General features: G+C 29.0%; 1 protein-coding gene across 2 annotated transcripts; it reads left to right on the plus strand.

The window, feature by feature from the left end:
* The first annotated feature begins 52,944 nt into the window (after positions 1–52,944).
* LOC116766319 (tyrosine-protein phosphatase Lar-like) lies at positions 52,945–98,006 on the plus strand. 2 transcript variants are annotated; one of them, XM_032656142.2, is made up of 8 exons: positions 52,945–53,102; positions 76,049–76,288; positions 89,566–89,786; positions 92,690–92,818; positions 93,757–93,850; positions 94,925–95,052; positions 95,260–95,428; positions 96,156–98,006. In XM_032656142.2, exons 2-8 carry the CDS (start codon positions 76,213–76,215, stop codon positions 96,281–96,283), a joined length of 945 nt encoding a protein of 314 aa, XP_032512033.2. In that variant the 5' UTR covers positions 52,945–53,102; positions 76,049–76,212; the 3' UTR covers positions 96,284–98,006. The 2 variants fall into 2 exon arrangements, with proteins under 2 accessions (XP_032512033.2, XP_032512034.2); XM_032656143.2 differs by having other exon boundaries at positions 96,183–98,006.
* The last annotated feature ends 46,173 nt before the right edge of the window (positions 98,007–144,179 follow it).

Consider the following 144,179-nt stretch of genomic DNA (forward strand, 5'->3'; position numbering starts at 1 on the left):
TATATGCTATAAATCAAGGATTTTTAAATTTAATGATTTAGTATCCTAGACACAAAATTATACAGGGCTGATATGTTTTTAAATAGCTGTATATTCGATTATTGCTCAAAAAGGAAAAGAACAGAATATTGTTAATTAAAGATTATTTTGGTAATATCTTTAAAAAATGTGTTCAGTTTTCAAATGTCAGAAAATAATAAATTACTAAACTAATTTTCTCATGAATTCAGAATTGTAAAGACTATTTCGTAGATAACGAATAAAACCCCTTTAAAATCTCTAAAGTTCTTTTTCACAGGGTTTAAAATATGCAATTTTAAATCCAACTTTCACGCTAAGCGAGGTTGGTGTCAAATTTCTTGTTAAGGTTTCGGTCAGTTACAAAGGTTTCTTCTTTGTTATAAAAGTATGTAAGAGAGAAACTGTCGTTTCTTAAGACTTAATACAGTGTAGCTCAAAAGAGAGCATTTGACATATTTTGATTGTATAAGGTACATGAGATTAATAAAACAATAATTTTTATAATCATAACACACTAAGTATTTTTTCTGTTTAATTTTACCATACATTCTAACATAATTTTGGATTAATTAGTTTAGAATAAAATAGAAAGAATATACTTTTTTATGTACCAAACAGAGGAAAAAAAAATACATAGTGTCACAGAAGATAGTGAAGTATGATGTGGGATTTCATCATGCCATTATACATAGTGTAGACGGAAGTTTATGGTGTCTTAAAATATATATGTATGTATTTGTACACAAATAAATATGAACGTAAAACTTACTCCAAGTACTGAATTCTCAAAAATCTGAATTATTTTTTCCATGGCTTGCGGAAGATCGTTTACGGGGCGTGAGTGTAAATTTAGATATCGTCTGCAGAAAAAAGTTAAAAAGAATATATTTAGAATATAAAAATAAATGTTTTACTGAACAAATTTACGAACTTTGAAATTAGTATAGGCTTAAAAGGATACCCTGTGAAACACCAGCACTAAGCATTGACCAAAAAGAGTAAACGTTAAAGAGATTAAATTAGGAATAAATTTGCCATAATAAATAATTAGTCCCCAAAAAGCTTTCAATTGATTTACATTTACGGCTTTGGGAGCTTTTACAATTGCATTCATTTTTGTCATGTCTAAATTTAAACCATGCTCATAAATAGTAAATCCTAAATAAGACACATTTCTTTGTAAAAATGTACATTAATTAATTTTATAGTAAGGCCCGCTTATGCTAATCTTTCGATTACAGTTCTCGGATTAGTTTTATGTATTACTCTATTCGTCCCCGTTATGCAAATATCATGAAAAAAAAAAAACAACTCTATTTGTCAAGCTTCAAGGCGTCTCCTCCATAATTTTTGGAAATTTTTGAGGTAAGCAATTCAGACTTTAAGGTTTTCGCTTAAAAACGTAAGTACCTATGTGCGTTGAAATCGTAGTACAAGCTTTCGAAATGGGGTAGAGCGAAACTTGAATATGCGTATAACTTGAATAGTTGTCAGGAAATTTTTTGAAAATTCTTTATCTTCGATCAATGCTGCGAATATTTCATCTAAGCGCGGCAAAGGATAATGAGCTAATTTTAATTTTGGATTAATAGTAGACTTAGTCTCCTCAAATACGAATATCTCCTGATCACTTAACAACTGTAACAATCGGTTTCCTATAGTCGGAATGTTACATCGGGTAAATGGAACCTTCCTCTCCTGATCACTTTAATTACCTCCCCACCGCGGATCATAATGGTAACGGTACTGGCCGGGCGCGAACAAAAACCGATTTGTTTTTTAGGTGCTGTAAGCGAATATGTTTTTTTTTACTTTCGTGAAGCATGTCAGTGAAAACAGAGTTATATTCCAGCTTCAACTCGCTAAAGAACCGATCCCGATAGTTATCATCGTTTTGTATTACATTATGAATATATAATATAATATAAAATTTCAGTTATAAACCCGATCGGTTCAATTCACGAGCCCTGAATATGAACATAACATAATATTATCCATAAAAATAAAATATTCAGAAATCATAGCCTTATAACACATTTCATTTATCACTAAAATTATACTATCCGTATACAATGCGCATCTCAGAATTTTATTTTATTTTATTTTAATATTAACAATTATTTTATTTTAATATTTACAAAATAGGGCTTATCACCGTTAGAAAATGTCCTATTTTATACATTTGTCTTTCAGAGTCCTCATTTATAAAATTTTGCCCATTTCCATTAGATTTATTATTTACTGCTATTCACACAACTTTTAAATGACCTTTTATCTAGCATAGACAACAATTATAATGGTTAAAAAAACACTTTTCTGCTCGATGTGGTTTACCACATATCCAGCAATGCGCGGAGTACGCGGGGTCAAGCCTTGTCAGGGCCAGATTTCGCATAGCGTGTAGGCTCTAGCCGCCTACCTCGCCACCTCCCCCGAAGAAGCTCTCATCGCTTCCAACTCCGCCTGCACCTCCCATGCTGTCAAAACCCCCTGAATATGGACTGATTATGCTATTACGGCAGTTCACTCTTTCCACATGCTTCTTCGTAGCTTCCAAACCCAGTGCTATCTCCACCGCCCTAAATTTAATGTCCAAAGATAATGACATTTTATTTCGGCGTCACAAATTGCTCACATAAATTTTCTTCTAAAGCTTGACCAAAATTGCAAGGTGATGAAAAATGTTTTAGTTGTTGTAAAAATTCCGCTACGGGTTCTCCCACTTTTTGGTTTCGTTCCCTAAATATTTCTCCCTCCGCGTAAATGAAACTTTGAGGTTCTAAAAGATTTTTTACAATCTCTACTAGTGTCTTAAATATCATTTAGAAAAATAAATCGTTCCACTCAACGCACATATGCGTATTGTCCACTGTCCCGAAAATAAATCAAAAGATTCTACTTTCTCGAACGGCGTTTTTAAAAACCAAACTAATGTTTACACGTCAGAAAACTAATTCGGGTCGTCGCCACTGTGACATACGTCAATCAAATGGGGTTGGTAGCTAACTACTATATTGTACCCCTTTTAATAATACTTGACATCGATGCATATTCTATAACCTACCGTAACCATCTGCTGCCTCTTACAAAGACATAGAAGAAACAATTTAGAAAGCGCTAGAGATACGTTTAGAGAATTTCAAATAACAAGTATTATATTATATAAAAATCCACAGTATAAAAGCACTATTATCAAAATAATATGAATTCTGTGAATCGTTGTTTCTGCATGTTATCACGAATATCATCGCTTATTTTTATTAAAGCAGAAACCGAAGTAAGCCGAACCAGGACGAAAATCGGATTGAAGGAAATCAAAAATAATTGCGTAAAAGGAAATCACAAAACTTTAGAATCCTGTTGATTCTAATCGAAGTAACTTTAGATTTATTTATCCTTTGCTCTATATTTGCTTTAACGTGTTTCTTTTTTACATCCACAGACTGAGTTTTTAAAAATTTAAATTTATCAAAACTGGTACCAAAGTTGATAAAAAAAGCTTTGCATAATATTTTATTTTGAAAATGAGCAGCAGGAAAATGAAAAATATGTAAATAATGACCAGTTATTATAGGTTTAACATTAGACGAGCTATTTTTCTTCTGACACAGGCAAGTATTAAAGACTCCCATAATAAAAGTGAACTTATAAAAGGGTGTTAAGCACTCTAAGAATTATTTGAACTCATCAAAATAATGAACGTATTATTTGGACTGTAAAACACCACTAACGGTAGCGCTGTATGCGCGAAAAAGGTAAAATTCTAGTATAAACAACTTTAGTACAAATATATTAACCACTGCCACCAGTCTGGGAATTTGGAAGAATTAAAAAAATAAAAAGGATATGGGACAAAAAATACATTGCTACTTCATCGCCAATTGGGTTTTTGAAAAAAATAAATTTTTGTGATAAATGGAAAGATCATATATAAGTTTAATAACAAAACTATTGTTATTTTGTTTACGGTATAATTCAAAAGTTATATCAAATTAAAAATTAATTTTTGAATTCAGTACCGAAAACAGGCCGACAGTTCCCGAGCAAACCCGAGCGCGTGTGACATCAAAATGTTAATTTCTTTTTATTGTAGCACATAGCTGACGTTTTAACGTTTAACCGATAAAATCTCGTTATTATCGTCTATATATCGATAAATATATAAAAAAATTAGAACCTTAAAAGTCATCGTGCTGGCTTCGTACCGTTATGTACGAATACTGCAAAAACAACCCCCGAAAAATTATTTTTAAATGTTCCTTAAGATGTTAAACTTCGTCATCAATGGTTTTAAGTAGTGCGACGACCTAACCCCAAAACAATATATTTCTTTTTTGTTGTGAAGGTCATTTTGATGTAAGTATTTTATAATAATATAGCATTCAACAAATATTTATGTAACCGAATAAATAGAATTCAATAACAAAAAAATTTCTACTAAACTCCAATTCGTAACTTTAAAAGCCATAGCATTAAAAAAAAATCTATGAATAATTAAAAACGATTGCATAATAAGTGTGTAAATTGTATTAAATGATTTTGGCTCATTGTAGTTCTCTTATATTTTTACTACGCGTTAGGTTATGTATTTTACGAAATTAAAATTGAATTACTTAATACTACTAATTTTTTCACACTACATTTGAGATATTTTCACAAGTAGAAGTTGTTGACCCTGTACTATTTTCTAATTCTTTTAACATTGTGACGTCATAAGCATGGCGATCAATCTTCTTCGGCGGCGTTCGTCACATGGTTATTTAAAAAACAATATCAATTTTTTATTGTTAATAATTAATTGAAAAAAAAAGCTTTTCGCATCAATTATAAATATAATTTATTTTAAAGTTTTCAAAGAAATAAAAAAAACGATAATTTTTTTGTTTTCAAAAACCCAATTCGACCTAACTTTAGGTTTAGGTTTAGATTATTAGGGATTAGATTGAAATCTCGTAAGTAACAAGAAATAGAAACATAACTAAGTTTAAACCAGGATTCAGAGCCTAATATAACAAGTAAGTCTTTGATTTGAAACAAAGACAGCAAATCAAGGTAATGTGTAGGAATACTCTGTGAATTAATAAGTATAACATTAAAAAACTATTTAGTGACTACGAAATATAACTGTGGAAGCTGTTCGATGCTTCAGATAAGGGAAATACCCATCATAGTTCGAAAATACTCAATAGTGTAAATTTAAAATGACATAGTTTTAATGAAAAATGAAAGAAAAATTTCGAAAAACAAGTTTTCGGTTGAGAAATATGATGTTTTAATAAGAACATATAAAATAGGAAATGAATACTGACACAATATACTTTCTTACTAATCGAACTTATTGAATTAAAGAAGAATTTTTCGATCTCTGTCTGAGTGGGAAGAGAAACGAAGGGAAAACTGTGGTAGGTATATCCACCTTAAAATGTAGCCTTAATTCTGTGTTTAGAGAAAATAATAATTATAATTTTTTGACAAAATAATAACAATAATGGGAAAATTTATTGTTACGTTTTAGAGAAAATAATAAAAAGTTGAACAAACACCCGAGAGTCCTTTGTATGGATAAAATATCATATAACAAGTGACGTTGTTGACTCCGCACAACGACCAACAAGCCATGTGAACCAAAAGATTTCTGATACCACACAAGAAATATGATGGCACATCATCTTATTTCTATGCTACTATTTGAACAATCTTGAAGTTTTACCTTGTGACTATTAATTCTTAGGAGGTAATACACCTCTAAATAGTTTTTCTGAAACTTGTGAATGATCTTAGACCTGCATCTTACATAACTTAATTCTAAATATTTGTATCAATTTTTTATAAACTATTGAGATACACAAACTAACGAACATATTATGTTTCAATCATAAGTAGGTTACAATCATTAATATTTTTAAAAGTATGGTATTTTTAAAATTCATTCAGAAATAATATTAAATCCTAATCGAAAAAAAAAGATTTAGATTGAAAAAGCTGTAAAACAAACTATTAATCACATCATATAACACATACTTTTCTGGAAAAGATATATTTGAAGTCTAAAACGTGTTTCAAGACTAAAATTGAAAAATTACAGCACTTATTATATAATTATGTCAAATCAAAACATCAAAAAATACACGTTTGGCAATCGCCTTGTCTCATTCCCAGCGTGCCAAGGAAAATTGCCTGCACTAACTAAAACCCATGTAATGAAAATTTGTACTTCATTTATATCAAAATGAATTACAAAAAAAAATTTACTCACGGATTATTTTTTTTTATTGTCCAAAATCGATTATGTGACACAACTTCGGGTACAGTTGTTAGTAGTTTTAATTTATATTGTATATATCGCGATTGCGAATTGATTTTAACAACGATCACGCGTTGCTTGAAATCTGTTAAGTGTTTTCAATGTAAATGACGATGTGATGACATAAAAAATGTTTAATAAAGCAGTAAAAAATTCAAAATGAGCTTAAAATATTTAACGAAAAGATGGCATACAATTGGCGCACTTATTTTAAAATATCAAGTTCTTTGATTCACAAGACACGATGGAGCCTTTTAATTAAATATTTCAAAAGGTTTTTAGCGTTAGCGCCATAAGTAAAATAACGACTTTTACTGAAGACGAAATAAGATATTCACGCTTTTTATTTTGTTGCCTCCTACATAAAATTATATTGTAAGTCCTTTTTCACAGTAGTATTTCATTTCAGATAGTAATACTGTATATTATATCTAATAATTTACAGATTCATGCTTGTGTAATATGTGTTTTAATTTAAATTAACACAGAAAAGTGGAGTAAAATAAAAAAAAAAGAACTGATTCAAGTATATTTGTATAAAAAATAATATCATAAATATATTAACTATTAGTAATTATTAATTAATTATTATTTAATATTTAATTTCATAAAATGCAAACAGGTGGGCAAGACAGATTGTTGTTGTTTTACTATTTGAAGTTAAATAGTTTCAAGTCTTCTGTATTTTTTTCTTCATCTAACAGGAACTATGTCCAAGAACAAATCAAAATAAACGATTAGTGTGTTTGTTCATGTGTTTAGACGTACCAAAGTGCATTGAACCATAATCCTCTCCCAAATTAGGCAACTAGTGAGGTATGTGAGTAAACACATGCCAATGTTACACAGACTGCCAATGACCATCGCGTCGGTTACATATTTCAATTGGTCGCGCATGTTTATTCCTGTCAGACAAGTTATAAATATTCTGGGATTGATCTGACGATAGTATGATAACTTGAAATTGAATTTACAATGTATACTTTGTTTTATACATTAAAGTATGTTGTTCATGTTTTTACGCAGTTTCATTATTAAATTTTACATTTTGCTGTCGTTTAGCTTACTTTACAGCAATTGTGATTAAGGGCAGAAGATATGAAAGTGTCTTGAGAAAGGAATGTTCAGAAATGTTAACTATTTTACAATATATAAGTACGTTAATTGTGCATACAAATGCAAAACACCTAAAATCCTTTTTAAAAATATTTATTATATGAAAAAGTAGTTTTGTTCAAATGGTTTATCCCTTTTTCTAATTCAACACTCTTATATCTAAGATAATTTTATTTAAGATGCTATCAACCAAGTTATGTACATAGAGTTTACACTTATTTTCATTTATTGGAATGATTATAAGGCCCTTTAAACAGAAGGTGAAAAATAAATAGCGAAGTCATACACATAAGTATTTTATTTGGTAAACCTATTTTGAAAATACTTAATTTGCATTTTGTATTTGAATACATTCCTTAAATTTATTCTGTATTTCTATTTAAAATAACAGTGTTTGAATTTTGCATTTGAATAATTTTTGTCTAACTTTTTTTACATTTCTGATCGAGTTAACAGTATTGTTAATAATTCTTGTAATAAAGGCACTGCCGGGTTTGAAGTAGTTACTTGATAGGTATCAGGTCGCATCGTTCTTTGTCTTAATGCTCAAATTCCGCACGAAGTAACTTTTATCAGCAAAATATAAATTTGGGAGTGATAGTCAGATAGATCATGCAAAATGACAATGTAAGTCACAGTATTTTTTACCATTTCACAAGTAAAATAATCATGAAATTAAAATATCACTTGTAGACAATGTAGTTAATTCTGATATGTTAAAAATTCGAACTTTTATTATTGTAAGCTTAATGGTCTTTCATGCAAAAAGTACAAAACGGTTTGAAATTACACTTTACAATAATGTAGTTTACATAGGCTAGAGTTCCTTCAGAAATTTATTGTAGTTACCACATGATCTAGATATTTGCCCTGTATGGTGTAGAAGGTCACATGACGCAGACCATAAACTATAGAGTAGACTAGCCGGTTGGCTTCCATATTTGACAAATTTTGTAAAATGTACACTCTCCGAGCTTAATTCCGGAGTCCACGCGGATGAACTCTCATGCAAAAACTATGATAACATGTCTATCGCTAAGCATTCTAAAATAACCGGCCAAGTCACGTTGGAACCGTGCACAAAGGGTTTCGTGCCACAGTCTATCGAAAAGTTAAAAATCATTGATGTTTTATGGGAGCCTTCTTTATTATTTATTTTAAACCCTTTTTAAGAATTTTTCGCTGAAGAGACAACAAAAGTACATCATGTATTAAAATTTCAACTATCTGATTACCGCAGTTCATGAGGTACATCCTAGTGATAGACAGACAGACGGATATACAGATGAGTCTTAGTAACAGAGTCACGTTTTACCATTCGGGTATGAAACCTAAAAATTATTCACTTCAGTCGGAAACGTATACTTTTCATTTAAAACCAGCTCAAGGTTATTCAACCTTTTTTTTTTGATAATTAGAAATAACATACATAAAAAAAACATAGTAAAAGCTAATTAAATAGTCCTATTTGTTTAATTGCAGAATTTATTTACTTACAAATTTCTATAGATAACTTTGTTATTGTTTTTTTAATACAATTAAATACGAAGCTGTCGTAAGTTTGTAATTAGTATTTAAAATTACATAACAAAATGTTTAGATCATTTTCATTTTAACATATTGTATGAATTACATGTTTTTTTAATTAATTTTTCCTAAAATTTATATTCGATGATTGAACAACCTTATTTTATTTAGTAATATTATTATAAATAATTTCATACAACATATTAGCTTATTACATGCATAATAGATACCAATATAATATAAGTTTTGTTTTTCATAGCATATTTAATTCACTTTAAAAAGGTTTTAATAAATCTTATTAAAAAAATTATTATTTATACCAAAATTTGTTAACAAAACTTAAATTTTTCTCCTTAAGTCGCTTTTAAGTAGCTCTGACACTTTAGTATCAGTGAACATGTGAAACTGTGCGAGCTACTACAAGTTTATGCAAGCGGATTTACCTCTTCTACGGTACTTAAATAATGAGGCGAGAGTGCAACGCTCAAGATAATTGCTTTAACTAGTATTCTAATAAATACTTGTAGCATTTAGCTAAATATAAAAGTTACGTAAGCGATTTGTCAAAATGACGTCACCAAGAACTTAATACGTAAGGGTACGATTTATTTCAAATCTTTTTAAATACTCGTAAGTTGTTAAAACTAAAGTTTTTTCTTCATTTTATTTCGCTTATTACTTATATTTTTCAACAAAGCTTTAGTTTTTATATGTTCATTATTTGTGTGTGTATTTCGAAATACACACGGTATTCTTTTTCATCTTTTAAAGCATTGTTTACCTCCTAACCATGGATTTATTTACATACATTTTATGTTCTTACCAAATTGAAAACCATGTTTTTTACTTTTTTGAATAATTGGAATAAATATCGTTATGAGATTATTAGGGCGTATTTAATATTTTAAATATATACACGTATAAATGAAATGAAGAGATACTTTCACAGAAATGTCATTTACTAAGAATTGGAAATTGGTATCATTAGACTTTTAGCGTAATAGTCTATTAAAACTGTTTGTATTTTCTGTAAAACTGTATTTATTTTGATGAAGTTTAAGAGTATTCTAAATTTATACTTTTATCTAATAAATCAAATACTTCAGTATTATTTGTTAAGAAAATAGTATATTTATCTCTTAAATCATTACTACGAGTTTTTTTATGTATCTAAGAAATTGAATTGCAAATTAAAAAAAAAACTCTTCACTTTTAAATTGATTAGGGAACTGCAACTCTCCTTCGAGAAGAGTATGAAGTATTGAACGAGTAGTATGTCAAAACTGTTAGTAAACACTATCACTTTCGACTTTTTCACGATTATTTTCGACTTTCATTGCAATAGTAACTAATCTACTAAGTAATTTATTCTATTTCATTTCTAAGCACATCACAAGGTCAAGGTATATCAAAAACCTTTACTGAGTTTATTGATTTAAGAAAAAGACATTTGGCAGTATGTACTTTGAAAGAAACATTATTAAGTTAGTGCTAATGCTATTATCATAATATTTTATAAGCACAACCTATGACGGATGCAGGAATTTTTTTATACGATTTCATGAATTGAAAGCGAATGATTTACTTTTGAAATTCAGGATCCTTAATTTCAAAGTTTATCGTACCGACATGACAGTTCTCAGAGAATCTCAATCACGGAAATGTCAGCAAAATAATTTAATTACTTGTATTCTTTGTTCTATACTTTTTAAATTTTAATTTAATTTAACAGCAATATCTTGCGCCTATACGAAGTACTTTCTAGAGTAAATTAAGTTTACAATAGTAAAATTACTTTTTAACAATTTGATATATAAAATCTTCAGAAAATTCCATGTTTAAAGAAAAGCCACTGTATTATATACGAGTAAAAGTTATCTTTATTTTTATGTACCTTTGAGTAAGTAAATGGCTTCAGAGACCCGAAAGTAACTGATTTGTGGAAATGTGTTGGTTTAAAGTATTTGTTATTGGTTTAAAAGTAATAATGAGTTCATGTTATAAATTAGCAATTTCAGTAAGAATTGCTTTTTTATTCACTGAGTAATTTGGGGAGACAAGCTTCTTTCGTCTTTGTATAAAAGGAAATAAAACATAAATAATATTAACATACAATGTTCCTAAAGATATTATGAATACATACATTCAAAGAATGATTTAAAATAATATCACTTAAAAAAAAACTAATATTTTTCGGATTTTATTAGTTAAAAATTCTACAATCGTGACCACGGGCAGACTAGGTATAATCCGAAAAATATTAGTTTTATTTAAATGAATACTCGCAAAAATCTTAGATCTCATAATATTACTTACTTTTAAAGTGCTAAAAAAAGTGAAACTTACTATACTCCAATTTGTACCAAAATGTTGTTAAAATAAAGAATTCAATCTACATAAATGTAACTTATGTTAAAAATAATTAACTTACGATAAAAAATAGAATTTCTGCTTGGAATTTCCACTACTGTCAAATAAGCAAACAGAATAAAAATTTGAACCCTACAATCAAACCAAAATTTGTATTAACGGTTTTTAGTCTTTATTTATTTTTAAAGCCTTTCCATGACAAAACACGAAGACATGAAAAATATAAATTATTTATTGTTTAAAGACAAAAAATATGATAAAAATTGGCAAAAAAATTTATAATGTCCTTTTTTTATTTAAAAAAAATTGAGGTTATTTTTATTCTTATCGGGTATATGAAAACGGATTAACATATATTTACTCTCCCATAGTCTTAATTTATCTTATAATTTATATTATTAACAGATAGTAGCCACTCCTTTGCCTCCGTCTTTAAAATTTACTGTTAAAGCCCTTTATTTAAGAGATTTATAGCCAAAAAATCTTGTACTAATCAGTTGCCGTAAATACTTAAACTGAAAGTAGTCAAATTATCAAGAAAATTGTCAGGCTCTACCAAAGATATTCCATGCATTTTTTAATTAAATTTCTTTCTTAATTTAATTCTTAGAAAAATAAACATTATTATAACCCTCTATAGATATACGAGTCAGTCATAAAAAATTTAGCCCAAAATTTTCAACATTTAGCAGTAACAATGCGTATGACCTCCAAAATATTTAAAGAATTTTATTTAAGTCGATAATAACTACGCAAAGTAACTAATGTTTTGAATAAATAATCTGTATCTGTATCGGTTAACCCAAATATCAAGTAAATTCTAAGAATTCTATGCAAATAAAAAACAACAAATTAATTCAAATAACTGTTATGAGACGGTTTGTAAATATATACTTATATTGTGGTTATTGAATTATTAGTTTTTCACAAATAAGAGACCAAAACAAAATTACGAATCTGGGATTAAATCAATATACGGAGTTTTAAATCTTAATGAGCGTTTTGATACAATAAAGAATAAATATAGAATTTTCGGGGTCAAATTATCCGCATTGTCCCGTGTCATTCGTCATCACTTCACACCGACAAAATCCAGGGCGAAACCTTACAAGTAATGACGTCATTAAGAGACCAAAAATCAAATAATGGACGGTTCTGCGATAGCATTTTTGCGGTTGAATTTTATCCGAAATTTAAGTTTAAAGATATTTTTTTTTTTTTGAGTGAATAGCAGTACCTATGGAATTAAATGATCAAAACTATAATTTAATAGACTACGGTAAATATTTTCGAAATCATATCCTCTAGGAGTACAAGAACAAGCAATAAAAATATTTATGAAATAGATAAAAAGAATTACAAAGGAAACAAAAACAAAAATTACACATACGCTTTAATTTAAAAACTACAATGTTTTAATATTGCAACCGATAATTGCCAGCATATCAAATATATTGAATCAGCACAAATATGACCTATTTCTAGCATCGATAATGTTGTTATTTCTATTTTCAGTAAAGACCTATTTAATGTTTTACGAGAGAAGTTCAGTCATTTACATATAACCAAGACGCAATTGTCTTACTGCAATAAATTCTACATACAGATTATTTATACTAGGTAAAGTTAATCAAGGTCATTAAGTTTATTTTATAATCTTTATATTGCCAATATTAGACAACAAAAAAGAGTTATCTTCTTGGACGAGCAATAACTTTAAAATAGAGTTTAAAATTATGGACTAAATGTTACCACTTATATTTTAACACTAACTTTTTTCGCTTCTCTGAACAACAAGAAAAAGTCTACAGTCTTAAATAAACTTCTTATAAATGGTTACATTACTTGAAATTTCTTTAATCCTGTTTGATAAATCAAGCTATTGCGAGGATAATAAGTTTGTAAACAAGGGATTTACTCCAGAAGAGCACGATGCAGATTTACCAGTACTAATACAGTTTGAGCCTTTTCGAAATTAACTGTGAAACTTCTAGCCGCATTTAGTGTTGATAAGGTTTTATATTGCGGGTATAAGAGAATTAAAATGTTTATAAGCTTGGGCTGACACATGACAGAGCCTTCAATTAATATTATTTCAAAATATTTCTCTTCCCTCCTCATACCATAATTATATAATAGATTTAAATACTAATAAATGTCACAGACTGATAACTGGACTCCAACTATTGTATAAAATCAAACTTTCTGGCAAGTAACGAATCTGCGGGTCAAATCACACTGGTTACTTTTCAAGTTTCTCTAGATGAGTGTTAGTACTGTGCGATTCTGGTGTAGCTAGTAAAAACAAATATGTGCTGCGGTTATTGTCAATTTAGAACATCTAGTCTCTGAAATCTGAAACCGGGTAATAAATTTTATTATTTATAAATCATTTGAATTGTTTGCAGTGTAACCATCTCTGAAAGAGGCAGATCTTGATGTTTTTTTCAGGGGTAAAATGGTAAATATGTCAAGGATTAAGGAAATATGTCGAGTAAATAACAGTAATTATAGCAATAAATAAAAAATATAAATATAAATTTTTTTTATTACTGAACTAACTCAATATTTATGTAGTGCATATTAAACCGATAAATATAGTAATATAGTATATTATTATATATATATATACTAAATATAGTAATATATAATCTTAAAGAGCCACAAAATTTTGGAAAAAATAATGCACAACATATTTTGTAATGTTTTCTGTATATTTTTTTTCATTTGTTTTTACTATTATTGATACTATTACAAGAGTATAGAAAAAAATTATATCATATCATATAATAAAACTATACGTTTGTAAATAAAAAAAAAAATGGGAAAATCGTTGATTGACTATACGGATCACCTTTACTTTGTCATATGATGTTATGTTTCTTATTTTAGTTCAAAATTTACAATTCAAGATAAGAAATAAATGTGGCTAAAATAAACCCATAATTTTAAAGACAAAGAGTTGACCTTAGAATTTGTCTACTTAAGCTAAATAGGACCTCAAAAGAGCTGTATGTAAAGGGCTTTAATTCTTCAGTACTTTCATTGTTTCTATTTGAATAGAACAGTAAATACAGTTAGTTACCGTTACAATACCACCCTTGTAAAACGTTAATTTCTTAAATGCGTAATTGCTTTGGAATAGCATTTATACATTCAGTTTGTTGACAAGTAAAATTGTTTTAAAGGGTGTTATTACTTCCCAATGGTAGAGTTTCTCCACTTGTCTGAATAATATTCATAGATTACTTCTGTTGTTAACTTCGTTTTATGAGAACTTCAAAGAATAGAAAATTATTAATTCATCTTATTGTAGATTAAGTAAATCCCTATCCAACACGAATATTTTTTTAATAAAAAGACTAATGCTTATTACTTTTTGTGTCAGTTTATGGGGTCGTGAAGAATCACAAGGTAGCCGTCTATGAGAGCAAGAAAATAAGGCCACAATGAAATGATTACATTTGTTTTTTTCTTCTTCTCCGTACCAAGGCAATTTTAAAGTACCCGTTACAGTTTTTTTTTTTATTGAAATAAGAATATTTCAATAGCTTTCCTATAATGTAGTGGAATTTTTAAAAATATGTTTTCAGAAACGATGATACCAATAGCAAAATAATTTTTTTACTGCAAAAGTTATTTAAAACTTACTATTTAATTACATAAACGAAGTACAGTTATATTTGTTTATTTACTATACAATTTATCTTCACCTGGATTATAGGTAACTTAATAAAAAAATATTTTTAAAGTGTACATTATTTGTTTGAATTTTAATTTAAAGTTGAGTCGTTTTAATTTAATTGAAAGTTAGAATAATCTAAATCATCTGGTTACCGTTATGTTTTCAGAATTTACTACTTTAAAATTTTTTAAAAGTGAGGGTTGGAAATGTCTTAAAAAAAACAATTTTACTGATATTGATCACTTTTAATTTAATGAGTGGTAGAGTCTAGCTGTGGTCCAGTTACTGCAGCTCGAACGTGGACTGGCTCGACCGGGGAAGTACCACCCTTTCACAGGAGATCAGCCGGAAGTAGTCTTTAATGGCTACGTTTCGTCCGATGAGTGAGAGAGCCGGTTGCCGGTTGCCGTTTCCCATTTCCCACCTTTTCCTACCCCTTCCCTTTACCACTTTTTTCTCCCCCTCTCCCCGAATCAAGAGTGGCAACACATGCGCAAATTTATCTTGTGGATGTCCATGGACGACGGTACTACCCCTATCATGTAGGCCGTCTGCTTGGCTGCTCCCTTTAGTGTAAAAAAATAATAATAAAACGTATTTTCGCTTATTTACGTTACACGAAAATACAGTTTAAATGGCATACACACTTATATAAATATTAATTACACGAGATCTGACTTGTCAAACAGTTCACTTAACAGATCTATCACTTCACAAACATATTATTGCATTTACCAAATTGACGAATCATAAAAGTTCCAGTAATCTACCAATATTTGATTGAAAGCAGTGAGAATTTGCCGCGTAAAAAATCCACGACGGATATATTTCGACTGAGTTCGTTTGTGAGCTCGTAATACTTGTTGACCTTGATGGCATTGTCTTTGGGGATGTTGGTTTACTGAGGAACCGTGAGCTCTATTATCACGACGCGCTTTAAAATTCGCGAATATAAAATATGTCCCGTCTGGACGCCATATCACAATATTCTCTGGGATTTTATATTTCATACGTATCCATCATTATAGTCCAATCCGAAGCTGGTTTAATGATAGAGAAAGACTTGACGTTTGATTTTGTGACATTAGTGCCTTCTCTCACAAAACCTATTGATCGCTGTTTTGTGGTTATTTTTTTTTGCGCTCTTGTTACCGAAAGACTAACCCCCTCACGTATGATTTCTAAAACACTATCGTAACGACGCGAATATTGACCGCTATACAGGAGTACCCTACATCTCACTAACAAATGCTTAGCAGTTCGAACTGCCTCCTAACAGATTTTGCAAGTTTTTTAAATAAATAGATGTACGTGGATCTCAATTATAAGAAGGTTTCAATAAGGACTATAGCCCCAAAATTATGTTTATTTGACTTGTAGCTGCTAAGTGCTGCAGTAGGTTAATTTGCTCAGTGAATTCGGTCGGTTGAACAGTGAGTAGTAGCAATCAGGGATAGTACCTTTTGCTTTCTATTTTAATATATAGCACAAAAATACATAGCATGCTCGCATGTTGGTACATAGCCAGCATGCGAGTTTGATTTTGAGTCATGGGTCATCTAGATTATGCATATTATCATCAGTGGCCTTTAGCTTATAGGCAAAGTTTCCCACTTCCAAGGGGAAGTGGGAAAGACTGGTAAAATTTAAAATTAATTGTATGTTGATTTCTAAGCCAACTGCCGGTGATTGTGCACCTGAGTGGTGTGAGTTGACTGGAGTAAGGGGCTTTATTGAAGTATTGCACAACTTTTTTTTCAGAACCCAGTGCGGGTGCGGGATTTAAACGATAATTCGCTGGGTGTTTTTTTTTAGGTAAAACTCTACATCAAACTTTTCCATCGACTCTAAATGTTTGGGGCGTTCTTATATCAGGAACTAGGCGAAGATGGCTGTTACCCTAATCGATCTGTAAGTAAGTAATAAGTAAGGGATTTTGTGTAATGTTAATAAAAAGTAAATTGTAAGGGGATGTGTTTTGAAATACTTAATTCAAGAGTTTTACATATATTCATCACAATATTTTGATACGACAAGTAAAATAAAAACACCTATTAAAATATAATCTATATAAATGAAAAAATAAAATGTTATATCCATCTTTTATCATTATTATATATTTTTCACGTCTAAAGATTCAAACAGCAAGCTTATGTTATTGAAAATGTTTGTCTACTCGTTCAATATGCAAAAGCTTTCAGACTGCGGTAGCCGTATTTAGAATTCCTGGCTTTCAATTTAAGATGCAACACTTTTCAGGTCGACTTCTTAGGGTAAAGTTTGTTCCGATTTGCACTTCAATGTAGTTTAGACTTCGGTTGAAAGTCGATTCTATCTCGGAATATGTAGACAAAATAAAAATTAGAAGCCATGCGATATAATTTTTGTAACGTAAATAAGTTTATAGGAAAACGTATATTTATTTGTACACATCATATACTCCCGCTTGTTTTTAATTTGTTTGTTAGAGTAAATAATATACTCCCGCTTGTTTTTAATTTGTTTATTAGAGTAAATTGAGCTATAAATAAATCGGTCTAAGAGCCAAACGTAAAAAGGAACATTGCACATTATTTCAGTGTGATATGTTATATACATTAAAAGTCGACTGTACATTTTGTGTTTTTAGTCCCATTGCTTAATTCCTTAGCCTTTTATGACTTTTTTGTAGATTCTTATTTCGTCGTGAAACATGTTTAATTTATGACACCGATTTCAAAATGTATAATATTGAATCAAATAAAGTTTTATTACAAGTTAATAACAATATCATAGGTAATCAAGAAAGTGTGAAAGACTTTTTTGCAGTATTAAAAGCTGTGTATTTATGTTTTTAACATTGATGCAACTTTGAACTAATACGTAAATTTAAATTATAAGGTAAAGAATAAAAAAAATATGGACACAAGCAAAATTTGAACCTAAGACCTCCGAAATGTGGCTTTAGACAAATGGAACGCAATATTCGAATCCTGCATGTATTGATGAATATGTCATGAATCATGATATATTTTCTAATTTAAAATATAAAAAGTTGGTATATAATTTTATTTATAAGCTTTTTTTTTCCAGTTCGATACCCCAAATACAAAAAGAATTTAATTACATTTTAAACTTTACCTTGTTAGCCGTCATTCTGTCTCTCTTTTATTTTTTTTAGAATCTTGGGGGTAGCAGGTTGTAATTAATATCAAATTCAGTGTAATCTACAGTCCTTTAATAAAGTTATTAAAAGGACAGTTCCTTGTCAAGTAAGAAAGAGCTATTCATTTAAATGGGCTGACAATTACATTATGTTTCTTTAGTACATATATTTTTTTAATATATACAAAATATTTTTGTAATACATCATTAAAGATTATTTCTTAACAATATTGTTATTTATTTACACATACTCCTTAAACTCTGATAAGACCCTGCTAACATACTATAAGATACTGTCTGGAAGAAGGTAGTCAAGTTACCTAGGGGTCACATAAAAACACCACAGAAGTCGGCTTCTAAAGTTTTTATGGTACTGAAATGACAAATGGCATCGTCGCGGCTAGGGACTTACATTTGGAGGAATAATGGCAAAGGCTTTGATATGTAACGTGTGAAAAATGCTTTAATCTTAAATTGAGGAAAACTAAATATAGTGACCATGTGATGATATAGAAGGTTCTTTTTTCTTTTAAAGTGCTACAAAAAAAATTTGGTTGTACTCTATTAATTCTGCAAAAAAAAAAAAAACAGAAGAACAATGCAAATTATTATTCTCCTTGTTTAGTCATATATCCAAAAAATATATCTATTAACCGTATTAATTCTTACAGCTAAGCTTAAACAGACTAGATAACTGGAATAACATTAAATTTAAAGTTTTGTTATACTTGAGTATATCACACTGTGAGCAATTCACGTATTTGTCACATTAAGAAAAGCTGAAAGAGATTTTCGGATACAAATAAGAAATCTTAAGTATATTTTTATTAACCTTATTTTCATCAAAAATGACGATAGAAAAACTTATGCTTGTAACATCTATAATACTTTAACTAAACTATGGTCAGGTACAGTACCAAAGATATTTAAGCTTGTCGTGAGAGCACTGAGTAATTTAACAATGGAGTAACGCCATTAATAAAAAAAAAAATTACAACTTTCTTTTAAAATAAAACGCTTTTTTTATACGACACTATACTTTTATTTAGTTTTGGGTGCCTCATTTAGATCCCTTAAACCCGAATATGACTTAAACTACTAAGTTAAAATAAAATATACTAATATTTTGATATAATTAGTTACATATTAGCAACTGTGATCCGTACATCTGGATGATTTTAAAAGCAAATATAGTTAATATATAAACTATAATATACTACAAGTCACTTTATAATAATTTAACAAAAAAAAGTCAAAAAATTATTAATAATATTACTTTAACAAATAGAGATAGTCTCTTAATATTTATAGTCGTCAATAGTATCCTGAATTCAACTATCTAAAATCGAATTTGTAACAGAAACTCTTGCATTCTAATACACCCGTATTAGAGATAGAATCTAGTGCTCTGCTAAATTTAATACAATCACCGATCTTCAAAAGCGTTGGTGCTATCAGCAGGATAGCGTTGTCATTAATTTGAAGAGCTCTTATATGTACTCGTAAGCTAACGTAGAACTTCATGCGAAAACATACTGTTATATAAGAGATAAGAAAATTTATAACTTACTTTTATTTGTCATCAATCGTAAGATAACTATTAATACGTAAAATGTCGTTCTAAAGTTGCTAAAAATTAAAAAAAAATTGAATTACCTTTTTTTTTAATAAAAAAAAAATATGATTATTTAAACTTTTATAAAAAAAAAAAATCGAGTAGGAAATTGTAAGATGATGTTTACGCACATACATATATTCTAACGCAATGTTTACTAATCATTATATTACTACAATGTTTATTTTGTCAACAACATTTATTTTTAACTTAAAAAGAAATAATTTTTACCATAATACATAACACTCTTTAATTATGATAGAAATAAAAATAAAAAATTCAATAACAATCTTTGTTCATTGAAATATATTATACAAGTAAACAACTCTCCATCCATTAGTCTAACCGAAACTTAAATAGCTAAGAACTTTAGAGTTGTTGAATGCTAGCAAACTATTTATAGTATGAGATAAGACAACGTCTCTTGTTTATGTCGTTGAGGAAGTCTTTAGCGGACGGTTCGGACGGAGTTAGGCTATGTCATTATGTGAGTTGATATCTGCTGTATGGCGAAGTAGTCTTGTAAAATAACAAAATGTACATTTAATGTACATTCGTTACCAATATATATAATGCATTTAAATTTCAAGACTTCAATACGTATTAATTAATATATACATAGATTTATTCTTATATTGACTCGAAAGTTGTATTTTGAATAATTATTTTAATTTATTTATGTTGACATATAATAAGTATATTTATATTATAAAAATTTGTATTGTTGTTTATAGAAAACACAACATAAAATTTCTTCGTAGCCTTCATTCAGCATATTAAGTTAAACCAGTGTAAATTTTGAGATTATGCAAATGAACATTCTTATTTCATTGCACTTAAAAATATGACGCAAGAGTGAACCGCTTAAGATAATTGCTGTAAACTTGTCTCTTAATGAGGATTGTCCCCGACATTACTTGACAAGTTGCCTCCTTATGAGATAAACTCTGTGAATGCGCAGTTTACTTCTACCTAAGCTTGTTTAAAGTAATGTTAAGTTTTCCTTGCATATGTCATTTATTAAAAATATAACTTTGACCTATTAAGATTAGTGACAGATAGTCTTTTTGGGAGAATTTTCAGATGACTATATACTGTGAAATATTAATACGTCCACACTCATAAAAAGTACTTTTCCAGTCAATATACTAAGTTAATAATAAACAGCTTAGGCAGTTTTATGGCCAAAATGTCGTAAAAAATTTCTGAGTAATATTGTCCCACCTACTTCGTGATGTAATTTTGTGTTACAACTTCCCAAAGTTTAAGAACTTTGTCATGTCCCTATACAAAGGACATCATAAAGTGCCATCACCGATCACCAGTGCCGGGTTCAAACAATCAATCATTCTTTGTTTTTAGTTTTTTACTTTGTTAAAATATAACTTTACTAGATACTTTAAAATATAAAACGGTCAGTGAAAAAGATAATTACAATATCCAAGTAACAATTCAATTTTAAAAAGTAGATTTATTTGTAATTTAGAATAATTATAATTCAGAGCTTATTAACAAGTATAATTATTTTCAAAAAAATTCCATGTATTTCATTTTAATGTGTACGATTTAGAAGAACAGCATAATACGTAGACACATAGTCTCGCTAAAAAGCATGCCACTGTTATAAGAGCATGCCACTATGACGGCCACTCGTCTGAAGTATCTGTTTTTTACTTTTATGAAGGAAACTTAAATATTACGATGTTAACTTGAAATATAACAGGCACATAGGCATTGGGATTTAGTCCTATTTAAATTGTCGTGGACCCAATTCTGTCAAATGTAATATTTGTAAAACAAAACAATCATTTACAATATTTGATTCAATGTTCGGAACCGCAGTTTGTCGGGAGCAAACCGCAACATACGAGTGCTACATACCAGAATGTTCTATATAAAAATTAATACTATATTTGGGAATTTACAAGATGATATATATTGCTTCAATTCTTTTTTAATATCGACGACTTTTAACTGAAGACAAATAAAATCTTAAATGACATTTTAAAATATATTATTTAAAAATATAATTCATTAAATTCAATTATAAAAAGTAATAAAATTACCCCGTTCTAAACATAATTTGCTATTATTACTGTGAATATCTATTTAAAGCACTTAAAAACTTCAGTAATTTCGGATTTCGGGAGAAGAAACAAAAATGCGAGCATAAACTGCATTTCCCGGTAATATTAGTATCACAAGCCATTGACTTAAAATGGGCGACCGGCATTACTGTCCACAGCATGACATTATTGTGATCTCTGAATGTGCTCTGGAATCGCTCAAATTACTCTCAGCGTCATATATATTCTTTTAAATATTTCAGTAGTTTAATTTTGCTATCATTGTAACACGAAAAGATTTGAAAATTTACTTATATTTGAAATAAATATTTAAAAATTACTTTACGCGTATTTAAAATTTTATGGAAATAATTATGTTAGACCGTCACATTAATATATAAGTATTGATATTGTCTAAATAAAACACTCGATATATTTGATATATAATGTAAATCCTATTGTATTTACTTAAAAAATCGGAACTAGTTTGTGCTTATATCCGGAAATAAAAGGCATATAATGCCTCACACTTCTCGACTATTGAGTTTTAGTACATAGAATGATTATAGGGCAAGATATATTCATTAGTGTTAGTAAAGATTTTGACAAAATGAGTGGGTTCTGAAAATTTATATTCGTCGTAACTTGTTTGTATAATATGTACTTTATAACTGACATCAGTTACACAAAGTAATAGTAGAAAATGTTATTATTTTGTCTTTAAAGATAGCTCAATAATTGTTATATTACCACCTAACCTTGCAAGTTTCGCATATTTTAAGAATTTAATACAATTAAGTGATTTTCAATATTTTGAATTTAGTTGACAATAATTTTAATTTTATTTCATTGAAATACATTATGATTGAATTGTTTTATATTATCCAACTTAAAATTTAAGAACAGTCTTTTTGAAATAGCGTAATAGAAACTGGTTAGATTATAAATGACAATTTATAAAAAAATACTTTGATGGATAGGAGTTTCGATATCACCTGAGAGGTAGATGTATCTTCCAACATGTGACAGATTTAAATTTGTTTGAAGCAGATTAAGCTGTTTTTGTCAAATCAAACCATAAATATTTTTTGGATTCTCCGAATGGTTTTATCCCAGGGATTATTGTGTATTACAATTTATTTTAAGTAAAAAGTGAAATCTGTTACTGTTACTTATAAATAATAAAACTAAAAATACTTTTCGTTGCAGATTTTAGTGAACATTTTAATAAAAACATTTGAAAATCTCTAAATTAATAAAGCGGAATTAATTAGACTTTCGTTTAGATGTATTAGATACGATAAAAGTCAAAGATGAACAAATAACGAAATTTTGCTTCAGTAATTAAGACAGATGTCGCAATACATACACAAGGAAGCACAATTTTCATTAATGCTAACCGAGTTATTTTCCCATCGCATTTTCACCAACAAATTAATTGTTTCACCGACAAATTGTCGCTTTTCAAGATAATGCGAGCTTTTTTGATAAGGGTCCCCTAAACGTTACTATGAAAATGTTTTTTGCTTAGTGCTTGTTATTTAATAAATCACACTTACTCATTTGGGAGACGAAAGGGAGAAACTTATATTATGGTAAAAATATCGATTTTAATAAGTAAAAAAGTGAATAATTTCAACAATTGAATGTATATTTCAATCAAAATTTTAATTAAAATTTTAAGAAATTTCGTACAACATCGTAAAACTAACTCAGATAATGATTAGAAACCAATTAAATAGAAAGTCCTTGATTTCTAGAAAAATTTGTTTGACCATTTTAACTAAAAAATCTAGGTTAATTTTTTTTTTGTTATTGGCCCAGCAATAAACTATTTATTGTGAAATTATTGAGGAGTGACGGAAGATAGCATAACAAGGTGTTAGTTCAAAATTCTACAATATTTGTAATGTACAAAATATAGTAAGCTTGGTTGAGTCGAGAAGTAAAAAGTTAATTTCTAGAGCAGTTAGCACAGCCATCAGGTTTAAAGTCTCGTAGGGTTATATATACATATTATTTTTATTAATTTAAAGTTAAGTTCAAAAAATATAAATAAAATTAATTGACACACTTTAAAAAAGAAAGATATTTTTTATTAGGTAAAATATATAATATCACATAATGATAAATAAAACTAAAATATGATAAATGTAAGTAAGCTTTTCGGATCCGTTGTATTTTTTTTTATTTCAAAGGCGGTAAACGAGCAGACGGGCTACCTGATGGAAGGTAGTCACCGTTTCCCATGGGCAGCTACTACATAAGAGATGTTGCAGATGCGTTGACGACCTTGGTTGTGGGAAAGGAAGAGAAAGGGTGGGAAAAGGAAAAGGGCAACCGGCTCTCTCACTGATCGTATGAAACGCAGCCTTTAAAGACTATTTCACGCCGATCTTCTGTGAGAGGATGGTACTTCCCCGGTCGAGTCAGCCTATGTTCGAAATGCAGTTATTTTACTACAGCTAGGTTCTACCATCTAAAAAACTATGCAAAGCCTAGTTTTATGTACAATATTACAGTATCCAAACTATATAATTAAAATCAATTTCATAATGGAGAGAAAAAAAGAAATAATACGATTCACAAAAAATACAAAAGTAAGACAGACAGAAAAAACATCTGGTGCAGTTTTTATGAAGAATTATATTTGAGACAGCAAATGAAAGGTTACCTCGTAATATTTCATTTTGTAGGAAAAGAGCTTTGATTTTTATGGTGCAAAGATTTTCTGAGATTCTATTATTTCCATCTTCGGCGTCAAAGATTTCCGGGTCCCATTAATTAATTAAAGCACTCAAAAAGAGTGATATATTTTGTAAATTGGGACTTTTTTTATTTATAACCTATCAACTAAATCTAAAAAATATTTCAATTAGTTCGAAAACTGTTAAAAATAATTTTTACAATATATTTAATATTGTTGACATAATAACCGCCTTAGACTTTTTAACAAAGAGCATATTCAATTGTAATGCAAAACGACGCATGAAATTAAATAGTTCGAAATTTGAATGGGTTCATATAGATAAAAATTAAGGGTTGTTTAAAGGAATTTCATTAGGATTAATGGGTTAAAATTACAAAAAAACATTCTCAACATTAATACAAATATTTTTAGTACATATGTAGATCCAGGGGTATTAGCATCGCAGACTAATGCATACCTGAATTGTTTGTTTTTTTATTAAAAATGACCAAGTCTAGACAAGTTGTCAAGGAACTAAAGATTTTAGGAAACGTTCGAAATTTTATTATAAAATATTCAATGTTTACTGTTACGACTGTTAGGGTCAAGTTGCTATGTAAGTTTTTAATGTGAACGAACCTACCCGGGTTACACCCGTAACTTATCTTCCATGAATATATTTTAGGGCAGATAAATCACCCAGGCTTCTGTGATCAACTTTCTCTACACTTGGTGATTGAAGGTTTTTATAATGAGGACAGGTATATTTGCGGCTTCAACAGCTGTCTTGACTCTGTCAAACTACTTAGACCTATTCGTCAAACCGTCCCTATACTATAAAGTGATTAATTATTAATTAGATCTGGCATTATTCAAACGAGTTATTTATAATGAAGTGATCAAAGTAGAATCTTGAGGAAGCCAGTAAATGAGATAAACATTATACATTAATTAATTTATGTGTAGTTTTTTTTAATGAAATAAATTTATAATAAATTTATACAAGATAATATGTAGGTACATTTAAAAATAAGTTAGGCTTCATATAATAAAATAAGTAATGGTAATAAAAATAATTCCTCAAAATATCGAAAAATTTTGCTTATTGAGTAAACTATAAAATATGTCTGGATTATTATCATTTAGTTTCGACGTTTGACATTTTTGTATCACGTAGTCTACACGGATTTTGGTATAAACCCTAATGTCTGAATTGTTAAGATACTCGGTGTCTTGAATTTTTTAGACCCATCTCAGCGATCTCTTGGCTTCTTAAAGTTTTTCATAGAAGTAGAAAAAAGGAATAAGGTGGCTTTTTAAATGATTAAAATGTTTCAAACTTTATATTTTCGAAAATAATAGTTAAAATTTTATAGGAGTAGTTTAGTTTAAACTTAATAATATTCTCATAATTTTTACGTATGTGTGATTACGCGACAGTAAATTTTCAGAAAATAAAGTCACTTTTATGTTATTATTAAAATAAAGCTATAGTAGACCAATATTTGATATCCAAAAATTTTTTTACTCTCATACAAATCTCGGGTTAATTGAAAAGGATCCGCCAAGGAAAATGGTAAAAGGAAAAAGTGTTGCAATAAGACATAGAATTCGGCAATCTATAAGCAAACGTCACCGCAGTCTTAATTTAATGTAGTTAATAATTTTAATTCATTCATTAAAAAAACAAAAAATGATTTTATGTATTTAATGATCATTATGAAAGGAAATGATTTAGAATAAAGCCTAGAAAAATAGAAATCAAACAATGGACTACGTAAAATATCTTTAATGAGACTGACCAGTCAAATAGTCTAAATATTTAAAAATGATAAAAAGAAACATACAAAGAAATTTGATCAATTTATGAATGCTTTGTTAATTTAAAATCAACTGTGATTTGAAGTGAAGCCTTTTAAATATCTCTTATATGGGGTAGTTAAGATAAGGATTTCTTTCTATAAAAATAAAACATATTTTAATTAATTTGCCTCGAATAAAAATATTTTTCTCAACATCATAAATAAAAAAAGGTTAATTTGATCTTTACCAAGGAAATCCTTCGATTTTAGCTCATAGTTAGATGTCTCCCTTGTATTTTTTAACAGAAACATATTTGTGCTTGATATATAAATAAGTTACGAATTAACATAAATTAAGATTTTAACAGAATTACTAAAAACAGAAAACTGAGTTCTTAATACTTTTAATAAGAGATGCTAACCGTTATATAAGCCTAATCCAAAGTTTAAGATATCTATAAATAATTATACCCCAAACCAAAGCAAAATCTGGTCAAAAGTTTCGGATAAAGTTAGATGGCGATGGATTCTAAGAGATTCACATGATTAAGCCTATATTTTCCTACGGCAAAGTTATATTTGTTCCTCATTGCTAATGTTTTTTACTGTCATAAGCCATCAATAAATTATTACTGTACGTAAAAGTATAATTAATCAGATTTTCTCTTATTTATTACGTTTTATATTTAAAACATAAAAAAATATGTTAAATGTATTATTTATATTACTTATCATACAGCTGTGTGTTTTAAAATACAAGGTAAATTAAAAATAATGATCAAACAATATATACTTGCAATTGTTTAATTAATTCGTAATCGGATGTCGTTAACTGAAGTTATCCGAAACTTATCGATATGAAAGGAATATATTTTGGGAATAAATTCACTTTTTATAGTACATATTTCCCGTGGTCGGCATATTTCAGTAACTGTAAAATGTATCTCGATCACAGGGAGACGATAAAAAAGTGTCTATCAAATAGTATTGTACATAATATTTCATTGTACTCGTGTACTCATGAAAATCTTGGAAATTTTATAATCTGAAAAGTTTCATATCCGTAACAGTATCTTAAATAGATATAATGTTTTTGGTTAATCTGTATGCGTATTCGAAATTTAAATCGGTTACATTCCTAAACAACACAAAAAAAATAAGGAGCAAAAAACATACAAACTGATTTCAAAAAATATATATATTTGTTTTGAGAATCAAGAAATTGTTAGCAAAGCCCCAAGAAAAGCTAAAGTCGGTTTTTCGATTGAGCGTAATTACCATATGTACTTCTTAATACTCCAGCAAATGTAAATTAAATGAACATAACGTAAAATTATAATATTTTGAGTAACATACCTTCCATAACAACTGTGCTGTTTACGTTAATTAAAAAACTACAAACACTACGCTTTCTATACGCGTGTCATTTATTTCCATCAATGGCAATGCGACACGACTCACTATTGTCTTTGTAAACACTTGTACCTCTACATGCTCGTTTTTCTTACACCTCAACGCCCTGTTCGCCGGGTGGGATTAATATCTTCTATGTAGGTGTTTGTAAAGGAACCACTGTGAAATAGTTCCTTTTCCCCTACAGCTGCCTTTCAATGTGTCTTATTGAGCTACGTTAGCCGCGTTGAATGTCTATATGGAAAATAAATTTGTGCTTAAGTCATTTTCTATATTTATTTATTAAATATGTATATTGCTCACACTCTCATATATGTATGTATGTATAAGGTTATGTACATTTAAGTGGCGTCAAGTGTCATATATGTATACATACATATTTATTAAAAACAAGTATATAAAATATACGTATAACGTTTTTATGACATTAATAATAATTTGAGAACAGGGCTACACGTGTTTCATGATGAGAACTGTCCGTCTGTACAGAAGGTGTAATCATGCCTTTTCAGAATTTTATGTTTGACCACCCTACTGTAAAATCAATTAGGAAAAACACCAATATCCATGCCTACTTTCAACAGTAGACGGCGATTGGCGTAATTTTGTATCTTCATATTTAAACTGCTGAACCCATTTGCGTACAATTTCTTACCATATGTAGGTCTTCGAAGAAACTGAAGCTAATTTCGAGGCGATCACCGATACACGCGGTTTGGTGTTGCCGCAGCTAATGTGAGTAGAAATATACATAAATCTCCTAAAAAATTGAAAGATTACGACAGAATTATTATGAAAATGTCTTTATTGTGACAACAAATATAAAAAAATTAAACAAGTGCGAGTAGGACTCGCACATGAAGGGTTCCGTAGCAGCAAGTAGATGATATAATATAAAAGTTTTTGTAGTGCGCTGTAACTTTGATCGATGTTTTATAAAAAAAATAACTTGGTTTTACATAGTGTTGTTAGGAACGACAAAGTTCTACATGCGTTTTTTGAAAATGTATTATTTCTTAAAATCTAATAATGATATCTCGTTCAAACTCATTTTCGTTGAAAGTTTCCATTGAAATCTACAGCATATATTTTTTTTAGTTTTCTCACTCTCTTATTTTAAAAGTTAGAGGGAACACTCATTTTTCCACCTTGGAAGCGTCTATCTTTCAAACAATTGATTTTGACGAAAAATGGTTTTCAAAACCTTAAAGTCTTTTTAAAGCCCTATCCAAAGACACCCATTACGTATAGGTTAGCTGAAAAAAATTTTTTTTTGAATCAGTTCCGTGTATGGAGTGGCCCCTCTTTAATTTTTAAATATATTAATTTTTATTCAAAATTCGAATAGCAGTTACCAGAATACATCAACCTACAAAGTTTCAACTATGTAGGCCCAACAGTTTCGGAAATAAATGGCTGTGTCATACGGACTCACAGACAGACATGACGAATCTAAAAGGGTTTCGTTTCTTGCCATTCGGATACAGAACCCTAAAAAGGAATTAAATAACGAAAATATTTTACGACGAATAAAATATGATTTAACCAATTACTTCCAACAAATAAAATATTGGAAAGTAGTTAATCATTAGTGAAGATGGCTAATGACATGCCATGAACACTGAGAACTATTCCATAAATACATATTTTTATAAAAAATTGCTTGATTTAAGACAGTAATGCTCTTGACTGTTCTACAACTTAACGATCGTCCCAACCCTAAGATAACGCCCATGTTATACTCCTGGAATTGAAGGTTTGACATCCTTAGGCTACGGTAACCGTGTAACAATTTCCAGTAACCGGTAACCTTGTTAGCCACCGACGAGTTATAAGAAAAGTTATTAACCATAAACTTAAAAGGTAACTATTACATAGCTTTATTAATTTTTAGAATTAATTTTTAAATAAATAAATATTAATTCCTTGTCACTTTTATATAACACAACAAATCACTTGAAATTTTAAATGTCATCAAAATACTTAGTTTCTTCTTACAGAATATATAGGAACATAAAATTCAAATAACTTTAAAAGCATTTATTTGGGTCAGGCAATCTCGTTAATGATACAGTGACAGACATATACTTAAGTAATTTAATATCGCAGTATCGTGTTAAAACCTTGTCATCGCAGTTCAGATTTTTTTAATAGAATTAATGAGTGATTCGAGATGGCTATTGTTTATTTTGAAATCGATCATCGAAGAATTCTAAAGATAGGAATTCTATTGAAATATTAATGTTTTTCATTGTTATTATGTGAAAATATAAAATGTATGTTACTAAAATGTATATATCTCTTTATGGTATCATATAATATACTATTTTTATATGGTTATAGTACCTTTAAACATCCCATTGCTGTATTTGAGTTTTAACATTTTTAAGAAACATAATCCAGACAGACACATTGGAAAGGTCATGTTAGCAGTTTCGTTTGATTCTTCGTTTATGGATATTCTAAGTGAGACCCGATAGCTTGAAATCCATATATTTTGTTTTATCGCTCTTTGTAAAAGTTAGAGTGGTATTTAAGATTTATGTTTTTACAGATTTCTTGCAGACAAATTCGATAGAAAAAGATTAAGTGAATAGTTAAATTAATATATTTTATTATTAAAATAATTTATTTAACATGGGTTTACGACAACAAATTACAATTTCTTTTGTGTATAGTTATGACGATAAAATCAAATTTGGTAAATAAATTAAATACCTTAAAAAAAAAGGGAAGTCATTTTATAAATTAATCCATTAATAAAAACATTCAGATTTACTTGCGAATTAAATGAATACTTTGTTTTTTCTTTAGTTTAACGAACTAAAGTTAAAAAGAAATATAATCCTTAAAAGATTGTTTTTCTACATTTTTAAAGTAATAATATCGCTATAGTAAGTTTAACGAGCACTAAAGCGGACTACGTCAACTTTGTAACGATAATGATGTGAGTACTGACGTGATAAATCACTATAAAGAACTACAAGTTATAACTGAGCCGTGTTCTATTTGCTGAAAACAACACTTTCTGTAATTACGTTAACCTTTTATTTTAAAAACTTTTGCATTTTTATAATTACTATGTTTAAGTTTTATAATTCATTTCATCATGGAAACGGCTCTGATTTCATAATTCTACAATAAGTTGGTTTTGAATTCTGCAATTTGAACAATTATTACTATCTTCTACTCTATATCAAAGTTATAAGGTAACAGTTGGTTTATCGATAATAAATTCTCGATATATTGTAAATGTTTGTTTTATTAAAAGTAAAAAATGGTGACACTAAGTATGTATATGATCAAGGCATTATAAAAAAAAAAACTCTTTATACTTACCTCACTTTTTGGGGGTAGTGTAGTAGGTATTCTTGACAGTAGTAGTACAACCTCTCGCAGACGATTCCATCTACGTAAAGTAGCCATTTTAGCTACCTATTATGTGATGACTGGGAAAGCTTGAAGCCTTATTTCTGTTTTTCCTTTTTATTCCAAGCATCCAATAAACATTACTTTAAAAAATAATATGTACTTATCCTTTAAGGTAATTTTAAGAACTAGGTTAACAATATACTATGACTTAATAATAAGAAAATAAAAACAAAGATACAAGGTGGAAGCTTTGATTTAAATATCTAATTTATTACTTATTAATCGGTTTTGTACAAAATAAAACTGATAGAGTTCCTTCCTTCTCGGGGGCTTCGTCAAACAAAAATATTTATACATTTTGATGTAGTTAAACAAGACTTTCAAATTAAAATGTCGTTTCTCACACATGAAACTTTTAATTTTTTTATTTTGGAGGAAGTAAAACTTGGGAAAAAATTAAAAAAGTCTGAGGGTAAACTTAAAAAGGTGGACAAAACTCTTGTTAAACATCACATGGTTGTAAAAATTACACAATAGCTGGAATTTATTATGTCAATAACATTGTATTTTTTTTAAATATAAATAAAAAGTGCTAATAAAGAGCTAGAAGCGTGATCCTTTACAACCCTTGTAATATAATTCTAAAAGTGAATCGTCTATTCATACCCCTTTATAGAAACATTCGGAATAAATACAAGGGACGGACGCTCTAAGTAACGAAATTTTTCTCATTTGAATACGTGACTAAAATAAAATGCGTAAACTTCGAAGATATTTCGAATCTTTCGTGAATTTCTTATTCTTTGCTCTAATAGGTTTAAATTCTAGTATTTTGCTCTGCACATTTATTTGAATATGTTTTTTTTTTAATTCAAAATTTCTCGTATTATTATAGCAAATAAGGAATTGAGAAATTGAGAGATATTAAAGACATTGATCTTAAGTTTTATGTAATTTCAGAAGTAAATGTTTCGTTATACATTTTAAATTAAAAACCTATTTAAAGAATAAAATAACTTGTTTAAATTTTATATACTTAAAATTCATATTCATATAAAACAATGTTTTTAAAAATATAAGTTTTATTTTCTAATAAAAATGTTACAAATTAATATAGTTCCGTCTCGTGACAGGTCTTATAACAAGTCCTCTCACAAATAGGCGGAGTAATCAGAAAAATTTCATTAAGCCCCTCCAGTACGGAGTCGCAATTGAGTGCTCGCGTATATTACAGCAATAAAACCGAATACTTTGTTATGCACACACGGGGCGCGTGATAGTAAGATGTGGGCAATAGGCTTTCGTGGTAAAGGTTTATGTAATTTATCTGTAAGCGGTACGTCTATTTTTGGTATAATATGTTTTACATATCAATAAAAAAATATGCGTGTTTAAATGATCTTTATCTTTTTTTAAATACTGTTTTATCAAAGTATCTCTTGATGTGAACTTTTCGAATTTGACTATGGATTTTAATGTAAATAATAATTGAGTATATTTTTTATAACAGTACCTACCATTATGCTTGCAATCCTAAGGAGTCTATTCTTTTTCTAATTTACATAACACGCTCACTGGATTTCCTTTTCAAAGGTGCGTCTTTTGTCTGAAGGAAAACAAAGAAAAAGAAAGTGAAAATGGAACGAGGAGGTCAGCAGGAAAATTTTAAAAAATATGTATTTTTTTTTGCAGTCAATAATGTAAAATGAAAATATTTATTGGGAGACACTGAAATAAACTTCCGACACAGGTTACATGCTAAAGCAAGCTTTCGTTTCAAAGTAACTATAAAAAAATCATTTATAAATGTGTTAGCGTTGACTAATTAATACTGCTATTATTTTTGAAAGAAATTGACTTCAAAAAAGAAAACCACGAAACGCTTAAGCATCAATGTGAACTTTGCTAAAATATCATCAAGCCAAATTACAGACGTTCTCTCCCAAATGACAACGATTAACTAGGAAGCCATTTGAAGTTTAAACAACGTAGTAAACTTCAACGATTGTATTTCAAAACGAATGGGACTTGCATTGTACCTGGTCTGAATGAAACTTTTCGCTTAATATTAGTTTTCTGAATAAAAATGATAAAGCTAATGGAGCTGCTTTCAAGGCCTTTGTTAGATTAAACTTTCTTTTTGACACAGTTTCATGCATCATTTACAGTTTGAAAAGTTTAGAGGTGATTTTTTTCAGTCTATAATGAGTCTTGGCTCTGTACATGGTTTCCATCCTTTAATATTTCGTCAATGATGTTTATTTTTGTATGTATCAAATATCATTAATATATCCAAAATATTTACAATTTTATGTTTTAATCGTGGTATTTTAAAAATTAATAAATCTAAGACATGGTAAAAGACATAAGCTAAAATCGTGCTTTGTCATCACAAAAATTTGCAGAATATATAACAGTTTGGAATTGGAACAAACTATAAATAATATTCCGGGTAAAGAGTACTTTAATATTATATACAGTACAAGAACGCCTATTATCATAAAAAAATCGCTTATAAGAGTCACTATAATAAAATATATTTTTTAATTTTACTTTCTTTAAGGTTTTATTACTTTAAACTTTTTTATGGGTCGATATTTGTACTTATATATGAAATATATTTCTTCCTTTAAGATATTTTTAATATTTTCAAGTACTAATTTTCATATTAATACCATCACATGTTTGTTTCAACATTACCCAAGAAAAGGATAAGAATTAATTGGTTCTTAATATGTAAATTGGTAAAGAAACGAATTACCGCGGATGTAATTCTTTTTTTTTATTGCGTGACATGCAGTGTTCAAAATAGTAATAATGAATATAGTTGTTTAAATTTATAAAAACATTCTTTTTTACAATTATAATATTTCATATATGATTGTTATAATTTTCTTTTAATTAAAGTGCTTTAGTAGTCAATATCTGATTAAAAAGTTAATTTTAAATAAAAAATTAATTTAGTTTTTTTGAGTTCAATCATGTTGATTACATATTAATGTTGAGTCTACATTATAAATAATCAACTACTTGATCTATTAAAGCTCATTCCCGTTAAAGATATAATAATAATACAACTTTTAAATCACGGCCGCTGTGTAAACTATGAAGCCTATCTGGCAGGTTGTTACCAAGGGAAATGTAAACAGACAACTAATTACAAGACGCTGGACTCGGCTCCAATGTAAATATTTTCTTACCCATCTTAAGTTTCACGACATTATTTTCCTTTGTACCTTCGGGTATCTTGGACACGTTTTACAAAATTTGTTTAGAGGGTATCGTTTAAAGAAGTGAATTTCATTTTAAATCGTTACATGTTTCAAGAACTTGATTTATAAAGTTTGCAAAAGTAGTATACTCCATAAAAAACTAATATTTTTTTTTTATTATGAGATTTCAAATATTATAAATTAATTTAAATCGTTAAATACTTTTAAAGAATCCAAATGAATGCCGATTGAAATACGGTGCACACTAATATTTTATTTTGCCTTAAAAGTACTTAGAAATATTACAAAAGAGTTTTTCAAGTTACTCTAAGTTTCCTTAATCCGTGTGCTTGGGGATTGACGACAACTTTTTAATTTAAAGAGACTTATCGCTCGATTGCCTGGAGCGAAGAATTAAAACTTAGACAATCTGATATATCAACTCTCGGTCGATACCTTTGAACACTTTTATTCGAGTGCAACGACATGAATAATTTTTCGTTATAAAGTATTTTTACTTTTAATTAAAAATTATGAAAGGTTCTATAAACAGCTTGTTTATATATAACAAAAATTAACTTCAATATATATACGTATACGTTAGAAACTTTTCAAATCTAAAAAAAACAGTTTTTATCTTCAATTATATAATATATTTATCTGCAGTATAGTCCTGGAAAAGAAATACCAAGAGCATAACAGTTGATACTTTTTTAGGCTAATTGTTGCAATGACGTCCTTTGACTACCTAATCCTAGCATAAATTTTAAGTGAAATAACTTTATTTTAAGTGAAATAACTTTGTACACTTTTTAATTCGTAATAATCATAGAAGGTCCAACAATATTTTAAAAAAATATGAGGTTTCAGCCGTTTTCAAAGAGCCATTTATTCAAATTATTTGTAATTTTCATATTGCAATGAAAACCTAAAAATATACACACATAATATTTCTTCTACATTTAGCATGTGTGGGGACAAAAAAAATTGAGACAGGTTGTATGGATAATACACTAGCTTAATATGAAGAACGCTATAATTATACCTAATACAATTCGTCTCAGAAAATTAGCTTATAGTTAATTCTTTTAACTGTAAAAAGTGATGGCTTTGCTTGGAAGATACATATATCATAGTACTTATTACTAAAATTTTGAAGCTCGTTCCTGTATAATATCACATCCAGAAAAAAAAAACAATAATAAAAATAAAACCCCGAGTAAAATAAAAAAAATGTTTAGTTTAACTTGCCTTTTTATATAACATTATATACGATTTCTATTTTTCTTTAGTGTGAAGTTTTTAAATATAGAAAATACGGCTTTGATTGAAAGAACCCGGGGTTCTAATCCTCCCTCAATCAACAGATAGTGTTGCAAAGTCCTTTTAAATTAAAACTACCTTTAAAACGAGCAGAGTGGAATAACTTTGATCCGTCTGATAACATTGCAATTTAGCAATAAAGTTTACTTAGCCGTGGCAAAAAATATTGTGATGTTTTTTTTTATTGTTTATAACATGTATTACTATTACTAAACTGTGTTAGTTTAAACCCTTATACTATAAAGGTTTCCGATAGGACTCAGCCGCTAGAAGAAAATGAAGAATTTTTTTTTTAAAATTCACCATAAATTATAGTCCACTAATAAAGGCTAAGACTAGAAGACTAAAATTGATTAGCTCTAGCTTTTTGATCGGCGGAAAGTTTTGCTGAAACGTCCATTCTTGCTTATTGAATATGGCGCTGATAAAGATCTTAACTGCTTTCTCAAGAATGCATCTTGAACGAGTATCTTATTCCGTTTTTATTTAAAAACCCTCCAAACTATTTGAGAACTTGAAACCACTTTGTACTATGTTTATTAATTGAGAAGTTTTGTTAAAATGTTGCTTATTTAAAAAAATAAAAACAAAATCTGCAACTGCTTCTTACTTACCTAGTAAACAACAAATTGAGTAAGAAGACTTGAGTAGATTGTGAACTTTATATAAAGTATTTGCAAAATACAACTTTTTATAATATATGATCCAAGACACATGTAAAGCCAAAAATTTACACCATCTACAATCCACTATCCATTATTACTATACATGAGGCTATCAGCGCAAAAGTGGTGTAACCCCATACATATTATATGTCATATAATATGTATGCTCTGCAACTGGAATTAGGCTGCGATTACGTCTCTTCTAATTTTCAGTGATTATGACAAACTTATTATAACATTAAAAATATTCTTTGTTTTATTGTGTATTTTATACGTCATTAAATTAAGAAAATAATTTTTCACAAAATATATATTATTACAATTTATTTATCCCCATTATGTAATACATAATAAAGAAAAACTTTTTGTATTTTGTGTTCCTTAATTAAATATATTAAATATTTAAAGGTACCAGAGTAGTGAAACGGTGAAGTCACATATTTTGACTAACGTGAGAACTTAGAAGCATTATTTCAATTAAGATAAAAGTATGACCCTTATAATACTGTCTTATCAAAATTTTACAAAATTTTCTTTTGGTATACTTTTACTTTTTTATTCTTTAGGGCCTATTAAGTTTATCTGCTTATTCCAACTAATAGTTTGAGGGATGTTTAGTTGCAATAACTATTTAATATTGTTTATGTTGCGTGTATTTATGATTGCAGGACGTACTTTAACTATTTGACGACCATCAGTTACTTAATATCAAAATTGCTTTATTTGGATTCATTGGAATCAACGACTATAAAAGATGTGTTTATGTTCAATAAATTTACTATAACAATTTTATGTCAATGGTTTTGAAATCTGGTATAATCCAAAGGAAAGTTATGATAAAAATTACTAGTACGCGTGCGCGTTGCTGTTTTTGTCTTCACAGAGCATAAATGTAAAAAACTTTAACTTATTTTATCTCTCCGTAACAATAATGACTCGACTTACATATCTCACATGGATTACTTTCGCGATAGATCGAAGCAAAAAGTTTCAAAGTAAATAAACAAGTATCAAAGGTATGATTTTCTCTTTGGCCATTTTGATCAACATACATTTTATTTTAAGAATCATAGAATAAAAGTATATCGACACTTTTATTCATCCCAATTCCATGTAAACTATATTTATACGTTTTACTCACGCTATATTTTTGCATAACATGTTGATGCGAAATTTTCAGATTCCTGAAGGAATGCTTCTAAGCTTTGAAGAATTATTTTAAAAAAACTTGTGTAGTGTAGTATAACTTAATAAGTAACGTACTGCCCGTATTTAAGCGGTTACCTTATCATATGGCCGCCAGCAATACCAAGGGTATAACTTGCATTTTGCTGTTCCTTCAAATATATTTTCACTCTTTTGCTGAAGAACTCCATCCTATAGTTCCTTTTTAAATCCTGAGCAGGGGGTTTATTTATGGTGCTATCGCTCTCCGGATTAAACTCTTCTGAAACCGTAATATTTGCATCCTCACAGAGCCAAGATCAGAGGATTTCTCCTCAGGTAGTTTATTCCCTCCCGATTGCGAGACTTGAGTTGATGAAAGGTAGTCGTTGTTATCATATCAAACATTTATCAGAAGACAAAATTAAAAACTTTATTTATAACATGATCAAACACCTAAGACATTATTAGTACTTTAATCACATCATATGCAAAAAATTACAATGATGCTTGCTGGCTTGCTGCTTGTATTTTATAACTGTTCATGACAATCATTGATAAACGTTCGTGATCAATTCAGAACTCAATTATTGCCGGAAGGCATTTCTTTACCAATTATAATTGTGACTCGCCAGTGTATTATAAACAGTTCAACTCATTGAGCTCTTTCCATTACTAAGAACGCCTGACCGCTACTGGAACTTTTTTTAAATGTAAAAGAGTCTAGTAAAAATTTTATATTTCGTATATATAGTAAAAATATATATACTTGGCACAGGACATAGAAATTTATTTGTTTTATATATTTTTTTTTATTTCTCTAATATATAATATTTTTAAATTACTGAAACTAGTCTATGTATGTATCTATATTGTCCATTTCAAAACAAAGAACTTGTTAAGTACTTGAAAACTAATAATGGATTTTTTAAATTATTTTTCGCGTTAGTTGACTTAGATTGCCTTTGTTTAGATCCTCTGAGTTTGAAATGAATTACTAAGAATTGAATTGAAAAATAAGGAATTTGTGTAACATCAATATACTCTTTAAAAATTTCAATCTTTAATCTAACTAAGCGGAATCCTATGCATTACATAAATTGCATTGCAATGCATTGCATCCGATAAAAATAAAAGGTTTAGAACTTGACCTATATATTTTTTGTAATATATACATACACGAGTTAAGCTGTTGCTTTGATGCTGATATACCCAACTTAAGTTTTTTGATTTTTTGTGATAAAAATATTATTGATATAACTGTGATTTTTTGATAATTTTAAGATACCGTAAATTTTTTTGGATATTGATTTAAATTCCATTCTTATTATTAATAAATCAAAGCCTACATTAATTCATAGCTTCTTGGGCGGTTTATTACGAAGTAAAAGGTCTTCACACAAACTGTCTATCTAACAGTCAGACAAAATACAAATACTTTATTTCCTTTTATTAATTAATCCTGCTTTATTCTTACCTCAATATGCCAATGTTTAATTATTAACTTATATCTTAAAATGATATTTTCAGACTATTTAATCGTGTCAGAAAGATCTTAGATTGCTGGACGAGGTACTTCGTTTAAATATAGTATGGGATCTTCTTAGTGTGAAACAAAGTTGAACCTTAAAAAAGGACATTTTATTCGATGATAACTTATCACTACTAAAAAAGAAAAATATCTTTTTATTTCTTAAGTCCATTGTAGAATTTAAAAAATAAAATAAAATGAGGAAACATTTTTTTAACTGATGTTACTGTTACAAGTATATCTTAAAATGTTTAGAGTAAAAATTCTATCAGGCTGTGAGCAGACCTATGTTGTATTTTAATTTGTGAGATAATGTCAACGTCTACTTAAAATGGTGACTTTAATTAATAATTGACTTGAAATAATCTAGGTAAAAGACATATAAAGCCAAATACTTTTCTGTAGCTTTTTACTGAAAGTTTTATTTAAAACTCAAAACTCATACCTGTTAGGTATATAAAATTTTTTAGAGCAGATTTTCTACGCTTGTAAAAGGTGCAAGGACGCTTATGGTTTTCTTTATTACATCCCAAATTGGAAACTGAAGTGTAAAATTTTTCAAATTTACTCTCATCCCGTACTATAAATTGCTTGCTGACGAATTAAAAATTTATAAAAGTCCTCGCTCAGCCATCATTAAACCCATGTTTATATTCAGCATACATATTAAGTAAACATATAGCATATCGACAGAGTTGATAATAATAATGAAATTAGTTAAAGATGCTTCTTAAATTAAAGGAATAACCAAATTATTTTTATGTTACATTTATTATTCTCTATAATTTAGAAAATAAGCCATTCAAGTAATATATATAATAAACAGTGATTAATTCACTTGTATAATGAAATTAAGAAGTACGTTTTTCTAAATTTTAAATTTGAGGATTGAACTAAACAAAGTTAAAGGGTAAAAAAAACCCTGGTATAAATATTCAAAAGCAATGAAAAACAATATTAAAATTATGACAATTTTAATTTTATATCAAACTGCGCTGCTTATCTCTTAATAACTCAATTGTCATAACTCGATGTGTACTGTAAATAAAATTATTATTGAATTGAAATACAAACACTGATATTATAATTGTAATCTGTTCATATTCCGATTAATATGCATTAAATTATGAAAATGCTGGTACATTTAAAATCAATGATTGAACAAAATACAACAATCGCATACATTTTATCTAACGAACGCTCCAAAATTTTCAATAGGAAACAACAATGTCATCAAATCAAATCTATCAAATCACAAAAATATGTATAAATATGATGATTATGGATTGAAAAATTTCAACTAAAATAATTTCAATAAATTTATAGTTTAAAAATATATTTTGTTAACTCAAAGAGACCATTGCATACCATATCTACATAAGTACATCATTTAGTTTTCTATGTAAATTTATAACCAGTCTATTGATTTGACATAAAAATTCATGTCCACATTGGAAAGTTCTTTGCGAGTTACAGTATACTTACTACGTCGAAAATATAAATAAATCCTTCGTTTATTGTATAAATAAACACAACATAGAGATGAGACTAATATATTTCGGATTATACTACACGTACTTTATTATTTTAAATAAACTACATACTCCCGACGTTTCGCTTACTTTGCAGCAACTATGATCACGGGTAGATGGATGACATCTCGTCTTCGTTTAAATGAATACTCGCGAAAGTCTTAGATCTCACAACATAGAGAGTTATTTCAGAAATAAATTTTAGTACAAATAAGTACTTTTTAAATAAAATAGTTGTTCCATTTTGTTGACTATTTCATTAATTTATTATACTTTACCGTTTCGATATTTAATGCCTCAAATGTGATGAAGTGGTAAAATTAAATATTTAAGAATAAATTTTATGTCTACCTCAAAAATGGTAAGTACAACTTCTTTTCCTATATCAATCGTTAAATATTAAATTGTTTAAAAATTATTAAAACATACAAATTCAAAAATTCAAAAAGACACTTTTATAATATTGATAATAAGTTAGGTTTAAGGCAATAGTAGTAAGAATTTACTATAGGTTTTGAAAACCATGAAACAGATAAAAATAATTTTTTTATATTAAAACTAACCGGTAAAAAAAAAAATTACGATAAAAATTTATCTAATTTTAACTTTAAATGAAATTTATAAAGTAAAATGTTGTATTACAAATTCCGAAATTATTCGTAATACACAATGATTAATATTAAACACAAGGTCCTTTTCATTCTTGTTCGAACAGATTCAAAAGAAAATTCATAAAAGAAACTCGAAATATTCGAATAATAATTAGTAAACAAAGTTATCGCAATCAAGCCCTCTTTATCGTTCACAATCTTTGATGAAGGCGACTTGAAATAACAATACGATAGTTTCTCGTAATACGAATTCAATTGACTACAGAGAACTTCAAGTGAATTTATTTCACGGTGGAAATAAAAACGGTTTTCTGAACATAATTATAGACAGTATTCATTTATTGTTTATTTTAAGTTATTATCTATTAAGAAAAAATAACATTCTTTTTCCAAACGAGATGTGATGCCCTGTGGTCACATCTCGTCTGCCCAAGATCACGGTTGCTGCAAAGTAACCGAAACATGGGGAAAACTACATAAGTTTTTAAAATTATAAAATACGTGTAGTAATCCGAAAAATATTAGTTTCATTCTTCTTCCAAAGTTCTAATTACTGTGTGGAAATATAGAGCTTTGTTAACATTCTCTTAAAGTTCTATTGATTCTACTTTATAAATATACTCGTAAATATTTTTATAACATAAAATAAAGAAAGTTCGAATGTATGTTAATTTTTTCTGCAATGCGAAAGAACGTGATTTTGCTTTAATATATTCAATTACAAAGAAAAATGTTTAATTACATTGTGTTGTTCATTAAAACTTACATAAAATAAACAAAAAAAAGCAATACAAACTTGAGCTAGCAACTTTTTCAGTTCGAACTTGCACCTCGAGCTAGTGAGACTGCAACATATTTAATTCATGAAGATATATATATATTTTATTTTCAGTATATGTATCCTTCAGAACCTTGTACGTATCCTTCCTTCAGAACGAATTAAATACATGTTGGTTATATATTATGGAAAAATAAAATGATAACAATACAAAAATTTATGCATAAATAATCTATAATAATATGGGTGTGGTTGTCTTCAGTGCACTTAAAGCGGTCTGTCTTGTCGGTAGCATTAAATTTACATAGTGTATTTAGTGAGAGAAGGAACGCTCAGTTTTGTTGAGCTTTAGTGACCAAAAGTAAAATAAATTATATTTCACATATCATTGGACTCATTTTCGCTTAAAATAAAGTTATTCTTGATTTATACGGCATTATGTACACATTGAGTTGTAAAATTTGTTATATTAAAAAAACTAAAGAGTTATGTTTACATTACACTATATACTTCTAAAAATTAATATATAAGTAAAATAAAAAATAATAAGAAAATATAGTAAACATCAGTAAATATGTTAAAAATAATTTTCTTATTAACAGTAAATAATGTTTACAAATAAGCAGGTTAAATTCAGTAACTAATTCTTGTAACTTAAAATGTACTACTAACTTAGTTTGATCACCTGTTATTATTATTTTTTTGTTATTGGTGTGATATTAGATAGTGTAAGAAGTTGGCTATGTTGTAATTTGGTGTCTTAGTGACAACGGTTATGTCTCAATTTAGATCACAAGTCTTTTTGATAAAAGGTCTTTATATTTTTTATATAAGTCCACATTCGCAGAAAAAGATGAATAAGTGGATCCTAAAAGAAGTTTCATTACAGTTTTACTTTTCCCAGCCACATCATTTAATGTAAGAATGATTACTTTCAGCCGCAGACAAAATCACTAAGAAACTGTCAGTCTAAGCCACAACATTATCACATGTTTAATCTTGAGGTTTCTTAACGTATAAACTTTGAAATCTGAGAGACGTGACATGATGACACATATGTATGTATGACATTGTTTACATTGGGCTGAAGTTTAGTAGGGGTAACAAAGATAGGGCTAATATAGGCGAAATATTTTCCTCTTGTAATACAATCTCTTTGACCCAACAGAAGTAGTAACACGTTTAATTATGATATACTTAATAAAAATTCTTTAGCATAAATGGGTGAAACAATAAAGAAATGACGTACTCAGTTACTTAAATACAAAACTACTGAATAACTTAAAGGGAAAAATGGCTTACGATTGCAATGTCATTAAAATATTGAAACCGTCTGTTTTAAAACCTGTTTTGTTAAAACTAGGACATAGAAGAGCTGCCCTTATCAGTTTTCAGAATCATTCATTATTATATTAATGGATTTTATTTCAATTATATTTTGTAGAGTTTGTACATTTTAGAAGGGTTTTACTAAATCATGATTCAGTTATAACAGTATATATAGTAGGTGAGGTCGTTTTATAGTTTTGTTATTTAATTTATTCTCATTCTAACATTGAAATGACAATGCCGTCCCTCAAAACCTCATTTGGAAATGGGTGTTGGTATACCTCTAATTTATACATGGTAAATGTATATGTTTCAATTTTGGAAAAAGTTAATTTGTTATATCTAATAAACAAAAATAAATAACTGCGTATAAACAAAGCACAGATTATCTCATAGATTGACTAGAAACACTACAAATTCACAGGGCTCTAATTGAAAAAACGTCTACTTTACAAACAGACCCTTAACTATACCTGGACATTTGATTGGAGCTGTAGTGAAATAATTAAGGTAATTTTCAAGAAATAAAGAAAAAGATTTCCCTGAAGTAAGATTGTTAAGAGAAATAGTTGGGATAGTTTTGCTGTTTCGTTTTATAGGACAACAAGTACTATCTAAACCTTTTTCCATACATAATTATACTCGTATATTTATGGAATAACTTTGAAATTCTTATTTATATTATTATTTTAAACATTTTGTTGTACGTTCGTCGCAAATACTAGCACAAATTGTGATTTTATAATCATGGGTTGTTGTTTGAAATTATATTACTCATTAGGGTATTCTTTTCACTATTACCTAATATTTTTTTTGCTTAGCCTAAACCTGTATCTTAATTGATTTTGTAAGGCCTGACTTTTTATACTTATTAACTTATTAAAACTCTTATTGTTCCAGAATTCTGTGGTTCATAGGTTATGGCTATCTGTAATATATTATGTTAACGTATTTTGCCACATTATGCGTCTTCGAACATTAAAAGTCAAACCGTTAGTTTGGATCAAAAGTCATAAGTTTTCCTACAAAAGTCATAAGTTAGTTATTTTACTTGGATTAGATGGTTTATTATTTCTTCAATCAAATATAATTAATTAATTTCTGGAGGCTTTATTTGTGGCTATGTTATAATCCTAAACAAAGGGTGGCTATTGATTGTCATCGAGCTTCTTGAGATCTGAAGTCGTGATACAGCTAAAAAGTACCACCTGGAGAAGTACTTTGAATCGCAACGTATCCCTTGGCGACCCTATCCTTTGTGACCGCCGCTTATGACGTAGCGGTCTCGTACGTTATGTGATGTATTATGTTCCAAAAAGTCTCTAGTCGTTTAAGTTCTCTGGAATTGTAAATTTTATTTTCTTTAAAAATCAATGAATTAAGATCTTTGAATACCCTAAAGGCCTCTTTGAGCCACATGTCCTTGGAATGGCTATCAAACTGAATTTGTAATTGTGTTTTCCTCTATATAATTATATTGGCAGTGAATTGTAATAGTTAAATATTTGAGAAGTATCTGATTAAATAGTCTTCATAAACTTTACCTCAAGTGACCCATAGTCTAGCTAGCATTTAGTATAGATGTAAGGTTATCATTGTAAATTACAATTAATCGTTTAAGTGCATCAATTTGATAGTCAATTATCTAGTATAAAATTAGTCACATATATATAATCATAGCCTAACAAACGAAAATTAAGTTCCATAATACGTAAGGTTAATAGCTACATGATTTAAATAACGAACCAGTAAACGCGTGACCTCAAGGTATCTAAATTCTAACATTTATTCTAAGTTATATTAGAGGAACAAACATTTTTTTTTATTCCACCAGTTATTTAACTTCAAACGTTTCAAGAATTTAATATTTCTCCTTTTTCTATCTTAACCAAGTTCATATAACACCAACGGCAATAAAATTCTATTAATTGTTAATAAACTCTATCAAATTTACCATTGGTTCATACAAAATGTTATCAAGCAATGTACTTAAATATTACAAATTATTTAATTTTCATCGGTCGAACAAAAATGGTGTTACTATCAAGACAATTTAATTTAAGCCTCAAATTCCATTTTTGATCTTTAAATAAAAAAAATAACCATTTGACTATATAACCGAAGTTATAATAAAATAACTGTAAATTATAACTATAGCAATCTTGTGCTACAGAAAATATTCAATCGGTGGCCACAATGTTCTGTCAAATGGCAGTTTTAAGGACATAATGATAAAATACTTAAATGTTTACGGTAAAGGTGTAAAGGTACGTACCTTCGTTCTTAAAAAAGAGATTTTCGTAAAATTTTCTATTTATTCGATTAACAGGAGTGATGGAATGAAAATAAGGTATTATAATAGTTTTACTTTATATATTTTAAGTTTAATAAAAAAATAAGGTTATTAAAGTTCTGGGTTCGCATATTTTTACAAAACATGCACACCGTGCCAAAATTAAATTCAGTTCAGAGTAGTAATAAATTTCATTAAAATGAAAGTATATTTTTTACCTGATATTATTTTAAGTTATTACCGAAACAACACCGATATTGTTGTCGTTGGGTTCACGTAAAACAAAGTAAAAAAACATTTCTCTGATTTTGGTCTTGTTGTCTACGACTTCCAGTTTTCTACTAAATACAAAGTATTCGAAGGAGATTAAAATCAAAGGTATTTAACATTTTTAATTTTGTAAATTAGAAAAGATCAGAAACACATGTTAAAATGTTTTTTATTTTATATAATACAGATAATAATTTCAGGCATAGCATAGAATACGTATTTTCCTGTCAACCCGGTCAAGGGTTATCTACTGTCTATCTGTAATTGGCACGTAATAATGAAGTTTAATGTACGATATTGAGAAATTTAAGACGAAATTGCTTGAATTGGAAATAAATTTATCGGAAACCATATTCATAATAATTCATTAAACGAATCCCTCTATTAAACATACATACATACAAACAGATACAACATAAAGTTCAGTAGCATAACAAGATTAACTTCAATTAGATTTGATTAAACAGCATCATTCATGTCATATCACTATCGAGTTTGAATAAGATTCGACAACCTTGACCAGGTTAGAGGAACTGACTCTCGGTATAGCAGATTTATCTTGTTGCAGTTCCGCCAACAGTCGCTTCTAGCTTGAAGCTGCTAATTTCCGCTAACGTGTAGTGGCTGAGCGAAACGGCTGGCTCTATTATTACGTCTTCAGAAGTCGCTTATGTAATTGTTTAGACGTATATACTGGTAGGAGAAGCGGAGAAATTGTTATTGTATTAGAAATAAAAGGTAAAATATGAACATAAAATATACTATAAATGTAAAATATTTATTTATCTTAAGCGCAATAACAATTAAATAAATTGTTATAGGTACCTTTTTTAATATAACATGTTTTCATGTTACTAATTTTAAAAATCATTGCTGAAATTAAATTTTAATATTTATTCATTGTAAATACCATTGCAGTATTTATTTCCGCTTCACTCATGTCTTGAGTCGTGATTTTAAATGCTTGTAGGCTACACTAGTTGGATATTGAGGAAATGACACACATGTTTCGGGTTATGTATACGATTTTAGAGGCTTATATTGTTTGTCTCGTCGAATAATATTAAATAATAGATACTTGGTTCAGAAAATAATTTTGTATTTTCACTCTTTGCAATAGTACAGTTATGCTCAAAATTAATCGTACATAATTTTATACAAAAACAAAAAAATCTGTCTCGCAGAAAAAAAATCTTCATATTAAATTATATTGCAAAATTCTTCTTATTATTAAATTCTGATTCTTATAATTAAAAATCAATCAAGTACCTGCATATTTAGAAAAGCTAAGGTAAAATACAATTTTTAATAAATTCCAGAACATTTACTTAGAAAGATGTTTGACATATAAAATTATTTAAGCTTTATTCATATATGTTTTTAATCTTGCAAATTTTTCAATTGAGTTTTCTCATGAAATATATGTGTTTAATAAAACAAATGAGAAGATATTTCAGTTTTCTTTAAACGAAAATATTGAAAAGGCATTAGTCAAACTGTAAAATTTTCTGATGGGAAGCCATTGTGAAAGATGCGATGGTGGCTTCGTCGTGCTGCCTGATGACTCCTGGTAGGAATAACGATCTGTGGTGGACTTTGGATTCCCCTAGTTTCTACATTAAGCCTTCAACTGGCACGATGGACATTGTTTGTGTGGTTAAGTTACTATTGCAAGATCTCCTTCAACCTCTATCCGTCATAATAATCTACTCTTTTATGATGAGACTTATAAAAATGTAAACGACAACTATAGGGCTGGACATTATATATCAGAAATAAGAACTATAAGGCTGGAAATTATACAACAGTTGGATTGCCATGTAAAATATTTTTAAATTTTGTCGGATTATATTGAAAACAGTTTTGTAAATAGGTAACATGGAGATTGCTGTTACAAAATATGTCTAACCGAGGTTTAGTAAAAATATAAGGTGGATTGAAAAATAATCAAAATACTATAAAACAGAATATTGATTCTTACCTTATAATTATCTTATTTAAGGACTTAAATAAGAAATACATAAACTGAAATACTATTATATTAAAAAAAATATTATAAAACCTCATTTCCCCTTCGTTTTGACGTGGTGGTTATGAAGTTGTTAGTTTTGTTTATGTAGTAAAGTCCTGAAATATTTAAAACCATTGATACCGTCGGGCTTGTAGAGATTTGAAACTTTCTAATAAATGGTAGGTGTTCCAGGTAATCGGCTATAACTCATAGATTTAGGGCATTATTTGAAATTTAACTATACAGTAGCATTGTTCATCGCAAAGCTTCTCGTGATAGCAACATACAAATTACCCAATAGAGTTTAGATTATATCTGTAATTCTAACTTAATTTGAATCCTCGCAGATTAAAACAATACAAGCTTTAAAATTTTACGACGTTGTTTTTGTTAGTGTTTTATGAGAATTTATTTTACTTTTTTCTTATAGTTGTAAATTTGAAACATTGTACAGTGAAACAATTATAATGTGACATTTTATTTTTTCTTTACAAAATGTCAGATAACTTACATAAACAAATAATATAAATTTTTGTCATAAACAGATGCTTAAAGGAAGATAATTGGTAAAAGCTATTAATTAAGACGATTCGATTTTCTCGATTTAACAAATGACACTTAGTTGATTATAAATCAAACACTCTTATTCGACCATTAACTGTGTTTCGTCGAGGCCGTTCATCTTTCTTTCGAATTCTATTTCCGAATCATTCTACGCGGACGCAAGTTTAAGGTGTAGTTTAAGTTATAGGATTTTAATAATTTAACATAATTTAAAAACTTACGTAAAATTCGACATTGGATAAAATTAATATCAACATTTAAATTATTTAAAATAATCTATGCAACAGAACAACGCCAAAATAAAATATATATATATATTCATTATGTATTACACATGCAAAATATATTATGTAGATGAATATCATTAAAGCTAAAAGGGTTTTTAATTATTTATAAAATAACAGATATAATAATTTTATAAACAAAAACATTTTACAAATACTTAGGCCATACGGAAAACAGTGTTGTGATCACGAAGTTTAAAATCCTTTTGTGGAACATCAATCTTGCTTTACATTCTGTGAAAAACGTTTCGCCGACTGTTCAATATACTTATCTGTTTAAGACTGTATCAAGCGACTTTTCATATCAAGATAAAGTTATGAATTTAAAGTCATTACTTTTAATCGTCTCTATATTTAAAAGACAGACAAATTATGACAGACAGACACTATTTGTGATAAACAGACAAATTATTAGAAGGGATAATATGCATATAATCATTATAATGTACATATATTTCCTATTATTCTCAAATATTTATTACTTTGTTTTGAATAAAATAATTATGTCACAATCTTTGTTTAGTAAAAACTAAGGTTACAGTATTTACAAAACTAGATAATCGGTATAAGCTTTTAAGGCTAGTGTGCATAATACACTTGGTTATAGAAGATAGAAATGGTCTTTCTTGTTCCGTGGGCTCCTTTCTCATCGCCTTCTCCTTAAAACAACTTCTGCTATAATTATTGCTAATTATTAGATACTAGCTGTTGCCCGCGGCTCCGCCCGCGTGTTGGTCGCTTTTCGCATAACCATATATGTCAAACTTAAAATAATAACATACACAAAAGAGATGATAACAAATGATAGACAACCACAACCAACAAACAACAAACAACAACGAACTTTCGAACCGCATGGTAGTCATTACACAACGGAGAATCTTAACACCGCGATCTAGTTTGATGACGTATTTTATCAACGCCATCTATAGTTGAGTAGTTTTGAAGTTAAAACGTACCAGACAGACAGACAGACAAAAATTCCAAAAAATTTTTCTTTGGTTTCTATGACTCTTCTTTAATCGCCTCCTATCAGTTTTTTGTAAAAATATTTAATGGACAGACATTAGGTTTTTACTGTCTTATTATGTATAGATTGTGAAAACGCTGTCAACTATTAATCTTCATTATAAAATTATATTGTATGCTAGGCTCTATTATGATAGAGCCTAGCAGGTATATGTACCTACCGGTATGTAGAATTTCTCAAAAGACATCAATCGAAATATAATACGGTCTTAAACAATTTTAAATGTAACCGAAAATGTGTCCTAAAACAATAAACCCTAGTTTATGTTGAAATCACGTAGACTATAGTTCTACACTTTATATTTTAGTAAAGTCATTTCTGTTTTTTTTTTTAAGTTGTCTTCCAATAATAAATCGTTTCTGCATACTTAAAAACATAGTAATTATTGTCACTATTATAAGCAATGTAAGTACTGTTTGAAATTTTATGAGCTTGTTTACATTTTAGTACTTTATTTAGTTTAAATTTTAAATGTTACTTCAGTTTAGATCTAAAAAACAATTATATGATTTTCTTATTAATTCTTATCTGTACTGGATCGAACTTTTGTATGCGCCTTCAATTATGACAGTCCTCTCCAGGGTCCTCCATGACCTACATAGCTTTTAAATCGCAAATAGATTCCACGCAAATCGTTAACTCACCGGACTTCACTTGTAATAAAGAAAATTTTAATACGCATTAATATAATACCGCCTGTTCTGAAGTCCACCATTTTTTTTTCTACCACCGCCATTTAACTTAATTAAAATTACTGAGTTGATCCATCCCATATAATTAAAACATATTTCAATTTCTGTGATGCATAATTAAAAAACTGATTTGAAAATAAAATGCAGTATACGCTACATTTAAAAATACTTTTATAATCAACATTGTAAAACTATACAATAAATGACAAAAAGACGCATGTTTAAATAAATAGTATTGATTGATACATTTAAATATATAGTATGAATTTAAGAAAATATTCCAATATGTATGTGTTTTTTCTATATATCATTCCCGAACCGATCTGAATGAAAGGTTATAGCATCAGTTATATATATAAACAATTAAAATTTTAATATTTACATACATAAGGCTACAAGTATAAGTAAATTTAACTATATGTTACAAATCCGATTTATGAATTCAAATTTAACAATACAATTAGAAGTTTAACAAATTGCAATTAGTAACAGCTTTATTGGTGTCACTACACCCAACTTGTAAGTCGTAAAGTAATCAAGCTGTAAGCCGAGAGATAGTAATAAAGGCTTATAATGAAAAAATACATTACATTTGTAACGTAGCTAACTAGTTTCATTCCAACTGCTATAAAGTTGTGGCGACGACACGCAATAAATTACTGAAAACTATTCAAGGGAATAGCAATCATAATTAATATTTGAGTTAAATAAATACTGAGGTTTAATTATTTTAACTAACAGATTAATATGAAAATCCTAAACTTGTCTCTGCTAACGAAATTGTCTCCTGGGATTTCAGATTTGGGCATGAGTGGATATAAAGATAACTTTGAATTATATGGTTCCATTTCTGGGATATAAATTCGATTATGACTTCTTATTTAACCATACAATAATTATAAACGGAATTTTGTAATTGTATGTAATTGAATTAAAAGTACTCAACATTTATATACAACACTAACCTTGACCAGAAATATTTCGTAACATTGGCTCAAAGTAAATATTATAACATTATGTAATTCGATTTAACGTTGTGTTCATAAGAAATTGCAATTTTATTTAGTAACTAAATTAGTATAGATTTTTTTTTAAATATATAAGTATTTATAAAAAATATTGCTCTCAATATTGTCATTTCATGTAAAGGCGTTACAGTGATAAATCACAGAACTCGTTGCTATTCTGAGATATGTCTCTTTTCATCAAACAGGTTTCAATCAATATAGCATGTGATTCCAATACAAGATGACGTGCAATCGAATTGCAATATGACCATTATATCGCCTGTACTATGTATAAATATAGTTGTTTCCTTTTAGCCTGTATTACCATTTATTACACTTAGATATATATTAATACTTAATGTATATAAATACACTTCCAGTATTAATATAGTATTTTATAAGACTAAATACCGTTGTTCTATACTTACATAACATTATTAAAGATAATAATGCTAAATAATGTCACTAAGAAAAATTTCCATAAACACATTAAATAAGTTGTCAAACTAAGGAAAAAGAAGTCTTGTTATAACAAAAGCAAAAAACATCATATGAAAAATACATATAAATGTAATTGACTATATTAGCTTATGTAATTTGGTACGTGGTGCTACGAATTCGTAGCAGTTCGTAGGTGCTACACGAGATCTACGATTCTACATATCAATATCACTATTAAATAAAATAAACAGTAATTATTACTCACAATAAATACAGTTCTATATTTTTTAAGCAATTTCACATATGTTTTTTTTTGTACACCAACACGAGTACGGAAAATTGAAACTTATTAACATATAACATGGAAGACAACACATTTCCCTTTGATAGCACATCTTGATTGCTGTCATTTTTGTTGCATAATATTCAAATTTATCAAGAACTAACCTTCCGCCTGTAGTTCCACCTATTATAAGATCGTACGTCTATTCAAAGCAGTTTTTTTCTAATATAAGAAATTTCCTAGTTTTTTTTGTAATGTATTTTCATTTCTTAATCCCATACAAAGTAAATATATATTTTCGATTTTCTCCGGGCACCCATTTATACAGTAATTTTATGGAAATCTACTCAGTGGTCTGTGTATGATGTGAAAGTCATTTAACCATTTCGAATTTGTCAACATTTAACATTAAACATATTCATCTATCGTTTCACGCTAATTTAAACTTACGACATATAGACAACGTTTGTAATAAAATTTACAATTTTATTTTCAAGAACAATAATGTGTAATTCCAAATACAATATAACAACCAATCATCATTATTGTATAAAAACCTCGGAACAATATTACAAAAGCGAAACGTGAACGACAGCGTAATGAGCAGTGCAATACTTTTAATTATACACGTGTTCAAAATTTGAGTCCTAATTCACGGTAGGTTTTTCTTTCACGTTCCGTCCTCGCAGCGCATACTTTATTTCTATTTGCCCGTGTGAGGTGAGGACGGGGGTTGCGGAGGGGGAGGGGAAGGGCACGCGCGGTAGAGTCGCCCCAGCCAGTTCAGGCTTCGACGGACGGGCGTGCGCTCGTCAACTTTGAATTTCATATTAATAAAAAAAAGAAACTGTGGCCAGTGTCTGTGACGTGAGTGCTCTGTATTTGGAATTTGGAAGCCAGCCCGACAAGGGATGCTGGGTGTGTAGTGTTGTTGAATTTCAGTTTGTGATTAAATCTGGTAAGTTGGTCTCGTATTAAAAGGATTAGGAAGGGATGGGGGTGTTTATTACCTGCACGGGCTTAGACGTCTGGACATAATGATGAGGCGTAGAGATACTTAAATTTATATATGTTTGATGTCAGTCTTTTTGGATACAATTGCTTAGTTTAATGGTTAATGTTTGGAAATGAATATAAGAAAAAGACGGTATAAAAATTATGTGTATTTAGTTTTAATACGTAATTTATAGATATACAAAAAATACATATATATATTATGTTTAAGGTTTCAAAAAAGTCACCTCATTAATTACAATCAATTGTAAAAATATAACATTTTTTAAAATATAGTTTTTCTATTTCAATTATATATATAATGATATTTTAAAATTAATTTAAACATAAAGCTATAAATAGTATCAAAGAAATTAATATGATTTATCTAAGTTCAAAAATATTTTATGAATCTCAATCCGTCGGCACATTCTTAAAATGACTTTACTTAACATATCGATACTTATTTTGATACGAAATTCTAAAGTAATCATTAATTTAAGACCCTATGAGTAAATAAAAAGTTACTTCTGTTATATCTGCATATTTCAAAACATCAAATACATTAAAAATTATTTTTTTTCCTTCTCAATCGTGTAAGAAAGACAAATAAAAATAAAACATACAGAAAATATATATTACCATTTATCTATTAAGAAAAGCCGTGTTTCGAATCTCATTATACAACCTTCGTATGCTATTACGGCTTTCACATAAATACCATCTAAATATCATGTAGCCAATAGTAGTATTCAATTTATACAAATAAAAATGTATTATAGATTTATTAATCAAATATTTTTATTTTTACATGTTAATTAATAAACATATCAGGACTACATATTTTCATCTGGCAGATTTAAATCGTTTACTTAATTTTCAACTCCGTCCGAGGCTATTTACAATTTTAAAGGGTATACATACATTAGGAAGACTAACTATCTGTCAATGCCAATACAACAAGATTACCTAACTTACTGATTGACTGACAAGTTAAACTACGGAAACAAACAAACTAAACTAATGGAGAGAGATTGAAACTGATGAAGAGAAATAAAGCAGATGGTGTTAATAACAGTAAAGTAAAGTTAAGGAAGATAGTTTATTTTTAACTATGAAAAAATTTTGATTATTATTACATATACAAAAAAATGCAACTAAGTGTATTGTACGCAATAAAATATGAGCCGAATACATTTATAAAAACCAAAACTAATAATCTTTTATAATATCTTATTATAATATATAAAAATTTAAAATGCATGTTTATCAATTTAAAACAGCAGGTACCGTAATTTATGGAAATATATTTCACATACATATATCTTTATATACACGTGTATAACGATTGTATCGTAAAATGCTACTTTTTGATAATATTTAATAAAAGATTGGTCTGGTCTAATAAAATATTTGTAACAAGTTAAATAGAACAATAAATTAAGATTCTAGTACAGAAAACTCAAACAAATTGATTTTATATTAGTATAACTGTATATTTTAAACTCACACTATTATTAACATAAGTACGATATTTTTAATTCAAGAGGTGATGTTTATGAAGATTTTTGTTTAAATTTTAAATTATTATCAAAGTTTAAACTAAGTTTTTTTTAAATAAATATCTTGAAATGGTGAGATCTAACATTTTCGCGAGTTTTATTCATTTAAATCTTGAAATGGTTATAGTTTTAGGTTAAATTTAAACTCAAATATAGTCTATTAGTTTCTATTAAAACTAATTGCGATTGAATCTCAAACTAGCCTCAAGTTAATTATAAGTTTTGTGAATTCCAGGAGCAAGTCTTTAAAGAACTTTGATGGTTATTATTCAAATTATGATGAATGGTTGCGACATAATTTGTAGCCATCAATCACTTAGATATGTGAAGGAGTTGTTTGGAAACTAGTTTATAATGTTTAACCTACAAATATAACATAATTATATCTCGACAGAATCAATACGAGGTACTAATTTATACAATTTTATTGAATTAAGCTTTTAGCAGGACTTAGCTTCAAATTATATTTTTAGACAAGTGAAGATATTTATGCTCCTAGCTGTGCACTTTGCTGTATTTTAATTTGGAAAAAGATAACTTTTTTGATACTTTGCTTAAACAACGCTGAGTATTTCTCTTGAAAAATTTTTATGTCCTATCTTTACGGTTATAATTTATTCCAAAGCAATAACGGAGCTTCTTTCATGTAACATGAACCTCAATAAATACGGAGATTTACTTAACTGACAAATAAACTATTTGCAAAAGAGAAGTCCATTAAACTAAATAAAGGATGAGTGAAAAATGGCATTACGCAATAATCTGAATGGATAATTTATAAGTCGTTTATTTACGTCTTTAACAATAAAACTGAAAGCTTTTTGGTTTGTAAATAAGATTTTGTTCATCTAAATAACCAATGTTAATAATCTGTGTGTGTACAAAAAGTTAAAATCTTGCTGTAGGTATAGTAAAACTAATTTGGTCTAAAAACCTGCACACAATGGTCACAGAAAATGTGGGTTAACACTTACAGGCGGCGCGCTAACAAGTAGTTACTTGTGATTGCATAATTGCTAGCCGTCTCGAGTATAACGCTACAGCTTCTTATTTCTGCTTTTGCAACGTTCGTAGTGCTTTGTCATGTATGTATACATTTTGTATTTTTGTACTACCGAATTTCAATCTGAATAATGTTTCAAAAATGTTTCTATTCAAAATCACCAACATATTCACATTCCAATTTTGTAGAAGATAACACAAACAAAAGCTAGCTTTTCATTAATCAAGTCCATTGGAATACAAGTGAAGTTTAATAGGCTATAAATAAAAGTAGGTTAGCTACGTTATTGTAATCGGATCATTGGCAGGTGATTAGATCAATGCAATATTATACAGTTTTTGTTTAACATGTTCATTATCAAACTTTGTTATAGCAATAAATATTATCAAATAAAATAGTGTACAACTTATGAATATATAATGACAATTTCAGAGAATGTTAATAATTGAAATAACACTTCTTTATATCATTAATTTTTTTCTACCTATTCAGATATAGATAATATTGTATATGCGTTTTATTTTAATTTAATATATTTTGTGTGAAAGATTAGTATATATTTATATGTACCTCCATTTATACCTGTGTATCAGTATATATATACATACGTTCATACTCCTAAAATAGGATTAGTCTCAGACTTCAATTTAATTAAGATGGTTAACCGGTTTGGCTTTTAGACTTTTTTTTGATTTTGCTGTTGAGCTACAAAAATAGGCAATATAAAAATGAAACTAAGCTTTTCGGATGCTAAGCGATTTTTTATTAGTTTGGAACTACATAAATCCGACGATTCTGTTCCTTTACAGAAACCGTGATCACGGGCAGACGAGATGAAAGTGTCTGATCACACGTCATCACGGTTGCTGTAAAGGAACAGAACCGTCGTATTTATGTAGTTACAAACTAATAAAAAAACGCATCGTATCCAAATAAACCTGAGGTTATTTAAATAAATACACACAAAAATCTTTATATTTCAGTATAAAAATATTATTGATGACATGATTTCATCTCATCAATCAAAATTTCGTATATAATAATAAATTTAAATGCAAATACTAAAAAGACAGTATACTTTGAGATCTATTTAGATAAAACGACAAAGGTTCTTAAGGACAGGAAAGTCATGCATATTTACATCATATTAAATCTTGATATATGTATACAAGGGGTAGTCAGGTTTTGGACGTTTGCCAATTACTGGTAAGCGACTAAGCAGAAAATGCTCCTTTGATTTAAACTGTTTTATCGCTGTGACACTCCGGAGGCTATGATGACCGTTTAATATAGAAAATAGTTATATCTTCTTACTATACTGTGAACAAATATTTTCATAAAGGTGATAATAAATTATACTATATTCATTTCTCTAATTATAATGAACTGGGTAGGTATTGATATTATTAATTGCTTGAATAAAAAATAGATTTTTTTTTGTATCTGACTGAAAATAGTAGGAGATACCAAGAAAGAACAAGATATTTTATTTAAATCTATTAATAAACAAGATATGTTCTATCATAAATCTATTTCGTTTAAAAACTAATAAGTCTTCTCAGCTCATTTATCATTAGCTATTGAATAAAAGACGTAAAAAAAGAAACGTAGATCTTCCTCAATGTTTCAAAAACTGATGACGAATAAAGTGCCTTTTATTCAATTGCGAAATAGATTTATTTTTGCCTAACAATGTAAAGTATTAAATAAATAGTCCTGAATAGGAAAATTAATGCAAGAATTTTTAATCATCGTGATTACATACATTTATTTATTTTTTAAAAATTCTTTGAATTCGCTTTCTTCTTTAGTTTTCTGATTTAAATAAGCATAGAATCATAAACTATATGTAGTATTATTTTTATTTCTTTATAGCAAACTTTATAACAAAATTTGGTGATAATATATGGCAATTTACAATCTCTCTATCGATACATTAAAACACTGAGATTTTTAATTTTACAAAAGTTTATATATGTGTTTAAATTGGAGATCCTTTGTGACAAACATTTGTATCAAAAATAACCGCTTTCCTAGTCATTTTAATTAATTTAAAGCTTTAGATCTCACTTCGAGTGCTCTCATTCTAGACACGTTGTTACTTAGAAAATATTTTGGTTAACTTTATTAAATATGTTTATCTTAAAATTCATTTAGCAAATTATGTTTTACTTTGTCAGTCAATTAGTTGAACATTTTTTAACAAATAAATTTTTCAAGAAGTTCGTTGTTCAGACCTTGGAAATAATTAATTTCACATGTCACCGTTAAACAACTTTTAAATTAAATTACTTTTGAATAATGTAATATAAAAACTGAATTTAATATTTATAATATATAAATTGCTGTTTTTAAAAATATTATAAAAATAACGCTGAACGCGGTTCCAATCAAGATCAAGAGAAGTATTTTTACGTCGGATAAATTCTTTTTCTTTTTGCATTAAGGGTTGTAAAGCTTAGCTTTAGGCGAAATACTGAAACTTTTATTTCCAGTTATATGATTGAAAGTGTGAAAAGTATTTTGTAGGTGGTAGAAGCCAGCTGTAATCATGTAACTATAGATCGAACATGGGCTGGCTCGACCGGGACAGAAGATCGGCGCGAAAGTAGCCTTTAATGGCTGCGTTTCGGCCGATGAGCGAGAAAGCCGGTTGCCTTATCCCTATTCCCACCTTCTCCTGTGATTTCCTTATTCCCACTCCTCCCTATTCTTAAAAAACCAAGGTTGCCAACGCATCCGCAACAGAGATGTTGCGGATGTCCATGAGCGACGGTGGCTACTGCCCACCAAGTAGGCCGTCTGCTAGTTTGCCACCTTTCAAATAAAAAAAAGCCCTAAGTATTACTCATCCATTGCTATTTCTGTTGTAATATGCATAAGAGGTACAACATACCATGACCCACATATGTATAGACTACAGTGGCTACTCACCATCTAATCTATGAAAAATCACTCCCGTTATCCACGATACGGCTATACTTTCGCTGTATGGTGACATAAAAATAACCTTTGGTTACTATAATGCGAATAGACAGTTCTTTCAAGAATTTTATAATTATTTTTTATTTTACTATGTAAAACTATTTTATTTATCACGGGGCTTCAGAAATATTATATTTTATAGAGTCCTATTAAATTAATGTTTTCTTTTTTATTTTTTTCCAACCAAATGACAGTTTATCACAATCTAAATCGCTTTGCTAAAATAATTATCTAAATGAAAATGTATGGATTATTGTTATAAAATTTCAATTATTTTGAACTAGTTTTTTTAACCTACATTGCTTTGAAAAATATCTGTTTTCTTTCTGTGAATTTTCACAATATGCTGTGGTAGTTTAATTCATCAAACCTTTGTTTACTTGGATTTTATCTTATCTTCCCTACAAACCACGTTTAGCGGTTGTAATTTCATCATCCTGTATTTTGTAAAACAAAATGCTTAGTTAAAAGAGATTAAAGGCTACCTTCATATTTCTGTGTCGGGTGTGGCAAGGTATCTTATTTACGTAATATCCTACCCTCAACCTCATTTTAGTGAACTAAATCCCTAATAGTCGGTTTTCATATTTATGTAGATATTACTTTAATAATATGAATATATATATACGTATTATAAACTTACAAAAGCGGTTAAACGCGATTTAAGGTAACAACTATATTATAGAAAATGTTGTTACTAACTTTATTTTTAGGAAACCCTTCCGCTATGATCGATTGTGTATTTTTAAAAATTATTAAATTACTATAAGTTGAAGTTTGCGGTCAAAAATTTATTTTTCATTTATAAAAAATAATTAATCTAGTACTGTTATGTAAAAAAATCCAAAGAAAAATATTGATCAGGTCTTCGAATTAAATAAATTATATGTCATCTACAGGATATAGGACATACTATGAACCACGATATAAATAAGTATAATATGTGGTTCATAAAATCATCTTATACTAGTTTTTAGGTAATTTCTGTTTCAAAATAAAGTATTCTATGCAATTTGCTTTTAGTATTCATCAAATGTAAAGATGATGTAGACTTAACGTTTTTAACTTTTTTGTATTAAAAAACCTACACGCCTGATAAAAGGAGACCGACCGTAATCCAATAGGTTCGTTTTCGATCTACTCAAAGCTCGTCCCTAAATTATTCGGTCGTTTGCGCTGTGCTTAAATAGAGTTTTATGTACGTATTTCAACATTTCAATTATTCAAAAGCCTATTATCTTAATATAAAAAGTGGTGCAATGCCAGTAAAACGATTTTTATCTACTTAAGGAAAATTTAATACACACACCCGTGTGATATAGATAGATTACCTACTCTTACTAGACTCTACGTTACTTATCGATATCTTACAAATTAAAAATATATATTCCCTCAAAACTTTCGACTTCACTGTCTGTTAGGTGAACATATAACATGTAAAAACTTACTTTTCTAAAGCCGGAGACCCTAATTTAAGAAATGCTGATCTTCAGATACAAAAATACTTCGCACAAATACTAACTAAGGCTTTCGTGAGTATCTTGAAATCGTAAAATCAGTATTCAACATCAGTTTTATTATTCTGGCATGGCTTTCGTTGTACTATGCAAAGCTATGCCATTACGTACGTAGGAATCGTTGATTATAAGAAGTATTAGTTATGTAAGCTAACATATTACATTGCGACAAAGTCTGATAACATCAATGAATAAATTAGTTTATGTGAGTCGGAAAACATTCAGGCGATCAAGCTGTGTCATTACTGCCACAAAATTCATTATGTTATAATATTACTTAATCTCCAATCAATGTGTATGTCGTTATAATTAAGTTTAAGAAGTGTTTTGTTATATCCACCTAAAGATATGCAAAAAATAAACATTTACTTAAAAGAATTGCAAATTATTAATGCGAGAAGAAAGAAGCTCATAGGCAATAAGAAAAAATGAATTAACGAACAATATAAGCGAAATAATATAACAGTTTTTTTATAATTCAATTATAATTTTAATGTCAATTTAAGCAGAAATCGTTTGATGCGCGTTTCTTGAAAAGTACTATCCCGAGAAAGTCTTTATAATAGCAACTATTAACCCTTATTAATTCTAAATAAAAAAATTGTTAGAATACAAGCAATGTTATTAGTTTTTAGTGTGTTGGCAACACTATATCCTGTGTATTAGCCTAAGATTTAGAACTTTTTTCGGTGTTCTTGTTACTGTAATGTAACCGTTTTGTACTACTTAAAAATAAAACAACGTTTGAAACAGTTAATCAGTTTCTGTCATTAAAATAACAAAAAAAAAAAAAAATTGGTGTTATATATAATAAATGTTAATGTTTCTGTACCAAATATACATTTTCAGCAATAAACTTTTAATTAAGAAAGAAGAGTCATCCGTACTTTGAATGTGTTAAAATATGTATAATGTATTTTAAAACAATGTCTTGAATTATGAAAAAAAATTTCGTAAATACTGGTCATGACATTTAAAGACGTCAAGTGCTCCTGTTTTCAGATATATAAGGCTTTCATATATAACCTCGACGAGTGTGAAAATTCTGAGGGGACTTTCGCTAATTATCCGACTGTCTGGAGTACTTGTCATTAAACTGAGTGGTCTTCAACTTAATGTATAAAAAAATATTTAAACAAATCTACTATAATAGTTCAGAATTAAAAATAACAAATGCAATATATATCGCATAACAGAAAATGGGATATTATTTTAATTATTTTTTGTTGTTATATTATTTTATAAACATATAAATGCTGGGATTGCTTGTATCAACGTTAAAAATTCAAAATATACTCCAAACTTCCGCTTCATTGCTGAACATATTCTGTGAATTCTATTACGTATTCGCCTCCCGAGACACAACTCTCTTTTGTTATAAAGAAATGAAATAATAAATGCTTGTTAACACTATAAAAGGTAATGAAATTTAATTTATCAGTTATTTGCGAAAAAAAATATTTATATTGACTTTCGTTTTTTTAATAGGATGAATTTTGTAAATTTGTTTGCCGAAAATCGGGATGGTACTTTTTATTTATGTATTTTAACTTTTGAAAGATTAGTTTAATTAAAAAAATAATAACGTGAAAAATGTTGGATATTTTGTCCTTTTTAATCGTATCTTCTATAGTACTTTTTTCATTAACTTTCTTAGCACAATAAAGAAAAACCTATAATTCTTTAAATGAGAAAATAATTATATAAGAAAATAAAATCGGAATTTTTTTTAAAGTGCTCTCTTAAAATTACGAGTATATCTTTAAAATATTTCTGACTTTTTTACTTTTCATTCTAAGCTGTACCTACAAAGAAATGTAGATACATAAATTGATTAACTTTATACAAATTATAAAGATGTAACCGTTTCTTTGCCTTGCCAGTATGTGGTAAGAATGCTACAACAAAAAATATTATTTCTACACGAGAGCTTATGTTTCTGAGTTTGGAAGACATAAAGCGCACACGGCTCATTGCTTCTTTAGATTACAGAAAATATGATAAGTCATGATTTATAACTGCGTTCCGACACTTTGTATCAGAACAAATTATATCTCAGGTAAATTTTGCGGTAACTTTATTAATATAATGAATTTAAATAATGTAAGAATGTTCGGCTAAAGCAGCAATTTGTATATTTATTTTTATTTCAATTGAATTTATTTCAGTATTTTGATATATTTTGGTAAATATACGTATACGGCAAATGTAAAGACCGCCTACATATATTATTTAGCAGTGTTTTTGGCTGTCGAATAATTCTCATGTTACTTATTTTTCAAAAAAATATATAGTGACATTTTATTACAGTTGGAAAAGTTTTTGTTTATCCTAATTGTATTGATTTTAACCTATTAAATTATAAGTTAAATGTGGCAAATGATTTAATGAAATAAAACCACCCGATATAGTTGTCCCTTACGTGTACACTTCAAAACATGAGAATATTAATAAGAAAGTTAGCCCTCTAGAGTTTTTAACTGGAGAAGAAATCTTTTATAAAAAGAAAGATAATTACTTAAATTATTCTTCTATGCAATTTTGTTAACACAACCCTGAAACAATGTTATTAACGCCACATGGCTCGCTAAAATCAAATAAGTTTAATTATGTAACGACGCCATCATTTCTAATATAAGTATAGAGATATTTAATCACTTGTTCCCTTCGCTTAAAATGTATTTGTATCACAAACAGAATATTGTGAGTCAAATGCCTAGAATAAACATAAATATTAAGAGGTTTTTGCAATCTTTTTGGGAAAGGTATAATTTTCACAAAAATTATATCTTGTTTATACGATGTGCTTTATTCTAAAACCACGCGACATTATGCATCGTGTTCTACATTTTGCCATGTATTGGAATTCTGCCAGTAACATTGTTGTGTATTGTTGGTGGTAAATGCTGTATAGATATAAATTAACATAACTTTGCTATTCCCCGTGTCTTCTTTGTAGAAAGTTACTGTATTCACGTAACGACTTTAATTTCATTCGTTTTAATAGTGGATTGTAGATTTTAAAATTGAATTATAAAAAAAATGAGTAAGCTGTTTGAAAGAATAATAATAGTATTTATGAGAACCAATACAAAAACAATAACGATACAGCTATTTTTAATATTCAGTGAAATGTACTAGGTTGCAAATCATATCACTAACTTGAATCGAGTATTTGAGTGTGAAGGCTCATCCAGCGTCCACTTTCGTTAAAAATAGCAACTTTTTCCATTTCATCGAACTAATCGATAAATCAGTGCAAAATGATAAACAGGAAATATGATTAAACTCCAATTGTTAGAGAGAATTTCCTGTATGAGTATACTGCTCATGAAATTCAACTTAAGAAAATTGCCTATGTAAAGAAAATCATAAAGATAAAATGTGATGGCTTACAATAATGGAACAGGAGATGGTTTAGAGGGTTCAAGTAGTAAGTGAAGATAAATAATATCTTTATTGTTAAATATTCTTGTTATCCAAAAACTAATTTTCTATTTAATGAAAAATTTAAGTAACAAAGTAGGATATTCATATAGAGTAGTTGCAACAAAAAATATTCCAAGCGATTTTAAACATATATATTTAAAAAGTACTGCATAAGTCATTTCCAAGTAGATATACATACCCATACAGAAATACGTAATATAAAATAATATTTGAAATCCGTTTTTAATAGCGCTACCTAATTTATTAAACAAAATAAGATTTAGATTCTAAATTATAATTAACTTTAATTTGACGACTAGTCTGAATACATTATAGGAGATCTCATGCATTTCTTCAATAAAACACAGAACGTTACATTAATTCTAGTTGAGTTACATTTGTCAAACAATTTGTATAATTTAAAAGTTGCGGAAAACGCTGGATCTGGCAGGCGTGTGATGTTCTCATTAATTTGGAGTTTCAATAGCCGAGTCGCGACCTGGAGGAATACAGAAGCAAAACATTTGGTAAATGAAATCGTTATCAATTATTTTAAAGATATTTGGACAAAGTTAAAGTATAGACATTGTTTTTGTTGAAGAAAGTCAGTAACGCATTGACACCTACTGAACATTTAAATTTTGTATATAAATTAAAATAATATGTACAAAAGCTAATATTTTACTTTATGACTCATTACATTTACTTAAAGAATTAAAGATTTTATTATTCTGCATACAATCCATACTAATATTTTTTTGATGCACCAAAATTTTATTGTGTTTAAAAAGATTTAAAAATAAGAAGACAAATATATTTGTAGGACAAATATGAAATAACAAACACCTATGTTTTATATATAGGTAATATGTACATAGATAAGATTGCCTGGTATAATTTTATTAAATTTGAATGCAACTTTGCATCTTTGAAAGGTTATATGAAAGTAGATTCGGGTTAAAAAGGTAGCCATTATGTTCAACTAGGCCGCCTTTACACTATACATACACCGTGAGATGAGTTGACAGAGTCAGAATATAAAAAGTATGAAAAGCTTAGGATTTAGCCAATGAAATAGGTATAGTGAATAAGTTTTTAAATCATTAAATGCGGTTAGTGAATTTTTAAAGAATTATTTATGTTTTCGCATCAAATTATATCTAAGTAGTATATGAATTATTTAAAATAAAAATATTAGAAAATGTAATGCGATCAGATTATTTTAACATTATGATAATTATATTCTGTGTTTTCTTAATATTTGATAAACGTAACAGAGTGTAATTTTTCGGAATTAGGTTAGTACGTGAAATATCTTAGACTCAATATGACAGTCGTTGAAATTGTATAAAGATCTTTACACGTTGTAGTCATATTAATATACATATATTTTCTAAATAAGTTACTAGAATACCATTAAAAATGTGACTTCTGTAAAAAACAACACGATGAGAATTTATAATACTAAAACTAATATTTTTCAGATTTACTATTATTAGGGTTTATAATTATTATTAACGATGTACTCCCGACGTTTCGGTTACTCTCATCTCATCTGCTCGTGATCACGATTGCTGCAAAGTAACCGAAAAGTCGGGAGTATGTTGTTAATATTAATTATAAACGTGTAGTAAATCCGAAAAATATTAGTGTTTTTTCAATAAATACTCCGAAAATCTTAGATGTCATTATTTGAAATACTATTTATTGGTTAAGAAAAAAAACATTATACACTCATTTATGTAGTCCTCATCTTGAAATTTAAATACATATAACAAATAATTTAACCATTCTAAAAATAATAAAATCAGTTCAGATTCAATACAGTTAAAGAAAGCAATGAAAATTTCTCATCTTTACTGGTTTAAAATACAAAAGAGAATTTTGAAGAGATGTTATAATTTGTTAAGAGGCCATTATTACTGCCATATCTTTCATAGCAATTGTTGAAATGAAACTTGTCACCATAAAAGAACATTGCCTTCGTCAAACTACATTTCCAAAGTAAAATTTTGTCGTATTTATAAGGAGGTAGTCTTTTCATCAACCAACAGGAACTCTTATCTATGGCCGAATATTTGCAAATACATTGTTCAAAAGGCTTCCCAACAAGTTACCCTTTGGGAAAATATAAGCAAACAAGTGCTATTCTAACCCAAAACAATAACTGCCCAACTTGGCTAGGGCAGACGAGGACTTTTGAAGGACTTTTATGAACTTTATAGCGAAATGTCGATTATATTGAACATAGGTCAAAGAGAATAACTTAATTTAATTTTAATACTTAAAAAATAACTTTAATGTTTTCATAATGCTGTGTAAAATATACTTTTAAAATACTTGAGAACGTTTTCTATTCTTAACATCTTTTTATTTTATTAATTATTTACTTAGATCATACTGTATTTTTTTTATTGCCATATTTTTATTATAATTTACTTATTAATGGATAACAGTCTCTAATACATGTTCTCCCGAGACTCAATAATTTGGGAGATCTCAACTAAACCTATTAAAGTCACGATGATAAGGAAGTAACATCACATGAAACCCTTTGTTATGTAAAGCTTCATTCCCATGGCAATGTTATCACGATACTCATAACACAAATTGGCCAGTGAAGTTTCTCTTCTATACAATTCTACTTTGTTATTTGTGTACCTTCGATGTGTCTACATATACAATATGTAAACATAGTTATAATTTAAAATGAAGAAACATCAACTGAAAACAATTATCTCAGTATACTCACTATAAGCTATGTAATTTCTATTAACTAGCGTAATGGCTGTGTCCATTTTATTTCCTTTAATTAAATAGCTCGATGATTTTTAATGAAATATTTCTATCGGTAAAATTTTAGATCTATATATAGTTATCTATGTTATATCATTTATAATCTTAATGACATCTAAGTCTTTCTAGAGTTCATTTAAATAAAGCGAATATTTTTTGATTACTAAGGGTTATTTTATTATTATAAAACTACATACTCCGGACGTTTCGGTTACTTTACAGAAACCATGATAACGGGCAGACGAGATAAAAATGTCTCACATATAAGATGATTCTTGATTGTAACAATTGATAGGAAGTTAAATAAATCCTTAAAAGTCAGAATACTTAATAGTTATTATAAATTAACTATTTGCAAATAAAAGTAATATTAATTTTAAAAGTATAATAGTAACGGAATTTATCTACTAAGGAACATGTCGAATTAATAAATGTAAGTAATTTTTAAAATACTTGAAATACAGTGACCGACGCGATCCATACATCAAAATCCCGTTTGGGATTAATCTAAATCTTTATATCGCTGGTTCTCAGCCTGTGATTTTGTACGGTCGTCGAGGCAATGATTTTTATATTAGGGTCATGTTCTAAGTCTTCTTTGTATCCTTTTAATATTTTTTGTAACTTTATTGCAATGATAGAGTAAATGGAATATTTTACTTCTAATAAAAATTAAAACTATATGTAGAGACAGAGGTGTTCTGTAAAGTGTTCTCGGTTTTTTCGTATTTTAAAAGTGTCAAAAATAAAATCTAGCTAGCTAAAGTAATAATCAACGAAATCCTTTCACAATTTTCTTTGTATAACAAATTTTCTTTAACATTAATAGCTGATTACATCAAAGTAATACAATTATTAATTAACGTAAGTTATGCTATATATTTAATATAAAGCCTTACAATTATTACAATAACGTGAGATGTAACGGTGAATTATTTTCCCGGAGGTCTTCCACATCTGGGTAATTTATATTAATAATGGTACACTATAGCTTGTTTTGATTTAGTTACAAGTCGCTGTATTGGGAGCAATAGTACATATTAAGCTTAAATAAATCATTATGAATAGTTTTCGGTGGGTATTATAATTAACACGCTTAACTCCATTTGAGTTATATTGATATAGCTTATATAAATGTATAAAGATCCTTATATTATATCGGAGTCCCTCTAAGAACACAACATAATACTAAGAGGCATGTACAAGGTTTCTCACTAGGTGGGCTTCAAAATGAATATGGTCAAAATAATGATTGAGTCTAACATATACGTAGTACTGGGAATCATAATTTTGAAGTTGGAACGAATATTTCTTCTTTAGGTTAATGATTCGATGAGGAAAAGCCTACTACGAATGAGAGGTCACTAATCGTTCAACTTTAATCTTTTCGTTCAATATCACACAGTTGCTGTAAATCGAGATAAAAAGGGAGTCACAACTGTAAGCTGTGTTTGTTTCAGGGAATTTTTCACAACACGACTAGTGAAAAATGAAATTTTGTAAGCTCTTTGGCCAAGTTGATTCGGGGCATCTAAAAAAATTAGCTCCTGGATCAAACAAGATCCCTTTTTTGTCCCAGATTGAGAAATAAGCTGCGAAGAAGACTTTATCTCAGTCTAATCACTTGAGAAATCATCTTTGAAGAAAGCTTCCAAGAGACACATATCGTTTAATGTTCTTAATAAATCTACATCCGCACTCCATCGGAATTACGTCGTCGTCGTCATTATATTTCTCTTTTTGCACGCGTAGTTTATGGGATTACTCTTTTCTGAATTGTTTGTTGGGACCTAAAATGTGGAGTCTTTAATGTCAATATTTCTATTTAGTCGTTACTAGTGATTCTTGCAAAACGCAAGGCCAGCACAGAATTTCCTAAACACCTCAAGCTTCAGATGTCTATGCACCGATTATCCCTGCTATCATCCTAGATGCTTTTGTGTGACCCCATATTTGGCGAAAAGGTACTAATTTTGATGGCCGTAGAAGTAATAGAAATGCAATTTTTCAGCTTATATAATAGTGCTTCCTGGTATGTACTCAAGATTGAGTCGGGACGGCATAGATCTTTGCTTCTATAAGGAAAATAGATAATTCCGCCTGTTGGCTACAATGCGCAACGCAGAGTCAATAGATACTGAGTTGCGCAGCAGTGGCCGCCATTACTCTGCAAAAGTTTTTGGGCATGGTAACCCTCATCTTTATCATTTTATACGAGTGTTTGAATTTTCCATTTGAACCCATTATTTCTTATAAAGAAAGGCTCGAGATGACCTTTAGGGAGCAAAACTTTTAGACCCAGTCTACCTACGATCATCTACCTTTTGGTAGGAGTCAGAACTTTAGAATTAGTCGCGAGATGAAGAGTTAATAAATTGAGTGGCCTCAAATCTACCCAAATTTTTTTAAAATCACGTACTCCGTCAGCGTGGTAAACTATGTGTATGTATATTTAAATTGCGTTCATGCTCCATAAATATTTCTTTGAAATTTATAAAAATAAAGGCACGTATATTCTGATTTCACTTCGACAATTTTCTTTTACGCTAGGAAGTTATCCTAGAAGACAATAAAATATGTACAGTGAACAAAATTATTTTTTTCTTTTATTTCAATTTTTTTAGAAAATTACAAAAAATTCCTTACAGATTCGCTTTTTAATTGATTAAGTCTAAAAAAGTGTGAAAATACTTTTAAAGTAATGTAATGAAATTGAATCGCATATAAATTCGCATTTACCTTCTTTAAAAGGCAAACTAAGCTAGATATGCGATAGACTGGCTTTTTCAGTTGTTGAATAGAGATCCCGTGTTAAGTAGTTCTCAAGTCACTCGACCTGCATCGGATATTGAACCTTCGTTATTATAAATAGGATTCCCTTTTCTATTTAACTATTATATTCGATTTAGTTAAGCATATTTTTTACAAAAAATAAACATTTCTCATTTAAGAAATAAATAATTACTTGAGGTGGAAAGAAATAATTAAATAAAAAACTTGTTTTTTTACACCTTGGTATAAATTCATAATATTTGAATTGAAATATTAGAGCGTAAATATATATTTTTTATTTTTTTCAGTGGAGATAATAATGAATATCCTTATACTTCAAGTATGTTGAAAAATTATATGTTGCGTATCGCGTTATGATTATAAATGTAATTTACACTTTCTTTATAAAGATCCAGGTGTTAGTTAAGCACCATCCATCTTCCTTGACGAAATTAGAAGGTGTTTTTTTTTTAATATAATTTTGAGAACAGTTACTTAGTCAGTCTTTAGTAAAATTATAATCAGTCATTATGTATATTTTACAAATCTTGCAACACAAGTGATTTTTTTAGTACATTATTTTTATATATGATATTAGATGCGTTGTTAAATTGCTTAATCTTGTAAACAAATTAAATATTTTATATGTTAAAACCAGTTATATGAAAAAGTGGCTATCACAAAGTGGAACTATTTCAAAAGTTATTGAGAGGGTTCAGACCAAAAGTGGTAATTTCTCATAACTTCGTATTTATTTTTTTTATTTCCTGTTTTATTCTTGACTGGCAGTTAAGGAAATAAATAGACTGGCAGCACAAGAAAATGGGAATTATCATCATTATTCATTATTTAGCATGCTCGACATTTCAGTTGCAATTCAGTGCTTGTGCAGTGAAGCTTGCTCATTAGATAAATTTGTGAAACCCCAGGGTTTAAACTCTGAATAAACATTACAGATCTGAAAATAATAATAAAAAAAACTTACATACTATAAGAACGATTGACCTTTAATATTTTATATATTTGTATATGATCATAGTAATAACCATCTTGATTATTTCAGATATATTATATCCTCAAATAACATGCTTCAACTAGAGATATTTTATGTTTAAGCATAGATCCCAATAATGTTGGTTATGTGTCTAAATTAATAATGTATGAGAAAAGTTATTTTTCTCCGTTACAAATGAAAATAAAATTAGTCTTTTAAATCAAGCTATATAAACGTAACAATTGCCCAAAGAAGCTGACCTTTTTAGGTTGTGTTACACAATATGCCTCTTATGTCTCTAGAATAAAACTGATGTAAATATCTAGGGCCTAAAAAAATAAACATTATCCGCAACGGCTGTTTTTTGGAATATGATATTCCAAAGAATTTTATATACATAAAATGATAAGAAGGACCTGTGATCGGGAAAATTACACCCATTACACTAATTTATGCTATGTAGATCACTAGCATGGAGCTTCTGCAATCACTTAAAGTTTATATTATCGTGAAATTATCGGTAAGTAAATGAACTATAAATTTAGTTTATTGGCGATTAGCACAACCTACGAACATAACTTGGAATTAAAAAGTATAATATGATACGTAAAAGTCTAAATTTTCAAAATAAAGTTTCTTAAATAATTTACTAGACATGTTTAAAGATCTACATTTACAGATACAAAAAAACAGTAAGTCTTTAAAATATTGACTTCGGTATAAACTACATTCTTACGTAAAACAAACCACCAGGGAAAATATACTGCCATAACTGCATTTAACTCAAAGATATTACCCGCTATAAATTCACTTAGTCGTTTGAGATCGTAAAGTTTTTACATCAGCTACAGTTATGGTGTTACAATGCAAATGAATTTAACTCTCAACTAACTATTTAAATCTCCACCACTTTGATAACCTCTCATTTGATGAAGCAAGTGGGTTGAATGAAAAATAATAAACAAAAGCATTGGTCACAAAGTTTCAGCAATATATATAGAGTGCTTGAAAAATATTTTTGGTCATAAAATGTTTATGGTGGAAACAAAACTTATTTTACGATGCGTTGATGTTCTTCCGAATAAGGAATAGAACGGATGTTTTAACAGATACAGTGTTCTTAGATTTATGTTTTATGTGTTTGTATTTGTAGAATAAATTTATTGTATTAACACCTCGGACTACTAGAATCCCAAGAGACCAGTCATGTCCTCTAAATTGGTTAATCGAAATCATTGCATAACAATAGGATTAATTTTATTCTTTAAAAAGACTCTTAATATATAAATTGAATGTAAGTAATACATTAAAATAAAATTTAAGTAACAGTTCATATTTAATTAGAGAAGTAATGAAATTAACAGATTAAACGCTATGATTTATATTAAATGTTGATGAGAAACTTCTGTGAAAATCTTATTTTTCGCAAATAAAAAAAAAATCTTCCAAATTTACAGTCCAAAGAGTAAAAAAAGATATGGGTATATAAATATAACTAGGATCAAAATACAAGAACATAAATGCTACATGGTCAGCTGGTGCAGGTCAGTGATGACGCAACATTGGCCTTGGCTGTTTTAGCTAGCATTTTTTACTATACTCTGCAGAGGGATTTAATAAATAAAAAAAAAGGTTTTCATTTTCATTATTCTGTGGATATTCTTTGTCTACCATGAATTACGTAAATTATTTAAAAATCATGTTCATAGGCACCTTCTTGATATTGAAGTCTGCAAAAGTTTTCCTACTCCTGGAGTTTTAAATAACGTTTAAAACATTAAGTGGAACTTTTGCCGTATATAGTACCTAAAATAAATTTAAAATGTCTAACTGTTTATTAAGTAACTATATTATTGTTATAAAATTAAGATAACAACAAATGCTCAAGGAACTGCCTTCGAAACCAGTAAACCGAAAAAAATGGCAGTTTCTTTTGTTTTTACATTTGTAAGAGCTCTAATTCATTATTAAATATATATTTTTTTGTAAATCCTATAAATTATTGTTGTCATAAATTGGAGCTCTTCAAAATTTATCAAGTCTTTATGATGTATAACAAGCGTATCAGATGTACATTAAAATTAACTTATCGACTTAAAAACACTAAGTAGAAAAAAAGGGCTCAAGAAGTTCAACAGAAAAACATGTAATTGCATTATTTTTTATATGTTTAAGCTGAACAAAACGTTTTAAGTAGTCACAGTGCCTCGTCACGTCGCAGTTGTCGAAGTCACCTTGTCACGATTCGAACTCGGTTATTGGATTAAAGTTAAGCGGGTCAAGTGTGTCAACCACGCATTTACAGTAAAAAAGGCAGCGTTGTGTCTGCTAGTTAGATACTTTATTTTTGTTAACTTCCGACTTCCAGGTAATATGTAGAAAAACACAAAATAAGTTTCTATAATTTATTTTTTTAATATTAAGACAGTTTAGTTACCTTAGATAAGTATTGCAAAATAAAATCCAATGACTTAGTAGTCTTTGGATTTGGATGCTTGTGCATAGAAGTCAATATGAGGAAAAGTTTGTTATGTACTAGTTTACTGATGTTGTTTATATAGAAACATTACTAAAGAACATTTTATGAAATTTTAGGGCAAAAACATAAATACAATGGTTGAGAATATATTACCGTGCTATATTTTACCAACAGTCTGACTGTAGATTTTTTTTCATTTGTTTTGTTTTCTTAGGTTGAATCAATAGAAAGCCTTGTTAGCCAGCAAATAAATCTTATATATTCTATATTAAAATCGGAGGCAAATTGGAAAAATCTTGAGAATCTCAGAAAAGAAAGTTAAGAGAGCGTTTCTGCCTCTTTGACTAATCAGAAATTCTTTTATTTATTTTCGCTGTATTTATTTGGATGACATCATTAATATTTAATGAACTTTAGCAACATTCTCTATGCACGTATTTACCAATAGCAAACATAGCTATATTTATATCGAAATTGCAAACAAATATTTATATAAACAAAGTAACTCGTACTTACCGTATATGAATAAAACATTTCATTAGAAAAGCTGTACCGACGACACAAGAAACAGTATTAAGTGGGTGACACGACAAAGAATACTAACGGTAAATAGAAGTGACACTCGCGGCGAACATAAAGAGGCGAAACACAATACAATTCTGCTTCGGACGCCTTTGTATAAAACATGTCCTTTTCAGGTCACTTCCAGTGCTGGGTACTCTAGAAATAATTATGAGAACAGTTTTGAAGAAAAACACTCTCATTGTAGGATAAATAATTAAGTTGTTTTCACGTGGTTTGTTCAGCTCAGTAGACTTTGAAGAAAAACGATTTAAGTCAATGTTATCCTTAATTGAACCAAATTGCTTTTAAAATTGAGTTCTATCTGTTAATAGGAAGTGAGATAAGTTTTATATTCACATTATTTTGTTATGATATAATAAATATATATATTTATAAATTGAATATTGCTAAGAAATATTTTTTTAAATTAACTATTTTTTCCTTTAGAAAATCTTACTATTGAAAACATATATAATATTTTATTTGTCCACAATTTCTTTTCTGTAATTATTATATCATAATAGTATTATCATAATATGATTCGGAATAAAATATTTGTTTTGTAACACGTAATACCGTAAGCGACTATACACAGATACTAACAAGGTTCGCAACTCTCCTGTCTTTCAAGTTTTGCATTCTTTCAGAGGGTTGCCATAATAACGTGAAGCTACGTCGACGTTATTTCAACTTATTTCGGTTTATGAACACTTTGAAAATATTAAATTTTCTCGAAGCCTCCTATGGATATGCAGAGTAATTTGTTAAAGAAAATTTATTTACACTGATATTCTGTATACATTTTCTTACGCTAATCTGTACCATTTGCATTATTAACGTGTTTTTGGTACTATGCAGAATGGCATATATTTATAGAATACTCTTTGATCAGGCTGTTGAATGTTTTATGTCAAAGTTAGAATGTCTTATATTTGTTTAATGTTGATTATTTCCAAAATAAAATTGAAAAATATACGATTAATATATTCAAAAAACTTTATTACGTTCCGCTAGCTTAATTGATAAATTGACTAGAAACCGAAATTCTATAAATTGCAGGTTATTCTGTTAGCATAAAAAAAATCTCATAATATATTCCCATTTTATATGTATTTGAATTGAAGGTCCATTTGGAGTATGATATTTTGGGTAGGCATTCATGAATTTAATTATTTTGTGAATAAATGTCATTTATTAGAGTTATTATAAAAAAAATTGAAGAGCGATTACCGAAAGCAAGTATATTGAGGCAATTAAAACCCATCACAGCCAGTGTTATATCCGCCTCATTTGATAACAGAAATGTAAAGATGAAAAATTTTGGATACATGGAAAAATATACCAACCTCTTTTGATGTCAAGAAAAGAATAAAAAAACGACAATAAAATCATATAACATAATTTACTTTTAATGACAAGAACGTAAAAAAGAAAATAATCAAATTTACATTAATGGCAGGAAATGAATACTTCGACTTTTATTAAACTGAATTTTCTCTATTTAAAAAACAATTGACGGCATTTTAGTTTTTTGATTATATATATTTTATTTTACTAATATACATATTATAATTTTATGTACAACGAAAATCGTTGTTGTTACATATTTTTTTAATAAAAAGGCTATGGGACATTTAATAAACTAATATTTATATGTTTAAAGAAATATTAAAATTAAACTAATACCTTTTCGGATTTACTGCGCGAATTTTTATTATTTTAAACTGCATAATCCCTACGATTCGGTTACTTTTCAGAAACCGTGATCACGGGCACACGAGATATGAAAGTCTTCATGTGTGTGACATTAAAGGTATTAGTTTTATTTAAATGACTCGCGAAAGTCTTAGATCTCATAAAATATTAAAATTATCCTCCTATTTAAAATAATTTGTTGTTATTGCGATATACATGTCTTTAGCGTGCAGTCGTATATAAAACTAGATCTTTTTTACAATTGCGTAGATTTGGTATACTTAGACGTATGAGAAACAATACAAAATTCTGGAGGATATTTGTGCGTCGGCCATTAGACCAGACCAGAATTTATGAATTCACGAATTTTAAAGCAAGTCGTGCTAATAGAGCTTACGGTTCCTTGAGATACCCACATCCCCAAAGATCATGCCATGAAGGTCGTAAGTTCCAGGCACTGTTGAAGCTCCTCTCCCTGCAACGCGATGGATCCGGCGCCCGCACGGTGAATCCATTAAATGCTAAGAAGTTTTGTCTATTTATGTCTAAAATTTCAAAAAACTCTAAAACTACCGACCCGATGCAATTTCCCTTTTTTTTTTCATATTATTGAGTTCTGACATAAAATATCTACTTTCTATATAAAGAGAGGTGTAACAGTTATTCTTCATTACGCTGCATTCGTTCTCGTCAGGGTGAGAGTGTTAAAAAAAAATCAACACACTTAAAAATGTAATTGAACACTATTTGTGGATAAGACATATCCATAAAAAAAATCTGCCATTTTGACATGTTTGTTGTCACGTTTTGTTTTTGTAAAAAATCATACCTTCCAGCTATTTTCTATCTACTTATTTTTATAACACAATATTTTGGTCACTGAAAACAAGGTATTCTAATATAGATTACATTTGAAAACAAAATAGATATAATCCAAAGCTCAAATATAATCATGGTGTTGTTTTTTTATGTAGCCCTATTTTGAATGTCTGTTTTATTACCGTTCTTAGCTGTAACGTTTATTCATGTTTAAGTTAAATAAATAATATAAGACATGCATAATTATTTGTAGTGAAATTTCAATGTTAATTAGTAATATAATTACTTTGTTGCAGATATAACGATAAATAAAAACCATATGTACATCAAACATGTGTTTGAAGAGTACATTTGTACAAAAAAGTATGATGGATATACCGAAGAGGCTTAAGTGAATTAAGCGATATAGAAAAAATAAAAATGTCGGTAAAAGCCAGTGTGGGTTAAGTGAAGGAGCAAAATGGCCAGCAAAGGTTTTGGCGAGGTGATCAGCTTTTTCTTGGCCGTGGCTTTCTGTGTTACGTGCCCGGAATATGGTAAGTCACCTTTTTTTACAATTATTATCGTATATTACATTTTATTAACATATATATGTATGTTTATTGTTGTTATTTATATATATATATTTAGCCTTCCTTTTGTATGTTTCTTGTATTTATTAGAGGAATCATTTAATAGTTACCTAAAGATCACTACACAATTAAAATTATAAAACTCTATATTTTTATTAAAAAAAATATAAATTGAAATGACTGCTTTTAAAAGAAAATTCCTTTAAAATAAGAGAGTATTTTCCAAGGCACCGCTTAGCGCCTACAGCGCTCGTTCCACAAAGTAATGTCAAGATTTCAATTGAAAATGTTGTTGAGATCAAAAGAATTACCATCTTGTTCCGACCAACCAAGTCCTTATTCGAAGTCGGGAAATCAACGAACCTTATTTGCGGACAATGAAAACATTTTATGTAAATAAAATGTGAGATTATGATTATGAAATTATGATTTTTAACAAGGAACAGAAAGTTTTAACAAGATATAGTTTTTTAAAGTTTTTAACATTGCTTTGCATACAATTTTGTGCTTTTACATTTCTTTCTAAAATGTATATATTTTTTTAATATTGTTGTCCTTGTTTTAGTTTTATTATACATAGTCTTTAGTTTGGTTATAATGTTACGGAACAAAGATATAGGCCTTCAATGACCAGCTTTCGTTTTTGATAGATTATTACTTCTATTCTTACTAAACTAGTCCTTCTATTTTTAGCATGCATTAAAACTATTACTTAATTTACAATTTTAAAAACATTTTATCGTAATTAAATGTTAGATTGCTATGAAGACACCTTTTTAAAAATCTAATCTAATAGAAATAAAAACTTTTATCTTAATATTAGCGGACCTCATTTTAATTTAGTTTACGTTTTGGAATTCACTGCACTCGGAAAAAATAAAAGTCTCCTAGACTTAAAGAAAAAATATTCGCAACTTCTGGCAATAATATTAGGCTTTTGAATTGAGTTGTACAATAAACACAAAAAAAAAGAACATATAATTTAATATTATTTAAGATCTATTGAACGATAGCATTAGTTTTCATCCTTATGTATACGTTAATCTTCATAAAGGAAAAATAAAATTTTACCAAAAATTTACAATCCTGGACATGTTTATAGAGAGGCTGTTATACTTTCAGGTTAATACTGATTTTTTTAAATGGGCATTTAAAAAAATATCTTAACCGTTTATTAAACTTAATTTATTTGAATACATGGTATCGACGTATCCGTACAAAACAAATTAATTTACTCAAAATACCTTTTGAAAGAGCCATTACCTTTAACCCTTTACTGCATGGAGCGGTTAAACGAAACTGAGCTTTTAACAGAAGTTAATTAGGTAACGGGTTATCGGAATTACTTAAAATTTTATATGAATACGCTTATATTTAATTAATTCGAAACATAAAAGCCTATATTTTGCTGTTTTGTACCATCACAAAGTAAGTACCTAAACTGTATATAATTTTCTAGCTAACATTTTTATTTCCCAATAATTTTAATATAACCGTATATTAGCATTTTGCTCACAGTTCTTGATATCAGCGTCCTTAAAGCTATGTATTTGTTTTAATTAGTTAAAATGTTTATCAATCTATAAAAACCTTTATAGAATGGTAACTTGTCACTTCTATTTATATTTAAATAAAATAATTCTGATCAATTTCATATAATATTGTTCAAATCCTTACCATAAAATAAATATAATGTACCATCTTGTTAGAGAAATTTTAACCAAGTACTTTGTGAAATAAACAAATAACAGAGACTTAATTAATAAATACCATCAAACCAACGATCTTTGTCGTGTAACATTAAATATAACTACATTTAGTCTTAATAGTACGTACAAATGAATTAATTTAAATTTTGTTTACACTAGAGTTATTGAATCGCAAATTAACTTCGACATCAACAGGTTATTGTTGAATGTTTGACATTCTCAAGTAAAGGTTAGCAAGGGTTGTAATCTTGTTAAATTATAGAATATAAAATGGATTGCTTCGATAAACGCTATTGACCCAAAAGTAATTGGATAGCAATTCTTCCCTCTCAAGTGATTGATTGCAAAACCAAGTAATATTTGGGGCTTCTTATTTCATAGAGACCGAATGCTTAAAGCTTTCAGCCGATATTTTCTTACCATTGTATTTCCAAATTATAACTTCTATATTCCTTCAGCTTATAACAAAACCCTTATCGTTATACTTTAAGGTTTTACAAGCCATGTCTTATAAAATTTCTCACAAATGGTTTTTGGAAGAAGACATTTTAAAGCCACTATAGTAAAGTTCTAAAGTTGAAACAATGCAATACAGGAATTCCTTTTAGGTTGGAAGAGAACTTGGCTGTGTTTTAGGTTTCATTTTTGTCCGTAAACGTTTGATGCGCTCTGTTTGAATTTTTATCTCATTTTAGAATGAATATATTCAAGTTTATAATATTTTGTCTTTGGATAATATCGCTACATAATGTATTTTAATTGTTCGTAAGATATCCAATTACATAATATTCAGGGACTAAGTTACTCAATATCGAATTGGCTAATTGAAAACTGAAACCTTGAATATAAATATTTCAAGATTAATTGTGAATCTTGTTTTTATAATTCTCTATATCAGAATCTATAAAGGAAACAAAGTATAAACGTTTTGGCTATTATAACTATAACAGAACCTTGCAATGCGTCTTTGTTAATCTTTGCCCACCCAACATTAGAAGTCGAATCCCTCCCTAAATTTGCATAGTTTTACACTTCCACTGGGTTTCGCAGCGTAATTTATGCTTTTGCTGCTTAAATTAACAATCGCGATAGTGAGTCTAGACTTGAGTGCATGCATATTAGGTAGCAAAGCGAGTGATAAGGTATGCTTTTGTGTGCTTAGTTGCCAGTAACTGATATAATTTCTCTACTTATATAATTATGGTACATTTCAAAAATATTAAATATAATAGTTGTGGCTTTTCTTAAAATAAAATTTCCATTTGTATGTACTTATAAAACGTGAAAATTAAACTATTTCTCATTACTAAATCTTAAAGTCAGAGGTGTTAAAAAGTACTTACAACAGTAAAATCTTTAAAAGTATCGTGACAGATTAGCAGAATGGGGATTGATAATTATTGTTATAAAATAATTTGATCCAAATGTCATAAATCATTTTATTAAAAAAGATTCAGTCAAACAAATTCTCTCTGTTATCATTGCAATACCATATTTATTTATTTATGTTTCTATAATACATTTTAAAAACTAGTACTATAAATGTTTTATAAGTTACTAGAAGTAAAATTTTTAAAAACTTCAAAGTTTCATAATCAACACCCAGGTTTTCTAGAGAGCCGCCTGCAAAGTTGCTTCGATAAAATTCCCTCCATTACTCCGAACTATTCCGGATTCCAGGATTACCGATCCCGAGGGATCTCCTGCTCATAGACGCCGGGCACGTGCCTCTGTAAGCGGTAGGATCAGTTCCTTAGCTCTACTTGAAGAATTAAAAGATCTGAACCTCACTCGAACGAATCCAATGGGATATATTTTATAAATGAGTTAGATTTAGTATAACTGTGAAAATCAATAATACACTGAAAACAAAGATTTAGGTTTCTTAATATCCACTTTGATGTATTATTCTACTATCGGGTTTAATGAAGTTACTTATATAACAATTTAATTAAAGTTACAAGTACATCTATACTAAAAAAGGGAAGAGAAATTTTCACTTTTATTAAATAACTAAGGACATAGTTTTCATCTTGAATACTTATTTTCTTCAAAGATATTGACTAAAGTCTGTAGTGTTAATGTTATTTTGACGTTTTTTAAGTCTAACAAAAATAAAACAGGTCATAAAACTTAAAGTCCTTTTAATTCACGGCAAAATTATTCAGAGAAAGTTTTCAAATTAAGAAATACCTCGCTAATAATTCAGAATAATCAATTTTGGTTTCACTAAAATTCTAATTCTGTGAAAATAATTACCTTGATATGGGAAACAGAAATGACTATTAACATTAAACAAAGAGTTGTTCATAAACTATTGATTGGTTTCCGATGTTAAGTCAATGGAGGTCATAGTTTATTCAAGAGCATAATTAAAATGAGTTCCTCATAAAATTTCATGATATTTTTTTTATGTTTTGGGCAACTTTGGCAATATTTAGTTTTAATCACTAGTCTTATAAATAAAAATCTCAAATTCTTGAATGACTAGGTTTGAAAATGGAAAAAATAGATGCAAGGCCAATGACGTGTTTTGTAAATTTATATAAAATTCCAAGTAAATATCGCTGGTCATTAAAATTGACAGCTTTTTCGTTACGTGAAAGCTTATATTATATTTGAATTTTCTGCAGCCACAAAATAGTAATGTATTATTAAAAAAAATATGTTTTATCAGATTTTTTCTTGATATATTTTTTTTTGTAAACGACAAAACATTGTTACAGTTGAAGAAATATTAGCTGAGGTAATTTTAGTGAATGTTTTGGTTCTGGTCCTATTTAAGTCTCCAAGAAGAATCTGTTACCATTTCTAAGCACCATTCATTTGAGAACTTTCCCCATTATGACAATGTCCAAATGGAACCTCTCTCCTCTTTAAGCATACAGGGCACCAAAATTTTTTTGTGAAAATTATACCCAAAAGCATTATTTGAAAATTTAAGTATATCTATTATGATTTTTTAGTTTACCGCTTTACGGTTACCCAGAAAAATTTGGAAAATATAAAAAAAATTCTAGGCGAGTTTTTCCCGATAATTTACTTTACCTTTAGAGCTCTTCTCCTTTATTAGTTCTTGGTATTCATATTCATTATAAAAACTTAGAATAATTGTAGACTTGAGGTCTGACTTTTGGGTTAAGAATTATGGGTATTTTAAGAATTCGGCACACACAGATTGGCATTATTTAAGTTGTATTAGTTGGGTGAGGACAAATTAAGTAGTGGATAGTATGTTTGGACTTCGTTGTAATGCTTTTTGCTCAGGTCAAAAAAAAAACCACTTTATACAATAACATTAAAAAAACTAAAATTATTCTCACACTCGTTGTTGTGTAACATACTAATTGTATTGATGCAAAAATAATTCAAAATTGGCTAAATAGCTCTGGCTAATTACCTAATGCGGTTATATTTCAACGACAACATTTAAAAACAAAATCTCTACACACAATTCGGGGTTATCCGAACTCTAAGAATAGAAACATTCTTGACGTGAAAGAATACAATAAAATTAATGTTAATCGATGGAATAGTTTTAGAGTCGCCTAAATGAACTTAATCAAGCAAAAAAAAAATGAATATGAAATGGATATATAGCTTCCACTAAACAGCTGGATGTGATTTAAAACTTCCATATATATATATCTATCACAGTTATTACCAAAAACGATAACAAAATTCGTGTGTAACAGAATTATTTAATAAATTAAGAAACGAATTACTATAATCAAGGAATAAAAGATAGAAAGTAGGAGGGGTTATTTGTATATTATATAAAAGGTGATAAGCTTCACAACAAAAAAAATCCTATATATATATATTTTATTTGCAGTATTTAAATACTTTTGCTGCATAAACTTACGTTACAATCCGAAATTAATGAATTTCACATTGAAAAGAAATAGTCGTGTTTGGTGCTATGTACAAATATTTATTTCTCATAATAGCGTGAAGCAAGTTTCTTATTAGCGACACGATCACGAAATAGGTCGCGAACGGACCGACTCAGAGTAATTAGTTATACTAGTAAACGTGAAGTTCTTTATCTTTCTTTATTATTTGCATATTTTCATAAAGATAAAATGTGTTTTAATGAATTATTGGAATCGTTGTTATTACAAGTTCAGACAATTAAATATTTTGTACTCAAGAATGAAAAGAATAGCAAGTTTTTAAAAATCAATAGCTTTATGGCAAATAATTTGTGTTTTTACACTTTTCAATACATTCGAATCAGAAAAAGGTTACCTTTTTTGGTCACGCACCTAACAACCCTTTTGTTCCCCTGTACCCTTAAACCCACGACGATTAACCAAATTGTTGAGAACAGCACGGCACTGCGCCATTCTAAAATCGCCTATTGGTAATTGTGTTGCACGCACCCCTTTGAATTATTGTTCTGTTCACATTATAAGGAACGATATATAGTAACTATTATTTTTATGAATTTTCCAATCAATTTTAATTTGAAAGTTAATGTATAATGTGATTCCTTTAGTGTTGTCCGATGGTTTAGATTGTATTTCAGAACTAAGTATAGTTTTTTTTTTGGAAATGTTTTTACCTACATTTTTGTTAGTTAATTTTATGAATATTAGTCTTGAAGTAATTTAAAAGATGACAAATATCCATATGTCTATTTTTTTCCAGATTCTAACTTATAATATTTTGCAATAACATTTTACTTTATATAAAATGTACTTGTTTATTATAGTTTTTCTCTTAAACCTTAATCACCAAAATAATTTTCGATAAATAACTTGGATTTGTTATTACTATATAGCTCCATTGTTGTCTCAAATGCACTGTAACAGACATGTATTATTTTATCTTTCACGTATATTTATTAATATGACCTTTACCAGAATTACACGAAACCAGTGCCCGTTTTCGTAAAATTATTATTCATAACATTCCCAAAATATGTTCATGCGAATGAAACAAGCAAAGTTTTATTAACTTCAAGAAGTTAGATTAGCGTTTATCCAAGTATCTAGTTGTTTTACGTAATACAGATGGTTTTAAAGTTCTGACGTTAGATGTCTTGAACAAATAACATTGTTTATTTCGTTTCGCATGGCCCTCATATTTAACAAACATGCAATTTTTAACAAACAATGTTTTTTATGCGCCACTGTGATTCAAACAACGATTATAGAATCGCAGTTAGTTTGGATGTTTCATAAGATCTGAAATCTAGTCTTGGCTTAAGTTTTACTGATAAATATATTACTTCATGTTAAATAACATTCAAAGTACTTTGTAACACACTTAATTTTGGCCCGAATATTGTTATCGGCCACTGCGGCCTTTGAAAATATGGTTTTTGTACCAATGTGCACAATCTTGATTAAACGCGATGAAACACTTTTGATAAGGTTAAGTATTGTATAACCTACAAAATATATGTCGATGAACTTTAATGTTAATAAAAATAAAATGACGGTATTTTTTTTGGTATAAAGTTACTGAAGATAACAATAGAGTTATTGATTAAATTTTTTACAAAGGCTTACTTTCTTGCTCGTTATTTTTTAATTAAAAATTTTACGTACGAAAATATTTATTAAAATATTTGTTCAGAACATTATTAAAAACTTTTGTACAATTTTGCTGTAAGACCAAGTAGGTAACTCTTATTTTAATACCCCCAGCATCGCAAATCAAGGCTGGGAATAAGTAAAGGGGCTGTATAAACAATACTGTTATTTTTCGTACTTTATGTAACAAAGGTATAAAATTTAAAATTATTGAAAATATTATTCTTTAAGGTTTAGAAAGCAACCTTCAAAAGTATGGAAATTATTTTAAATTTTGTTAAAAGACGTGAAAATACATGTAAGATAGAGAAAGTGAAAATTTTTCGACTTTTAAGGAATTCATAGCATTTCTATCTGCCAAAAGCGTATTTTAACTTAGCGGAATGGACTAAATAAAAATGGAACAGCATAAAATGTTGTATACTTTTAGCGGCTAGGCAAAGAAGATATCTTTTTCATCACGGTTCTCTCAAAGAAACAGATGTCAGTTATCAGGCTCATCAATACATCTTTGTTGTCTTTCTTCTTTGAAAGTTTTACTTTCAACAATCAAATGATCGTTTTCATTTTTTATATCTCGTTGATCCTTTTCAATATTTTATTCTCTCTTATTACTTCGGTTAAAATCATTTATGAAAGTTAAATACAGAATAAATATATATTTAATGTTCCAAATTTAGATACTTAATTAAAACATCAAACATAAAGAGATCCCTTTGTTTGTAATTATTAGAAGCTGCGTTTTAATATATAAGTCCTATTCACTCAAAACGTTTTTGTATAGCTAATATGAGGAGTGTGCGTTATCAAAACTAACAGCCCAACTAATAACTTTTTCAGCTTCTTAAATTACAGCGCTTAAACTCTTGTGTGAATTAAAATTTAATATATTTTTCAATATCTAATACTCTACCATAACTTTAAAGCTTTAGCAGTGATTTTACTCAATTGGATAAATAAGGGTTTTTTCTCTAACTTTTTATTTGTATTGTCTTGTGTAAATTGTGGATTATAATTAAATATTAAAAGAATTATTACACAAAGTTTTTGCGCTAATCCTAGTCGCCTGCGGCATGTGAGCCGTGAGACGAGGGTTACTGACTTCACAGTGATTTGACGTAACCAAGATATTTGAGGAAAACCAGTCTCCGCATAACCTACTTAGAATGTGTCTTAATTATAGTAATGGGTTATATATATAATGTTCCGGACCAAATATTATATTAATCCGTAGCTTCTGCTTAATTACTACACATCTTCAAATTCCAATATTATAATTTATTCCAAAATTTACTTACTTCTTATTCTTAATATATGTCAATTTGAAATTAAGTATTTGATAAATTCGTTAAGTGACGAAACTGTTATAGGATCGGGTTAACTCCATGTTCATACATATGATAATAATGTTGATAAGCCAACAACACTAAATGAAATAACACATATTTCACACTAACACCAATCCCCTTATAAAGAAATAACTGTTAAGTAAACTTTACTTTATTACTTTAGTGACAAGACAATATTTTTAATCATATTTTCAAGAACTTGGGTTTGTTGGCACACCATTACCACACTGTTATCGAACTCAAAGTCTGCAGGATTGAATACGACGTTGCCAGGTCACTTTTACTAATACGCTTACTGAATGGGTCCAATAATGATATTCATAGGACATAAGCATAAACAAATTATGCACTCGCGATAGAGACAACAACTGGATTCTGAGAGACAAAATGCATCATAGTTTCAAAATTACATTAGTTCAGGTTGTAAATGTGACCTTATAACGTAAGTCTCTTTTATTTTCACCTTTTTTAAAGTGAGACGGTACGACCCCAATTTTGGCTTCGTTTAACTAAATATTCTTAAAATTGTTTTTTAATGTAATCAGACTCTATAATTATGTGTATTGGAACTAAACGATTGTAAATGTGCGATTGTAGATGATTACTTTGTATCGACAGTATTTTATTGTGCAATAATATAATATATTTTATCGCGACATGTTATTAACTTTGATCTGATTCATGGTATGCCGATTTGAGACGAAAATTTCTCAGCATTCCCTTAATTTCGCGCGAAGGTGCTGAGTCTATAGCGTTCAGGGAGAGGAGCTTTAATAGTGCCTTGGACTAGCGACTTAGGTGTAGGTTCAAGAAGCCCCTATTTAACGCGCATACCAAACCAAATTTGAATCGAACCGAATAGGGCTGCAATCGAAGTACTTTCTAAGAAGCAATCGATGTTAGTACTGGACAGGCCCAAGGTTTTTAGTGGGCTGTACAGAGATTCAGCTATTATACCTTTCGTTGCCACTTCTACCGCGTACAAGGTTACGACGAACCTATTCTTAATGAGTTCGTAATACTTGTTGACCTTAATAGCATGATCTTTGGGGATCTTGATTTCCCAAGAAACCGTAAGCTTTATTAGCGCTTTAAAACTCTCAAATATTGAAATATAAATGGAACAAATTTTTTTTCGGAATACTACGTGTATTTTACTATTTCAAAAACTACATACTCCCGACGTTTTGGTTACTTATTATCGCCACCACTTGGACTGTGTTTATTTGTATATCATTATGCATGATTCCTTGTTATTCCTTTCCATTTTTCTCGTCAGACTTTTGTAAGAGAAAAAACTTTGAACATTGTAAATAACATTTTTCACTTGTCATGATATTGACGAATCTGACGCAGGAAAGTATGCGTTAGGAACAAATTGGTGCGGACAATTAAATTGTATAACCGTCGCAGTGGTTTACTGCCGAGTGAAGTAGATTAACGTGTTGGCCAAAGCCCTGCCACATCCTGCCGATTAGGAAACTCAAAAGGTAAAAGCATTAGTGTTAGGACTATAGTAAAAGTTCTTAAGAAATAAAACTTATTGTCTGTCAAATAAATAACTCATACTTATTTCTTGTTTCATAACTTTATCATAAAATATAGCGAACAAATATTTTTACGTATTTCGAACTTTTTTAGGATATTCAGACCAGATTTTAGTCACAAATAAATTATTTGTAATTCAAGAAAAATAACCTTTCAAAATGGATTCCATGAAACGCGGTCGGAAAAATAATACTCGTTGGAAACTTAAATAAACAGTTTTTTTTTATGTTAAAGTTGGCGAACGAGCAGACGGCCTACTTGGTGGGCAGTAGCTACCGTCACCCATAGACATCCGCAACATCTCTGTTGCGGATGCGTTGGCAACCTTGGTTTTTTAGGAATAGGGAAGGGTGGAAATAAGGGAATGTTAGGAAAAGGTGCGAATAGGGAAAGGGTAACCGGTTCTCTCACTCATCGGACGAAACGCAGCCATTAAAGGCTACTTCACGCCGATCTTCTGTGAGAGGGTGGTACTTCCCCGGTCGAGCCAGCCCATGTCCGATCTGTAGTTACATAACTATTGCTAGGCTCTACTAGCTACAAATATTTTAATTGGAGATGTATTCGATCAAGTTACGTATATTTCTGGAATAATCGACTAACAGAAATTATTTCTGAGATCTAAAGCTATTCCTACCGAATGATAATATTCAAACCAAAATACTAAGGTTTTTCCCATATTACTCTTTTCTATACTGCAAAATTTCAGACACTAAAATATATTAGTATTTAATAAAAAATAATAATATTAGAACTCTGTGTGAGCTACCAATTAATACCAACCTACATTATTTTTTTTACATTTTTGCCTTACCCTTCTTTAAGATACGAGTATTAATCAATAACTGAGTAGAGACATGTGTGACACAATCGTATGTTTCCTGAGAATAATGTATGTTTCACCGCAATTTAGCCAAATGTCGTAACTGGGTCATTTTCACAACGATTTATTGTAACGACTCTTTTACTAATATTGTTTACTACGGTAATGGTCAGTTTTATTATTGCACATCTTGCCGTTTCGTTCTCATGAATTATGATGAAGTCTCTTGATAAATGAGACAATTATGAATGTTGTAATTACAAATGTCATAATTATAATTCGTTAATGTATGATATTACGCAATATTCTGAATAATACATCCATATGAGAATTAAGATTAAAAAATATTTTAATTGACTAAATAATTATATTTTTTTATGTTTCAATAAGATCAGGACTTTAACATCAGCGTTTGAGATCTATTATATATACATAAAATAAAATATTTAAAAACAGTTATTTATATACCTGACGTACTTAGTTTTAATTTATTTAAAAAACCAAGCCAAAAAATAATTAAGTACATTTACGTATTGTTTTCGCAATCTTGAAATAACATTATTTATATGATGATAAAAAGTGGTAACTGCACTGAGCTCCACTTCAATTCTTCTTGGTAATGTTCATAATATTTTTAGTTGTTACATTTTTGTGAAAGCTCTTCTTTTATTTCATTATTTAACATCACTTTGTCTCTATCCTAATTTTGTCTTTTAAGTGTGGGCTGAAAGCTTTTGTTAGAAAAGGCATCGCTAAAGCAAATATTGTGTTTGGGAAAGCCCTAAAACATATAAAGGCCTTAAATAAAACCTCCATAGAGAAACATAAAAAAGATGAAATATGTAAATTAAAAATGTTATACTAAATAAACAAAGTGGTCTCCTTTCTTTCTGGTTTTAAAATTATAATTTGTTGCCCTCAAACTAATTTCTGATATGAAAAAATGCGAAATGTTTTTAGATTGCTCCTTACGTTATTTTTTCGAGCTTGAATGTTTTATTTGGGAAATATGTTACATTGTTAAGACTATACTAACTTTAAGACTTGCGCGTTGTGACGAACGAATTTAAGATTAGCTGTCGTAGGTAGCTTCACCCGAATTTATCTTGAATATTATAAACAGTTCCGTTCATTTCTTTTACTATATATCTTGAAGACATATTCACACCAATATCTACTGCTATTACACACAAACAATGAGATCTAAGATTTTCGCGAGTATTCATTTAAATGAAACTAGTATTATTCGGATTTACTACGCGGATTTTATTATTGCAAATTTTATTATTGCAATTGCAGCAACCGTGATCACGGGCAGACGAGGTGTCTGCCCGTGATCACGGTTGCTGCAAAGTGACCGAAACGTCGGGATTATGTAGTTTTTAAATAATAAAATCCGCGTAGTAAATCCGAATAATACTAGTTTCATTTACACACAAACAATTTTTCCATGCTGTTTTATGAATTAAATATTTTGAAGACGCATTTTAGACTGATTTTGACTCAGCAGCAGTATTTTTAACCGTTTGATTGTTGATATTTCAATAAATATTTGAAAATGATGCACATACAAATTAATATACAAGTAATTATATATTATAATATCATAAATTGTACAAATATAATGTTGATGAAATGCACGAAAAGCAGCTTATTTGCCGTTACGAGACGGTTTTCATAGATGTAATAAAATAATACCAATCAATTAATGTATATTGTCATACAAAGCGTGTGCAAGATAATATCTAAAAAGCTTAATTTTCCGTCATTTCAATTTATACATATAAAGTGGTTATATTTGTATGCACACGTATTATTTTTTTTATTTGAAAAGTATAAAAAAGAGTTATTACAAATTCTATAGCAATTAACAGTTGAATCGAATCGAATTCGATGATATGCTCTTCGAAAATTGTCTCAATAATAACTCCTATGTGTCACTGTCATATGTCCACTTAGATACGTAGTAGTGGCGTCAGAATAACATGATTGGTTTTAGGCACGTCACATAACAATACCTCGAGTTTCGTAATCAAAGATACCCTGTCATGACGCAATATTCGAAGTGCTATAAGTGAAATATGGCTGTATCTCATGTTAATCCTCTGGAATAATATTATGAATATATATTATACCATATGTTTCATGACTAATCGTTATTACTTAATCATACATATAAAATTAAACATGTTCAGATGTACCTTATATATGTAGATATTTAATAATACGCATATATATATTTAAAAAAATAAAATATATTTTGTTATAGTATCATCAGCTCAACGTGAGACTGGAAAGGGTATGAACAACAATGCATCGGCTACAGCAACGCCCGGCGCAGACAACGTCATCCGACCAGCCTTAGCCGAGCCCCGCCCAACCCCACGAACCGGCCCCTACTTCGATTTAGTGGCGTCCAAGAATGTCACCGCATTACTGGGAAAGACCGCTTACCTAAATTGCCGAGTGAAAAACTTAGGGAATAAAACAGTAAGTACATGTCATAGTTGAACATTCTACTATATTTATGTATATTGTATCCAAAAATTACGTCACGCACACGGTTATTAAAATAGAAAAGCTAAGTGCACACGTTCACACTAACGAGTCCCTCTTATTTCAAAGCCAACGTCCAATTTACATAGCGGTGTACCACAAAATCCTCGTTCAAAATGAAACGCAACAATAGCACAATGCAAGTTTAAAGTCCCTATTGTGAGAGCAACTTTATAAATAAAAGTCTCATTAGGCCGTGATGCCATATCTTCCATATAAATAACAACGGCTAACGAGATGGCTGCAGCCCCCGTCCACACAAGCGCTTTAATACCATTCACAATGATAACCCAGCCTACTTTCGTTATCATAATGACATTATTATTCCGACTGCGACTTCACCATTCAACAATGAATTTCAAATTATAGAACTTTGTTGCTTATAACTAAGACTAATATTTTCATATAATTAATACCGAAAAATGATGCTCCAATACATTTTTGTCTAATAAGTTAGTGGAATACAATTTCAAACTAATATCAGAATAAAATACAGAAAAGTTATCAATTTAAAGTCCTTATTCCAAAAGATACAATTTACGATCAATATGTGCAAACAATAAGATTTTACTAATAGAATATTCAAGCAAGCACTGAAACTCGCTCATTAAAAACTTCATCGCGTTAAATTCCTTAATAAAATCTTAATGTACCAGTAAATGAGGGCTGTGGGTATGCTAATGTTGGTGCGGAGGCCGGCAAATGAGAGGTCTAATGGTGAATTTGTGCAATTGCACAACCCATGCACAGTTCGAAGCAGCATTTAGTGTTTCAACACATTTTAACAAGGTCATAAGTTCAGATTTTTATTCAATACCCTACAAGCACGTTCGAGAAGATTGTAACCTAGTTTCCAGCTAATTTAATTAAACACTGTTAGTTCAAAATATCGCCTGAAAGTATTTGTGATGTTTTCTTTCTTCATCGTCTTCAATTTGAAGCTTAGTTAAAATGGAAAAAAAAATGATGTTATTATTTGCTATATTGATACGCACACACACACCCAACACACATACACACACACACACACACACACACACACACACAAACACACACATATACACATACACATACAAACACGCATACACACAGGCAGACACCGACTTCAAACTTACAAGGCCCCTTTTAAGCTTCGGCAGTTACATTAACATTTTCAGAAATCCAAAGAACACTTTACAGAAATAAATAATAAAGTTGTAATATATCAAAAGAATATAATAAACAATATTTTTCCAAGAGTGCCTAAAAATAAAGGCATATTTTGATACTGTATAACTTACAATGTCAGAAGCTAGATTAAATTTGTCCTTATTTTCGACAGTTTTATATGCGTACATGTGACAAGCTGATAATTTTAGGTAATTCTAGTTTTTGATTTAACACATTAATGAAAAAGTTTGTGCGATAGAAGACATGAGAATAATGACCGGGAACATAATGGATATAAGATAACAAAAACGCATTAACAAACGGATGGGATATTTTGCACGACGTAACTCAACCTTTCGAGACTGGAATCGTTTCCGATTAGAAACATAACTAGATTTACTTCATTTATTGTTGACATGTAATTTATTGATAAAAATATAGACTTTAAAATAAATTCATTATATGCAAGATTAATAATCTAATATAAGAATTTGTATTGTGTTATTTTATTATCAATGACTGCATATCGAATAAATTTCCCACTTTTAGTAAGTGATAATTACGTCTTTGGTGATGAAGGTTGGTGATGACCCTATACACTCTCGTCTCGAACACAAACAGAAGCAAGCATATAAATATTTTATAATCAAATGTTTTTAAGTTGTCGCTTAAAAATGAAATCAGAAGATCTAATTATAAAAGTGACGGTTGGCAGTATTGCTAGTATTTAGAGAGACCATTGTATCAAGGAGCTAGTTATTTCTTAAACCCTCGAAGTAATTATACACATCTAAACAGTCCCCTTATATTATTTTAATTTTATTATTACGTCCAATCTATCAGGTTTGTTGATGTTTTGTAACTTGCGATGCAGTTTTTATTCTATTTATAGCAATATTTAAAGATTTTAATTAGTTTTGATAATTGTCTTTGCCTAAAAATGTTCTATCAACGATTACACATTATAAGGGCTGAGAAGCACAACTCAATTCATTTTGTATCGTGAAGTGACGGCATTTTTTATCAATCTATCAGTATTTAGATGTATTTAGATAAAGAAATCTTTAACAAATATTCTTATCATGAAATCAGTTCATTCAATAACATTCCTGAAGAATTTCGTTGTTACATTACAAATAAAACCAAATACTTCATGAAAAAGTTTAGTTTTTTAATAAAGTAATTTAATAAAATCGTATTATATTGTATTTATATTATAATGACATCTAAAATTATATTTACTATGAGAATTTTTAATCTTAATAGTCTCACTTTCAGTTTAAACCGTCATAAAATTAAGCATCAATCTAAGAATTTTCCGCTTAAAAGGATTATCAGAAAGGACTGGTAGCAATGAAGTTTAAAAGGGAATTGATATCATCAATGCTCGCTTGAAGTTCTTAAACAATCAATTTCGAGTGTTTGTATCAGAAATGAAAACTTTAACAGGTTTTCAATTTATATTATGGCTTTAAATTGAAACAAACTGATTGGAATTGATCAATTGATTGAAATTTTCTTTCTAAAGATTTATGTGTGAAATACGATAATATTACATCAGTTTCATTCTCGACATTTATATTTTGAAAAATTATTTATAAGTTGAAACAACAAGGATCTCTTTAAAAATCGATCTATGATGTAATGCATAAAATAAAAAATGAGCTGTCAACGTTTGTTTGTTATAGCTCAATATGCAGGTATCTTGGGTGAGACACCGAGACATTCATTTGCTGACTGTAGGTCGCTATACCTACACAAGCGACCAGAGATTTAGAGCTATTCACCTACCACACTCAGAAGATTGGACATTACAGGTAAAATATTATTTTTTATTATTCCATCTACATAACGGATTCATTACAAATGAAGAATTATTAGGTTTTATTAGGTTTATAATGTTAAGTTTAAAATATTTGTTGTTGATATCAAAATTAATTGATTTTGATATGAAACTTATTAATAAAAAGCATTTCTAATAAAAATTAAAATATTATCAAAACTAAGTAACTTGCCTATAATGATATGAATTATTTTAATCTTATTAAAAAAGAAGTCTTAGTTTATTATGAAAAAAAAAAAAACTTTATTGTTTACAAAATTAAGTTCATAAAAACTATATATACATATTAAGATTATGATAAAAATAATGAATATAATGGATAAATAAGGTTTCAGAATTATACGTGTTTTACAGAATTATATTATAATCAAGCCGTGGAACGGCTTAACAATAAATTAAGATTCTTTGCTTAAGGTAAAAATCAGCAAAGAGGTTTTATTTATACTTTTTACTGCCAAAAATCAAAACAATATAGTTTTCTAATGATATCTTATTTTTCTTTTTGAAATTCTAGCAGATAGGCATTGCCCTGTTAAGTCATAAGGGATGTAGGTCGTTTTTAAAACCAAAGATTATGGATTCAATGCTAAAGTATTTATTTCCGACTAATATAATTCTTATTAAAGCTAAAAAAATATGTAACCTTACTTTAGAATTATGAGATGTTCTTAAATTAAAATATGCTTATAGAAAAGTATATAATAAAGGTAATTGTATATTTTTTCTTGAATTTTATGCGCGATTTTCTTATTTTTTTCTATCTGACATTTCTGAAATCGGTCCAGCCGTTTACTCGTGATAGTGCGTTCGAGGGAAAAACAAATTCATATCCACATCTATAGATTAAATTTCAAAATTACTATGTAATTTTATTTTTAAATTAGATCCATAGTGAAAGTAATATTGTTACAGATAAAATATCCACAGCACAGGGATTCTGGGATATACGAGTGTCAGATATCTACCACTCCACATATGAGTCACTTTATACACTTGAATGTCGTTGGTAAGTGCAGAATGTATGACTTAAATAATTTATGTCCAAAGCAAACATTTTATTTTACTATATATTTTATGTAGGTAGTAGTTTTAAAAATAAATAAACAAGTACCTTTCTTTTTACATCCTCAGGAAAATGACTTTCGCCGTCGGAATACTCATAATAAAATTAAGCATTATCACAATTAGATATGAAAGTTTGTTTATAAGAAAATTTAAGCCTCATAACATTGGAAGTAGGAGTCGTTAACTTATTTAAGAGTACAAGTATCGCGTCACGAGCTCTCCGAGTTTGGTCCTAAAATGTTTACATTTCCACAAGTTTGTTAATTATGTGAGGCGTATTAAAGACACTGTTAAAGAAAAACAAAATTCAATGGAATGTTGACGTGAAGACTCAACTTGAAGGCCAAAGTAAAGACAGGATAGGCATTTATTCAATATATTTTTTGTATCTATCACCTAGCAATCTATTTTAAATTAATAATTTACTTTTTACGAAGGTTTTAAGGTCAATGTTATTAAATTCAAACCTAGATAATGGTAATTTATCAAACCGTGTTTCCTATCGCTGCTTCTGTAAATTAATATTTTGTTATAAAACATGACATAAAAACAGCGGACGTTAAAGATTTTTATCGCTTGACGTTTATTATTAAGTAATAAATGTCCGTGGAGGCGACAACCCTAGAGTACAGTAAAAAATGTCTTCACGACTAAAATTAATTTCTTTCAGTGCGAATAGGGACAGATTTTTATATTTTCATTATCTGCAGACTGTAAATTGTAGATATTAAAGTTTTGTATCTTGCTTGTTTTCATTGAAAATATTAAACTTGGCCATTTTATTAATCCAAGATAAGCTTGAGAACAGTTATTACTGCAATTTGAAACTCTTCTTCAAACGTTTTTAATTTTAAATTATTCAAGAATTATTTTTAGTTCACGATACATATCTTGGTAGAACGAAACGTACAAGGATGTTAATGTAAAATATTGTTACAAAACTAAGTAATTCGTTACCTTTGTCATACATGCTCTACATCGAACGTTTTGGTCTTAAAATGTTTTTGTATTTCAGAGCCGACGACAGAAATTATAGGCGGTCCAGACTTGTATATCGATCGCGGCAGTACTATCAATTTAACATGCGTAGTACTCTATTCACCTGAACCACCGGCTTATATATTTTGGAACCACAATGACGCGGTAATTATTTATTACACCAACTATAATAAAAAACCCATACAAATTTATTATTCTACCATAAATAAATAGAAAAGCTACTTATAATTAACTATTGTGAACAATATTTTGTGTATTTGATAAAAAAAACAATCGAGGCGTTTTTGATGGTTACATAATTATTTATTACATTTATAATATATTGTATCTCTTAATAATGTGTCCTTTTAGATTATAAGCTACGACTCCCCCCGAGGTGGAGTATCTGTTGTAACAGAGAAGGGGGAAACGACAACATCTTTCCTTCTTATCCAACAAGCGAGGCCGTCAGACTCCGGCACTTACCAGTGCAATCCGAGCAACGCTCAGTCGAAAAGCATCGTTGTACACGTACTTAATGGTGAGTGCTGTGTTGATATTTAACATTTCATTAATACATACTATATTAGATGCCAGTAAAAAAGCACTTAAAGAAAAAATATATGATAAAAACATGTTGGTGTGAAATCAGGATTGATTTTTAAATAATTTATGGTTATTTGATAATAGTCTTTAAAGGTTTTTCATAATAATTATAATACTTTAAAATTTCAACAAAATCATTACCATAATTAAAATTGGAAAACCTAAATCTTCTCATTCAGTACCAACCCAAGCAATAAGGAATACAATAATATTAAAATTACAAATGTTTTGGTTACAAAAGAAGCAATTATTGGGAACATTACGTTAATTTATACGAAAATAACCAACATTTATAAAAAAAAAGTATATTTGATAGCACTATTTGTTAGAAAGATCCCAATTTCTTTGATAAATATGCTCACTAGATAACGAAGTATTTTTAAATCCGAGAATGAAATAAATTGGATGCTATTAACATTAATAGAAACGATGAATCAAATAAACGAAACGTGGACTACGTTTGAGAGTTGACTTATTTTATGAGCAACAATTGTAATGACGTGTCAGTTGGAAAAACAATTATTATTCTAAAAAATCATTCCACAGTCTCCTGTAACTAAAATTTTAATATATGAGAATAATTTGACGTAAAAATGCTTTCTTTATCGAACGATTCTTTCCTGTGATGTTATTAAAGAGAACAGTTTTAATTTTTGCCACAGAAGCAAATTCGATTTTCCCTTTGTCAGGTGAGTATCCAGCCGCGATGCAGAGAGGAGGGCAGACTTTCGAACCCACATCGACTTACTGCATTCTTCTGGCAACCAGTCTTTTTATAGCTTTATCTTGACATACAGCTGGTGTTATTGACATGTAAATATAAGCCCAACCTATTCCGCTGTTTATAATGATGCACTTGACTGATTGTGAAACAGCCTAGAAATATTTATTTATTCTTACATTTCAATTTATTGTTCGATTGAAAAGAATATAAAGGGTATTACTACTCTTCTTCCGTATAATTTGTACAAAGTGGGCTCACACGTGGCATTATAATATAACATTGTCGACTTCATTTTATAGCTTGTGTGTTTTTTTATTGCATACAAATATACAATGAAAATTAAAAAAAAAAAATGAATACATGATAAATATCATTATAAGCAGCTGAAACAGTTTTACTATTTTATAGTGTGGGTTGTGTTATGTATGATAGTATATTTAATTATCCACTGAGCAAGTAGATATGCTTGTTTCTCATAGATTTGTATATAAACTAAATTAAGATAACTTGCTGATTTGATTTCATCACTTCTAGTATAAACAGCTATATGTTTTCCTAGTATCCATTTAGCATCTCTATAAAATGATAAATTAATTAGGATGTTCAAAATTAATCAAATAATAGCGGAGATTTCTGATCTAAAATTCATTCTATCTTCCGTTCGTAAGAATAAAAAATGACAATCGAAGGATAAAATCGCAGGTGATGAAGAGTGAAGAAATTGTGAGTTACAAAAGTAAAACAGGAATGAAAACACAGCTGACAATACTATAATTACAAAAAAGTTTAGAAAATACGAGGACTGTATATATAAAGAGTAAAGATATACGAATCATTCTATATAGTTTTACTCTGTAAAATGTAAATTGTAAGTAACGTTTTTATCTGTGGATTGAAACGTAATGTAAATATACGTATTATATGTATGAGTATATAAATACTTTCACGGGTCATTTAGTCTTTATTTTCGGATTTCTAAGTATAAAGCTCGTACTATCTACACATACTTAGAATTACTAAACGTCTAAATAATGTATTAAATGACTGTAACTATTGTTTAATACACTTGTTAAGACATCGTACTTTTTTAAAATGATTTTTACCGTTGTATTTTTTGAAAATATAACCGCTTTATATAAATTTAGAATGACCCGCTAAAGTCTATGAGAATATAATAGATATTATATAAGTTATTTTAGTACTACAGAAAAAATATATAAATTTTACATTTTAGTAAATTATGTAATGTTTAATAAAAAAAAAATGTATAATATGCTATATTAATTGTGATCTTTCCTTTAGTGAAATCAAAAATTGTTTTGTTTTATCTTTTGTGTAGATTGCATTCATTTGTAAATTATAAATCAGTGTAAAAATGGGAAATAAAAAAATCCTAATATTTTATTCGGAAGCACTTGTAATCGTTCCCCGTCCTGACACAATTTCCTCACTTGTAGTTTGAGGTTGAAGTGCTTTTAAAGACAGATGCTGTCATAAAACTATTATTATTTCAAACGTCTAATTGTACATAATTGTTTACGTGTTATTTATATTTAGTATTTGAATCATCTTTGTGTAAATTTATGAGAAAAATATTTCATCGTATCTATCTTGTGATAGGTTACGTGACAGATCTCGACTATTATAACCAGTTAATATGTGGAAAGTTTATTATCGTATACAAATAACAATAGAATACTTGTTGTATGTATTGTAATTGATGCTCTGTGCGCAGTATAAATTACATCTGTAATAAACATTATAAAGAAATAATAAAGTTTTGAAAAAATACGTGTTTCATTTGTAAGACATTTCATGATTTAATTTTCATTTTTGTATGTTTATGATGTGGTAACAAATAAAAGTAGCTGTTATATAACATTAAAACAATCAAATAACCACTATCCATTAAAAATAATACAATTAAAACAGATAGTTAACATGATTTTAATATTTAAAAGCAACTATTGAAGAATGTAAAATGGAAGAGAAATAGAATTAAATATTCATAGAGAATTTTTTTATGTTGGTTGAAAAAAAAAAATGAAATGATGACTGTCGCTTAAATAAATGCAGTGTCATTACGACTTTGCGGAGGAATGAAAACAGACACAAGGGAAAGCTGAGAAGAATGCATTATGGTTTCATATTACTGCTGGGCTCTAAAACTTTTTGTTTACACACAGGCAAAATACAGAGATCCATTTGGGTGGATCCATGGCGGCTAGGCGGCGCCTTATGAATATCTAATCACTGAAAAGAGACGAAATATAACCCACCCTACTTCATAGAGTTACAATATAAGTACCATTAGATAAAGGTTCATTGTTTTTATATGAAAATTTTCACTATATTGACAGCTTAAATATTGATTAATTTGTCTAATGAATTCATAAAATATCTTGTTGCCGTCCACATACATTTTTTAACTTTTATATATTCTAAAATATTCATATTTTTTATCCATATTTATACATAAATTTTCCGCTCAATTCATTAAAAGCATCTGCCTTAAAATGAAGCTACAACATTACATCTAAACTTTCATAGTTACAATGAGCTTTATGTATATTACAAGATATACAAAAATATGAAATTTTTCATATATGAAGAGAAACAGTATAGAGGTCAACGCTTTATTAAATTCAGACATATTGTGAAGAATAAGTGAAATATGTGATTGGTTTGAAAATAGATTGTTTGTAATTAGTGTTTTTCTGCCAAAATCATTGCTTTTATTAATTCAACCAAGAAAAATGAAATGCAATCAAGAAATTGAGAAAAGGGGACGAAATTTATCTGCGACAAAGAAATAGGTATCTTTTGCCACGCAAGAGTATATTGTTAGAATTCTCAGAGAAATCTCAAGCTGCATATAATAGGTAAAATACGTATAACATTAATTATATTTTATTTATTTTTTCCTGGCATATATATTTCATTATAAGAAACAATGAGCGAGCTTTAAGCTCGATTTTATGAATATGAAGTTATTGGTTATTTGATATTGTGAGATCAACAAAGAGCAGAAAAAAGTCAATTTGAAGCTAGGAAAGAAAAGTTATTAAGGTATCCCCCCTAATAATACCATGACCTTAGTAATAGAGTTTTTATACATTATTTAAAAATCCAATTAGAAAATACAACCTGCCATCAGTTTCAGCTCCAAAATATTTTGATTATAAGATAAGGTCATACAAAGTTAGAATTAGTAAAAATATTTAAATGTGATTTTTCTTGTAGTATTCGCAAATTATTTTATTAGAATTTCTATATAACTGCCCGTATTTTTATCGCTTTGTGGCAAAAGTACTACAAATAAGACTATATTTGTTTCAATAATAGTTCACATTATAGAACCCAAGTATCTTATGCCATGCCGTGAATTGTATTGCTTAAATTAGCTTAGTACGAGTATATACGTATATGAAAATAATATTTTTTTATAAAATGGTCTGACCCTAAAAGGTTCTATTTTTAAGAATCTTTATCATGTCATCAAGGGTCGCTTTTCTCATCTCTGTATAAAATTTTAGATTAAATTATTAAACTCGTAACATAAATTTCAATATTTAGTTATCATAATTGCGCTCATGGCTAAAACTTATTTAAATTAGTTAAAAAAAGCAGTGTAGAGTTAAAATTTACAAGTTACAGTTAAACAAGATTTTTTGTAATTTTTCTAATTTATTTCAAATATTACCTTAAAATATTTTCTTAGAAATGATTCTTAAAGTCACATTTTCCAAAAAATATAAATACAAACCCAAAGGTAAAAGTAGCCTCAATCATATGGGCTTAAATAGCAAAAAACGGAATGCTTTCTTGTACGATGTGTGGTTTATGTCAGGATATGTGCTTAAATTGCTTATTCCTAATAAACATAATATGCTATAGGTTTGCATTATGCTTACTAAGCAAATTATAAATTACTTCCTAATAGTTAAAAGTTCGAAAAGTTGGACGCTAAACCAACTTTTTTGCTTATCACCACGAAATCAAGTTATAAAACACGCAACGAAACTTTACTGGATTCGCCTCATTACCATAGTTTAACTGTTAATTTTTCTCTCTAATTGGACTTTTGCTGTAGTTGACATTAATTTCCAAATAAACTTAAAAGCGACTGAATCTTTTTCAAATAATATGTTCTCTTAAAAACATCTTGAACATTGATATAGTATCATCACTTTTGAATTCCATATAAACATTTGATTTAAATTTATAATTTGCAATACATTATGCTATGCTATGGACAGTAAGGGTGATGTTTTACCTGCAATCATGACTGTTCAATATATAACCCACATTGTAGTACGTTACTACGCACGGCCGGTGTTTTACCAAATTGCCCTCGTGACTTGCTATAGCCACTGCTTGTCTATGCTGGATGTGCAATGAGTTTTCATACATGTACAGTTTCATACACATTTCGTCTTACAGATTTTCAAATATCGATGCCTTTTTTAAGACTTTATTTAGAAAATTAACAATGTTTTGTCATTACAATATTATATATTATAATAAAAATTTTATTATGTTGTTTCGTCTGCCCTTGATCACGGTTGCTGAAAAGTAACCGAAACGTCGGGAGTATGTAGTTTAAAAAAAAAATAAAGCACGCGTAGTATGTCCGAAAATATTAGTTTCATTTAAAGGTAATTATGTTTAAATAATATCTAAACAAATATCAAAATATCAGAATTTTATAAAAAAAAAAACAATATTATAACATTATACCATTACCCCGTTATCTCCCGGTATGCCTCTGGCTTAGGTAAACGATTTGAGTCGAGGTCAAAGCTATAATGTGAACCAAAAGTATCCATCCGTGCGCATTATGGTTTGTTTCTTTAATAGAAAAATGAAAATTTCTTCAGTGACAATGAGTATTAGTTTTATTCATTTCTAAGCCAGTTTCAATTAAAAGAAAATAAAGAAAATAAACATTGAAAATTTTTATTATTGTTACGTAATTTTTATTATTTTTACCCATTTAAGGGTAACTTCCTAACTTTACCCATGGGTACTTTAATTTTACTGATAACTTCATGTTATATATAACATATGTTATATATAACATGACGTTAGATATAACATATGTTATATATAACATGACGTTAGATACAAAATGGATAAACAAAACGAGAGTTAGTTCTATTAGACTTTAATAAAACAGCGCTATAAATGATGCCACGATTAATAACGACTCTAATTATTTTTGACGTTAAGACAATGATGTCTTTTTGATATTTTTACGTATTAATAGAAAATTATTTCAATAACCTAAATATTCTATAACGGAACGAGTTAAGTAGAAAGTTTTAACCCTCGCAACGATGTATGCATATTGTGCCTCGTGTCATTTTTTTAGGTCCTTTAAAGTTATTTTATGTATTATTAAGTCATTTTAATTAAATTAAAAGCACGCTCCTTGCAATCCCCGCTGGCACTGGTACGTAATGAAAATAGCAGGGAGCAATATTGTCATGAGGCCGGTTATACAACAATTAGTTAAAAGCTGAGTTTCATTTTGTAATGGTAATGTCGATTTGAATTCGTTGACAAGATTGTCTTGATAAAGCAATATTGATGGCTCTATATTTGTATAGGTTATATTTCCAGCGGTGGTGTAGTTATTATTAAAAGAGAATTGAACAATTCTGTATGATATATTTGTTACTTCACTTTTGTGCTATTTTTAATTTTATAATTGTGTTTTTCTTTTATCATTGCTCTCTTTGGATTAGTCGATTACTCGATAATGTTAGTGATAAACTTAAGATATAAGTAATACAACACTCAAATAAGTTTAAAGGAGCAATGGATAGTCAATAAAATATCAAAAACTTTCTGAAATAAACCATTTTTTTTTTAACACAACTAACCACTTTATTTTTGAGATTGAATTGTTCTTTTCTAAATCACGGTATCGCATATTTTAACAGTAAATTTAAAATAACTAAATAAACTATTGGAACTCTCTACCTAGTAATAATTTTCTAAATACTTTCGGTAAATTAATAAATAAATTATGAATTATACGTTTTACCTCCCACATCACACAGTGGTTACTGAAATAACATTAATTTATTTATGTCGGCCCTTCTTTAATTTACCTTATTATGTTTGTGTTTGAAATGTTGTGATTATTTTCCTTTCCTCACACACATCCACATCGATCGCACACAGTGACGCCATATTTGATTGCCACGCAGTGATTAACCAAATGGCTTGGAAGTTCCTATCCAATTGCTTCTCACGTAGCCTGGATTATAAGTTTCTATCGGCTATCGCACAATGAGGATTACGTCATTGATTGCAACTTGCTGAGCTCAAGTTTCTGAGTGTATTAAGAGTAATTCTTAAGTTGTTTAGTTCAATGTTTAGGATTTAAATGGATCCGCCCAAGTCGAGAATCGCTATCTTAAATTTTTGAAAATTACGGGTATTAATAAGAATAAAATATTTCCTCGGAAGTTATTAAAAATAATATATGGAGTAATTAAAGCTACATAGAACATGCTTTCTATTTATATATATATAATACATAGTAACACAAAATATTTATATATATAGCAACTTGACTAAAATGAGTAAAATGGTGGAAAAAAATTCGAATTATTTATTCGGTTCTCATATAAAATCTATTAAAACTACAACGACATCAAAAGTTTTTATTAAGATCCTAAATTCATCATAAAACTGCCTATTGAGCAAATGTGAAAATTTTACCGAAGTTCCGTAATCAAATCTAAATTAATTATGTATTGTGTCTAAAAAGATAATTACTATTGTATTGTTTTCATTATTTTATTTAGCACAAACAATATCATTTAAAAATATATATTTATTAAACGAAAAATTTCATTGTTTTATTTGGTATGTTTTAACTATATATTGTATTAAGTATTAACTAGACAATGTTAATGCCCTCCCTAAGGTAAAATACCGTTAACGGTTGTCTGAATCTCTTCAAGTTACCTATCATGTTGCTTTAATAGTCAAACGTATAAGATTTTATGAAGGGGAATAGTCCCTGTTGTGAATTAGATTAGTTTTTATGAAGAAACCCTAAACTTACGCTAGCTGGTGTCATATTTTAACAATGTAGCGATATCATGAAAAATAGACACATTCATACTGTATGAATAAATAATAATGCATTAAACAATGCCGAAGGGAAGGACGGTCGACATAAACTTATTTGTGTTTATAATTTTATATGGCACTGGCCATGAATATGTTTTGTTTAAACTGAACATTTATTTGATATACTTGTAAAAGTATGTGTAAGTTAAAAATCATAATAACAATTCTACATAAATGAGATGCTCGTATAAAATTCTAGGAGTATTCATAAAAAATAATATTTTCGAAAGCGGATCCTCCATGTGCCTAAATGTGATTGTGACGTCACATACAACAATAACAATAACATTTCCGCTTTATGTGAGCATCGGGTATTACAAGATTTCAGAACTAAATAAGAGTTATGATCCGATAATATTATCCGTTTTATTAGATATCTGTAAGTTCCTTTACTGTTAACAAGAACAATATGTTTATAGATTTTCTTACTCAAGGGCAAGAATCTTAAATGTTTTCTAAATGAATGTACGTATATGATAATTTATGGAGTTATCTTAGAATACATCCATGGGAATTGAAAACCTTTCAACAAATTAAATGTTAAAAAAAATCTCATATTAATATTAAGATAAAATTATTTTCAAATTGGTACCTTAAAACAAATGTCTTTTAAATAGTATACATAATCATAAAATGAATCTTGGAAAAAAAACAATCAAATAATGAGGTTTCTTGCTAAGTATATTTCAAAGGGATGAGTTCTCTCCTAATTTTATCAATATAAGTAAAAATCAATTTTAACGGCTACTTTTCAAGTCATAAATAATGTTTATTTTATATCGTCAAATAATATATAATCCACCTTCACTTAAATGTGGACGACTCCAGGGACACTAGCTGTATAGTAACATGAATAAAAGACATATATTAAACCTAAAATAATATTCCGATTTTATCTGGATACAATAAGTCACTTACATCAATTCTTATGTGGATCTATAAATATAAGACTAGAACGTTATATGAGACGAAACCGTTTAGCATTCAATGGATTTACCGTACGGGTGCTGGGTTCATCGCGTTGAAGGGAGAGGAGCTTCAACAGTGCCTGGGACTTGCGACCCAGGTGTAGGTTTAAGGGGCACCTATCTAAAGCGCGTTAAACGCTCAGATCCACCGTCCAAGCCCCTCTCTCTACCTAACCAAATTTGAAAAGAACCTACTAAGGGTGCCTTTGAAGAACGTTCCAAGAATGAATTGATGTTAGTTCTGGTCAGGCCCAAGTCTTTTAATAGGTTGTAGAGAAATTTTGCCCTTATACCTCTTGCTCCCACTTCTACCGCGTACAAATCCACGACGAACCTATTTTAAGTGAGTTCGTTTGTGAGCTCGTGATATTTATTTACCTTGATGGCAAGGTCTTTGGGGATGTTAGTTTACCAAGGAACCGTAAGTTATATTATCATAACGCGCTTTAAAATTCGCGAATACATAAATATGTCTGACTGGAAGACGACGCACAAATATCCTCTGGGATTTTGTATTGCTTCTCATACGTATCCATCATTACAGTTCAATGCGAAGCCGCTTTAATAATAGTGTAAGGCTTGACGTTTGATTTTGTAGCCCTAGTGCCTTTTCTCACAAAACCTACTGATCGCTCGTTTGTGGTTATTTCCCTTTTGCGCTCTGGCTACCGAAAGTCTAACTGCATCACGTATGATTTCCAGAACCATATCGTGACGACGCGAGTATTGACCGCTATCCAGGATTACCTTACATCCCACCAGCAAATGCTTAGCAGTTCCAACTGCCTTTCCGCAGATATTGCAAGATTTGTCGGTACCTTTACCCCATCTTACAAATTACTCTTATCGGGGAGAGTCATTTGGAACGCATTGAAATAAAATTTTATCAACGCTGGCGACTAATCATGAATTAAGAATTAGAATAATATCACAGAAATTTATATAATATGTTTTCATACAAAGAAAAGGTTAGGTAATGAAAAGATTTAAATAAAACACTACTAATGCGTGGACTCAATTCCATTGCCCATTTGCAAGAATAATGAATACATTGTAATAATAAATATTTCTGCTTGAAACTGAAATAAAAATGTAGGCTTCATTCAAATTAATAAGGATTCATTTTAAAAACAATAGGCAGAACCAATATTTTTTTATGTATTATTTTTTTTATATTTATTTAAATAAATTATTAGACTGAGTTGTTATGTATAACAGGAATTAAAATACCTAAATTACATTACTATATATCCATTGTGTAGTTTCTATTATATTTTAATTTGTAATATATTAACCTGATCTTGATTTTTAATGTTAATTTGTGTATTTTAGTGTGAATTTTGTTTACAAAGAGGACACTTTAAAAGTTGGATAATATTTTTATCTTATTGTTTTTTCTTAAATTTTTATATAAAGGGAGAACGATAAAAAAGTAAAAGCAGTTGTTATATTCGATATCTTCTATTATTTGTTACGTCCCAGGCTTTTGTTAAATTCGTCTGCTGGGTATACTTATCAAGTTCACCCCTTGTAATCGGATAGGTTCCCGACATCGGATGTCCGTCGTAAAAACTGAGGAACCCTATCTGCAAACTGACATCGTCCCTTTCAAATTCTTAGTTTATCGAGATAGAAACAAAATTGTTTTCAATAAATATTCTGCTTTTCATAGTAAGTTACAAACAATGGCACTGAAACCACAAAAGTAATGTCACTCATTTTAATAAATACAAAAGGAGTACTGAGACCCATCACGCGTTTTATTTTTGAAACAACGCTTAAGGTACATTTCACAAAATAAATTTGTTAGAAATTGGTGATTTTTAAAAACTAACTGCATAACTAACTAACTGTGTGGCATCACATTTTGTTGCTAATTTGAAATCACGTATGTGGCTATAACCCATTTAGGCAATTAATAATGCACGCATTTATTAACACACTGAATTATAGCTCTTATAACTATCACCATAAAAACTAAAAAGTACGTGAGGGCGATCGTATTGGCCAGAGTTCCTTTATTATTTACTCTCAAGGCTTTGAGACCCGGGGCACGTTTCAAACTGGTTCGACCGTCATGGTTGGTAAGCCTTTATATTGTTTTCTCTTTTTTTCCTCTAATTAGTTAGACTTGTTTAAGTAAAAAAATATATTTTTCTAAGTTTAATTCCAAAGAAGCCTGGAGAATATTAAGTTAGGTAAGCTGTTTCAAATATTATATGGCAAAATATAAATTAAACTAATGAAGGTCTAAAATAAACATTTATAAAGATGATAACAACTTTCACCGTCTTATATGTTACGACTATTTAAATTCGGAGATTTGGTTCAGGCTCAAATTAAATTATGAATAATAGAAAAATATCGAAATATATAAGCAAACATTACCAATTATCGAAGAAACGGTAAGAGGATTTTTAACTAGTAGCTATGAATAAATATATTAATATTTTTTTTGTAATAAAAAAATTAGTTATTGCAAGACTTGCTTCTTCTATTAAGGTCTAGACAAGTTTATAACGATGCATCCTCATAAATATTAGCAATATTCGTACTTCGAAGTTACCTAACGACTCACGACGTAAAACTGGCTCAGCTGAAAAATTAGAACAAGAAGTTTTTACTTACGATAATGTAGACGGTATATTTTTATGTTTGAACTTTGCAAGCAAAAGGGAAATAAACATTTCTTCCTAAAATAACGGTATAACTGAATAAATTCTTAGTTAAAGTAAGTTAAATACAAATATATATATATATATATATTTATATTTAAACATATTTAATATTTTATTAAGTTTTTACTAAGAAAAATTTCAATTTCTATTCATAAAAAGTTATGACAAATTGTTCTGTACCCATTGAAAGGGTACTTACTGTAAAGCAGAAAAAAATCAAAACTTAAAAATAAAAAAGCGGCTTAATGGTGTGAATAAAATTAAAAAATGCCGTGTAACTTATAAATAGAAACAAGAACTTGGAGAAAAAAATTGCTTTTAAAAGCCACTTCATCGATAGAATATTTTTTTTCTCTTTTTATGATGTTCTTTAAATTTTTATCAGATTGTTTGTAAAGAAGTATTATGAAGTGGGCGAGTTTAAAATACAATATTGTGTCAAAAAAAAAATGTATTAAATCATACACACATACAAATACTGATTTGTTAATGTAGTCTAGTAAGTCATTAAATTTTATAAACAACCCCGACAGAGTGAAAATAAAGGGTAGTGGTTTTAGATGTAGCTAAGTAAGTTTGTATGTATATACACATAGGTATGCTTGAAAAACATATGTGCATATATGAGAGTGCTTGGAGAAGGTAAACGTGGTAAATTGTAAATTAAATTGTTTCTCAGTTGATAGCGTACCTTTATATACATATTTTTACATTAAATAGTTCAGAACAAACTAAGTGTTAAGAGATTTCTTCCATCGCACTAGAATATCAAAGTTAAAAATATATTCTACATACATTAGGTTAATTACAATTTCTGTAAACCTTTAAATTTCTTTTAAATATAGAAATATTTTTTTTTTTACTATAACTGTCGTGGCTTTGTATACGAAACTAGAACGTTTTAAATTTATCAATAAAAAATATTTACGAAAGAGGTTGAATCAAGATTTAAGAAAATTTATTATGTTATTTATTGCTTTTTTTTAGTGCATTTATTTAACACTCTAAGATTAAATTTTCAATTATTATCTAGGAAAATTTTGCAACTTATTGGAAGAAAACTTAGAAAGTAATATGTCTTTATTATATATAAGTTAATAAAATTATTTGGTATATAATTCATTAATTAGTTCATGAATATGATGTTTAAATATTAATATTCAGTAGGCAGTTGAAGTTACATAAATAACTTTAAAATATGGCACGGCAATATACATATATATATATATATATATTGACAAAAATTTTCTTTATATTAAACATTGAAGTCAAAAAATTTTTTTTCTAATATACAAACTATAAAATTTCAATAAAAATTTGATTAACAAATTTAACAATCGATCATTGTCCAACTTTTGTATTCATGTATTTTTCCCCAATACAATTCCTAAATACACTCTGCGTTATGGAGATGTCTATAATAAATATATATAAAAAAATAATCAACCGCTTTATATGTCGCTATTAAACAATATGAATTGAGATGAAACATTATATTGTTTTTGTCATTATGTTTTGTGTTTCTAGTTATAATATAAATTAATTACCGATCCTAATGTTTAGTTAATGAATATATTATATATAAAACTATAATAAACTTTTAATTATGAATTATTATTACATACAATTATAAACTTCTCCTAACTGAAGTATGTTAACAAATATTAGGTCAACAAAAGTTAAAAAAATTCACATTAATTTATTTATTATTCTATTTGAATAAATGTTTGATAGGTATTAATCCATTGTTTCAAATAAAATGCATTTTTTATAAACGTCTAAATATTCACCCAACAAAATGTCTTTCGAATTAAGTATTTTATGTAAAACTCGGTCACTGGGTTATTTCATTGTTATCTGTTATTATGAAATACTATCCATATAATATGTGACGTTTTATGTAGTTATAGCTCGTATTGTGGAATACGCTACAACTACCTAAATAATTTTTCAAATATGTTTATTTTATATCATTTCTGTAACAAAACTTTTACATAATAATTTGTTTTATTTATATTTGAAGGTAAAATATGCGAATATAACTTGATTAAGCACAGTTCCAGTGAGACTCACTTACGCCATTACCATAATGCTGACTGATGTTGAATTAGGATTCCTTCACCATTTCACCCTTTTTCTCAATGATTTCTTATTGTGCGTTGCTACTCTTTGTCATCCAATTTATTAACTTTGATATAAACTTATATAACAGTACTTATATGACATAAATAAAAATAGTAATCTACTAAGAATGTTTGCGGTGTGAGAAACTCAAACACAATGTACGAAAAGTTTGTCGAAACTATGATATATCAAATACATTTACTAAATTAATTTTAAAGGTTCGTTACACTAGATGTTTAGACAAACCGTTCTGTTATTTGAAGTTTTTTTTTAATATTAATTTAATTCATACGTACTTATGAATAAGGCTTAAATAAAATAAATAAATAATTATAAGAATTTAACACATAATGCAGTACACTACAAGTATAGCAGCTATTTGTATGAAGCGACCCTTATAATGGAATAACATATTTACATATAATTTGAATTCCCTTTACGAACGGTGAACAAAAAATATATTCGGCGTTCGCTTATTATGATTTTATGTGAACAACTTGTTTTGATTTTAGGTAACAAAATGAACAAACAACTCAGAAATGTTATGATCTTAATGATCGTAACGACGGTTTGATGTACATTATTTGTTCGTGAGTTATTTAAATAGACCTAAGATATTAAATTAAATAAGTTGCTCCTTTAAGGAATGTTTTGAACCTTTTAATAAATGGTATGAATTTTACATGAGTAATATAAGGAGCGAAGCCTATTGTATAAGTTAATACCTCATGAAAATTTAAAACAAAAACAAATAGAGACAATACTAGTTGTAATCTAATGATTGATTGAACTAATGATGTTGCTGATGAAGTTAACTATAACCTTCTTGCTTTCTAGAAACTATTTAAATTATTCCACCAAGAAGGATAAGTTTTCCTTTTATTCATATCAAGGAAAAAAATATAACGTTAATTTTACGTTATCATAATACCAATTGCAAAAGGTTCAATATTGCTTACAAAGTTAAATAAGATCGTTAGGATTGGGAAGCGTAAAATTAAATGAGCCATACTGATAATAGCTTTGCCTCATTACATTTTCAGAAAGCGACTTACCTTAAGTATTTTAACGGTTGATGTCATTACAATAGTTAACGTTATTTCTTATTTTACACAACATAGGTTATATCTATTAGAAATATAAAAAAAACTCGTTCCGTAGCCGTTTCTTCATGTCTACATTTTAAATTAAATTGCTATTCTGAACTCATTTCCTAAAAAACAGACCCTTCTAGATATTACACCAACACAAATATTTTTTTCTTACATTTATTATCAATTCATTTATAATTTTTAAATAGAACGTTATCAAACTATTTTTTCGTCGCCACCGATGAGAGGCAATTTGTTTAGTGCAATCAAAATGTGGCCTTTGGGAAATCTTGGAATTCTGCTGTCTACAGAAAAACACACATGTAATGATCACATCGTTACCAACGATATAAGCCTGGTCTGGTTAGACTCTAACCTGATATTATTTATAGTCAAAATATTTGTTTGCGCAAATATTTAGGGGAGGGGGGTCGTAAATAACTTAAAACCAAAAACTCGACAAAATGCGACCGTTGTGTTACCCGCCATATTGGTTTGAAGGTCAAAATTTTTTAGCTATATCTTCGTTACTTTTTATACTTTTTTTTTTTCAAAAATGACAACAATCAAAGTTGTTGCAAATTTCATTCTCAATAAATTTGGTCCTTATAATTTTCCTCTGACATAGAATTTAGATGCCGTTATCATCGAGAATTCTGCTGAAGAAATATCTGGCATAAATGATGAATGTGAGGACTGTGGAGAAACCATTGATATGGATTTTCCAGGACCATCAGGGAAAAGAACAAGAGTTCAATAGGATAGTTCCTGCAGTAGCTTTAAAAAATAGTCTGTTCATTGCAATAATACGAGTATATAAAAATATATGTTTTATTCAATAATATTCAATAATAATACTCTGTCTGACTCCTTGCAGAAATAATTGCGATTGCAGATGAAAATAGTTTTCAGGATAAATCTGGCACAAATGAAACATGGAGTAAGCCTATTGGGGATACCCGTAAAAAAAACGTCCCTGGAGCTTTACCCCAGTGGTGGTACGGAAAAGGACTTAAATATAAATTTTTGAAAAAATTCATCAGTATCGAAGTTGTAGGAAATTAAATGATTTACAACTGAGATTCTGTAATTTCTTTCTTTTGCAAAATTCGATAATCATCAAGATACAGGCGGACTGTAATTATTTGCAGTTATTCCTGTAAATATTGATTGTTCATTGAAAATTATAAGGACCAAAGTTATTGAGAATCAAATTTGCAACAACTTTGGTTGTTATCATTTTTATAAAAAAAAATACCAGATAAAGGAGATATAGCTAAAAAAGTTTTAACCTTCAAACCAATATGGCGGCTTACGCACTGGTTCGATTTGGTCGAGTTTTTGGTTTTAAGCTGATTATGACCTTCCCTAAATATTGGTGCAAAAAATTTTTGACCATAATTAATTCTACGGTACCACATTTTGGAGCTGGCCCGACCGGGTTATATTGCCAAAGTTTAAAGTAACTTAAGGTAAGTAATATTATTTAAATATAAATAAAATATATTAATTATAATATGTTAATAAAAAAATAAATGTTTTTTTTAGGCGATCACGGTATTGATGTTGCTTAGGTTAAATATTAAAAGTATCAAAGTTTAACTTAACATTAAAAATAAGGAGCAATTTTTTTTTTAACTATAAAACTGAGTAAAATTTTATCTAATTTAACAGTTTCGTTTTTACTGAACAAAGAGGAGAGTTTCAGTTATTGCTTGTATTAATTAAAATTTTATCTATAGTTCACTTATATAGATAATTTTAAGATTTTTATTAAACCTTAACATTATCTATATATGATATAATGGAAATAAATTACAAAACTTTAATTGACGATGTAGTATTTTGTATTTTTGAGTCAATGTTTAATTTCAGACTGCAATAAGTAACAAGTTATTATCAGTAAAGCCAAGTGTTTGGAGACTCCTCGACAGGCGCCTGCGAGGCGGACGAGTAAGCTTTATTTGAATAATTTGATGAAGCAGCCTGGTGTATGGTCCCGTCGTCCATAATTTTATCAAACCATATTCTTTTCCTTAATTGTATAAACAGCAAATTTATTGCTTAAAGTAAAACTAATTTAAAATTTTACCAACTGTGTCTTTAAACGTAACTAAAACTCCAGAACATACAAAGTATTAAAACTAAGAGAGAGACACTTTAAGTATGTACAGATTTGTTTACTATAAAACAATATATACGAATATTTCTCTTTGATTGGAAACTCGAAATAAATTTATCAAATATTTACATTATTATCTGAATCCGGATAATCATGAAAGTGAACAAGTGTTTAAACCACAGCACAATGAGCTGACTGTACAATACATTATCAATTGTTTGGTGGTGTTGGTGCTGTAATGAACTAGCGAAATTATATGTCCTGGGATGTGGATGTAAATCAAAATAAGATTAATTTTATATTTGCAATGTAATAAGCGTTTAGGTAGATATTTATAAAACGTACTTTATTTACGTACTTTCGTAATTATTTGAGATAATTTAATAAATCTTATATAAATCTTGAATGTTATAATAAACTGTTATGTAGGGTATAAAGTACTGGCTCACTCTGTTTAATTTCCTAAAACAAACCAACTCTATTTAAATTCCTAAACAAAACTTGGGTCTTGACAAGGAGTTAATTCTCTAAAAAATTTCTAGGTATTTTGGCACGAATAATTAATTTTATTGAAAATGAATATAATTTTATTATGTTTATCTTTCTACCTTTTATGATAAGCTAAAATATAATCTTTTAAGATAGAGCTAACTCACTTGGTATGATTGTCCAAGGTCTCAAATGTGGAAATCGTACTTGTTTATATTTTAGTAAGGAAAAAAAAAAAAAAATCAACTGTATTGCCACCTAGCAGTAAAGTAGGATGGTACGGGACGGGGTTATGGCACATTAACAAATAAATACAAATTGCTACAAAAGAAGACAGTGAAGAAGAAATATTGCTGGATAGCATAATATCATTGTCCTTGTAGTAAGTAAGAGAAAAAAGATGTCATCCTTATTTTTTTCTGTCTATTCAATGGTAAATTGGGGTGATTGACCATAAATAAAAAAATTGACTCCTATTATAATGGCAATCATTTTTGGCCTTTCAATATTATTTCGTGTATAACTTTTGCTACTGCCTAAAATTAAAAACTTGTATTTGGTGTATGATAGTATTTGAAAATTATTTCGTATAACTTCTTTGCCAGACGCAAACCTTCCTTAGTATTTATGTCTAGTTTTAAAACTAATTTCATTATGTCTATTACTTTTCATTTACTCTACTTTTAATCTTCCTCTCTTTGTAGTAAGGAGTCAAACGCAAAATTTCAAATTCTATAATGGGTTCCTTTTATAAAAATTCTTTATGGCAATCATGGGATAAAAAGATTGAAATTAGTTTTACTATAGTAATACACTAGAAATACTTCCAAACTCAAGTAAAAATAGGTTAGTCTTAATTTATCTCACATTTTAGCCCTTGTTCTTGGATTATCTATTATATTTACTTTGTGTTTGAAAAAAAAAAAATTCTTTCAAGGAAAATTAAGTGTATTGAATGAAAATATCAAATCAAATAGAATAACTTGAAATTTTATTGATGCTTACTCGTTGGAAAAGCGGTTTTAAATTCCGCTGGTGCTTTATGTTTTCGTACTTTATTGTTAATGATAGGATACTGCGTGAGCACGAACAACTTCTATAAGATACTAAATGCAGTTTATGAACATTTGAAGTTCTGATCTCCTGTTATTATGTAATAAAATAGTCTAAGTTTTAGAACTTCTGAGAGAGTTTTCGTATTTAAAAACCTGTTACATTGTTAATACGTGTATTTAGAATATTCGGTTTCCGAGTGCAGCTTATACCTTTTAATATACGACTTGCACTATTTTTATTTGTAATTTTATTTATTACTGAATTATATAAGGTGGCAACTGGAGGTTCCAGGAAAACTACGAAACTTACTTATATGTGTATTATAATAAAAATTACATATTAAAACTTATATTCATACCTAAGACTACATGATTGCCCCGATGTTAGGATAGCAATGCCATTCCATTGCTTGTGAGCTATCAGGAATCTTCTGGTTCACACGGCTTTATGTTCGTTCCGCGGAATCACTGGCGTCACTCGTTATATGATATTTTATCCATACAACGATTTTACCCCAGCGATGTTCATTTATTTTATAATATGTAGCGCGTACGTAATAACTGCACCCACAACTTAGTTTCTTTTTGTATATCTTGGCTTTTATTCTTGTGGTTTATACAATATATCTTTTTATTTATTTTAACATGTTTTTTTTAAGGGTAAAGAGTCAAAATTATATATTTTGATGTAGGATAGTTTAATTTCGCGTTTTCATACAAATATTTTTTTTCGCGGTCTTTTAATAAAATGTCAAGTGTAAAAGTCAACCTTTTCCATATGGGAAGTTTTTCGAAAGGAGAATTTCCCGAATGGACTGTGTTTCAAAAGTATACCCAAACTATTAAAATTAATAAAGTTTGTAAAATTTATATACATATTGAAATTGTGAAACTAGTATTATTCGGATTTACTACGCGGATTTTATTATTTAAAAACTACATAATCTCGACGTTTCGGTTACTTTGCAGCAACCGTGATCACGGGCAGACGAGGTGTGAATGTCTGTCAGTTGGTCCTTGTTATTTATCATCTACCGCCATCGATTTCTTAATTTTCTGGCGTACCGCTCTGGATGCCGGCAGAATGCGCTCACGGTGTCTTGAGGTCCTGCGGTGTGGTTTCGGACATGGGATTTTATATTTTTAAGAACGGGGTCCCAGGTGTTTGATAGATTCCAGCCATCTTCTCTATTGAAATTAGGATGTTTTTTAATTTCAATAGCCTCGCGAATTAATCTCGGTATATACTTGTCTTCCCGAGCGAGGATTTGAGGTTTATCAAAACGAATGTAGTGGCCTGGTTTGTCCATTGTGTGTTCACACACTGCTGACTTCGACGCGCGTCTGTTTTTGATATCTGAGATGTGTTCTTTAACCCTTGTACCGATGCTCCTCTTCGTCTGTCCAATGTATGACAAGCCACAGTCACAGTCGAGTTTGTATACACCCGCTTGTTGTAAAGGAATGTTACTCTTGATTGGTCTCAAGAATTGGCTCACTTTCTTATGTGGTTTGTAAATAGTTTTAATGGAAACCTTCTTCAAAATGTTGCCTACTCTGTCAGTAACTCCCTTCACATATGGTAGTATCGCAGGTTGTCGTTCAACTGTGGGTGGCTTCAGGTGGTTCTTGCGATGCTGGCGAGGCACGGGCAGATTGTTGATGGTGAGAGCATGTTTTACATGCTGCAGCTCGGCCTCTAGGTGGTCAGCATCACAAAGGTGTTGGGCTCTCTGTAACAAAGATTTGCCAACGGTAGCTAACTGTATAGGGTGGTGGTGTGAGTTACCATTGAGGTACCTGTCCGTGTGTGTGGGTTTCCTATAAACAGTATATCCCAAAGTATTGTCAGGATTCCTAACGACAAGTATATCAAGGAAAGCTAAAGAATTATTTGCCTCCAATTCTATAGTAAACTGAATCTTACTATTGATAGAATTAAGATGGTTCAGAAAAGCAGATGTTTTATTTTTATTTAATATTGTGAAGGTGTCATCTACATACCGTTTATATATTAAAGGTCTTATAGGAGGAGAGCAAAGGGCTCGCACCTCGAAGTCTTCCATGAATATGTCAGCGACAACGGGGGAAACCGGCGAACCCATTGCAACTCCATCTACTTGTATGTAGAATTCATCCTTCCACATGAGGTAGCCAGATGTTAGGCAATGCTTTAATAGTTCTGCATATTCTATAGGCATATTGTTATCCTTTAACTTACCTCTTACAATCTCAATGCAGTCAAGAACAGGTATACTAGTGAATAATGACTGTACATCGAAACTGACCATACTGTCATTGTCGCTCAATTTTAGGTGTTTTAAATCTTTGACAAACTGGTAGGAATCCTTAACGAATGACTTTGTGTGGCCCCGGAGTGGTGATAATATCTTTGAAGGAAATTTAGCCAGTTTATAAGTTGGTGAGTCAATCTGGCTTACTATTGGGCGTAATGGAACATCTTGTTTATGGATTTTAGGTAACCCATACAATTTTGGAGGTGAGAAAGTGAGCCAATTCTTGAGACCAATCAAGAGTAACATTCCTTTACAACAAGCGGGTGTATACAAACTCGACTGTGACTGTGGCTTGTCATACATTGGACAGACGAAGAGGAGCATCGGTACAAGGGTTAAAGAACACATCTCAGATATCAAAAACAGACGCGCGTCGAAGTCAGCAGTGTGTGAACACACAATGGACAAACCAGGCCACTACATTCGTTTTGATAAACCTCAAATCCTCGCTCGGGAAGACAAGTATATACCGAGATTAATTCGCGAGGCTATTGAAATTAAAAAACATCCTAATTTCAATAGAGAAGATGGCTGGAATCTATCAAACACCTGGGACCCCGTTCTTAAAAATATAAAATCCCATGTCCGAAACCACACCGCAGGACCTCAAGACACCGTGAGCGCATTCTGCCGGCATCCAGAGCGGTACGACAGAAAATTAAGAAATCGATGGCGGTAGATGATAAATAACAAGGACCAACTGACAGACATTCACACCTCGTCTGCCCGTGATCACGGTTGCTGCAAAGTAACCGAAACGTCGAGATTATGTAGTTTTTAAATAATAAAATCCGCGTAGTAAATCCGAATAATACTAGTTTCATTTAAATGAATACTCGCGAAAATCTTAGATCTCATATTGAAATTGTTTTCCCCCTGTAGAAACCGAAATAAAGTTGTGATTTTCAAAATTTCCTAACCTTTATTATTTATATTTAAATTAATGAATGGTTACAGAACATTTACAAAAATCAAAAAGGGTTTAATTTTTAAAACTTCATTGGTTATTTGGGAATAGTGGTATTGTCTGACGGGTGATCCCCCTGGTCCTCATTTGCACAGTAGACCTCAACATAAGAGGTCTTCACTGTAATTTCGTATCAGTCTAAAACCACCTAGCAACCAGTATTCCGATGGCGATTTTCAACAAAGACGCAGATTTTACAGACGTGACCTATCTTACATACCCAGGTTACACTATTGAATTGGTTGAATATAACTTTCTTCAGCGCGGTGGGGTAAGTGTGTATATGCACAGTGACATCGGCTGTAAGAATCTCCGTTACCCCAGATTCTCTACTCTCTAGATGTTGATGGACAAAGATGTGGACAAAATGGTTTATGCCGGTATCTACCGATTTTATAGCAATTACCAAGAACCAACACGTTTATTTGAATATTTCATTGAGGTTACTCAGGTGACTCAACTTCGGTACCCTTCAGCACATTCTATCTATATATTCTAACACATTTTAATAATCACCACAAAAAATGCCTCCTCCAAATTTGATGGCACACTAAACTATTTACTTATAAAGCAGAGGAGAAAGCAACACTGCTCACTCCTCTTTTTTTTTCGCAACTGCAATCCTAACCGCACGCTACCTACCTTGTTTTACTGCGGTTATTTTATGACAGAGATCCGTATTACTAAAAAAATAAGTACTGAAAACCCCGCATAGTCTTTACCTAAACAAAGGTAATAGTCCGCATGATATTTTAGTCATAGTGTTAAAAAATTTTGAACCCGAGTTGTCTCCGGTATCCTGAGATTTAAAGACACCAAAACGCAAGCATATCTTTTCACAGCCAAGAGGAGTCCATCCACCTTAACTCCAACTTTACGGAATGTATCCTTGTATTACTCTGACCTTCTTTAATTATTAAGTATTGAGGTATCCTCAAATTTAGCTTTGGGTGTTTCATCGAGTACAAAGCTAACCCAACTTCAAGGAAAGTCAGCGTCCTTGCAAAAGTTCGGCAGTATTTCACTCCTGGACAGTATGTTTATTTATGCAAAGCACAGATCCGGTCGTGTTTTTTTATGATAAAAGGGGCAAAACGAGCATACGGCATACCTTATGGAGGTAGTACCGTCACCCATGGACATTCGCAAGATAATGTTGCGGATACGTTGCCACCCTTGTTTGGGGAAAAGAGAGAGGAAAGGTTGGGAAAAGGGAGAAGGGAAAGGGTAGGAACAAGGAAAGGGCAACCGGCTCTCTCACTCATCGGCCGAAACACAGCCATTAAGGACCGCTTCACGCCGATCTTCTGTGAGAGGGTGGTTCTTCCCCAGTTGAGCCAGCCCATGTTAGAGCTGCAGCAATTTGACCACAGCTAGGTTCTACAACCTTATAAATGTGTGTGAAATACTGACGTGACATCTGGGCAGGCGCTGCCAAATGTCATCTTAGTTGCTTGGACTCGGTGGAGAACCGTACAAAGAGGCTTATTGTTGACCAAGACTCGGTAAAATTCAATATAGTCAACCTAAGGCAGAGGCGAAAACTAGTCACCTTCTTGGTATTCTCAGGCTACACTCTGAAGAGTGTACACGGGAATTACACAATTTAATTTCTGGATCCCTTTTCTATTATCAGACGACCAGGCGCTAGGCGCGCCTTCATCTTTTCGTTGTAGACCTACCCCAAATCTAGACGAAGCAAAACGCTTCTTTCTTCCTCAGCAAATAATCCGATAATTTGCCTAAGTCTGCTTTTTTCGTATTGTAATTTGGGCGCCTTCAAGAAAAGGGTTAGTAGGCTACTGAGATAGTGCGTTCACTACTTATGACTTTATTTCCACCTGCCTACGGTTGAAATAACAGTAAAGCACTATCAAGTCGAAATCTAAATATATATACACTTATAAATAATACATCATTATTAAAATGTTCTTGTAAATAATATTTGCAATGAATTTCAAGGGAAAAAATGAGTGTTTTAAAAATCATATAATTCTATTATATGAATTATTATTTCAATAACACTAACAATATTGGTATGTTCATTACTTATTGGTTACAATATTGGTAACTTTTGTTCTGAAATATAATTTACAACAAACTATTGATATATATAATTAGTAAGTGGTGTGGTACTTGATAGACAATTAAATATTGTTTAGTTTAACTTAGAGACTTTTGTGCTCGAGTTCACTAAAATTTTATTTTTAATATATACATATTACTTTTACTACTTGCTTTTTAAAAAAGTATTTAAAGTTTGTAATGAAATTACTTACTATTTTATTAAAAGTCTTTTTTTGAATTTAAAACGAAAAGTAGAAATACGTCAAAAATAAAAATTAAAACTATTAATATATTATGTTAGTCCACATAAAATGGGTTTTTGTTGTTTTTTTTTATGGTAAGAATAACCTTGAACTATTCACATCAATTTATCAAAAGCCTTTAATCGTTAGTTTTCTGCTTAAAATGAAAGATACAATATAGGATAAAATGTACGATGGTTTCTAACTGTATATTATATGTGGACAACCTTAGACTTCATTGCTCCAAATTTAAAGGGCAAAATAGTATAACAATATTTAATACTAGCTTACCGTATATACATAACCATAGACTGACGTAGCAATCATGGGATTTAATGGACGGATGCCATGTCAAGGAATTTCATAAAATGGGTACCTTTCGTGGAAACATTTTTCTTGGCTACGAAGCAAATGGTGGAAAAAAATCTTAAACGATGGCTTGCGTGACTTACGCGTGGTCAATATAATTTTCTTTTTATTCAGTCTTTAATTATTTAGTGACAGCATTTTGATATTCGACAAATCATAAAACCATCTGAAAAAAATCGAGCACAGTGAAATATAAATTATTTTATAAATGAAACAAGTCAAATACATGAAGTATAATACCATTGGCCCCTAAACCAATATAGATTTCTAAAACACAATCGCAAACAATTATAAAGACCTATATTTACAAAGCATCTTAGCAGTGGTATATTTGGGTAATCATGTTACTATTGTAATGATTCGTATTGTTTAGTAATTGAATTTAATAAGCAACCTATTCAAATAATGGTCTGTATGATTTTTGAGCCAATATTAAGCAAAGAACTATCATCAAATACTTATTAAAAGTAAGCTTATCAAATATAATACTCAGCCTATGTTACGCTAATTCTTCTGAAATTTTATTACAACGTCACTAAAAACGGGAAAATTTCAGTCACGCAATCCTCTATTTAAGGATGTACGATGCAGTTTTTGCGTCTACAATTCGTAGAAAAGGTTATTACTGTTCAAAATCATATTTTCTATTCTAAATAGATTTTATTGTAGGAGTTCTATGAAATACTAAGTTTGTTTTTACTTAATAGTAAATCTTAATACATGCCTGAGATATTCAATTAAATAATAATTAACTATCATTTATATAATCGTATATTTTATTTTTCGTGCCTTTAGTTTTTTGTTTGGCAAAAAGATATATTTTTTAGGAATCCGCAGCATATATTTTGATTTTCGTTTGATAAGTAATTTATGTTTGAGAGTAGATGTGACATAAACAATGTCATGGCGCTAGTAATTTCTTTGGCAAAATTATTAGTTATTATTAGTATAGATGGTCGTGTGATTTATGTTAAAGAACAGTAAATATTTATTCGCATCGTAAATTGTTACTTAAACAATAACCATTTTGTTATAAATTTTATTCAATTATGTTTTCTAAAAAATATTAAGTAACAATACAAATTTTAGATGGTTAATAATTAATTACGAAATATTATGTAATGATTTTTGATTATTTGAATTACTACGATTATTCGTCGTAACTTATTATTTAAAATTAAAAGATTAAATGTAATGACTCCACAGAAACGGTTTATATTCGGAAACATCCGTGATAGAGACATAGTAGAGTGAGAGCTATCAAGGAGGAAGCTTATTAAATTAGTAAGTGTTAGTTATAATTGAAAATAAAGTATAGCAAGTAAGTGTGAGTGCTTTCTTTGTGTAAATGGCTAACCTGATTGTTGAAAATAGTGGTAGTGATGGCAGCATTGATGACGTCACAGCTCGTAATAATCAACTTGGACATGGTGTTTCGACATATACAAATTACATGATAGATATAAACATTTTAACTATGGACGTAGGCCCAGAGAGATATGTATAAAGTAATAAAATATATTTTGCATTCAACTGCCACTGAACTCTATAATCTAGTTGTAATCTGCTCGATTTCATGCAAAACACAACTGTCACAGCGAAATACTGGGAAAAATTCACGAAATTCCGGATTAATTATATCCTACGTCTTAGTGTGATGTCTAATATCTAATTAGTGGTAGCCTATTATAATATATACTCATTTGTATATAACTAGTCTGGCTTTACTTTTTTTTCAACTTTTACGTTATTTTAATTAATTACAGGACTTTTTGGAACTCGTATATCATTTTAAAAACCTTAAAAAAAAGAAATTGGGTGTTAAATAAAATAGAATTGAAGTGATCGCCTTACATAAAAAGGGTTTGGAGCCGTCGATCATATTCCAGACACTTCAAAAGCTTGCCATCAGAGGTATGTTCATACGAGTATATCGCACTATCAACAAGTACAATAATACTTCGTCTCTAAGAGATCAGAGAGTATTGGGGCTGCCGCGTTTTGTAATTCTGTTAAAGCCAGAAATTGTCTAAATCTTATTAGAAAAGGACAAACTTCTCAGCATTCCCTGGATTCACCGTGCGAGCGCAGGGTCCTTTGCGTTGTAGGGAGCGAACCAGGTCTAGGTATAAGGGGCCCATAAATAAAACGCGCATTAAACGATCACCTCCACTGTAGAAGCTCCTCTCTCTACCCAACCAAATTTAAAACGAATCTACCAGGCCTGCCTTTGAAGTATATTTAGGAATGAATTGATGTTAGTTCTGGAAAAGCCCAAGTCTTCTAGTAGGTTTTAGAGAGATTTAGCCGTTATAGCTTTCGCTCCTACTTCTACAGCGAACAAATTTACGGCGAACAAATTTACGGCGAACCTATTTTTAATGACTTCGTAATACTTATTGACCTTATTACATGGTCAATCCTGGATGAAATCTATAGTTCAATAATACAATAAGTCATATAATAACCTTATCTATAAAAACGAAGATTCCCGCTCCGTCTCTATCGTGTGTTATAAGACGAGGCCTCTTAGTAATAAACTATTTAAAAATATACCTTGAGCACCTAGTCGCCAGGCACTAAATACTCAAGCCTGGCTTAAAACCACCGTCTCGCACGTTGTAAGTGCTAAAGACTGATCCAGACCTCAAATCTTTAGTTTTCAAATTTGGGTCGATTTTAGAGGACATATCCTTCTACAAACGATACGTTGACATTAATCTCTTTAAAATCTTTTTAGCAAATAGTGGCAAATTTCTCTTGGAAACAGTGCTTCATTCCGTTAATTCGTGGTTAGCAGATTAAAGGACTACATAAAAAAAAACAAGATTAACATTTGGAATAGTTTTTTTTTTTATTTATTGCTCAAATATTAATAAATATTTAGATATAAATATTTATAGCATTACAATACTAAAGTAAAAAAAATGCGTTTTAGTTTGTAATGGAACGTATGGCTGGACTAGGTACTTGAAAAGAAGTGATTTCCATGACACTAAACTAAAACAATACGATATGGCTATTATGACAGTTGATATTCATTGGATTTTTTATTAAAATGATTTAGGCGTGTATTTTTACATTTTATTAAAAAGAAAAAACGGAAAAAGGACAGTAAGTAAGCAGAATCTGTGATATAATTTTAAGTTTTCTATATTTTTACAAAATTAAGAAGAAAAGTTGGAGAAATGTTAAAATAAAACTTATGAACACACTCCCCTTGAAACGTAGATGCAACAGGAATAGAAGTTGTATTTGTTCAGCTAGTATTTATTTTATTTGTTTTTGTATTGGTTTTATAGTCGATAGGGACGTTTACAATATCAAACTTCCAACTTACTGTGATCAATAACACCAGAAAATCTTATGAATACTTTATCAGCCCTATGAATATTTTTGTTTCTCGCCCAATAGACAAGTTAAAAATATTTTTATACCTTTTTATCAAGTTTCTTATATCGTCTATAAAGAAGTAGCGGAATACTTTTAATTCTTGAATAACCAGTTGAAAATCATTACAATCATCGATTTTTATATCTCAATCACTTTGGAAGACAAAAATTTGCGATTGTTTATATTTTTCATGAACAATTTGTTTTAAATTCTTTGAATATGGAACCCACAAAACAGAGTATAGAAATATAAACAGCAAAACAAAGACTATTCAGTTTACGAACTATTCTACACACTAGCAGTATATATCAAAGCGCAGTGAACAAGGTAATTACAAATACACAACCCTGTCAAAATAATATCCTTCTGCGACTGTGTTAAATATTACTCTCTTGTTATTTCATTATGTTAAATAGTAAACATTGTCAATAAAGGCAAGGTTATAACGTTTGTTCGTTATGTGCTTGAAACAATATCCATTTCACTGAACGAGTCTTAATATTATTACACTTGAATATTACAAACATTCACATTATATTACAATTCATAAAGATTGTTATTATTACTAAAACTATAAACGCGCTGGCACTTATAAACAGCAATAATTGGATTATCTTTATATTAATAATTCAATCTCATTAAGATGGAAAGTTGAAACCATCATAAATTATTGTCATGAACTTTTATATCTTCACTTACAATAATGGCCTTCAAGGGATTTTTATCGCCGCCTTAACGAGAGCGGTTAAATCCTTATTTTAATAGAGACAGAGTCCATGATTCACGCAGCTATAATTTGCATATTGTCTAGTCATGGCATCGTTCCGTTAAATCCATTATTATATCCCTTAAAGAATTTAAAACAAAAGCAATAAAACTGCAATCTTAAATGGCCCTCATTGGTTTTTTAAGGTTTTATTACTTCGTGACAATCTATTATTATGATTATAAAAACCATGATGAAACTAAGACAGAATAAAAAACAAATGAACCTATTAAACAATGGAGGAGTTGTCTATTCAATTGTATGTTTTTGTATGATTGTTCCGCGGCCAATCCATGAAATAAATAATATATATTTATTTTTTTGTTTTGTTAGATTATTTTAAAGTTATTCCGTATAACTTTTACCTAAATTGGTTAAGCGGTTTTTGTGAAAATAGCAAACACAATAATTTATGCAAAAATAATGTTTTCGTTTGTGGTTTCTTTCAGCAAATTTCTGATGAGAAATGTATCTATTTCGTAACAAAAACTTTATAATAAAATTTATTGAAAATGAAATAAAACCGACTTCAAAAGGACACCTTAATATACATATGGCTTAAACCTAGCAAAACATCATTTCCAAAAAAAACTGTTTTAAATTATTATAATTATTATTATGTTACTAAGAGTTCTAAGGTTTATAAATATGATATCAAATTAATTACTTTTATTAATACTATATTTTGTTTGAATTTCTCAATAGAAGTAGGTTTAATTTTGAGATTGGTTTATTAAAAATAATTTCATTATACATATATTTTTATAACAACGAAATCCAAAAATTTGTTTTAGGTTATATATATATAAAAGATTCAAAACTTTAAAAGCCACAGCACGTAAATAATAGTAAACTACTGGCAATTTGTAAACCCTTACGTACTCTAGAATTTAAGATGCTTCGATATATCAGTAAAAGTGAAACTACTATACATTACACATAGTACCTCCTGCAATACAAATGTGCTTATTTTACTCTAGTTAAAAAGAAAAAAATATTCAGGTAATGCAAAGGTGACATAAGAAAAAATCACGTTTATGAAGTCGATTCTAATATTTAATGCAACAAATTTTCTCGCAATTTGTTATTCAACACACAATGAATATTTTTGACTATTTTGCTGTAACTGGGATCATGACAAGATAAAGCGAAAGGATCTGTAGTAGATTTTTTGTCATCAAACGCTTACATTTTTTTTATTTTGTACTTTGACTTTCAACGCGAGGCCTTAGTTGTTATTTTTGTCTGATACTGCATACAATGAATGCACAAAATATGTGCTGAGGTCTGGTAATGTGGTCACTGATATAGTATTTTATATGTGCAATAAGGAGGAAATAAATTTAAAATTATAGGAATAGTCATCTTTTTTATTAAAATTAGGATTGTTTTAAAATACACTTCTTGCGGATAAATTTTTGTTTATATCTGTGTTCACGAGAGACGATCTGTGATTTGTCTATACCGGCTTTCTGGCTTGACTTGTTTTCTATAAGTTTACACACTGCAGAGTCTGATGCAGGTCTATTTATAGGTATATACTGTTTAAATCACATTCAGTGAGCCAGGCAAGCTAAAACAGGCATATATAGTACATTAAACACTTGCAATCATTCAATATTTCTTATTTACAATTGATGTCCGAAATTATTCAGTCTTTGTAACAGTGTTTTGTAAAACCCTACTTAAGATAGGGTTAACTTCCTACTTAAGATGTTTGTTTTAACTTTTGCTACAAAAACATTAAGTCTAATTTACTGTTGGTTGAGTGACTTACAGTTTGATAGCACGTATTGTTACAACTTCCTGAAATTTTTATTTGTTTAGAGAATAACTTAATGTGCATACATATTAATTAATACATTCCATCACTAATAATACCCTAAATCTCATGCCAATTTTTTATATTATCTTGAAAGAAATCAAATTACATTATTTTTGAAAAATATAATATACATATTATTTATAATTATCTTAAATTAAGATGTTTTATTATAAAGTAATTGCAAAGAAATTAAAAAAACCGAAGCAACCACTTTTTTATATATTTTTCTTGATAAGATAAACTAACAAGCAAGTGGTTCAGTATTTCCATTTCTAATCATTGGTTTGGAAAAGTCACAAAGCAATTCTAATTTCTGAAACAACATTCCCGTGGACCGTTAAATATCGAGTAGCTTTTCACCGTCAATTCCAGAACCGTTTTACAAAAGGTTCTATTACAAATTTGCTCATGTCGCAAAATCGGAATTTACCTAAATTCGACTAGAAAGGTGCTGGCCCACTTCGAATGTGCCTACACTTCGTATACACTCCCCATTCGTATTTTATTGGAATTGTACCTTCAAAATCCCTTTCCTATTAGACCTTAAAGTATATGTTGATGTGAACTAGTAACATTTTTACTTGGTTTATATTTATACGGTTTCATAATGATATTTAAAGATCAAGATAAGATATAAAAGGTAACTATACAATCTTTTTGTAAATAAGCAAATAGAAACGATATTTTTGTAGGTCTTGTGAAAATTTTATTGTGATTATTCCAATGTTTATGTAAAATAATATAAGAAATAAAAACATCATGAGTTTTAATCGAAAAATAAGCTATTATTAAAAATGTATAAAGTGCAAAGGACTAGTTTCGGTCAGACACTTGTAAGTATAATTTAGAAAAATTCTGAACATTAAATTTCGGTAGCAGTTCCATGCTAAGGATACTTATTGCTTGTTATTACAATTTTAAGCTTACAAGGCAAGCAGGAACTACAATATAGAAATATAATTAGTTTTCGATTGAAAGTATAGGACTCAATCATGCATTAAGTAATACATAGAGACAAGTAAATCAAATAACGATCTCATTAAATGAAACGAAGTAAAAACTTTAATATTCATTTATTTCTTGACATTCTTTACGAAAGATATAACTTTTACATGTTTTCTTTTATATTGTGTGAATCTTAACTCAGCCTTACAAAAAATATTTACAACTAAATGGTTGGAATTAAGGTTTGAAAAATTAAGAAACGGAAATACAAGTATTTTACATTTCTCAGAATGAAAGTAACATGAAACTTCTACGAGACTAATTTACATTGATTCTGGTGAACATATAATAAAAATTATGTAAGTAAAACAAAAGGTTTACTGTAAAATAAATTTGTTGACGTGCACAATAATATATGTGAGAGCGAGGGGATCCTCATGGAACCTTGGCCAAAACCCTAGTCCTTTAAAAGGCTTTCGAGTCTGGGCGTTAAGCACCGATGACGATGGACAGACTTCCATTTTGAAGCAAAGATAGCCTTTACTCAAAATTATACTTGTTTATTGCTAACAAATTCTTCCAATGAATGTCAAGAATTGTATAGCAGAGATGCTACCACTGTGGCTCCTAAGAGCGACCAATGTAGAATGAGTTCAGTACGACTATGCTTAGACTTTTATATGGTAAATTCTGTATTACAATTGTGGGTACTTGGAAAAAACTAATCACCTAATGTATTAATAAAATTATTAACATCGGTGAAGTGGGTAATTTGAAAACAATCATAATGAACGAATACACGAAAAGGAATATTTTCGATACGAGAAGGCTGTCGGCGCGACATATATAAGTCTTCTAATAATATATAAGTTACAAAATAATTCGTGTTATTTGAAGGCAAATAGTTAATACTATTGTGATATTAACGTTAGAAGTAAAAATATTCAATGGAAAGTATATATCGGCAAAATCAGCATTAACGACGAATCTCTCTCTCTCTCTCTCTAAACAACGAATTTGTATTAAATCCGACATATATCATGTATGAATATCATAGGTCTATTGAATGCATCTATTTTATTATATATTTTTTCCTTCACTAAATATATATATAATTAAAATTAGTGTAAATTTATGTTTATACTTTGAATTTGCTTATTATTACAATACTCACTTAGCAATATATATTTATATGAAAGACAAACAAACATACACATTTGAAGTTTTTGAATATTTATATCGAATAAAACAATATAAGAATAAAATAATTGATGATTATGTATAACGAAGTTATAGGATAGTCTTTTTAAATGCAACGTACATTTACAAATATGAATAGATGATATCGCAACTAAGCGAAGTTGAAGGAATTATATACAATCTTACGGTTTCATAAAAACTCTTCTCAACAAATTTAATTAAAATTCAAAAAAATCCCTCATTTTTTCAGTTTATCTTATATGATTTAATTTTAAGTGAAGCGTCGAATAAATATATTGTTACTAATAATAGAATTCAAAGATAAAAATCATAAAAGATCATTGTATAATTTTAATTTAATCACACTGTTTCTTCTTTTGATGTTTCTCTTATTTATGAAATCTTACATAGGGTGAACAAAATCAAGATTCTGTGAATTTACAAGACGTACATTTACAAGACCTTCAAATGGAAGATTTTGAACTCGTCTTGCTTGTGTACATCAAGTATATTAGAGTTGTCATATTTGTGACTGAGTAAAATTTCCCACCAATTATTTTCAAAAATATTTTTCTTCATTTTACTTTTACAATATAAGTGGAACATCAAACTTATTTTGCCAACCAGTAATCTATACATTGCACAGTAATACACATTATACATATTTGCATTCTCGTAATAACTACATATGTAATTGGATTTATAAACATATTTGTGTATAAAATTAAATACGTGTCTACAATAAAATTTTCTTTGCGATACGGTTCAAGTTCCACAAAGAATCGTGATTGGATCTGGAATTTCTAGCCACCTCTTATAATTATCTTTGTATGATTGCATAGAGTCAAATAACATCCATGTATTTTAATTTTCAATCGCATTTCTTATTGTTATTCAATGAAGTATTAAGGTAAATAAATAATAATTTAAAAATAATAGTTTATATTTATTCCTTCAAAGTGAAATTTCATTACAGTCACATACTTTTATCATTGTTAATAATTTTGAAATTAAAATTATTTATTATAACATATTACATAAAATATTTACTACAAATTTTTACAATAAAAAAGTCAATAAGAAGAATTAAAGTTATTGAATCTATTACAAAATACTAAAACATCACTCGGATAAAATGGTACGTCATAAAAAGTATTCTTTCCTGCATAATAAATATTTGATCCTTATATAAAATGTTGGTCATAAATATCAAACTGTCTTCTTAAGTGAAATTGCTTACTTGTGAACTCTTTGCTTGGCGAAATGTTTGTTAGCTGTAGTATTCTCCCAGTCGGATGCTCATTGCTTTTATTTGCCTTAATATGCAGAAAGAATTCTTCATATTATTATTTACAAACTAAGAGGTTTTTCTACGCTTGATAATATTTCAGGGAGTTACAGAAATCTATATATTTGACTTAAATTTAATGTAATATTAAGACATTTCCAATTAATATACTAATGTTATATAAATTATACATAAGTATTTTTTATTAAGCAATAATCATTGCTGACAATTTTTTTTTCTTTATTTCATATTTTTTCATGACTATTAAAACTGTTACCGCTTATGCTTATCTCTTTCACCACATCTATAACATACTACATAGACAACAGAGGGCGTTGTGGTTAGCGCTAATTAACTACTGACTGGAAACTTGTTACAATAGATTCCAGTTGTTTCAAAATTCTTAATAACCTACCGTTCTTGTTTAGCTATACATTTTGCAATATCTTTAAACTTTTTGCACATTAACTGCATTTTATAATATTTTTTTCAACTTTTCTTTTTAAAGTGATAACGTAATCCAGAAAAATGCAGCTATTACCACAGTATGACTAGAATTCTCTTTCGTAGTTGGAAACAAAACCCATTATGATAATTAACTTATTTAAATTTTCTTATTTGCAGTAAAACTAACATAAATCAATAATAGACTAACAAAGTCAAACAGAGCTATATCCAATTTTCCAAACCGAATAAAAATTAAGGAGCCATTTCAACATATACTGAACTATCCAATCCGGAAAATAATCAGATAAGGTACCGTCTTGTTTTCGAGACAGAATTACAGCTCTATTGCTCTATGAAATTAAATTGTGTTTTAAATTCAGAACGTTCAAGAATTTAGGGTTACGCCAAAACAAAGACAGATTTTATTAAGGTTGGATAGTGCTAATAATTTAAATTTATAAAATTTAATATCGGTTTAAATTAAGCATGTATAACGTAATTTTATTACTTATTTCCTATCTTTAGATATAATGTTAAGGAATATGATTGATACAATACAAAAAAATACAACACAAAAAAATCTCTACAGGAGTACAAAATAGTTGAAAACATTTAATCAGTGGCTCTTCACGCAGTTTCGATTTTAATATGCATGTGTAGTTCCCTTACAGGTTACCCCTTACAGTCGTAAGCGAGTTCTAAAGTCGCTTTGAGCAGGAACATTGCCAAGATTGAAACAACTCCTTTAATTCGAAGTTACGTAAACGAAGTACGAAAACGAAATAATTAAGCGAAGTGTTTCAGTACTTTTCTCAATTATTCCATAGAGATCTCTCAGTGGGGACTTGTATCATTCCAGTAAATAAATTTTTTACTAAGTTTTAATAAAAAAAAAAAATAAGTCTATAATTTAATGAAACAATCTTCTAAAATGTTATCTTTGAAACATAAAACCTATAACGACAGTAGTAAATGCAATCGTTTTTCATATATTATATAACTATAAATGAAAACAAAATGCGTTTATACAAAGGTTTCAAGAGAAAAGACCTTGCGAAAGAATTGTTATTGAAAGCATCAGAGCAAATAATATTGAAGCTAGTCAATAACATAGGCCATAAGTTTTATCCTTATTGTTGATTCGCTTTTATTCCTTCCGCTATTTTAACACCCACAATAAGACAATAAGAATGACAAATTATAATTTTAGTAAAACGTATATTACTTAAGCGTATCTTACAGAGTAAGTTTGTAAAACTTTGATGTTTTTATTCCGAAGTTACTACTTTTAATTATCAATCTTGCATATATGTTAGGGAGAGTAACTTTAATTATAAGTACAAAAATAATGATCCTAACCTAGTCTTGAAGAATCTTTAGCTAGTCGTTTAAAGTATAATGAAACTTAGACGCTCTTTGAGAAAAGCGAAATAAGTAAGAGAACTTATCAGAACGACTCTGATACTGACAGGTTGGTTATCATCGAGACAAATTACATAGCACTTGCTCGATTACCTTTTCGTTTTAGCTTAGTAATTAGAAAAGTAATCTCCGGCCCTCTGCGGTTGGTTATACGATAGAGATCAGACTGCGGCTAATTGAAAGTTTCTTTAGATGGTCATCTTTGGACTTTTTCCAACTTCCTTGTAATTGTTTTACTTAGAGGTATATAGCAACTGTTATCGAAGTTTTCTTTATAGAAAGAAAAATATTTAGCACACAGAAATGGATCTTGTTAATGTTTTGTGTAATTTTAAAAGTATACGTAGTCTAAAATATTAATTTATTCAAAGCCAAACCGTGTAGGGGGAAATAAAATCAATGCGCCGATGTACAACATAAAAAATACGGTTAAATATTAAATAATTTTAAGTTGTGTACACATACATGGGAGTGTTTTTACATATAAGGATTTGCTTTTGATTGTGGTGATAATGATCTTTATTTGAATCACTTTAGTAGATTCGCTCAATATTAAAACGAAAAAACAAAATACATGAAGAAACATTTATAACCGTTTCATTAACGTACCAATCATTAAAATTATTGATAAAAGGAAATTTAAATGTGGTCACTAAAAGCTGAAGTGCTATTCTTTCAAAAAGCAGGGGAGATATGGTGAAATAGATAGCTAGTAGATGCGAAAGTAAGTAAGTAACTTTACGTGTTTATTTTGTTATTTATGTATTATCGCACATCGTGTAGCACTAAACGCAACAAACAAGATAAAATATACGAAATGAAACTTAAAGAATTATCGACCAAAACAATTTATACATGGACTTTCCATTTTAATTATAAACGTCATGAAAATATTAATAGAAAAAATATTGCAGTGTCATCGATACGTTTGTTTTTCCACTGCAATTGTGAAAATTAAATACTTGCTTCATATTTCCTCGGAAACCGAAGAGACGACGTTTTTAATTAATTTCTGTTCATTACAAAGGTTTGCCAGGATGCAAAAACGAGTGTCCAAGTTAATGACAATTATTATAAAAATATACATTGCAGAAAAACTGTTATGGTGTTGAGAGCACAAGTGAAGTTGAATCTGAAACGTTTATGAATAATATATTTATAATTGAATTTCTTATAATTTAATAACAATTTAGTGAAATTTATCCCCATTTTACGGATTAGGATTAAAACTTCAATGATTTATTTGAAATCTAAATGAGTTAAGCCAATATTAAGTTGGATCACGTCATAAAGAAAGTTTAATGAAAACATTTAATATCATTTATAATTATACATTTTCTTGTTATAAAAGTAGTACGTTTATTTTTTACTGACGAGTTTTACCGGACTATGCCTCGTCGTAAACAAAAACAACTCGTGCAAGACAATTTTTCCCTTTATTAAGTAACGTCAATCACCGTTGCTTATTTAATAAAAGCTATAAACATCGTTTCTCTTTTCTACATTTATCGTTTGGTATAAGTAACATGAATAAACTTATTTAGATATAATCATATTTTCTAAAACTTATTCTAAACAATTCAAAAGCGATAAATAAAATATAAGGACCTTTTCCCTTCGTATTGACATTTATAATTGATGAATTATAATATATATAAATCGTCCTCTTGCTCGCTTTAGTTATTATTTTAATACATGGGAAAAATGAAATTAATCTTTATGAAAACAATATTACGTATTAAACTAAAATCGTCTACTACTTATAAATTACGGCATTCGAATAGATTGCTTGTCGACCCACGCCGATAATGGCGTAGCTTAACACGACACTTATTGCCTAAATAAATCATCAACACCGGTTACATGTTACTTAACTCACAGGTATATTTTATCTGGATATTAAAGTTGAACTAAGGATTTCTAGTCAATACCTGCGTTCCCATGATTGTATTACAACTCTCCGATTCGAAAAACACAATCAATCGTGAAAGTTTTGATTTCGTATAGAAAAAAATGCTATATATAATTGTAAAATATTTGCTTATTAAATTAAAATATATCAAATTTACGAACTTGAATTATTAAAAATAAAAACATGTGACCATTAAAATTATGTGATAAAGTAATGTCAACATTAATTATTATTTATGAAGGACCTTCTTTACGAAAACACAACTTAATTTGCGAGTTGTTTACAATGCGAACGTCCAATTTCTGGATGCGTAATAGTTAACAATAAAACCCGTCTTAACTATAAAATTTATAGCCCTCCCCAATTCCCCATGATATAGTTTGTAGTGCATATCGCATGTATCATGTTTATGGAGGAACATTTTATTTTACACCCCACTTAGAATTGTTGTCAAGTTCTTGATCGCATCTTTATCGTTTATTATTGCGCCACGTGTAAATTTGTTTGATACCTTGCGGAAAAGTAAATTTAGGACTATATTTACTCGATCCATCTTTCGATTTAATGACAACTGCTACTCTTGTGCTTCCCAGTCTCAAATATTAATTTGGTATCATCTATTCCTACTTATGTTTCAACACGATTTGTTTAAAATGATCCCGAAATCTTTTTTTAGTTTATGGTTTGGTGATTGAGGCAGTTTTATCCAAATCACATTATTGCGTTGGAATTTGATATTTCGGTATTTGTAACACTAAACAAATGCACTGTCGATAACGATGAGATGTATCAAAATATTCAGAGGCTTTATTCACTATTCCCTTAGCAGTTATGCAACCCCATACCAATGTGGAGATTTAGCCGTGTTTCACAAGGGGAAGTTCAATCCTAATATTTGAGGGACCATTTCAGTTTTGATTTCTTATTTCACTTCAACAGCCATGCTTTGTTGCGTACTTTAAAATATTTTTTTCTATCTTTTGGAAGCCCTCTTTTCAACGCGTGCACGTTTACCGCACTTTTTCCTCATAAAAATCTGCAGCGAGTTCCATAGCACTTTTTTGCCCTCTTGAAAAGACTGCCGAATTAAAAATTTGTCTTCACGACGTATAGTATTTCTTTATTGACCGTTTTTGGTTTAATTTTATAGATGTCGGTCTTTTCGGGCTGTTTTACTGCAATAAGATCACTTCTTTTCTGCGTTATCAAATCTTTAAATATTAGTATCTTGAAATACATAAGTATTTATGTATAAGCAGACATATCAGATAGCACAATATAACAGCATACGTGTTCAATATAAGCTCGTAAAACGCCCTAAGCTAAAATGACAAAATAAAAAGATACACCGTGTTTAAACTTCTTAAGGTACTTTGAAATGGGTGACTTTTTTCTTGTTTTTGACTTAGTTATTTAAAAACAGCTGTATTTGAAAGTAAAATCAAGAATGTTACCTATTTATTGTTATATGAGTTATTGATAAATATGGGCACTGCTTAATACAAGTGAGTTCAAAATGAACATTGAGAGTATTAACTGTTTTGTTAAAGTTCATTGCACTTTTTAAAACTAATATACATAACAGCTTTTATAGTTCGTATCTTGTAAATATGAATCAAACCGCATAAAGTATGCAAAGCGGTTATTTGTAATAATTATCTGCAAAAAAAATTTCATATGTACACATATGGAAAAGCATAATTAAAAAAATCGTCTTCAACCCCAAACCTCTAGAGACGTTTAAACGATTCCAACCCAAGTCATGCGGGCTTATTTAATTACGTTTAGATTTTAGTTTTGTTCACTTCCGAGTCAACTTGGATTCTAATTACGGGCTGTAACTTTACAAATCCACTTGACATACTGAAAGTAGTTTATTTAAAAACTTGTATGAAGTTAGTTTAGTATGTAAAGTTTGAAGATTTTCTCTTTATGTACAAAGTCCTGTTTTTAAACCTATATCTTAAAAATATTTAACCGAAGACGCTAATGACGCATCCTAACTGGCCGACCCGAAAGTTCGGGTTGAACGAGTGCTTGCCATTATGCCAGTAATTAAAGAGCCTTTTCACAACTCAAAAGTATTACTAATGAAGCGTAACAAGAGTTTTTTAAGCTTCATCAATAAGTCGGAAGTGTTGATTAATTCTATGTGCCAATTGACTAGTATCATTAAATTAATTAATGTGTATAAATGAACAGATTCAATAATAAAATAAAACGAAAAAATATATTCTGAAAAATTTATCGACAGACTCTAGGTTCACATCTAAGGCTTCTAGAATATCTCATTTCACTTCGCAAATTCTAACTCGATCATTGATGAATTTTCTATTCTATATTTTCTATATGAATTTTAATTCAAATTCGCACAATTTTTTTTTATTAAAGAACATGAGGTTGATAACAAGAACAGTACATTATTTTATGTAACCGGACTAAATATATTTAGTATCAATAAGCTCTTTATTTTTGATGTCATGTGTTACATGCTTCAAAGAATTTTCTTTTTGAAGATCAACCAAATATTATGCAGGAACTATCTCTAGAGCAATAAATATACATAAGAATGATATCTTATCGTCACGTAATGTAATGTAAACTTGACACAACCCCAATAAGATCGCAAATAAGACCCTTTGAAAATAAACTCAACCCACGAAAATAAACAGCAGTCCAGAAACCTCCAAGACTTAATTAAAATGTGGGAGTTGTATTAACATATTTATTGTGGAATTGTTAATTTTGAAATATATTGCTTTTTAAACTTAAAATAATTTGTATGATATTTCTAGCGTTTTTATAAAACGATAAAAGTGTGGCAAAATACAAAGACGAAGAAATTTTACAGTAAAATATATGCTTTTTAGACATAATAACTTTTAATGACTATTAAATGTTTCCAAATTATGAAACAATTTTCAACCATTTCAACCACGTAAAACCTTATAAATTATAGTGTCTGACGTATTGTCGAAAATATAAATGGGAATATGAAAAGACAATTGACACAAATTGAAAAACAAGAACCACTACCGTTCGCTTACAAATGTTAAATATATTTCTAAACTTATATGAAATGATATTTATTTCAAAATTCGATAAAATAACAGAAACTACGTAATACAGTCATCATCATCATCAGCCTATAGAAGCCCACTGCTGAGCAAAGGCCTCTTCTCACATTGAAAAGGTTAGAGCATTAAACACCACGCTTGCTCAAGACGGGTTGGCAATTTGAATCTTATAATTTGAAATTATTACACCATGTTTCCTCACGATGTTTTCTTTCACCGTCCGTAAGTAGTGTCTAAATACTCTTAGAAAGTACATATGATTCGGTAAAGATCACATTGACGTTATACAGAAACGGATCAATACTAAACAATGGACTTAGTAACAGATGCTAATAGGGCCAGTAAAATTCTAAGCAAATACCTTTATTATGTTGGTGTCTCCTGGTTGGCCATAAATAAAACTTCGAAACTAAAGTTTTGAATTGATAGCCGCACGAAATGGACAAACATAAATATAATTTAATTCAAAATACTGTAGATATTATACTTCGGAAACATCACGCGATCTGATCAGATTAATAAAAACAAGAGAATGTCAAGTGAGCTGAAAAAGGCCACTTCACGTTATTACAATTTTAATTCTATTGTAAAAAAGTTACATTATCATTATTAATACAGAAATTGAAGATTGCAAAAGTAATTTATTGTGACCTAATAATCATTTTATGAGTATTTTACTAACATACATGGTACATGGGTTAGAGAGCAGTCATTCTTACCATCCGGAGATAATTATAGGTGTATAGATAGCAATGAGTTCATTACCTCTCGTAACACTCGATCACTGAAATAAGAAGCTATGCAAGCCAACTCCAAAACAATTTTCAGTTCTTTTACGAGGTAATTCTTATCACGTAAATATTTTAAGTCTCGTGAGAAAATATCGTATCAACGCTGCAGGAGTTTCCATTGTAGGTCTATATTGTCACTTCACCCGAAATTTATATTTTCCTATCTTATACTACGACAACTTTTTCTTAATTACTTTCTAAACAACCCATATTCTTGAAATACGGTTCCCCCATTAATAAATAATGATTTTTTACATCATTAAATTTCGTGAACATATTTTTTGTGGTTAAAATTAATAGAGTTTGTTAAAAAGTTATAAATTAAGAAAATTTAATTTAAATTGCAGTTCACTTCGGAACTATACAATATTAATTTTTCAAGTTGGACGATCGACTCCAATTAAAACTTAGTGATAAAATGTAACTCACATTTTATTTCACAAAAACTAGCTATTCTTGATTCTTCGTTATTTCATTTGTGGATTGTCGCAGACACTAATGCCGCTGGGAAATCAATAATTTATAAAAGCTTAGACTTTCTATTTTGTCTTTATTTAAGATTTACTTTGGCCACAATTACATTACTTCTTTAATGTTATGGTTAAAATTTTATTTAATGATACAAAGAATTAAATGTTATTTTAAAAGCATACATCAGCTTAATTAGTATTTTGAAATTAAAAATTAATAAAACCATTAACAAAATATTTCACAAAGTTCACGGTACGGATGAAATAGTGAACTTATCTTAAAGAGTAAAAAATTACGTGACAAGAAGAAGGAACAAAAAACGATAGTTTTTCTTTTCTAATGTAAATTTAATGTATAAAAGGAATTATTCAAAGGAATTTTCCGAAGCAAAAGAAGCATTACGATATAATTTTTAGTATGAATTTGAAAAAATGTAATTTTCCATTTTTTCTTGGAGTTTAAAAAACATTAAAGTATCTAGATTTTTATTTAATAATTATCAAAAAATACTACTCTAATGCTTTATAGTCTAATACTCAAATAATCAGTGATAATCCATGTTACCTTCTACTGATTAATATTGTAACATAGTCCTTTAGATAGGATGTACAGAAAAACTTATATATTATATATTAATTCCGTAATTTATTAAGTATACTTAAAAAAAAATATCATTGAAACGAAATCTTGTGGTAGTTATTAAAAAAAAAATTAACAAATTAAATACATTTTAGAAATTAAGTAAAAAAAATGATATTGATTTGGTGCAATCGATAAATATTAACTGAATATTTTTAGAAGACTTAAAATGAAATATTTATATTTTTTATTAAACATTAAATTACAAAAAAACAAACTAGTTTTATTATTACTCACTAACAAGATACCTACAGCGCATCTAACCTAAAACTTGACTTGTTTGATACATGCATCGTAATTTTATTTTCTATTTCGCTTATACGAAATATTTATAAAACGAAAAATATAGTATTTTTCTCTTGACTAACTTCTTAATTAAAGAACTATCCAAAATAACGGACACATACTAATATAAAGGCCAAAAACAATAGTGTTCATATAATTGCGTTGTATGTAAAGAAATAAAATTATTAGTTCAAAGTATGTGATTTAGTAATAAAATCATGACAGAATCTGGATCTAGGTCGTGCGTACCCGGTATGCCTGGCACGGAGTGGGTTACTGCATTATTATAGAAAATGCGGATCTTTTTATCCGACTAATTAAATTTTATCGACTAACTTTAAATATACTTACAGCATTATAGGTCTCTTCAATGTGGCTTATACATACTGCGATTAATTAAAGAAATTGATTGCAAAATAAAAATAAGCATATAAAGTAGAATAATAAATAAAATAGAAAATTACAAAAGCTCTTAAAATTTTAAACTTTGCGATCTTAAAATAAGCTTAGTAAAAACCATAGCCAAAAAAATATTGCTGTCAAAATTAAAATTTTAAAATTTGATCGTATTTCATAAAGAATATCGCGTTACACTGAAACTCATATCTGAATTTTCTGGATATATCAGTGACGTTAAGCATTTATAATTTTGAGTCTAGTCTTATTTTATTTAGTCTCTTTTTAATAAAATAATATTTCTTCATATAATCTATACTTCATAAAATTTATACAATAACTGCTTTGTTTGCTATAAATAAATAAGCTGTATTAAGGATCATGTGTTAGAAATAGTTGATAACTTTGGTCGTTTGTCAATGTTTTTAGAAGGAATCGTAGTTGCGAGGCAACAATGGCGCATTGGAAGTTTTAATTGTTATTAATGTTTCTTAATAAACGGTATTAAGCATGACTTTGTTCGTGCGTAACGAAACATTTATAATTTGCCGAGTCAAAAAGTTTTCATATCCAACATAATGATTAAATTCTGTTTACAGCAGTATTACAATGAATGTTTCTTTACATTATTCTCATCTTATAAAATGTAAGGCTACTTACAATACCAAGTTATTACAAACGTAAAGACATATAACGTACTAAAAGCATAACCTTAACAATAAGCGGATTAAAGGATTTTCATCATTGCTTATTTATCATAAGAATGGTATTATTATTTCGGATTACAAACGTTATTTCATCGTTAAATTATGGAGAGATTAGTATACGTCTAGTGTAGGATGAAGATGCATTGACAGGTAGCTACTGCGACATGATTGATGGTTACACGCTGATATCAAGACACAGATTAGGCGTTAATCAATCTTAACTATATATTGAAGTTATTTTAAAAAAAAAATTGTAATATTTCAGTTTCAGTAGTTCTCAACTTCTCTTATAACAGAATATATTCCAAAGTAAAGTCATTTAATCGAAAACGCTACAAATTTTTTTAAATAATCGGCTACAGTTTGACTGAAAATATAAGTACCATAATGCTTAATAGTACCTCTAATTACTATAAGAAATAAAAAATAAATTTGAAAATCAAAAATATTTCTTAATCATACAAAAAAATTACATTTGCATTAAGGTTAAAATATTGGAACAGAAGATATTGAATGAATCTAAAGATAAACGTATAAATAAGATTTAATCATTCTTGGGGTGGAAATTCTTAAAGACTTTTGTTATAAATACAGGAGCGTTAAGACATAAATTATGGCAAGGAATGTATGTCCTCATGTAACTTTAATTTAATATGCTTTTTCATTTTATAAATGTTTTGAAAGTCGTATTTTAATGTAGCCTTTGGAAACACTTCCACTTCATAATAAAACTATTACGTTTGGTGTTTCAATGTGCTTGCATTTATAATTTCTTGTCAAACAGTTATATAATGTCTTAAGGAGTATAGAAATTTACCAAATATACTAACACTTGCTGACTATATTCATTACATAACGATTTTTTATTAAATGTTAAAAGCGCTCTATTATTGACAAGTAACAATTATACTCCCACTTAAACGATTTTTTATATATTTATTACTTAAAGTTAATTTCAATTAAAAACCACAAACTAGCCCATTTGTAGCAATTTGCTGTAGTGCAATCCAAAATAATCTAACAGAATTAAATTTATTGACCAAACGATTTTAAACCTACTGGTATCACTTGAACTTTGACTTTTTAATTCATTTAGGAACAGATTTAGTTCCGTATAACATTTCATTCATTTTAATACTTTAAAATCTGGACTATAATAATTTGACATGTTGTTATTATAATATTATTATGCAAAAATATTCTTTAAACACATACAACAAACGTTCATGATCAAGCTTCTTAGTCACGAAAGTGTTGAAGTGTTCGTTATAAAATGGGAAACAAGGACTCGAAAAACGTACAAAAATTTATTTCACATTGCTTTATAATTTCAAATGATTCTTGATCTTTTATTGTATTACTTATTTTCTTTTTTATTATAATAATTGAACTCCTACTTTATTATTATTACCAACAGTGTTCGTGACAACGTGAAGACATGCAAGTATTGTTATAATGTTAGTTTTTAATAAACTTTTAGGTTGAAATACGAAAATTCTATCTATACCACTTAAGGTAAAAAGTTATTAGCCTACAAGCAGTGCACGTTATATTGAAACTACTATGAAAGAGGAATTTAAAAGACCTGTTTAAAGGTAATATCGCATTAAATTGTCGAACAGGTTTCCCACGTTTACCTACTATACCATCTTTAATGTAATTAGTAAAAATAAATAACCAAAGCGTATTGTTAATTTTTATCTGTTATTATTATCTTATTAGATGACATCTTTACGGAACAATAATTAGAGTAATTTTTTTTACTGAATCAAGAAAGTTTTTTTGTTATTGTACTTTATCTGTATTATTTTACTTAATTTTATATAATTTGTTTATAGACATTATTTATTGTATTTTATTCCTTTTTTTATCTGAATAATCAACACAGTTGAATGATAAACAAACGCAGTACCAAGTTTAACTTCAGCAAACAATTACAACAGCCCGTGCATAAATATTTTACGAATGTAGACTTGATATTTGAAGTTTATTTCATGAACAGAGTAATTTATTCATGAAACTGACGATTCAGCATTAAATGTGCTGTTATAGTCATAAGGGTAGAAAATAACTAAGTTAAAGGCGAGGAAAAATATTAACAAATTAATTTTTCCAACCAACGAATACTTTACCATAAAACTCTTGTCAAAAAATTCAGAATACGTAACAATCATATTTAATATCCGCTTAGATTTAATTCTCACAGTGTTCGGATAACGAATTTCTTGCATATATTTTATTGGAACGTAACAAATTCACTCATTCAATTACAGCTTTAATCCAAAACGTATATTTGAAAAATGTGAAGGCGGCTTACAAATTTATTTCTTCTCAGAAATGAATTCAATTTAGTCTCATTACGAATATTTATTTCAAAATCTTTTCATAATGCTGAGATTCTAGTCTTCTTTATCGTTTTTATGAAGTCAAGTATCTTTCAAGAAGTCAAGATGTGACATTTAAAAGATTAAAATTGGTCCCTTCAACTGTAACATTGTTTTGGCCATAGAATATGGTTTCCAGAAGTGTTTATTGTATTATTCTCATGTGTAAGGGGGGTTAAAATAAGTTCAACATTAATTTGAACAATAAACAAACATTAGTTCAATATTAATTAACACTCGCCGCCATTTTAAATTTTTTGTGATGTTTCTCGTAAACCAGCAACCCTATTGATTTTTTTATTAGCAAAATTAAAAAAATATGTATAAATAACATATTACCAAATTAAAGTGACTACTACGTTATTTCGTTCTTACTCTTTAATACAAAAAATATAAAACTAAACAAAAAAAAACACAACTTAACATTTTCATTGGCAAAAAAATGTCGTATCGCTTTAATTTCATAATGCTTTGACTGTCACTTTAAGCAAAGTCTGAATTATTGGCATCATCTTTAAAAAAAATAGGTTGTTGTGATCTACGGTCAAAGTTCAAAAAACAACTTCTCTGTGTAGACATCGTCCATTCGATTAGTAACCTGAATCAGCAATTGCTACGATGTCTTCGGTTGATTTTCGCTGTAGTTTTGCGGAGAGATCTGATTTTTTTCTGAAAATCATATGTGCTATCGGAAGTATAAAAGAAAAACCTAAAATTTTGACCATTGAACTAGTTAATGTGGGATGGTCCGTTTTCATATTAGAAAGCCCATGTTAGTGCCTTGTATCCTTACCACAAGTTTCCATCGTCACGCTACACCGAAACCTTTCCAGTTTATCAACTATAAACCTACGTGAATACCATACGCGAAGATTTATTAATGTACAGTAAAAAATTACAAACATCGCCTAATGGTCTGAAACAAAACCTAAATGTTCTAAAATAACATTTTACTGCTCATTCACACAGCTTTTCACAATCACTGACCTCTTTGTTAAAAAAATAATACACATTTCTTCCTTCCTCCCCGTTTAGAGAAGCTTTGTTATATACGGAATCAAGGATAATCTTTACAATATAAATCATTCACGTTATAATTTTTTAATTTACCCTTCCATGACCCGTTTGGAATTGACTTGCGTTGACTCGAATAATCACGCACAAATTATGACGTCACGTCGCGCCCGCATTGATCAGCCGAGGGTTAAGCACTTTATCAATATTGAATCCACAGTAATTTTTAATAAAATATTTTAATATTTACTTTTAAAACTTCTTAAACTCTGTATTTATATTATTTTTTATTCATTTTAATCTTTATAATACTTTTATATTTAAGTTACAATTTTAACTATGACAATTTTAAAAATGAAATAAGGTTATGAAAATATGTTTACTAATTGAATTTTTGTTTTGCAAAAGGTTTTATAGTAAATGGAATAAGTTATCCGCTACGCTCTCTACCTTATTCACACCACACACTGAGCCATGTGCAAGTAACGACAACAATTCGCTGAGTCTGACCGCCTCATTGTAATTAATTTGAACATCAAACCTACAAGTTTCATGTCCTTTCCTGAACTTTACAAGCCTATTTTATGGCTAGACATTCAGTTGCCTTCTTACGTCTTTTTTATTATACAATCAAACTAACTTGCTAATTATCTGCCACTTGTGAAAAGTAAAATGCTTGTTGTAGTTTTAAAAAGTATTCAATTTCAACACATTTGATAATTTGAATTATTTTGATTTTTATAATAAGTAGTTAATTTATAATAAACAATAAAAATCTTATATAATTTGAAACCAGAGCGCATAAAGGTTTTGATTTATATATTCTCGGAAAGTTTAATTTAATGATTGTGGAGCCAATTTCGTTCAGTGTACGTCCCATAAAGTTTATAGCATTGACTTTCAACTGCTGGATCTTGGATACTAAAATGAGATAACAAGTTTCTATCAAACTTTAGTTTTAGTTAACACACGTTGGTGAAATATTTTAAATTAATCAAATTTAACTTTAAAAAATTTAAATAAAGCTTGTACTTTTGAATGCATATTTTAAATGGTATATATGGAAGTTTTTAATTCGTTCTAAAATATAACCAATTAAAAGGAAATTGCTTAATTTTGTATAAATTGACGTTTATAGTATTGTCTTTCATATATTCAAAGCCGAAACATATGGTTTTCTAATCTAAATGGACTAGGACCATAAACAAGCATTGTGTACACCTACATAACGGAAATCATGAGTCCGTTCAATACACTACATGGGAAACTAACTACCCTGTGATTGAGGATCTGACCCGCTTTCCTGACAATAGGTTGCATTCAGTTACAAATGTACTGTGTTTATTTATAGAGCGTTTTTGGAAACAATGTATAACCTC

This window comes from Danaus plexippus, chromosome 15 (genome assembly GCF_018135715.1).
Source record: "Danaus plexippus chromosome 15, MEX_DaPlex, whole genome shotgun sequence".
Lineage (NCBI taxonomy): Eukaryota > Metazoa > Arthropoda > Insecta > Lepidoptera > Nymphalidae > Danaus > Danaus plexippus.

Coding starts and splice junctions, on each gene's coding strand:
- LOC116766319 (XM_032656142.2), top strand. CDS start 76,213: ATGGCCAGCAAAGGTTTTGGCGAGGTGATCAGCTTTTTCTTGGCCGTG. Junction 93,851..94,924: donor TATACACTTGAATGTCGTTG/GTAAGTGCAGAA, acceptor TTTGTATTTCAG/AGCCGACGACAGAAATTATA. Junction 95,053..95,259: donor TTTGGAACCACAATGACGCG/GTAATTATTTAT, acceptor GTGTCCTTTTAG/ATTATAAGCTACGACTCCCC.